General features: G+C 51.9%; 7 protein-coding genes and 2 long non-coding RNA genes across 11 annotated transcripts; 3 read left to right on the top strand and 6 right to left on the bottom strand.

The window, feature by feature from the left end:
- The first annotated feature begins 4,821 nt into the window (after positions 1 to 4,821).
- Positions 4,822 to 8,555, top strand: Rps19bp1 (ribosomal protein S19 binding protein 1). Its single transcript, XM_003470510.4, has 4 exons — positions 4,822 to 4,979; positions 5,142 to 5,270; positions 7,800 to 7,897; positions 8,098 to 8,555. Exons 1-4 carry the CDS (start codon positions 4,928 to 4,930, stop codon positions 8,230 to 8,232), a joined length of 414 nt encoding a protein of 137 aa, XP_003470558.1. The 5' UTR covers positions 4,822 to 4,927; the 3' UTR covers positions 8,233 to 8,555.
- Positions 8,556 to 11,421: 2,866 nt separating this feature from the next.
- Positions 11,422 to 13,526, bottom strand: Atf4 (activating transcription factor 4). Its single transcript, XM_003470508.5, has 3 exons — positions 13,322 to 13,526; positions 12,458 to 12,775; positions 11,422 to 12,368 (listed from the first exon to the last, which is right to left on the bottom strand). The coding sequence occupies exons 2-3, from the start codon at positions 12,681 to 12,683 to the stop codon at positions 11,530 to 11,532; spliced, it is 1,065 nt and encodes a 354-aa protein (XP_003470556.1). The 5' UTR covers positions 12,684 to 12,775; positions 13,322 to 13,526; the 3' UTR covers positions 11,422 to 11,529.
- Positions 13,527 to 15,684: 2,158 nt separating this feature from the next.
- Mief1 (mitochondrial elongation factor 1) lies at positions 15,685 to 22,381 on the bottom strand. 2 transcript variants are annotated; one of them, XM_005003858.4, is made up of 4 exons: positions 22,237 to 22,381; positions 20,906 to 21,083; positions 20,454 to 20,716; positions 15,685 to 19,812 (listed from the first exon to the last, which is right to left on the bottom strand). In XM_005003858.4, exons 1-4 carry the CDS (start codon positions 22,378 to 22,380, stop codon positions 19,006 to 19,008), a joined length of 1,392 nt encoding a protein of 463 aa, XP_005003915.1. In that variant the 5' UTR covers position 22,381; the 3' UTR covers positions 15,685 to 19,005. The 2 variants fall into 2 exon arrangements, with proteins under 2 accessions (XP_005003915.1, XP_023421110.1); XM_023565342.2 differs by lacking the exon at positions 22,237 to 22,381 and having other exon boundaries at positions 20,454 to 20,630; positions 20,906 to 21,087.
- Positions 22,382 to 28,826: 6,445 nt separating this feature from the next.
- LOC134474861 (mitochondrial ribosome and complex I assembly factor AltMIEF1) lies at positions 28,827 to 31,008 on the bottom strand. Its single transcript, XM_063243772.1, has 2 exons — positions 30,800 to 31,008; positions 28,827 to 29,171 (listed from the first exon to the last, which is right to left on the bottom strand). Exon 2 carries the CDS (start codon positions 29,141 to 29,143, stop codon positions 28,931 to 28,933), a length of 213 nt encoding a protein of 70 aa, XP_063099842.1. The 5' UTR covers positions 29,144 to 29,171; positions 30,800 to 31,008; the 3' UTR covers positions 28,827 to 28,930.
- A 2,751-nt stretch (positions 31,009 to 33,759) lies between these two features.
- LOC101787536 (piggyBac transposable element-derived protein 4-like) lies at positions 33,760 to 38,439 on the bottom strand. Of its 2 annotated transcripts, none has more exons than XM_063243770.1 (2): positions 38,317 to 38,439; positions 33,760 to 37,805 (listed from the first exon to the last, which is right to left on the bottom strand). In XM_063243770.1, the coding sequence occupies exon 2, from the start codon at positions 37,783 to 37,785 to the stop codon at positions 36,058 to 36,060; it is 1,728 nt and encodes a 575-aa protein (XP_063099840.1). In that variant the 5' UTR covers positions 37,786 to 37,805; positions 38,317 to 38,439; the 3' UTR covers positions 33,760 to 36,057. The 2 variants fall into 2 exon arrangements, with proteins under 2 accessions (XP_063099840.1, XP_005003914.2); XM_005003857.4 differs by lacking the exon at positions 38,317 to 38,439 and adding an exon at positions 37,898 to 38,310.
- An 8,093-nt stretch (positions 38,440 to 46,532) lies between these two features.
- Positions 46,533 to 47,373, top strand: LOC134474880 (uncharacterized). The gene is made up of 2 exons (XR_010045790.1): positions 46,533 to 46,863; positions 47,033 to 47,373. It is a non-coding gene; the product is annotated as an uncharacterized LOC134474880 (long non-coding RNA).
- A 2,213-nt stretch (positions 47,374 to 49,586) lies between these two features.
- Mgat3 (beta-1,4-mannosyl-glycoprotein 4-beta-N-acetylglucosaminyltransferase) lies at positions 49,587 to 59,821 on the bottom strand. The gene is given in 3 exon segments (XM_063243900.1): positions 49,587 to 52,318; positions 52,321 to 53,873; positions 59,368 to 59,821. Coding segments are annotated over 3 exon segments (1,623 nt in total). The 5' UTR covers positions 59,370 to 59,821; the 3' UTR covers positions 49,587 to 52,250.
- Positions 59,822 to 101,865: 42,044 nt separating this feature from the next.
- On the bottom strand, positions 101,866 to 126,402 carry Tab1 (TGF-beta activated kinase 1 (MAP3K7) binding protein 1). Its single transcript, XM_003470373.5, has 11 exons — positions 126,256 to 126,402; positions 111,833 to 111,969; positions 111,341 to 111,494; positions 110,634 to 110,720; positions 110,181 to 110,319; positions 109,047 to 109,160; positions 108,342 to 108,453; positions 107,775 to 107,919; positions 106,064 to 106,286; positions 104,750 to 104,912; positions 101,866 to 103,367 (listed from the first exon to the last, which is right to left on the bottom strand). Exons 1-11 carry the CDS (start codon positions 126,286 to 126,288, stop codon positions 103,160 to 103,162), a joined length of 1,515 nt encoding a protein of 504 aa, XP_003470421.2. The 5' UTR covers positions 126,289 to 126,402; the 3' UTR covers positions 101,866 to 103,159.
- A 49-nt stretch (positions 126,403 to 126,451) lies between these two features.
- LOC134474835 (uncharacterized) lies at positions 126,452 to 136,956 on the top strand. The gene is made up of 2 exons (XR_010045709.1): positions 126,452 to 128,310; positions 133,654 to 136,956. It is a non-coding gene; the product is annotated as an uncharacterized LOC134474835 (long non-coding RNA).
- The last annotated feature ends 572 nt before the right edge of the window (positions 136,957 to 137,528 follow it).

Here is a 137,528-nt window from a genome sequence, read left to right on the forward strand (position 1 = left end):
ATGTAAGGTCTCACAATGAGGTCAGTCCCCAAGTCCAGGCTCCATTCTGCTCCCCCACACTGGTAAGTTGGTCAGGGACCAGCTGGCTGGAGGGGACTGTTTGCTCCCCTCCAGCCCAGCCTCTCCCCCTGTTCCTCTCAGTAGCCCTAGGAGATGCACCCCAGTTCATCCCAACCCAAGAGGGGCGGGCACGGACCCAGGTCACACAGCAACAGAGCCGCGTCCAGCTGCTCAAGGTGGCCTGGGAGTGGTGGTGTTATGGCTTGATAACTAGTGGTCAACTTAACACCAGCTGGATTACATCAGCATGCATTGAGAGAAGATGCTCCACCTGAGAAGGGTTGCCAGGATAAATAGGTGGAGAAGAAGCGAGGTGCGGAGAGGGATGGAGGCGTTATGGAGGCACTGTTGGTTCTCCTACGAGTTGCTGTCTGAGCTGTTGGTTCTCCTGGAGAAGCTTTGGTCTTCACATCGAGCATTGCTTCCTGGCTCCGGAGGGGAAGACATGTGCTGCCTGGTCTCTAGGATGAACTCGTCACGCTGCTTCCTGGCATGTACCCGACTGTGCTTGTTGTCGGAGGAGCTCGGGGCCTCCGTGTCGCTGAGGCCAGCTGTGGTGCCTTTCAGGATAGCCTTGGTCTTTGTTGTGAGTGTGACTTCTCAGCTCCAGTGTAGAACCCTCATCCCACTAGCACAGCTCCTTCATCCTGCTGGCATGGACTTTCTGGTTTCCACCGCTGACCCTTGGGTCTTCCCAGCACGAATCTGTAAAAGAGACTGGCGTGAGTCCTTGTGGGCCCTGGACTTCCAGTTGGACTCATGGAGGCGTTGTCCTGAGCTCTGGGTTTTTATCTGGACTCATGTGGGACATTGCCATGTGGTTTAGACTCTTGACTAAATAATCTATGTCGTTGGTGTTGCGGATGGATTTCCTGCATTCTCCTGTACTAACTTCTGGTGACCATTATAAAAATATTATAAACTTCATGTCCTGACCTGAATTGTTCTCTGTGTACAACCCCTGACTACAACAGGTGGCAAATACCTGTGATCGCAGGACTCAGGAGGCCGAGGCAGGCAGGAGGAGCACACCAAATTCGAGGCCCACCTGAACTACAGAGAGACCCTGTCTCAAAAAAAAAAAAGGAAGACTAGCCAGCAGCCCAGCCGGAGAAACTTTGCCTCGCCTGTGTGAGACCCTGGATTCGGTTTTTTTCTTTTGTTTTCTGCTCACGTTTGTTTGCTTTACAGACTGGGCCTGGCCATGCAGTGCAGGCTGGCCCTGGTGCCGTCTTCCTGTCTCAGCCTCCCCCGTGCTGGGATTACCCACATGCATCACCACTCCTGGCCGGACACAGTTCTGAAACTGAAAAAAAAAAAAAAAAAAAAAAAAACACCCTACTTTTGACCCTCATCTAGGTCACTGTCTGAATTTCCAGCAGGGAATTTCCAGTAGCTTCTTCCTGCCTCTTATGTCCGTGTGTGTGTGTGTGTTACTGGAGATTGAACTCAGGGCCTTTGTGCTGAGTTTACTCTCTGGGCTTGTTTCCCCATTTGTGAGTTAACTGTAATATAGTAATTATCTCACCAGCTGGGTGTGAGGTGATCCCAGGACTCTGGGAGGCTGAGGCAGGATGATTACAAGCTGGAGTCCAGCCCGGGCAATGTAGTGAGGCTCTGTCTCAGAAATAAATATCAAAAGGGCTGGGGATTTAACTCAACACAAAGTGCCTCAGCCTCCTGGAATCCTGGATCACCTCACACCCAGCTGGTCAGATGTTTACTGTCTTACATTTAACTCACAAACGGGGAAGCTGCAGCGCAGAGAGGTAATGTGATTTGCCCAGCGCGCGCGGCAAGCGGGCTAAAACCGAATTTCGACTTGCCCAGCCGGAAGCCAGATGGCAGAAGCCAGGAGCTGGGAGCTTCGTCCTCTCCCCACCTGGGAGGACAGCTGTACAATACTGCCCAAAGCCCGGTTCCCAGCAGGGGCTGCAGGCACCAGAGGGAAAGCAGCTCCTGCGTCAGCCTTAGACCTTGGGACACAGCCTCCAGCACTGCCCACCTCGCGACGTGGCCTCCCCTACCACAGGGGGCTCTGGGCTTGGGAAACAGGAAGGGCGCTTGCCTGTGCCACACAGCTCAGAAGCACCGTGCACCCCCGCGCATGCGCGCTCAAGCCCTTACACCTGCACATGCATCCACGCGCTCACGTGCAAAGACACATGAAAAGCCACTCAGCCTTGCAGAAAACCCGGCCTCTGAGTCTCAAGAGCAGATTCCATAGAGACCAGGAAGGGGCTGGGGTGGGGACAGGGTGGCCACTCACTGGGACTTTTCTCCGTGTGGCCAAAGGCCTCGGGCTCAGCCCAGCAAGTTCCCAGGGGCATCGCGGCTGGAGCTGGAGGCCCACAGGGACCCAGTGGCCGGAGTCAAGGCTCCAAGCGAAGGAACAGCTGGCTCCGCGTCACGCAGCCCCGTGGCAACCAGCGTGGGAGCCTCGAGGCCCCAGGGGAGCCTGACAGGTAGCAGGGATCCACGCGGGGAGCTACTTCCCAGCCCTGTGGAGCAGAAGTGGACGCTGAGGGATGCCTGGGTCACACATCCCCCTGCAGCTGTCCCTGGTGTAGATGGGAGACCTCGCCTCTCCTCCAGGCCCCCAGCCTGGTGGCTCTGACTCAACTTTCCCCGCTCAGGCCAGAACCTGGCATCTGGCTCCAGGTGTGGCAGCAGCGGACAGGGGAAGCATACGGTGCTGGGTGGAAAGAGCCACGTGAGAATGAAGGGCATCCACACCCCACGCTGCTACCCAGCCACAGCCAGGGCCCACGACGCAGCAAGAAAGCTGTCCTGTGGCGCCATCTAGTGCTCCAGTGAGCGAATCAGTCCAGACAGTTTGGGACACATTCACCACATCTTAAAACATCTCCGGTGGCCCAAAGCATCTTATCATCTTTTCTCCATTCTATGCGTGACTTTATGAAGCGCTGACTCTATATCAAGCATTGTCCCGGGCCCTAGGGATCATTAACGAACAAAACAAAGCCTCTTGACCTCCTGCTGCTGCCAAGGAAAATGGACAACAAATATAAACAAGGGAAGAGCCGGGTGTGTTGGTGCACGCTTGTAATCCCAGCACTCAGGAGGCGCTGAGATACGAGGATCATTGCAAGTTTGAGTCCAGCCTAGGCTACAAAGTGAGCTCAAGGCCAGCCTGAACTGCATGGTGAGACCCTGTCTCAAAACGACCCCCCCCCAAAATTAAAAATAAACAGAAGAGCACCTGTCTGATCACAGGACTGGGTTTCAGGCCCAACCCAGCCCAAGTCCAGCCCTGGAGACCACTGTCCCCACACCACCCCTTCCTGTTCCACAGGCCACTCCCCAGATAGTGTCGCAGGGAACAGATCCTGATGACAACACCTGCCTGGACGCCTCTCTCTGCACTCGAAACAGCTCGTCTCCTCCTCCCAACCCCACAGCAGCTCAGCTCCCACACAGCCTGTTCCAGCTTCCCAGCGGCGGCACTACCTGTGCCACCTTATCGGGTTCCTTGGCCCCTTTGTGAGTGTCCCATCTGTGAAACGGGAAATCAATTCTGCCACCTAGGGCAAAGGTGTGTGTGTGCGCGCGCGCATGTGTGGAAAATGTGACTCTGGTCACAGCTGGTTATTATCAAAGCCTCACCATCCTCCAGTCTCCTGCCTGCCAGGTGCAGGATGAGATGGTGCAGAACAAATCAGGCTTTTTCCTGCTTCGAGACGGCTCATTCTAGGCCAAACGTTTTCAAACTTGTCTAAGAAATTCTTTATTATTATTGTTACTATTTTTTAACCCTGGAGATTGAACCCAAGGCCTTTTCACTGAGCTACATCCACAGCTCCTTTTTAATGTTTTGAGACAAGACCTCGCAAGTTGCTAGGGCAGGGGTCGAACCTGGGATTCTCCTGCCTCAGCCTCCCAGAGTGGTGGAGTTACAGATTGTGAGATATCACGCTTCTCTGATTACACTCTTCAAAATTCAGGGTCTACTAAAACTGAGAGTCTTTAATATTTATTAATCATTTAAAATAAAATAAGATTGCAGTGCCATACAGGTCATTGTGCACAAATTTAAGCCAACTTGGCTGTTTAAAAATTTTAATGGTGAAACAGTTATCACTGATGCTTTTGCATTATTTATTAATAAAATCATACATTGGCTACTTTCAAAAAAATAAAATAAAATAAGAAAAATAAAGTCATCGTTTAGTACACAAATAACATTTTATGAAAAAAAGTATTTTAGGGGCTGGGGATTTAGCTCAGCGGCATAAGCACCTGCCTTACAAGCAGGCGGTCGTGAGTTTGATCCCGGGTACCGATAAAAATGAAAAAAGACCAAAAAAAAAAAAACAAAAAACAAAAAAACAGAAAAGTATTTTTCAAAACAAAGTACATTATTTTGCATTCTCGTATGATTTCATAGAAAGAACTAGATTCACACGCTGTTCTCGACTTATGTGACGCGTTACTCTGGTTGAAGTACTTGAAGAAAAAAAACCGTAGCTACAGTTTTCTTTTTGGTGGAAAGTGAGGCTAACAACGGCCACGCCCACTGCCGACAAGGGACAACCCTGAGAGAGTTGACCAACCAGCCAGGCCTAGCTGCGGACCGCTTCCAAGAGAAGGCGTGGCCTTGACCGCCAAGGGGTTAGTTGAATTGGGATTGGACAATAAATATGTCCTTCTGGGCCTTGGATCCGCCTCTAATTCCCGCCTCCTCCTCTTCTTCCTCCTCCTACGCATGCGTCGTAAGGAAGGGGGCGCTCCCCTCCCGTCCCCGCTACTCCGGAACCTTGCGTTGCAGGTCAGGTTTCCGCCGAGACCCAAGAGCACTACCGAGGCGGAAGTAGCGTAAGGCGCGTGGGCGGTGCCGGGCGTAGTCATGTCGGCGGCCTTGCTTCGGCGGGGTCTGGAGCTTCTGGCGGCTTCGGAAGGTGAGGAGGGTTTGTCGGAGCACATCTGGCGGGGTCGGGAGGACAACGGGCGCTTCAGAAGGAAGCAGGAATGGGGAACGAACCCGGCCGGACTCAGCCCCCGCAGGATGGGAACCCTGCGCGCTCTGCGACCGGTGTCGGTTTCTCTGCCTTCCCTTGCAGCCCTCCAGTCCTCCCAAAGCCAGGTGCAACCGAGCGGGGCTCCGGTGAAGCGGGCCCAAAAGGCGAAGGCAGCCCAGGCCCAGAAACTGCGGAACTCGGCCAAAGGAAAGGTGCCCAAGTCGGCGCTGGGTGAGTACTAATAGGGGCTGGGTTTGGGCCGGCTGCCTGGATATTGGTGGATACCGGCCCTGTGCCTGCAGTGGGATGGGGCCTGGGCCACATGGGGGTGCCCGAAACACGGCTGGGGCTTTCAGGAATTACGTCCTTTGCAGAGATGAGCATCGAAAAGGCTCAATTGCTGCGTATAATTGCTATGTGTTCCTGTCTGTAGTATTAAAAAAAAGTACGGTGCTCAAAGAAGGATCAGAGTAAAAGGCAAAATCAAATCAGCCTCCTCTGAGGAAGCAACATTTAGCCTGGAAACTGAAGGAAGTGTAAGTGTTCTAGGAAGAAGAGCAGATGCAGAGGTAAGGACTCACAAAAAAGCTTATCGATTTTGGAAACGTGAAAGGGAGCAGGCTGGTAAAGGTGACAGGAAGTGAACAGGGTCAAGATGGAGCATTTAACAGTAACTTCGGAGGTCCTGGACGATGTTCTGAGCCCTCTAAATGTGAACCTTGTGAGGTTTGCATGCTGTCACCCCTGCTGTCCAGAAGGAGGCACTTGCTGAAGTGGTGCAGGTGCGAGGCGGTGACTCCGGAGTGCTGCTATTACCCGCTATGATCAAGTGGGAGGTTGTGTGGCCTGGACAGTGGTGATAGGTACAGAGATGAGAGAATTGTGCAAGTGCAAGATGAGCAGAGGTGGGAGCATCAGTGGGCTTTAGAGTGAATTGGCTGTGAAGAGGGAACCCAGTTTCCAGAAAAACTTTTTGTCTTGCTGTGTAGCCAAGACTGGCCTTGGACTCGTGACAGTCCTATCAGCCTTCCAAGTGCCAGACAACAGGTGTGCATCACCACCCCCAGCTCTAGTAGTTTCTTGGGGAATGTGGTACCATTAAGGAGACAAAAACTTGGACTGGGAGTGGCATGGTGGTGCATACGTGTCATCCCAGGCAGGAACACTGAAAGTTTGAGGTCAGGCTGGGCTATGTAACAAACTGAAGGCCAGGCTTGACTGTATCATCAGGCTGTGTGGACAGGGTGGTAAGCACTTAAGGGCCTTTGAGTCTTCAGAGCCTCCAGCATAGAAGCTACTCAGCTATTTGTTAAAAGGGTTATGAATTCCCAAGAGCAGCCACAGTGTGACCAAAGAGCCTCAGTGAGTCCTACTGCAAGCTGGAGCTGAGAGGGGCCCCTACCGTCTGTCTGCCCCTGCCCTTGTCTCGTGGTCCTGTCACAGGGGTTTGCTTCGCTGCCTCCCCTGTTGGCCTGAGAGGCTGTCAGGCACAGACCTCCCTTTGGTTTGTCTGTGGCCCTGGTGCCCAGCCCAGAGCTTAGCATATAATCTGTGGCTGAAAGGAATGGAGAGAGCCTCAGCAGCCAGTCTGCAGAATACCTCTCTGCCTGTTACCCGGGTCTGGCTGCTCATCTCCAGCCTGGAGGGGTTTTTTGTTGCTTTTTTTGTTTTGTTTTGTACTTTGGGTCAAACTCACGACCTCTTGTTTGTCCAGCAGGGCCACTGAGCTAAATCTCTGGCCCTAGCCTGGGGTTTCGCAAAAGCCTCTGGCCAGACTGCTGCCTTCTGCAGATGCTTCCCCATCACCTTGTTCTCACCAGCCACCCAAGTGACCTTGTATCATAAGATCATTTGCTTTGCATACATCCTCCTGTGGCTCCCACCGTCCTCAGTGCAAGCCGGAGTGTCCCAACTGGCAGGGAAGGGACAGAGGGCCCTTCCCTGTCGTGCTTGCTCTTCAGGACATCAGGCATGTTTCCATGCCATCTTTGCACAGCCGTCCCTCAGGACTGCTCAACTGTTATTTCAGTGAGACCTTGCTATTTAAAATTCTAGCCCTCTGCCACTGCCATTCTTGTTTGCTATTCTGGTTTTTTTCCATAAAATGGCTCATCTCTAAAATGATGTTTACCATCATATTGTTTCATTAGTGTGACAGGCTGAAGAAAAAAAAACATGTATATGTATATAAAAAATAGTTAAGATAGCTATACTAGTGATTTCTCTGAGGTCACTGAAGAGAAAGATTTGTGCTGGTATTGTTCAAACCGTCGAAGGCAGATGTCCTGTGCTCTGGGTGAATGATTTAGGGATGACAGCGTGCAGTATATGTACCATTGCTACCCCTGATAGATGTGCTTTATAATTTTGTTGTAGTTTTTCTTCTTCTTTTTTATCTATGAATAAAGTAGATTTTTAAAAAAAAATAAAAATGAAATAAAATGCTCCTTACCTTCTTTCTCCTCTTCACACTGGCACATAAGCTCCTCGAGGGCAGGAGTCTGCCTGCCAGGTTTCCTGTGTAGGCACAGTGCCTACAACACTTAGTTATATGGAAGGTGAGTTTGTTGAGTGAGTCGCATGACCCCTGGGAGCCATAGGCCTTTCCATAGGACCAATGTGAAGAGTGGGTTCGGCCAAAGGAGCCCAGCTTGTAACAATCTAGAGTGGGGCCCTGGGCCTCCTGCAGGGCCAGGGACTGGAGACCCGGAAGGCTTCCAGGGGATGAATCCGAAGTAACCACCCCCCTGTCGCCCACAGCGGAGTACCGGAAGCGAGAGTGTCGAGACCACCTCAGAGCAAACCTGAAGTTTATGACTGGCACCAAGAATATCCTGGCAGAGTCGGTGTCAAAGCAGGTCTGTCGGGTGTGGGCTCCAGGCAGGTCTGGGGGTGTCAGCCCTGAATATAGGTTGAAAATTGGGCCAATCCTTGAGGTTCACGTGGGGGCCTGGGGAATGCTGCCCCCCCCCCCCCGCTCCGCCCACACATCCGGGGACCTTTCTGTCCCAGTCTGTTCTTCTGTCCCTGGAAACGATGTGCCCTCACTTCTTCCCAGATTCTGAAGCAGAACCAGGGCCGAAAGGCCTGTGACCGGCCCGTGGCCAAGAGGAAGAAGAAGAAGAAGGCTGAGGGCACCGTGTTCACAGAGGAAGACTTCCAGAAGTTCCAGCAGGAATACTTCGGCAGCTAGGTTCCCTGGAGGGCCTGCCAGGGACTCTGCTGCCCTTGCGGCCCAGACAGCCCATGCGGAGTTCGGCCAGCAGGTGGCGACATGGGGCTGGCTCAAGAAGCACCTGGCGCTGGAGTTTGGGGAGTCTGGAGTGGAGGTGGGAGCCCAGGGCAGATTTACACCCGGCCTGGAGCTGGCATCTTCTGCAGGCTTAGGAGGCGCCATCTGCCCTGCCGGAAAGGAACATTTCTGACTGTTCTGTCCTGGTGTGGCCTCTGGCCTATTCACTGTGGTCCAAAGCCACGTCCTGGGTCCCAGGTCCTGATAAATGTGGGAGCAATGTGTGTTGCTGATCTGACTTGTGGGGCGTCCCCATCTCTGGCACCAAAGGGAGAAGTCCCCAGGCAGCCATCTGGGGAGCTGTAGTCTTGGGGTGCTGTTCCAGGGTGTGCCTACTACAGCCCAGAGGGTGGCACTTGAGGCAAAAACTGCTTGCAGCTGCTGGCATTTATTCTGAGAAGTGGACTTGGGGATTCAAGGAGCTGGAAGTGGGGCCCCCTCCCTGAGGAGACTGTGGGTACAGCAGAGAGCTTCACCAGGGATGCACGTTCCTCCCTCAGTGAGAAGCCAGCAGGCTCTCTCCGCATGTGGGCTGGCTCCAGTCAGGGTCTCAGGAACATCCTTGCAGTATTGGGGCTCACACCCAGGTCAGAGCATGAGCGCAGGTGGCCGCACTACCACAGGAGGGCAGAGCTGGAGGTGGATCCTGTCCTGTCTCCAGGAGGGTGCTGCCCCGTAATAAGTGACCTCACAGGAGTCATTCAGATGGCAGGGGAGGAGGTGTGCATCTGATCCTCGCTGCTTCCTGCTGCTGGCTCTGTGAGTGCTGTCGGGGACCCTGGCTGTCCTTGGACAGTCCTCATTGTAAGCAGCTTAGCTAGAAGCCAGCTCAGCACTCCTGGAATTTATGTCACAGGAGGAAAGGCTAACTAGGCTCCAGCACCCCTTTCTGACCAGGACATCTGCTGTCACACAGTCCCACCTGGGGAAGGATGGCAGTGGGGTGCAGCCCCTCGCCTGCCGAGAGCTCTGTCAGTCCATGCCACATTGTGCCAGTAGCCCTGCTGGGTGCACCCTTGGCCTCTGCTAGACAGTTTAGCATTCACCGGAGCCTACCCCAGAGCCTCGGCAGTCAATCTATACTGTGACAGTCACCCCAGACAGCGCTACTGCAAGTGGCTGGAGGCAGCAGGGAGCTCGGGCGGCCCGTACCAGCAGCTGGGTGAAGGGCACATCACGTGAGGAAGGGGCTGGTCAACATGGCCCAAGTGACACTACTGTCACATTCAAGGAGGGGAGGCCTTCCCCAACCAAGGCACCGTGGGTACACGTGAGGGCCAGAAGCGAATGTGCCTGGGGTAGTTTGTGGTAGCAGGCAGATTTGAGCCCAGGTGAGGTGAGTGGGACCCTACACAACAGAGGACACAGGCTGCCTGGACCTCTGGGCCTGCAGGTGTGGCTCTGGGCTGGAGGAACAGCACTGCCACAGGCATCTTACAGGACCCAGTTACAGGCTCCATACAGGATAGCAGCCCAGCCTACAGCATGTCTGGCCCAGAGACTCAGTTCAAGGCCCCCCAAAATTTGTCCAGGTCCCCATCAAGTGACTTCATCCAGCAGAGCCACGCCTCTGGGATGGGTGAGTGGGGCTGCGGTATTCCTTTGTTCCCTGCTCTGCTTTCTTGGGGAAAAGCAGGGACAAAGCCGTAAAGGGGCTGCAGCGGAGTATCCACCTGCTGACCAGCCAGGCCATAATCTCTACCCTGTGGTGAGAGTGACACTCAGGTCCTGTGGCTCCAGTTGAAAGTAAAGCCCCTCACCTACTATGCCCTTTCCACTGCCACCTCCTTTAGGACACTATACAATGGCGATGCCCAGCAGCCCACCTCACACGCAACCAGCACTCACTGCTGGGAAAACAGGCATTTCCCTGCTGTTCTGTGTCCCCCAAACAGGTGAGACATGCTCAAAACTAACAGCCCCAGGCTCAGCAAGCCAAGAGAGATGGGGTGGGACCAAGACACTTGGGGCGCCCCACGTACTCAGCAGGAGCCAGGAGCCGAGAAAACTCCCTCTGGCCCAGACAACACAGCAGTAGTCGGGCCTCAGACACCAGGCCTGCCTGTACTGTACACAGCTGTGGAAGGAACCAGGCACACAGCCTCCAGAGGCAGTGGGCTAACTCGGGATCTAGTCAGAACCTCAGCTACAGCCTAACACGGCGTGGGCATGAAGGTCTGGCAACACGGGCCTTGTCCTGCTGCCGCTCACACGCCACTCATTTCCAGGAGGGAGAGCACCTCCTCCCCAGCAGGACCACGGGGAGTTAGCCTGCCAGGGCTCAGCCTTACGTTAACCTTCAAGGCCAAAGCAAGTGTACCCACTCATAGTTTAGGTAAAAGCCACCCGTCCTTCAAGCTGGACTGCAGAGAAGCAAGATTTAAAATAGAGCAACCCCCCTCCGAGTGCCCCTGGCTCTTCCTGTTCTGATACAGGGAAGAGGAAACCGTCCTATCAGGAGTCATCTTGTTCTTGCAAGATTGTCTTTTTTTGTGGACAGCACTGCTGTTTTCTGTGCCCTGTTGCCTCACCCCATTCCTGAAGACCAACCAAAGGTATTAAAACTAGAACCTTTCCGGGGCTGGAGATTTAGCTCAGCGGCATAAGCGTCTGCCTTGTAAGTGGGCAGTCATGAGTTCGCTCCCCAGTACGGATAAAAAGGAAAAAGACCCAAAAAAAAAAAAAAAAAACTAGAACCTTTCCCTTGTTCCAGGGCTAGGTAATCACTCGGCCCAAGGATTTCTAGGTTTCTTTTCCTTTCTACCAATGGAAAACCACCCTTAGGCTCCAAAGGTAGTTTACTAAACAGGTATTCTGCCAAGTTCCTTCCCAACAGTAAAACCTAATCAGCTTGTGCTCAAGTACGTATGACCTTGTCCGAGAACTTAGCTGACACCTCCCCAATGAGGAAACGGGAAAGTGGAGTCCAGGTCACCCCTCCCACACTTGTCCTTCCCCACCTCAGTCCTGTCTGAGGCAGACATCAGGTGCACCTTACCTCAAGGGCACAATTTAAAGGACCCAGACTGTTTAGTCCAAATAACCTTCCCATTACACGTCGCAGGACACAACTTCAATTTGGGAACACACTTAACAAGTGTAGCAAGCCTGTGCTAGCACTTTCACTACAAAATAATTTATTACATACAACAAAGCCTCAGCGCAAGACACTTATGTACAAGCACAAAGCGTTTCTGACTACCCTAAGGGACCCTTCTTCTTCCCCCTTGCCTTGCGGACCTCTTCTATCAGATCTTTCAGATACTGAATCTCCTTAGCCAGAGAATCTGCCTTCTCTTTCAGAGCCTCATTTTTCTTTTCTAGCTCTTTACACTCGCCAGTGAGCGCCTCTTGCTCTGCCCGTTTCTTCTGGCGGTACCTGGTAGCTGCTGTCTTGTTTTGTTCCATTTTTTTCAGTTTCTTATCTAGCTTTTCACCCTTAACCTTGGCTGCTACCAACTTCTCTCCAGGGGGATCATAGGGTTTGGGCCAGGCAGAACCACAGGGGACACTTGGAGATGGCAGGCTCCTAAATGGAGAGCCCCTGGAGGTAGAGGGGCTGTGCTGGGGAGAACCAGAGTAGGACTCGGGACTCATACAGATGCCACTGTCATTATCTGAGGGGGCATCTTCCTCTTTTACACACTGAGGAACCAAGGTAATGTAAGCAATGGTGTCAGATTTCCTATCTCCTTCAGAAATATCCACCTCGCTGCCTACCTCTAAGCTAAAGGAATGATCTGGAGTAGAGCACAGAACCCCTGGGGAAAGGGGAAGAGGTTGCAAGAAGGTGAAAGGGGCAACCTGGTCAGTTTTTGTTAAACTTTCTGGAAGATGGCCAATTGGGTTCACTGCCTGGGGGGGCTCCGTATTAGTCTCCTGGACTAGGGGGGCAAACAGATCACATGTGTCATCCAACGTGGCCAAAAGCTCATCTGGCATGGTTTCCAGGTCATCTACGTTCAACAGCGCATCAAAATCAAACTCCTTCAGATCCATTTTCTCCAACATCCAGTCTGTCCCATAGAAGGCATCCTCTGCAAAAGACAAAAAGCAATGGGGCCACTGAGTCAGCCAGCCCTGAGTGTGGGGACCCACAGGAGCAAACGAAGGTGGGATCGCTCACCCTTGCCGGTGTCCGAGGCACTGACCAACTCATCCACAGCCAGATAATCGGAGGAGCCCGCCTTAGCCCTGTCGCTGGAGAACCCATGAGGTTTGAAGTGCTTGGCCACCTCCAGGTAGTCATCTAAGAGACCTAAGCTTTCTTCAGCCCCCAAAGCCGACTGGTCGAAGGGGGACATGAAGTCCCCCCCCAACACCTCGCTGCTCAGGAAGCTCATCTCGGCCATGTTGGGGGGCTTTGCTGGAATCGAGGAATGTGCTTAATTCGAAGATGTCTTTGTCGGTTACAGCAACGCTGCTGCTGGATGCCTTGAAAAGCCTAGAGACAAACAAAAGCAAATCCCACTGAAGAGGTGAACTGGTCACATAATCCTGTCTCTTCACCCCGGAGTGGAGATCCCGGGTCCCCGCGGCCATGGTGCCGCCCCTCCCTGCCCAGGCTCGGGTTGCACAAAATGGAGGTGCACGGAAACGCGGCCGTTCCTTAGCCGGCCACCCAGAGGACGGCGCTCGCCCTGCTACCAAATAGGGCCAAAGCCGCCGCGCCCCGCCCCAGCCCGACTCACGCCGACCGCCCCGCCGCCATTTTGGCTACTGCCACGTTTGCGGGGCACGCCCCGAACCCCCGAGTTCGAGGACATGGGTCCGGGAAAAAGCCCCCCGAAACAGGGCCACACATCCTACTCCTCCCCAAGCCTAGTGAGCGCCGACGCCTGAGAGACGCCCGCACAGGGGCCGCGCGTCCTGGGCGCTCGTAAAACAGCTTCCCCTCGCCACGCGCCCCGGCTACAGGCCGCACCCAGCCCTTCTGAAACCCTCGGCGACGCAGGCAGGGGTCACAGCCTAGAATCGCCCCGATACTCACGCCATGGCTTAAGCCGCTGGGGGTTGCCGCTGCAGAGCCTGATGCTACTGCCGCCGCTGCAAAGGCCAATGCTGCCGCAGGCACTACTGCCTCTAATACGCCATGGTGGCCGCGCACCCTGCGCGAGGGGAGGAGAGAGAGAGGACCGCGAATACACACTACATTTACGGCGGAGCAAAGCAGAAATGGCCGCTGTGCAACGCTCGCCGGCCTTTATAGACTCCGCCCAAAGACGCAGCACCACACGAATCCTTCCGCCACGGCCACGTGACCCTTGCCGCACGTTCGTATCCACCACCTCTGGCTCTCTGTCTTTATGTTCAGGGCGTAGCCTGAAAATGGAGGAGTTTATTTTCAATGTCTCACGAAAAGAAAAAGCCGCACTATTTTACAGGAGGCCTACCACTAAAGAATTACCTTCCTTCCTGTGCCGCAGCGAAGCGCGGAGGGATCTGAGAGACACATCTCGGTTCCGGCGTTCCGTGCGCGGGAAGAGAAAGTCAAGTTTTTTTATTGTGAAGGCCAAGGCCACATGCTTATCGCGCGAGATGCTGGAGGGGAATGCGCGTCGAGCTGATTGGCCCAAGTGTGATGAGTCATATATACTTGGAGTTCCTATTGGCTTACAGCCTGAAATGGGCGGGCTGCTGAGCGATCGCGCGTAGGAAGAGGCGGAGCCGCCAGTACAGTTAGCATCATAGGGTTGTAGCGTTTACGAGCTCTATGCTCCGAAAGCTTTGCAGTAGCAAGGTAGCCCGGGATCCTCCCTGGGGGACGTGATCGCTGCACGCCCCTGAAAGTGGCTTGATCCTGGCCCCTAGGGTCTCTTCCTGCCACGCTTAGACAAGCTGGAAACTAGCGACCTAAACTGAGTCCCTCTTTCCCTGCCAGGAAGTTCCGCGATCCTTGGTTTTCCAGAACGAGCCCACCGTGGGCGCTGGCTTAGTCCCCAGAGAGGCTCGGTGACTACAGCTGGAAGGGAGAGTGCTCGTGTTAGATCACCAGTTTCTTCGCACCTAGTATCAAAGCCCAGCTGTGCATCTTTCCTCGAAACTTCGTGGAATCTACAGTGTAAACTGGGGAAAAGACTCAGCATCTTAGAGCATAAGTACTTCCACAGTGCTGGTTCTGTAAAACACGAGTGTGCTACTAAACTATGCAGCCAATGTATAGGGTCGTTCTTTTGGTATATCTGTGTTGAGCTATTCAACTAGTGTTTCTCCAAACTATTTTGAATTAACTCACCAATTCTGTAACTCCCAGGCATAACCAATTTCTCAGTAAGTCATCCTAAGAGCCCTGTGAAGAAGAGTTAGAGAACCGTCTCCCACTTGCTGGATGTGGCATTTGTGGTTAAGACTCGGCACCCCACAGTGGAGCTGTTGCTAAGAATCCTCCTTCTCAGGCTCCATCCACTGACCCTTTAAAGTAGAAAACCTGAGTTCCACCTCTATCTAAATAGGTCATACAAATACCATTTCTATGAGGGCTGGCTCTGACATTTATTAAGTGAAACATTTAGCTAAGTGACTTGTCCTCAGCCTGTTTCCTCATCTGCAAAGTAAAGCTAATGATGAGTATTCTTGTCTTTGGAATGCAGTGAGGTCACAGAGGTAAAGCCCTTAACACAGTGCTTGGTAAATGGCTGTTGTTGCTACTGTAACTCAGGTCTTCTGACCTTGACCTTCCAATCCCCTTTGCTTTATCTCCATGACATCATCCTGTATCCTCAGAGGGTTCTAGTATTTACTGACATGAAACTAACAGCTATAAACGACCAGTATGCCCAAGTCGCAGTGGATGCTGGGATAAAAATATCTGTCTTCTCCCTGGAGGAAGAGATCACAAATGTTGAGATACACCTGTAATCCCAACACTGGGAAGTCCAAAACTGAAGGATCCTCAATTTGAGCCTGGATTACAGAGCAAGACCCTGTCTCAAAAAGAGGTTAGAGCCAGAGATACAGCTCAGTGGCACAGAGCCTGCCTGGCAAGCACAAGGTCCTGAATTTGATTCCTGGTACAAAAAACCCAAAAAGTTTAGGCTTTCAGTGCAAAAGTAGCAAAAACCCTAATTCATTATCCCAGTCTTTCAAAGGCGTAAGGAAGGACCCAGGGTGTCATGCCTCCTTTTGCTCTAGAGATACGCCAAAGGCTCCCAACAGCCAGCCATGCAGAGGGCTGGAATTAAAGTAACTGCCCCAGTTTTGACACTGCAGAGGTCATGAGATGAATCTGATGGTGACTGTTCTACTCATTGTATTACAAAGACACAGGTCAGACACTTTGAAGGTCTCTTAGCTGAAAATGAAGACCCAGCACCCCTTTAAGAAGTCGTTTCATACCACACACAAAGTCAGAGCTGTTGGAAAGGAGAATTTATTTTCTTCTTCCCATGCTGTGGAAAAGGACACTGTGTTCCCCAGTTTCCCCCTCAAGGAGAAAAAGGACAGCAGTTCTCTGGGTCTCCAGGCTAAGCCACTTCCAGTGGTCCTAGCCAAGACAACACAGAGACTGGTGACTGACGCCCACGGAAGGGCAGACAAGTGAGAGGAAGGCAAGTTGTGGACTTGGCCTCACTGACCAAGAGTTTAAACCACGAGGTGATCAAAATAAAAGTAAACACCACCCAGGGTATAGCTGACCTGAATCCCTGGATTCCAGCCACTTAGAGTAAGCCTAAAGAGCACAGCCTCCCAGCCCACGCAGGAGTAAGTCAGCTCTGGGCCACGCGTCTCTGACCATCCTCCTTGGCTCTGACCTTCAAGTAAAAGGGCAAAGCCCTCCAGAGCAGTTCTCAACCAGGTCCCAAGGCAGGTTGCCAAGGCTCTGGACATGTACAGGGATCCCTACTTACAGACCCCCCACACCCAGGATCTCCCCAGGGCCCTCTCCTGAAGCTGACCCCTCACGTGAACCACCTGAGCTCCTGAGTCGACTACAAGGAGGCAAAATAGCTCACAGGAAGCCCGAACAGGTGGGTGGCCAGAGACTAAGACCCAGGAGACAGTAAGTTTCCTCAACAGAGCTCTTCCAAACACAAGCTTCAAGGTCTATTTTTAATATCACTCAGTGTATAAAGAAAAATCCTGCTGTCCTGAACTCATTTGTCAAGAATGGGCAACAGGGAAGACCCAAAGTGAACCTGGAATTTATGAAGTGTCCAAGACAATGATGCGTGTGTTTTTAAACATCAGACTTGAGTGCATTTGCTAATCTAGAAGGTACCAAAAAAGATCTCCAGATGGAGAAGTAGGAACACTTGCTACTCCTTCAGGCAAAAGTGGGAGCTACTTGACAGAAAGGGTGGGGCGGCCTCTGCGTCTTTCTCCAGGTTTTTAAAAGGGAGAATGTGTTGTAGGTGACTCCGCCTTCCATCCCAGCCTCCCCGGGAGCTGCCTGCCTTCATGAAGAGGGCAGTTTCTTCATTTCATGAAGAAAATCGTAAACCAGTACCAGCGCGGAGTTCCACTGCTTTAGTGCTGAAGCTTTATGGGCAAGGGTCTTGCTTGTAAGCAAGTTGGGGGCTGGGGATTTAGCTCAGTGGCATGAATGCCTGCCTGGCAAGCCCACAGTCATGAGTTTGATCCCCAGTACCAAAAAAAAACAGTTATGGTTTTGGTTTTGTGAAGCATAGTTACAAGTCAGAACTGCCCCTACAGACAGAAATTCCCTAAGTTCAGTTATACTTGATTTTGTTAATTTGAGACTCTAAAATCTTGAGATTCTTTAAAGCTTTTCTTTTTTAAGGTCTTTCCAAAGTTTTATATACAAACAACAGGATAGGGAATTTTTGAGTTTTATAACACTCATGGCAGGGGAACCAAATCCTTTATCTTAACAACCTGCTTCTCACCTGTGACACCCCCTTAACAACCCCCAGGACACCAGAGGGGTCACTGGAGCCCTGGTTGGGCTTCACCCCTCATTTAACTCTAATGACAGCTGGGGTGCAGCACCTCTCAAGGTTCTTGGCTTTATCTTTTTAGCTGTCTCTTGACACCTTATCCAAATAAAGCAAGGGACCTTGCAGATACCAGAGCAGCAGAAAAACTCTAAATACAGTAGAAGTTATTCTCAACCTCCTAATCTATGACAAAAAGAGGCAGGCATCTATCTCTGCCCTCAACTGCAGGGTGCTGGGTATCAGTGCTATTTTAAGTAATTTCATGTCACTGTCACTGGGAAGGAATGAGACAGCTGCAGAGAACACAGAATCTCATTGATGGAGAGGTAGTAAGAACAGATAAAATATGACTCGATCAGAACAAAGTCCTGGATGGGCAGATCAGAAACAAAACTGTCAGCCTTTCTGCCACAAACAGAAAAAACACAAAGCAGACAGAAACATGGACATGGTGTATTAAACTCCTCTCACCCTCAGGATACATTTACATTGCCACAAATAGTGCAGTTTTTAGCAGCAGGAACCAAGAAGGACCACGGGGAGGACCCACCTCCCTATCCTGTGATTTATCTGTACTCTTCCTGGGTAGCACGATCTCCCCAGGTGCCAGGTGCCTGGCGAGAGACTGGACGGGGGAAGAGGGCTGCACACTTCCACCTGCCCTTGGGCCTCTGGGTACCAGGAGCACTTGGCCAACTCTTTTCTGATGCTTCAGCAGACATGGGGCGCGGGGTGCCCGCTAGCCGCTGGGCCTGTTCTTGCTCTAAGGCAACATCTTAGAAAGGCGAGGTCTTTCAGAACACAGAGCACGTTCACTGAGCCCCGGCCGTGCCTGGGTTTCCAGCTGACAGCCTGCTGCCCACCTCCTTCAGCCTCTACTGCTAAGCCTGGGCTCCTGCCAGGTCTTGTCCAACTGGCAACTGAGAAGGAAAAGAATGAAAGGAGCACCCACAGGAGGTGCGGCCTTTACAGCCAGCATCCGTTTGTTATCTAACGGGCAGCCACTGATGAGACCGGGCCCTCCACCAGGCCCCAGGAACCAGCTCCTGGTACCCTGTGCACTCATGGCCACTAATAAATAAAAACTCCAAATAACTACATCCTGTTGATCCTGTACCAGTCAGTAACAGTGACCCCAGGAGAAACCTTCTTGGCATTTACGAACAGTTGGTTGAAGAAGTCAAGGGACGGGTTTGCTACCAACCAGGGTCAAAGACCAGCTCTTCCGCCAGCCTCACCCCAGAAACCCTGAATACTGTCTCATTGCTCACTCTGCAGAGTTGAGCTTGCGACCCTGGAATCACAGCTCTTTTGATACTGAACTGAAAGGCAACATCTTGATTAGGCAAGTCATGCTCCAGGAACAAAACCAAAACAGAGGACAGGAAAAAGACAAGACACTGAATAGGAAGAAATAAAGGGCAGGGCAGGGCAGGGCAGACAAAGCAGGACATGTGGGACAAAATGCCAAACACCAGTGGTCTCAACAGCTCAGGCCACCAGCACTCTAGCTTCTCAATTCATTCCAGAAAAAAATCAGCTTAGACCAAGCAGGGAGCAGGGAGCACAGTGTTTGGTAACAAAAATAGATGGGGCTGGGTAAGGAAATAAGGGATGAAAGAGGCGGCATTCTAAACAGCATGAAGTGACTGAGACGATGACCAGAAAGAACCAGGAGGCACCTCGGGGCCCTGGGAGGCACCAACTACATAGCCGCGTGTTCCTAAGGAGAATCCGGGCCTGACCACCCGACAGCTACTCTGGCCTTCACCTGCCCTTAGGTCTGCAGCAGCACCTCTGGCTCAGACAAGGAACAATAGAGAGTGTATCCCAACTCGTCGATCTCCTCAGGGGTGAGCTCTGCAAATAAGTTCACCTTGGGGTTCAGGGCACTGGGCAGGACTCCAGCCTCTAAGTAGCGGATAAGTCCCCTCAGGGCCTGCAGGAAACGATCGGCCAGCATGTCTGAAGACCAGTCAGCCTCCTCCTCGGCCAAGTGGAGGATGACATTGGTTAGCTGGCTGGCAGTGAGGTGGCCCAAAGCTGGGGTGGACTTGCATATGGCCTTGAGAATCTTGAGGCACAGAGATCGGCAGCCTGAGTCAGCCTGGTCCAAAGCCCGCAGGCGTGCCGTCTCGGCTGGACGCAGGCTCAGCCGCCACAGGTTGTCATACTGGGCTAGCCGGTGTGGTCTGGCTACCAAGACAGTGTCACCAAGGGTCACCGAAGGCAGGAAGTCAATAAGGAGATGTTTGTCCCGCTCATACTGCACTTCTAGCGTCAGGGCCTCTGGGGGCGGTGCTGGTCGGATCACATAGTCCAAGAGGGACCCTATGGCTGGCCAGTTGATGGAACCTGCCACTACCTTCTCAAATGTATCTGCCACTGTCTTTGGGGAGAGGTAGCCCCCTACTACACAGCGGTCCCAGTAACTGCTGCCACGCGGAAAGTACTCCGGGTTCTCACGGCGAACCAAGAAGAAGCCAGGGATGTTCATGATAGTGTCCTCGCCAGGGATGCAAGACCACAGGTTCTGCTCCAGCACAAGGGGCACGATGAGCTGGATATGGTCAGCTGTCACTACCTGTCAGCAAAGAGTTGAAAAGGGCTCGAGGGGTTTACTCTGCTCAAGACACACACACACACACACACACACACACACACACACACACACACAGAACCTACCGTCTTGCACTCTCCCAACAAGAATAGAAGCTGAGAAATCTTTCATGTCACTGAGGCAACCCACACAGACAAAACCAGACAGGAGATGAGGACAAGAATACACAAAGGTGGGCCGGGGGTTTAGTTCAGCAGTGTAAGTGCCTGCTTGGCAAACACAAGGTCGTGAGTTCGATCCCCGGCGCCAGAAACAAAAACAAGAATACACAAAAGCCAGGCATGGTGACCATGCCTGTCACCCCAGCACTAGGGAGGCTGAGGTTCAAGTTCAAGGCAAAGCCGGGACTACGTAGTAAGACCCTGTCTCAAAAAAGTTTTAAAAAGGAATACAAGAAGCAGCGGGCTCCAACAGCTTCTTAAATGTTGCATGACTAAACAATGAGAAAGGGTTAAAGAAGACACCACGGCAGAACAACAAATGCTGTTGCCGGGTGCAGGGTTCACAAGCAGCAGGAGCCCGGTCCCTCTGGGAGCCTGAGATGCTGACTTCCTGCGCGGCGTTTGGTGGGTGCCTACCCCACTCTTCATGAAGGGTCTAGTTACCTGTAGGTCATCATAGAGGCTGCCACTCAAGTACATGTCCCGAAGTGGCATGTCAGGCAGCTTGGCCCGCAGGAAGCTCCGGAGCTCGGCACATATGTCCACGGCAGCTTGCTTGGCCCGAGCCTGCTCTCCAGCAGGGATGGCTGCCCGGCTCCGGTAGTAAGAAAGAAGTTTCTCCTGCAGGGACATGCGGAGTCGTGACTTCTTCAAGTCTACCTGGCCTTTCCTGGCCAGTGGCTTGGGCCGGGGCGGGCAGAATGTGTCTGCCAAGGCAAGAGAGAGAAGCACGTGAGCTCTTCCCACGCTTGCTCAGCCCACAGCTGCCTCAGCCCCAGGAAGGATAAGGGCTGGACACGATGCCTGCACAACCTGGCGAGCCATGGTTAGGAATGCTCATGCAACTCGAAGGCGCTACCAGAGACTAGGACCCAGGAGCTACCAGCCCTCCTCACCTGTGTCAAAGGCCGAGGAGTCTGTGGGGAGGGTCTGCAGGGACCGGCTCAGGCCTGTCCTCATGTCCCTATTCAGCAACCGAGGGGAGCCCATCCAGTTTGGTTCTTCCCAGCTCCTCTTCCCCGAATGGCTCAGGCGAGTGGGACTTGTAGGGGCACTGATCGCCCGATCGTACATCTGCAGTGGCAGAGAGGACACAGGACAGAGAGCGGCTTCGCTCCTCTGCTTCCTTCCAGTTCCCTCCTCCGCAGCTTTGCCTCAGAAAAGGCAACTACTGTTTCCTTTTGCAGAGGGAACCCAGAGCCTGCTATGTGCTCTCCAGCCTCAAGCTGTAATTAACAACAATTTTACTCTAGACTTTTTTTTCTGTGGTACCGGGTATGGAACTCATGATCTTGCGCTGTGCCATTGAGCTAAATCCCTGACCCCAAAAGTAAACCACATTCATTGCATAACTTCTGAGTCTTTTTTTTTTTTTTTTTTTTTTTTTTTTTGGTACCCAGGCTCAAACTCACCACCTAGCGCTTGCCAGGCAGGCACTTATGCCACTGAGCTAAATCCCCAGCCCCTGGCTGCATGTTTTTAAAAATACTTTCAATCTGTGGTTGTCTGAGCTGTCTGGAATCCACAAATACAGAAATTTTTATTTTTTTTTTTTTCTTTTTTTCAAATCCACTTTATTTCAAGGAAAAAAAGAAGAAAAAAGAAAATTAGGATAAGAGGTTAAAAGAAATATATTTTATTCAGAGGCTTCACATGCTAGGCATTATACTAGGTGCTAGGAATAAAGCAGCCAAATCCTCACCCTCAGGGAGTTTCTAGTCTACTGGGGGAACGCAAACAATACATAATAAACAAGTTAACATATACAGAAATAAATTTTTTTTAAAGAAAAGTTGGAAAAGGAGATATAAGTTTGTGTGCAATGAGGTGCTTTTATTTTATTTTATTTGGTGCTGCTATTTTAAATAAGGTAGTCGCTAGCTGCGGTGGCAGATGGCTGTAAGCCCTACTACTTGGGAGGCAAAGGCAGGAGAATGGCAAATTTGAGGACTTAGAACTAAAAGACCAGGAGATGCAGTTCTGTGATAGCTCATCCCTAGGTCTGATCTGCACTACTAAACAAAGCAGTCAAGGGAGGCTGTTTAGGTTACCTGGAATTTTTTGTTTGCTTGTAACCCCAGTGCCTAGAAGCAAGCTTACTTAGTTCTCTTAGCATCTCGTCCCACAGTACCAAGCCATCGAGTTGGTACCATCTTGCTCCAAAGGGTTCCAGTCTGTGGAGGCTGCCTCACCACCTCCCGGCCCTGGCCCTGGCACAGGTACTTACCCGCTTAACTGCCAGCGTGGCGATGCCCAACATGGCTGCTCCACCCACCCCCAGCACCAGCCGGGCGTTGGAGAGCACAAAATCAATGGCCGTGCCAATGCCGTTGTCATCTTTCTTGCCTTTGCGCTCACCAGCGCCTGCCATCGCTCCCCTAAGAATGAGGACACAGCACAGCCATCACCACCCGGTACTTCAAGGCCCATCCGCCTCCACGCTACAAGCTCTCATGCTGAGGGAGGCAGCATGTCCCATGATGCCTCTGGATATGAGGGGGGCACCTGATGGTGTGCACTGTGGGAAACCCTCTCCATGGGCAGACAAAGCTTTAAGGCCACCATCAGTCCTTTTTTGTACTACAATGAAACACCTACCCACAAGGTAGTGTCACCCTCTCTGTGCCCCATCACAATGGCATAATGGCTGGTAAGGTTTTGCTCCTTTGGTTCCTACTTTATGACATGTTAGAACTGAGAAGGGCCTTGAGGCTTATCTAGTCCAATCTCATCATTTCTCAATAAGGGGTGACTTGCCTGAAGTCCTAGAAAAAAGTGACATGTGTGTCTCCAGCACTCAGCACTCCCAACTCCTGTCACGCTGCTTTTTCTTCAGTATTATGCTTACCCCAACCCACATCAAATTGGTCCCGACTCTGTCTTCTGCAAACAAAACACAAAGGAGTGAGGAGCACACACCCTGCAGGTGGGGACATAACTCCAAGTCCACGGGGGAATGTAAGGGTCTTCTGTGGACATTCCACTGGACAAGTGCCTGCGCTTTGGGGTAGGTATGCAGGGAGACTACTAAGGCTCAGACAAGGCCCAGAAAAACACCGGGATGCCTCAGACTCGAGCTGTAGGCTGGAACATAAAAACACCCCCTGCTCAAATGCACTTGGCAGAACTGAAAATGTGTTTACCTAAAAGGGACACATGGGCACAGCCAGAAGAGGCTGCCCAGCACTCCAGGGAGGACATCACGCATGCATACATGCCCTGGCTACACGGCGTCGTCCTCGTCAGAGCAGCCCTAGGCCTGACCATGTGGAGGAGGCCATGAGGACCAGCTGACTGCTGAGCTCAGCGCTGCTGCTCTCTCCCACAGATCGAGTCCTCAGGAAAGACCAAGCAGTGTGCCGCTCAGGGTCCCCCAACACCCACAACAGGACAAGAGAATTTGTGGCCGGGGTGTGGCTCGGCTGAGGAGCCCAAGCTTAGCATGCACAAGGCCCTGTGCTCAATCCCTAGCAACAAAAATAAAAAAATGAGATGGGATCAGTGCAAGTATCTTCCACTATAAAATAACATTCTCCTATCCTGCGGGGACTGGGTATTACTGTTTAACACCTCATGCCCTCTGCCTGCACTTCCCACCTCAAGAAAAAAAGACTGAATAAACAAATACAGGAAAACGAAGTATCTGACTCTCCAGTGACTGCATTAACTAAGAGTTCCGGCCAAGACCGAAAGGTCTGTCTCTCCTCACACGCACAGCCTTGGTGGCTGGCTGGGCAGCACAAGCGTCTGCCTGGCAAGTGCTAGCCTTGAGTCCGATCCCCAGCACGAAGCAAAGAAGAAAGGAATGGATTCACAAGCTGGGTGGCACTTTTTCTTCACCTTTTACAGTCCATAGAAGCTTTGGGTTTAGAACAATAAGGAGACATTATCTGGCCAAACAAAATAGATTTCTGCTTCAAATGCACAGAGCAGCCAAGGGGAATATTTCAACTTGGTACTTCCAAGCAGGATTAGGCAAGACAGCCAGCCCACTCCCTGCAGGGACCACTGCGACAGCAATGGGACATCCAGATGGCAGAGACAGTAGTCTGACCAAGAGAAAGTAGAATATTATAGACTTCCCTACTGAGCCATGACTTTTTTTTTTAAGAAAAAAAAAAAAAAAAAAAACCGCACAAGGTCCTGGGTTTGATCTCCAGCACCGAATGAACAAGTTAATTTTGCTGATATATTTACCATAGGAAAATCCAGTGCATGCAGCGCCCTCTAAATGGTCCTTGAAAGAAGCATCGTGACCGGGAGAGCATCCGCTCCTCCACGCAAAAGCCAGAGGGGGCCTCCTGGCCTCTGTGGGACAGGTGTTAAGACAAGGTGGTAGCCGGGTGTGGTGATGCATGCTTGTAATATCAGCCCTGCGGAGGCTGAGGCAGGAGGGTTGCTGCATTACTGGCGGGTGGGGAGGGGAGGAAGAAAGCAGGAAGAAGAATGAGGAAGAAGGAAGGAGGAAAAAAAGAAGATGAAAAAAAGAGGAAGGAAGAACAACAACAACAAGGTGGCAGAGCAGCTTGGGGGGGCACACAGGCTTTAGAGGCCGAGTCCTGGGCCTGAGGAGCTGTCCTGAGCCTTGCTTTGCCAGGTGACCACAAACGGGTCACTAACCCTGCAGCTATGAAAACGGGATAGCTAGGCATGATGGCGTACACCTGTCATCCCAGCCCTGAGAGGCAGGCGGGTTGCTGTGAGTTCAAGTCCAGCCTGGGCTAAGTGAGCTCAAGGCCAGCCTGAACTGCACAGTGAAACCGTGTCTTGAAAACCAAAAGAAGAAAAAGACAAAAAGGGGTAATCACAGGGCTGCGGTGAGGGAAGGACATCTGTGACAAGGCTGGAAGCGAACTCTTCTATAAATTGTGTACACACGTACCACAGTGGGGGCTCTCAGATATGTCTCCGCTGGAATCCCAGACTGTCCTCTGACCTACACTGCACCTTCAGGGACACAGCTCAGCTGGCCTCCGAAACCCTGCAAAGCTCCCCTGGGCTTCAGACCAAAACTGTGTTAGGAGAGCAGGCTTGTTAAAGGCTCTCCCTACTCTAACGCTACGCTCCCACACCTCTGACCAGGTGACATCGCAGACCGGGTGACCTTGAGGGAGCACCCACACGCTCCAACAGGGTGACATCCCTCTCATTCTAAAACTAATTTGTTCAGTGGAAGCTGCCTCCCACCACGGACCTGTGCTCAGGCTCTGCTGTGTTAGCCTGCAGACAGTCAGGAGACAGCACCACAGCGTAAGGAGGAAGGAGCCTGGCTCCTCAGTACAAGAGGAACACTTGCTGGTCTCAGTGGCACACACCTGTCATCCCAGCACACAGTAGGCTGAGGCAGGAGGATCATGAGTTTCAGGCTAATCTGGCCTGCCTAGACTACAGACAAAAAAAAAAAAAAAGAAAAGAGAACCACATTGTTTAACCAAATTGTTTAAGGGGTAAAGTTGCAGATTTCCTAGATAAAAACACATTCTGGAAATCCGTCCCACCACCACCAAACTGTACACTTAAAAATGCTTAAGAAGGTAGCAGGGTGTGTGGGTGCCACCTGGAATCCCAGCACTCTGGGAGACCCCAACCCAAGTTTGACCCCAGCCAAGGCAACTTAGCAACTCAGACCCTGACTCTAAAAAGGCTTGGGAAGTAGCTCAGTGTGAAAGCCCTGGGTTCAACCCCTCTAGTACAGAAGGGGGAAGAAACCCTAAAGACGGTACCACAGTGGGAAAGAAACACAAATCACCCCAGTGTGGTAAGGAGGAGGCCTGGCAGCTTCCCAGTTTGACATCACCTAACTATGACAATTCCAACTTATTCTACTTGGAGAATTCAAATTCATACGCACGTCTGGCTTGAGCACATGAGAACACCTAACAGAGAATGTGGAAGCTCAGGAAACAGCATCCCAGAGGAAAGGCCTCGGAAGTGAGTTTCTCCCGGACGCCCTGCTCTCGTGCCTTCTACGCCTTCAGTCTCCTCCAAGAGGAAACCATAAAAACTATACTTAGCCAGGCTTGGTGATGGCATACGCCTGTAATTCCAGCACTCAGGAGGCTGAGGCAGGAAGCTCATTGGGAATTTGAAGACATCCTGGGCTACATAGTGAGTTCAAGGCCAGCCAGAACTACACAGTGAGACCTTGTCCCAAAAAAACAAAAACAAGAATTCATCTTCCCCAAGGCAAGTCATGGAAACTAGTACCCTCTTTCCCCAAAGCCAGGCAGAAAGTCTAAAAATATTATGCTAGCTTCTCCCCATCTTTCTGCATAATGTTCTCTGACCTTCCTGTGGCTGTAGGTCCTAGGACTCCCACAGAAAGCACCTTGCCCACATCTGCCAGGAAGAAGTACAATAACTGAGATGCCAAAAAGAACATAAACTGGCCCTCTGGGCTTCTCTGAGTCTATTACTGTTACATCACATTCTGTTCAATCATGTAGAAATCGTATTTCTACATGATTGTGAATTTTTTTTTCCTTTTTTGACATATGATCTCACCATGCGGTTCTGGCCCCCACTTTGTAGCCCAAGCTGGTGTCCAACTTGCAACGATCCTCCTATCTCATCCTCCCAAGTGCTGGGATTACAGGCATGCACCACCATGCCCAGCTCACTGTGCAATTTCTTGAATCAAAGATTAAAACAAGTAATCTACCCTGGGTTAGTGGGTCTTGATTGCTCAGGGCTTACAGGCACTTGCATTTTTGATTAAATAAATAAAACATCTGCCACACTTTTATCTGTTAACCTGTCTTGTTAGACAGGGTCGACCACGTCCCTTCATGATGGACAGGAAAAGGACACTCTGTGCTTGGAATCTGACATATTCTCTAACCTCCAGTATGACAATCCCATGAGGTCAGTAATACTGGGATCTCAGTTTAAAGATGAAGGTGAGGAAGACATTAAGTGTCTAGCCCACAGTAACTTACCAGTATCTGTAAACTGTGCACCTGGGATTTGAACCTAGGACTTACACTGCTGGGAAGACCTGATCTAGAGGAATCCCAAACCATCTCCCCTCCTCTGCTTTTCTCTCTTGTAACCACTGCACTACCAGCTTCTAGATTTTTTTCTACACTGAACACATTTGTTACATTCACTGTGACATCCCCAGGGATTAATGTCTGCTCCATAAACAAATTTTAACCCTATGGCACTTGATTTTTTTTTTTTTTTAGTGGCTGATAATGGCAAAATATAACAACTCACAGTTACACAGCTTAAGAATACAAAGGTTAGGAGCTGGGGATTTAGCTCAGCGACATAAGCACCTGCCTTGCAAGCAGGCAGTCGTGAGTTCGATCCCCAGTACCGATAAAAAAAGAAAAAGACAAAAAAAATAAAAAAGAATACAAAGGTTTCAGTTTCCCTGAGGTGGGCTCCCCTCTCAGGGCAGGCAGGCTCCAGCAGGCATCAGCCTGGCCCTGGCTTTGTACAGCAGAAGGCAGGCCTGCCAATCAATGAAACTGTCCGAGAAGAACCAAAGCCATTACAGAAGGCTCCTCTGTCTACGTCTCAGTTGAAAACAGGCAACCCCTGCAGCTACCCTTCACCTTCTCTCCTCCTGCCTCAGCCACGCGGCCACCAAGCCCCAGGCTCCTGCACAGGTCGGATTTCCACCCTCACCATTCCAGGGCCTCCACCCATCTGCCCAGATTCGCTGCCCCTCGTCTCTCACCAGTTTATTTCCCACACCACTGTGGTATGCTAAGAGGCACAAACATGGCCACGCCATTCCCTCCTTACAAAGCCGGGACGGTCTTTCCAGACCTGGTCCAGCCTCAGCACCAACTGCTTGCCACACAGATTTACCATTCTAGAAATGCCAGATTTCCAGACTACAAAATGCACTTTCTACCACCAGGCACTTTATTCCTATCCCCTTGCCCAGCAAAAGCTTCTGGTTCTCATTTAGGTGTCCTCTTTTCTATAGCCACCTCCATCATTCTCTCCCACCACAAAACCAGATCTTTGCCTTCCTTCCTGCCCCCACAGCTCTTTACCCAACCTTCTAGGACAGAGCCGCTTCCCTTCAATATCTGCCTAAGGCTGAGTTCCCTGGTGAGCCACATCATTCATCTCTATCTCCAGAGCCTATCAGAATACCAGGTCCCTCCCAGGCCCTCCAGGAAGGCTGCTGAATTAAATATAATCACTATGTTGCAGTGAGACTTGCTGACACCGCATCCAGAGTAGATAGAACTAGCCCAGTCCTTGCCAAGAACCATCCCCAGTGCTGTGTGTGCACTGTCTGGGATCTCACAATAACCCAAGAAGGCAATTGCTATCATCCATATCTCACAAATGGGAAAATGAAGGCCCGGAAAGTTTCATGACTTGCCCTCATTCCCACAGCTATTAGTAGCAGTGCCAGGATTTGAACCCAGCACTGGACTCTGAAGTCTGAACACTATGCTTGCTTTGCAGACTGTGTTAGAAAGGACACAGCTGTGTTTCAGGAAATATGATCTGACCCACACACAGTACACAGACCTGAATCTACTAAAGAATGAGTGGCTTGGAACTGAACTCTACCAGATGATTTTAACCAACTGATTTTCTAAACATTTTCATATATAATAAAATGTTTTATGAAATAAGATGCTGATACTGTTCTGTTGGGGCCTTAAATTCAGGGCCTACTTTTTTTCCCACAAAAGGACCCACTTCTTTTAATATGTCTGATTTCCTTCATTGAGGAACAAGAGGAAGAGTGTTGGTCACTAAAAAGAAACAATTTCCCTTTCCTGGATCCCTGCATCAGGGGGGAAAAAAAATGAAGCCTAAAGAAAGGATCACCCACTTACCTGAGGCTTCTTAATGCATCTGGGAGGTGGGGGGGGGGGGGACAGGAGTGTCCACACTTTGTCCTCTTTCCTTGCAGTCAGGGTGTAAGAGTAAAGGGGAGGATCCTAAACAAGTCCCCCTAGTTTGCTGCGAAGGAAGACAAGCCCTTTCTCCAGCTGCTTCTCCCGGGCCTCAGGATCCTCAAGCCTCTGGTTTTTCCGGAACTCTCGGCGGACAGAGGCAAAGTAGAAATCTCGATCAGTGTAGCGAAGCTCTCGGCCCTGGCGCAGTAGAGCCCGGTAGAGACTCAGCACCGCCTCTCGGCTCCACGGGGCCATGGGGGACAGGCGGGACTAGCGTCACGCTCTATACAGAAGAGAAAGTGTACAAGGCTAAAATAAGAATGAATGACATCAGGGTCTGCTGAGAATGTGCAGGTCTGACGTTTTCATTCAGAACTGACTTGACCTTGGCCTTTGAACACCCCCTCCTGGGAAAGTACAGGTTATGGCTCACTGCTGCTTGGAAGCTGGACTCCCGGGCTGCAATCCTGCAATACCACTTTACTTTGGGTCAAGTTCTTAACCTCTTGAGTATTAGCGTCCTCACATATAATGGTAGCATAGTAAGAGCAACTACTATTTTTTAAACTGCCTATCTATAAAGCACCTGTAACAGAATTTCATCACAAGGCATAGCCCAGAGTGGCTAAAGTCAAGAACTCAGCAAGATTTGCACGCCAGTACCACCACTCTAATGAGCAGCATTACCCTGGGCAAGTTTCTAACGTCCCTGTGCTTGGCTCAGTTCCTTCTCTGTGCCGTGAGAATAAATCGCATTCTGTCTAAATGATTGGTCTGAGCATTAAAAGAGATACATTTAGAACAGCACCTCACCTATCACGTACTGAGCAGGGAAAAGCCACTAGTGCTACCTAGCCGGGTCTGTAAATGCTCAATAAATATCACAGTTAAGTTACACACAAACTGCTACAGCCAGTCCTCAGTAACAATAAACACTTACATTGGCTGGAGTGTTATCATCTGTAAAGTGCTTTGTCATCGATTACCACATTTTAACTATGAACCTATGATGTGGTCCGAGTTCATAATAACAATGATCACTTCTGAAGCCTTATTCACCACCAGAAATGTTCCAAGCATGTCTCAATAACAACTTATTACTTGTGGACAGGTGCACAACTCTAAAACGAAGAGGCGGTGCTCCTGACTCCAACTCTGGGTGCACTGTATATAGGTGACCCTGTGCTGTGTGCGACTGTGTACTTCCCAAATATCCAACACTTCTGGGCATCCCAGGAACTTTCCCAGCACATGCTCGGCACGCAGCAGCTGCTCGAAACGCTGAGTGAAACATGGAAAACTCACAATGTACCTATGTGTAAGAAATAATCGCACCCACTTCGCAACTAAAGAAAAGCGCCTGAATGGGGCAGCTATTTGGAGGAAAAGCTGACCTTTGGACCCAAAGCCAACTCGCCACAGCCTCTGTCTGGCCTTGCTAACTTCCTGCACGAGCTCGGGCAAGCCACCGTCCCTGTCCCTTTTTCCTCAACTGCAGAAGATTTCCTCGACCCTCTGGTCGAGGCCTCCGGTGGGCAGAGGCACAAGACCAAGAGAGGTGCTTGATGAGGTAGAAAGCGACCGTCACGCGAGGGCTGTTGCTACAAGGTCGCTGGGCGATGGGCGGCAGGGGCCCGGCGCCCCGCGGTGCCGTCCCTGGGGGCGGGACCGGGCGGGGAGCGGGGACCCTGAAGTCAGGCCGAGCCTGCTTCCAAGCCCGGAAGCCTTTGGAGACTAGGGCTGGAGACACGGAGAGGCTTCCAAAAGAAAGCGCAGGGCCGGCCCGGGGGAGTCCGGGCACAGGCCGGTAGCGAGGGCCTGGGCCGGATGGGGGCGCCGGCAGCGGCCCTGAGAGCGATCTCAGCCCTCTCACTCCGGCCCGCCGCCGGCGACCTCACCTCTCTCACTCACCCGCGGGCCGCGCGCGTTACCACTCCTCCGGATTCGCCTCTCGCCTAGTGCCTCTCCCGGGGTCACCCATCAACATGGCCCCTTTACTTCCGGAACATGACCTTGCGCACGTAGCCGGGGGCGGGACTAAAGGAAGCACCGAGGCGAGAGGAAGCAAACGCTTCCGGTCTCCTCATCCACCTCCCTCCAGAGGCGGGGCCAAAAGCTTCGTCTGGCCCCGCCCCTCGCGCTGGGCTCCGCTCACCAACAATGCCACGCCTCCTTGCGAGACGTCACTACGACGGAGCTATGGAGGCCAAGAGCTCAATACCCGCAGATGGGTCTGGGGCTGAGCTCTCGGCGTGGGGATCAGGGGGTCCCAGGGAATTGAGGAGAGGGTGGGCGTTCTCGACTTACCTCCCAGTAGCCCCGCCACCAGCTGCCAGTCTCCGGCGTGTCGGGACAGAACGTGGACCCTTGCCCTGTCTGCGAAGTCCTGTGGGCCCCGGGGAGAATTCTGGTACTGAGGGTTCCTCTCTAGACTCCCACAGCAACTCCCCTTGGCGTCCAGCAGGCTCCTCTGTCCCCGCCAAAAGTCCAGTTTACCCACCTTCTCCAACACACTAAAGTTCTTTCCTCCTTAGGCCCCACGAAATGTCTGTACCTCCATGTCTCTTAAATTCACCAACAGCAAAACCTATTTATTGGACCTGTAATATGTCAGGCGCTGTTCATTATCTGTTTTCTTCTCTTATCTCATTAGATTTGAGGATTGGAAGCCGGGCTTGGTGGCGCATTCCTATAATCCCAGCACTTGGGAGGCTGAAGCAGGCAGATCCTTCCAAATTTGAGACCAACCTGGGCTACACAGCGAGTCCAAGGCCAGCCTGAACCGCATAGGGAGACCCTGTCTCAAAAAGACACACACACACACACACACACACAAAAGTTGAGGATTGGGCAATGTCTCTGGAAAACCTGAAACACAATCTCACCCCACACTTAAGGGCTGGTCAAACCGACGTTGCTTGGGGTTTTGGAGTCTGGATAGCTACCCTGTTCCATGTTTCCTGACCTTTCCCAGCCCAGGCAGCTGTGAGGAGGAAATGGTCTCAGGCAGAAGGCAGGCAGGGTCACCCCGAACTTGTCCATCCATGCCTTCCGTCAGGGGCCAATGTTGGGCTTCTAAAATGCAAAGCACTGCTGTAGACACCAAAGGAAACTGACCAAGGGCTCAGCAGTCAGGAGGAATAAGGAGAGGTCAGAGAGCAAGGAGCTGGTAGTGATCTTTTGTGTGAATCTGCAGTGAAGTGTCTGGTAAGGGGACAGCTTTCCAGGGAAGAGCATTCTGGGTCCGGAGTAGGATGGAAGGCAAGTCAGGTCCTTATGAGGCAAGTTCTGGAGCCAAGGAGCAATGCTAAAAACTGAATAGTTGGGGCTGAAGATTTAGCTCAGCGGCATAAGCACCTGCCTTGCAAGTGTGCAGTTGTGTTCGATCCCTGGTACTGATAAAAACGAAAAAGACCAAAAAAAAAAAAAAAAAAAAAAAAGCAAGCTGAATAGTTGAAATGATCTTTAAAACTAAAGTTTATAGGGCTGGGGATTTTGCTCAATGCAAGGTCTTGAGTTTGATCTCTGGTACCAAATTTTAAAAAAAGCAGAAAAAATAAAGTATACACACACACACACATAATAATTAATATGGTATACTACTGATTTCTCTGAGTTCACTGAAGAGAAAGATTTGTGCTGGCACTGTTTGGACAATTGAAGGCAGATGTGCTGTGCTCTGGGTGAAAGATTTGGGGATGACAATGTGCAATGTATGTAGTATTGTGGCCCCAAATGACGTGTTTTGAAATTTTACTTTTTCTCTTTGAAATCAAGTGAATTAAAAAAATAGAAATAAATATTTTTTTGTCTTTTTCCTTTTTATCAGTACCAGGGATCGAATTCGTGACTGCCTGCTTGCAAGGCAGGCACTGATGCCGCTGAGCTAAAGTCCCAGCCCCTAAAATAGAAATAAATATTAAAGAGCTCTTTATATCACACTTATAATCCCAGCACTTGGGAGGCTGAAGCAGGAGGATCACTGCAAGTTCAAACCCGGCCTGGACTACATAGTTCAAGGACAGCCTGAACTACATACTGGGACCTTGTCTCAAAAAAAATTTTTTTTAATTTTTTAAAAATTTAAAAAACATTTAAAAAGGCTGGAGATGTAGCTCAGTGCAAAGGCCCTATGTTCAGTACTGGAAAAAATTTAAGATTTTTTTAAACACACCAATTTCTTCATGCTGAAATCATACCACCACCCTCCTCCCAGCCCTCCGGGCCAAGCTTGGTTAAGTTTCCACATTAAAATTTAATGTTTGTTTTACCTTGTCTACAGACTACAGCACTACTGTGCCCTCCAAGAGGACAAGTACAGACTAGCTGCCCTCCCGATTTGACCCAATTGTAAATTAACTCTGTCCATGTTTTATGGGATGTGTTTTTGGGGTTGTTGTTGCTGTTTGCTTGAAACAGGGTGTTGCTCTGTAGTGCAGCCTGGCCTTGAACTCCAGCATACTCCTCCTGCCTCAGTCCCCTAAGTGCTGGTACTGCAGGCAAGGGCCACCTCCCTGACTCTCAGGGTCTGCTAAGCAGGTGAACAAACCCAGTGAGCCGGGGGCCAGACCCAGGCCTTGGCCACCTATGACAGTGGCACCTGACTTTCTTAATAACAGGATCTGGCTAGCTGGAGTAACCATGGAAACCAGGGCATAAGCAGGGAGGCCAGGGGAGAGGCTGTGCCACATCTCGGGCTGAGGAGGATAAAGCTAAGACCAAGGAGGTGACAACGGAGAGGAAAAGATCATGGTGATCATTGTTGGATGAGGACAAAGGGTTTTCTCAAAGAAGAGATGAGGTCTTCGATGTGGCCCACCTAGCAGATTCTTGACTCTTGTCACAAAAAAAAGAATTTCAGGACACATTAATAATAGGCATAGACAGATTTTATTAGGTAGAGATAAAGAAGCACACACTTGCTGGGCATGGTGGCCCACTCCTGTAATCCCAGCACTCAGGAGGCTGACACAGGAAGATGGCCAAAGGCCATCCTGGACTACATGGTAAATTTAAGGCCAGGCTCCCAACTACATACAAAAACATAAACAAAACAAACAAAAAAGAAGCCCTAAGTGGCAAGACCAGGAGCTGAGCTATGGTCTAGAGCTGTGACCCATCCCTAGGGCAGATGAAGTCAGAACCAGGGCACATAAAGTAGATAAGGAATCGTCATCCTGGGGACACTAAAATCTCAGGCCAAAGAAGCAAAGGACACTGGGAAGGAGCGCTCAGAAGAGAGAGTGGGGGGTAAAGGATGGTCATTCAGAAGAGGGCAAGGTCACAGGGCGTTTGACCCTGTCCTTCTCATTTAGTAGCTGGTCAGTGGCTGGTTGCTTCAGTGAGGGGTGGAGGCAGAGCCCAGGAGCTGGCGAATGAGTGGGAAGTCGACAGTGGGGACAGTGATGGTAATTTCTCTCATTGCTGTGACAAATTAGTAGACACCCAAAGTTAAAAGAGGAAAGGTTTATTTAGCTCACAGTTTGTAGAGGTTTCAGTCCATCCTTAGGCCTCCAAGCCAGGGTGGCATGGCAGAGGAATAACAGTTCATGGTGGTAGAAGACAGCAAAAGCAACAAGAGCAAAAAAGGGGAAAACAAGCTTCCTTCTTTAATCTTTATCTTCATCCAGACTGCAGAGATTAAGGAGGTACCAATCTAATCAGTGGACTGATCCAGCACTCACTCACCCTTAATCCCAGCAAGGCACTACGAATCAATCACAAACTCTAGATTCTCAAACTCTACTCTAGAGGGGACTCCAAAAAAGCCCCATATACAAGGGTACAAAGCTTGGGGTGGGGGACATCCAGACAAAAATCATAACAGTGACTTGTTGGAAATTGAAAGAACAAGACACTAGGACAGTCAGGAGACAAAAGCCCACTGTGTGTGCTGCCTCTGCTTGGTTTGGTTTGGGGGTGGGGGTGGGGGGGACTTGTTCTGTCCTGCTGGAGGAGGAGGGAAAGGCAGGACCAGGAGGGAAGCTGAGCAGGCTGGTGGGTGGAAGCCTCAGCGGAGCCATGTCACAGAGACAGGAGAGGACAGCCCAGGCCCCTCATCAGACAGAGACCTGAGTCTCACCAGCCCCTTCCTCTTAGACCAGCTGGACCTTTGAAACCTGGAGGCCCTTGGAAAATGCTTCTTACTCAGAAGGGGAGGGCACTGCTAGTGGAGCACAGGGCAGAGCTCAGTCCAGCCTGCTGCCAGTGCTGCAGTCACGGGGGAGTTGGCTGTACCCAGAGCAGGGATGCGCTGGGATGAGAGCCAGGCACGCAGCAGCCGGAAATCACTGCCTCGTTCTTTATTTGTGCATAAGTTAAATTTCCTGAAAAGGAGTATAAGGATGCTAACATTCATATATATTTTTAAGAAGTATTTCTATTAAATTCATGAGTTTTGCATTATTCAATGTGTACTTCACAGGAAAATAAAATACCAATAAAGTACTGAATTTTTAATATTTATTGAGTTTATATTAAACTGACATTTTCAATATCAACTTTTTTGTTACAAAATCTGAAAAAAAATTCCTATATGAACTAAAATGAAAATAAAAACTGTACACCAAAAATCTTTACTTCAATTATGACACATAAGGCAGTCTTCACATCTGAAACCAGAATGTTCCATACACGAGTGTCACTTACAGTGATAATAAGCACATGTATTTTATCTTTTTTGTAGGACATACTTGACACCTCACTGGTATTGCTTTTTTTTAAAGGATATTTTTATTATATATGTGTACTTAACAGGAAAATAAAATATCAATTAAGTATTACATTTTTAATACTATTGAAAGTTTTAAAGTATTTAAGATTTATAATAGTTGAGAGGCTGAGGCAGGAGGATGGCTGAGTTTGAGGCCAGCCTGGGCTACAAAGTGAGTTCAAGGCCAGCCTGAACTGCATAGTGAGACCCTGTCTCAAAAAGATAAAAAAAAAAATTCATAATAAACATCAACATTTTGAACATCAACTGCTGTTTATAAAATCTAAAAAAGAACAGAAATAAATTCCTATATGAACAGATGAAAATAAAACTCTATGGGCTGAGGATTTAGCTCAGTGGCATAAGCACCTGCCTGGCAAATGTGAGGTCGTGAGTTCAGTCCCCCAGTACCACCAAAAAAAGAAAAGAAAACTCTACAATAAAAATTATCTTCCTGTCAGTGATGACACCTAAGGCAGTCTTCACACATGCGAACAGCATGTTCCATACACAAGTATCTCTTACAGAGACAGCACTTGTGCTTCGTTTTCCGGTCTTTTTTTGTAGGACACACTTGACATCTCGCTAGTCTTGCTGTTTGATGAGGTTCTCCTGAAGTTTCACCTGTCTGTTCGCTGGTCTGCTCCAGAATTCTTTTGCATTCTTTGGGCAGATACATACTGTTCTTCCTCTGTTCTAACTGATCTTTTATCAACTCCAGTCCCAGTTCTCTAAGAAAATCCCTCTGTGATATTTTGCGATTGTTGTTTTCTTTGTAAACTATGATACTGTTTATGCCTGACATGTTTAGGATGGAGTAAAACACAACCATCGGCCAACGCTTTGTGTTTCGAGAGACGTCATACTCACTACATAACTTGTCCACAATATCAACTCCACGTTTTGTCTTGTTGTAAAATGTGACAATTTCTGGCTTCATTCGGGTTGAAGACTCACTATCAATCTTATCGTCATGGTGTAAGGTTGACAGTATCAACACAACTTTGTTTTTCTTTGCCATATAGGAGGCCAATGTTATGTCTTTCTGAAATCCGAAGATTGTACTATACAATTCTCTATTGTGAACTTGCAACATTTTTTCAGGAATCTCTGCTTGGTTCTTGTGAACAGTTCCTGTGCTGGTCAACTGATGTTCTTTTAGCAAATGCAACATCAGTGAGTAACTAGTGAACCAGCTGTCGAATGTGACATTTCGGTTACTTTTTGAAATAGGTGCGATAAGTCTGTTCACAACATCACATGGTTTATTACTGCAGGAATAAATACCTGGTGGCTGAGTTCCAGGATAAATTTCTAAATTCAAGGTGTAAAATGTCTTCGCATCTACCAGGGCATACATTTTTATACCATATTTGGAAGGTTTATTTGGCATATATTGTCGAAAGCTGCAACGACCACGAAATGATACAAGTTGTTCGTCAACTGTCATGCATTCAGACGGTTTATAAACTGCTTGACAATTGGAAACAAAGGTTTCAAAAAACGAGCGAATAGCAGCCAGATTGTCAGAGATTTTTCTTGCTTGACGGGTCTCTCTGTCGTCAAAACGTAGGCAATTTCGAAGAAACCCAAATCTCTGGAGTGTCATTGTTGTTCTAAAAATCTTAACGCCGCACCCATCACTTCTCCACAAATCCTTTAGATTCTCATGGTTATAAAGTCCTGCTATATACAACAGACCTATGAAGGCTTTTAGTTCAGATAGCGAGGTGTCATGGTAGATACACATTTGGGTACTACTATTGGTGCATGTGGACCGTTTTAGCTGGATCTCATTATTAGTGTATTTCACAACATCCTGCAGCATATCATCTGTTACAAATAATTTCCAACATTCAATCACAGTGTTGGCATTCTGTCCAATGGGTTTCACCCCTGGCAAGAACCTAACATTTTCTGAGCTAGCTCTAACGAGGGGTGGTTCAGGTATACATGACCATTTTGTTCCATTTCGACTAGTCAAATAGTCATTTACACTACTGTTGTCCTCCTCCTCTGAACCAAGGTCTTCGTCCTCTACTTCTCTATCTGTCATTTCTTGCTCGGTCTCGCTATCGAAACTTCTTAGGCTTACGTGATCCAACTCATCATCCGTAGCCGAATCACCTGATGACTCGCTTTCCACCTCCCCCCAAAGTTGCAAAAGCGGATTTTTATGCGACATTGTACCAAACGGGGCTACTTCTACGAAAAAAAAATCGAAAGAAAACATTCAATAAAACAAATTATAAATGCACAAAAATATAACACGCAGCACAAGGTGGGTAAACACTCACCAATTGATAACCTGACGCATGCGCATAACGCTGGCAGGTCCTCTACCCGGAGGGCAAACGCCAGGAGCGCTTCCGGGAGCCCCCTGGGGCAGCCTCTGTGACGCACTTCCGGCTTCCGGTAGGCTAAATACTGCCAGCAGGGCGCTGTGGTGGCGCGTATTTCACCGAACCTCATGCACCCACGGTTTACCAGCCACGTAGAGGAGGGCGCTCCTCCAGCGGCCCCTGGCCCCCGCGCGCCTCCAGTGCCGCTACGGCCACAGTCGCGGGGCGACTGCCTGGACCCCCTCGGGTTTGGGGCGCGGGGAGCCTGGCTACGCCTGCACAGCCCAGCCCGCGAGCACCAGCCCTAGGGGACGCCCGCGCAGGGTCCCCGCGTCCCAGCCTCCAGCACAACCCTGTGAGGCGCGGATACTCACGCCTCGGCCTGAGCGCTGGGGTCGCCGCTGCGGAGCCCGAAGCACCCCGCCTCTGCAGCACCCGGGCGGCCGCTCCCGCTGTGCGAGGCGGGGACAGAGCTGCCACACGCGCGGGCGGAACGGAAGTGGCGGTGCAGCGCGGCCCGCCAGCCCTTGTAGACTCCTCCCCGGCACGCCGCAGCACCGGCTAGTTTGATGAGGTTTTCTCATATTCTCAGGGGCTGGTCAGCAAGCGAACAAATCTAGGTCTTGTTCTGGCCACCTACAACAGTGGCACCTGGCTTTGCTGGTAACGGGATCTGGCTGCCTGGAGTAACCATGGAAACCAGGCCTAAGCCCGGAGGCCAGGAGAGGCTGAGCCACACCTCCAGCACATTAGGCAGAGATAAAGAACAACACACCTGGGTGTGGTGGCACACGCTTATAACCTCAGTACTCTAAGGCTGATGCAGGAGGATCCATCAGTGCAAGTTACAGGCCAGCCTGGGTTACACAGTGAGTTCAAGGACCAGTCTGAATTACATAGCAAGACATTGTCTCATTGCTATAAAAAATAGCAAAAGATGAGTACAAACTGGGTATGACCAAGTCTATGGTCCCAGCACTCTGGGAGGCCAAGACTGGACAATCGCAGGTTCAAGGATCACTGCACGAACACCGTATAGGTTGGACCTGAAAAGGATGTAGTCTCCTATAGGCTGGAGATTATATTGCTTACTGGACAACCTGAACTCCTTGGTATACCCCCTTAGAAACCTCTAGACAAAGAGCCCTACTCAGAAAACCCCTCCCCGCCAGCAGCAGATTTACTTTCTTGCCTGTGTATCTTTTACATACCTGCCTTTATAGCCTTTAAATAAACTTACTAGCACCTGACCTCCATCCGCCGTTTCATTCTTCATGACTATGGCACTCCACTCTACACCTCACAGTGGGTCAGTACTTTACGAATGTAGTGAAACAGTTAAAACCATACAAATCTCATAAACCTTAGCCCATTTACTCATGGAGTTGAAGGATGAAATTGCAAGCCGGAAGTAGGGAGCTATGGGAGTGCTTATCAGAACTATCAGAAGAGAAATAGCTCCCGGTGAGAGGGGTCGTCTGGTGTCCCCTCAATCCAGAGCTTCTTTTGGATAAGTGGGGCACAGGGATTATTCAGTTGTTCAGTGGCCACCTATCCCGGGTGACTGTGGGTTTAAAATGACCAATTGGAGCTTGACTCTACACCAGTTACTGAGCACATAGGGTTTAAGTTCTTATCAGTGTGGCTGATCACCCAACTCTGTCAGGCCCTTTCTATAGACAGCTGCCTATTCAAAAGCTAAGTAAACGGTTGTTCACAGCAGAACCTCTAATGCAGCATACCTGAGTGGCCGGCATCATTAGTGTAGTGGTACAGGTGATAAATCCAATATCTGGAGAGGTTAGGTCATCTCTGAGATACTGAATTAGGCAGCAGCCAGCCTTGCAGTGGAAATCAAATCTGTCTTCCTCCAAACTCTTCTTTCCATTCCTCCAGACTGCCCTCATTTGCTCTTTAAAGAGATAATTTTGTGACCCAAATACATCTACTTGGTGACATTTCCAGCTGAAAAACCAGGTGACCACTCTTGTCCCTCCTGCCCTTTTAGATCCATAAAATGTTATTTTTAGGAAGGAGGAATGGAGGGAGATCCTTCGGGGATGGATCTGCCCTTAAACCCCACCACCACTAGGTCATCTTGACCTTCATAGTCCTCTTCCAGTCTCCAAGGCCACTCCCGGCCATCCACGCTCCCACGGCAATGCAGGCTGGGCAGTAAAGGGACATGTACCTGGCTGTGTCCATGGTGCCTGGTAGACCAGAGACCCCACCCCCACCCCATCTTAGAGATTCTACTGGCTTTCATGGGACAAGGGACATTTTGGTGTGTCTTGGATGGTAATGCAACAGGGACTAGACTGGCAGGCTGAGCCCCAATCTGTCGCTAGGTCACGGCAGCATTCACTTGCAGGACTCAGCCATTGACAGCAAGAGTTGGTCCTAATTGAGATCTTCCTGTGTGCCAGGGTGACATGCATCAATCCCTAATCCCTGCTACACATTTGAAGGGCTAAACACTGCCACTGTCTCATCATTTCCATAAAGGAGCTTTTTTTTTTTTTTTTTCCTATTCCTTCATGCTGGCCTTGAACTTACTAGGTGGCTCATTTTTTTTTTTTTTTCCTATTCCTTCATGCTGGCCTTGAACTTACTAGGTGGCTCAGTGGCTCAGGCTGGCCTCAAACTCACAGCAATCCTCCTCTTTCTGCCTCCTGAGTGCTGGGATTACAGGCGTGTGCCTCTACCCTTGGCTTGTAATGTCCTTCCTGCCTACCTTCCTTCCTTCCTTCCTTCCTTCCTTCCTTCCTTCCTTCCTTCTTTCCTTCTTTCCTTTCTTTCTTTCTTTTTCTTTTTTCTCAGGCATTACTGGGCATTAAACCCAGGGCCTCAAGCATGCTAGGCAAATGCTGTACTACTGATCTACAGCCCCAGGAAATGGAATTTTAAGAAGTCATAAATTAGAGGGTCCAGGGATATAGCTCAGTGGCACAAGCACCTGCCTGGTGAGCTCAAGGTCATGAGTTCAATCCCCGGTACCAAAAAAAAAAAAAAAAAAAAAAAAAAAAAAAAAGTCATAAAGCTAGACATAGTGTTGTATACCCATAATCCCAGCAACCAAGAGGCTGAGGCAGGAGGATTGCTGGGAATTTGAAGACAGTCTTGACTATATAATGAGAGTATGTCTACAAAAAAAAAAAAAAAAAAAAAAAAAAAAAAACATCAAAACAAAAAGAAGCCTTAAGGCCAGGAGCTGAGCTCATGTTTAGAGCTCTGAATCTTGTGCAGAACAAATGAAGTCAGAACGAGGGCACATAAAGTGGATAAGGAGTCATCGTCCTGAAATTTAAGGCTCAAGAAGCAAGGGACACTGGGACGGAGCACTCAGGAGAGAAGGAGGGGAAAGGGACGGTTATTAAAAGGAGAAGGGCAAGGTCACCTCCATTCCCATTTAGTAGCTGGTCAGTGGCGGGCTGCTCTGCTGAGGGGTGGAGGCCGAGCCCAGGGGCTGGAGAATTGAGTGGGAAGTTAAAGCGGGTGATCTTAAAGTGATCTTAAGAACAAGACACAAGGACAGTCAGAGGAGACAAAAGCCCACTGTGTGTGCTGCCTCTGCTTGGTTTGGTTTGGGGGTCCTGGGGACTTGTTCTGTCCTGCTGGAGGAGGAGGGGAAGGCAGGGCCAGGAGGGAAGCTGAGAAGCCAGTGGGTGGGAGCCTCAGCAGAGCCATGTCACAGAGACAGGAGAGGACAGCCCAAGCCCCTCATCAGACAGAGACCTGAGTCTCACCAGCCCCTTCCTCTTAGACCAGCTGGACCTTTGAAACCTGGAGGCCCTTGGAAAATGCTTCTTACTCAGAAGGGGAGGGGCACTGCTAGTGGAGCACAGGGCAGAGCTCAGTCCAGCCTGCTGCCAGTGCTGCAGTCACGGGGGAGTTAGCTGTACCCAGAGCAGGGATGCGCTGGGATGAGAGCCAGGCAGGCAGCAGCCGGAAATCACTGCCCCGAGTGAGCTGCCTCTTTCTTAATGGGCTTTGCTATCATTAGATGTCATCAATCCTGCATTTGCCAGACTGAAACCTGATACGCTGGGCAGAAGAGAGGGTCCCCCATCTGCCGTGAGATCTCTGCTGCCCGTGCTGTCTGTGCCAGGTGGTGTGAAAGGTGCAAACAGGACGTTAGCCTGTTCTGCCACCGCTCACCTTGGTCAGGCAGCCAGGACTGGGCGCAGACCCGGTGAAGGCTCCGACTCTGAACCCAGAGCATGCCTGGGTGAATTGCACTTCAAAAATTTGTATTTTGGGGGCTGGGGATTTAGCTCAGCGGCATAAGCACCTGCCTTGCAAGCAGGCAGTCGTGAGTTCGATCCCTCGTACCGAAAAAGACAAAGACAAAAAAAAATTTTTTGTATTTTTGGTGCATTTGCCTGAAATTCACTCTGGGGTAAGAAGTGAGGTAGGGATTGGAAATGGTCTTTTTTTTTTTTTTTAACATAGCTGTCAGGTATTCATGCAACAGTCATTCCCCCAGTGCCATGAAGTCCTGCCCTGATCGTATGCTAATTTCCTGTGTTTTCAGGATGTGGTAACATTTTCTACTTTACTGCTTCCTGGATCAGAGTGGCCTCTCCCATATCACAGCTCTGCGGAGGCCACTTGGAGTTCATGGGTCGCAGTTCTCTGCAGTCTGCTCAGGTCAGGTTGTCCCAGGGATCCCCAGTACTGGACACTGGAGGCAGGTGTCTCTCACAGCTGCTCCTCCTCTTACCCCCTCACTGCTGCCCAACCTGCAGGCCGATGGGCTGCCGTTAAATCAGCCCCTACTGCTCCCCAGGGAATGGGATGAGCTGCTGATAAGGTGGCCGGAACTCCCTGAAGCTGTAGCAGGACTCCCTTGACGCTATGGTGATGCGGAATCGTAGACTGAGGTTGAGCGCGTGTACCATAGGAGCAGGTGGAGAATGTAGAGGCTGAGTAACCTTGTGGAGCTGTATGTTTCTAGAAAAATCAGTACCTCATGACAACTTTCCAAATTGATGGAAGTAAAATTATTTGAGGAAAGGAGCCCTTTCCCAGTTTATTTACACAAAGGCCTACATGGGCTGGTGGCAGCCCCACGGCAAGAAAAGACTGGCCAGGAAAGAAGTGAAGGGAAATCAGGGGATGATTTCTGCATTTTCAGGTCAGGATCTGGGCAGTTTTAATACCAGGGATTCAGGGAGAGACACGCAGGGGGCAGAAGGCCCTGCAATTCAGCGGTGATGGATTGTGATATTGTCACACAGTCTGGGTCCTTTCTTGATTCTTGTTTTAAAAATTTTATTTTGAAAAGAACAAAACCAAATGAGAAAGGACACAAAACAGAGTCGCTCAAAACAAAAGGATGAACATAGTACATTATTAAAACCACAATACAAGGTGATCTACAATGGTTACTATGATGTCTCATGTTATCTTCAATAGAATTGTCTGTATCATCAGGCATAGTAAAATTGAATATAGCAGTACAGAATAATATCAATAAAAACAAAGCAGGTAACAGTCTAACCAGAATGGGTATTCTAGTGAGTCTTGTCATCTTCACAGTAGTTGCCTATACTCTCAGACTTGATACTGTCAAACATAACAGATTCAGATAAAATCAGTCAAGACAAGACAGCGATCTAACAAACCAGATTCAAATAAGATCAGTCATAATAAGACAGTGTAAGTCATACAAGGCTTCAGGTTAAGTTAATAGGAAATTAAGGATGATTACCATAATATATCCTGCTATTTTTAGAAAAGCTGTCTGTGCCCTCAAGTCTAGTACAAGTAGACAGACTGGAACATAATATAACCAAACTAAACAAAATGATGAAAAAAATGTGGATTTTAAATCATGATACACTGTTAACAATGTCCTCTGCCTTCCTTTTTTAGACAATTCCTCCCTTTTCACTTTCACAGGGTGCTTTGTACATTTTGGATCCCACTAACTCCTTTAGTTTTTAGATTAGGGGGGAAACCTGCTATTTACCTAAGTGATTCTGAACCTTTTTACCCATGAGCTTGATCTTAAGTTGTTTTCCTTTACTTACAAAAGCCTCCAGGTTTTCCTTCGTTATAGCTGAGTAGTTCTCCACAAAAGTGTAGTGTCATGCCTTTCCAACCTATCTGCAGCTGCTTGACGAGCTGCCCCTATTTCTCTCTGGTTCCCTGTCACACAGAGCATCATTTTCTCATCTTTGGTTTTCGGTCCATGAACCCTGTTTCAGGTTGATTATATTTCCTATACAGAGCATCTCGATGGACCCTATCTCCTGGTCTAGTCTGCCTGTTTTCTTTTGTTAGTGTATCAAGGCCATCTATATTAGTGATTTTGGCCCATCTCTGTCATCTCTGTCATGCTATTTTTCTGCTATTTTTTGTCTACTTTTCCCCTTCATTCCACTATCTGCTCCGTTCAGCAGGCCCCCTCTACCGCTGCTCCTGAAACCATGGTCTTTTTTCTTTCTCTGTAGAAACCAATCAGAAGCTTCCATGAGCCAGGCCCTTCTTATCAGAGGAGGGAGGGCAGAGCCAGTGTTATCCCCAAGGATGTGGATGACAAGACCCTGCAGAGTCTCCCACTGCACAAGTGGCTGGGCCTCCTCAGTGGGTCAGAGGGCACAGGAGAACCCCAACTAACGAAGTGGCTGCCCTGGGGTCCTTAGGGCCTGACTGTTTAGGGACAAACCAGGGGAGCAGATGTCAGTAACTGCGGTCACCACGGATGTGGGTTCGAGGCCCGGGACATGGGCATCTGAGGGGCACAGCCCATGTGCACAAGTCAGAGTGGATTTGACCCTGGCAGAGTGCGGGGGCACCAGGGTGAGGAAGGCAGAGGCCTTCAGGTGTGCTGTCCATTAGCGTCTCCTCCAAGTGTGGCCAGCTCCTGAGCAAGTTCTGGAAGCTTCTTTTTCTCATCTGTAAAAAGGGAGAAGCGGGCGGGCGCCTTGTCCTCCTCGTGCTGCATTATTTCTTAGGCTTGATTATTTTTGCAGAGTCCTGTGATTGTGACGCTTCTGTACTTGCATCTCCACTTTTCTGTGTGTCTGTGCAAGCTGCCTCGGACCCTGGATGCATCAGATGAGAAGGAAGGGGAAGCCGAGGACACGGGCGAGCTCGCCACCAGGAGGCAGCACGGCACCGAGAGAGGGGCTGGACCAGGAAGAGGCAGAGACTTTGGGGGAAAAACCCACTCTTCATTTCCTTAAATTCAGGGTTTCCGCCTCCTGTGTCACAGGCTGGAAAAAGGAAGGGACTCTTCCAAGTGCCACTCAGCTCCACGACAAGACAGGTGACACTGCAGTGACCACTCCCGACAATCTCAGAGAAATAAGTGAAGTAATCTAGGCAATATGCAATCAAAAACACAATGAATTTAAAATGCTTTACTACAGTGAGTGATACATTGGCCTTTACCCCCTCCGAATATTATCCTGCGCTTCCAGCACACTTAGCTCATCATTTTTGCCACTTTCCGAAGCGGTTCTGGACCCCGCTTTCATGACAGTCTTTTTAGTTGTGCTGTTGTGGTTGCCTGAATGTCCCAAATCTAACTCAAAGTGTTTGCCTCCCGTGGTCATTTTGACTTTGGGAGAGCCAGAAGTTGCAAGATCCAGTGAACAAAGTAGATGAGGGCACACCCATGCTTTTAGGAGCCTGTGTTTCCACTGGATAAAACTTAGCGCTCACATTCACCGTATTTTTTTATCACAGCTCATAAACACACTGTGGAAAGAGGACTTCCAGGGGCTGGGGATTTAGCTCAGCGTCATGAGCGCCTGCCTTGCAAGCAGGCAGTCGTGAGTTCGATCGCCGGTACCGATAAAAACGAAAAAGACAAAAAAAAAAAAAAAAGAAAGAGGACTTCCAGATCCATGTCAGGGAGCGGCAAGAACAATGCGGGAAGTGTGTTCCAAGTGAAGCGGAGTATTTTGAGAGGCATAAAAGGCAATGTGTCATGTATTTTATTGTTTTATTTTGTTTTGACTGGGACTCAATACATATAGTCCAGGCTTACTTTGAACTAGTTGCAGTCCTCCTGCCTCAGCCTCCCTAGTGCCTGGATTACAGGCATGGTCCTCCATGCTTTTAGTGTGAATTTGTTTTCAAGACAGGTTTTCCCTATGTAATCCAGACCAGCCTTGAACTCATTGTGTAACCCCGGCTGGCCTGGAACTCACAGCAGCCCTCCAGCCTCACCCTCTTGGCTGCTGGGATTACAGGCCTGTATGATCACCTCCAGTTTGACGTGCATCCTTTAACATCCACAGCAGCCAGCACTTAGAGGCAGGAATCGTTATTCCCACTTACCCAGTGCTGTCTCAGGAGCCTGTCCAGGTCAGGTGACCAAAAGCTGGGGCTCTGGAACTCTGGCTCTGGGTGGGTCATCATAATCATCCCTGACACACAGAAGGCATCTAACAGGGGTGGCTGTCACTAGCACCCAAGGGTCCTTCCAGATTTCCAGCTGAGCCTTAAAAGAGGAGAGCCTTAAACCAGACCATGAGTTCTATTTTGGCTCTGCGGTGTTTGAGGTGACATTGGTCTCTGGGGGGCCAGCTCAGAAGGCTGCCGGGTACTCTGGAGAGAGGACTCCCTGGGGAGATGAAGGCAGCCCCACCTTGCTGAGCACTGAGAGATGTGGAGTAAGAAATAGCCTGGGACCATGTCCAGGGGAGCCCCCTTTTTGATGGAGTGCAGGAGAGAAAATGAGCCTAAGAAGGCAACCAGGAAGGAGTTCCAGGAGCACAAACACCACGGGACAGGTGAGTCACGGGTCTAAAGGAAGAAGACTGGAGGAGGGACCCACGACGTGAGTCACATATAGCACATCAAAGGAGACAGAGGGTGAGGAGACGCCATCAGGCTTGTGCCAGCCCTCAGCAGCCTCACAAGCACCCCTGAGGATCTGTGCCATGAAGATCTCCATCTTCCAGGTAAGGACCCAGGAGACAAAGCTGGCCGTGGGCCAGGGCCTGCTGAAAGGCCTGATGGGAACAGCTGAGGTACTGGTTTCACAGATCTCTTTAGGGATGTTTACATAGCTTCATCAAAGTCAGTGAGATCCAGACCCAGGCTTTTTATAAACAGATCTATTTCTTCCAGGCTGTGTATGAAGCGGAGATGATGTGGAACCTGGAGCTGCTGCAGCCATCTTGTAGGCATGAGGGGTTCTACAGGTTGGATAAGTGTCCCAAAGGCCCGTGTGTGAAAGGTTTGTGACTCTATTGGGAGGTGGCAGAACTTTGAGGGGGTGGGGCCTATAGGAAGGAAGTTTGGTCAGTGAGGACTGGCCCTGGAAGGGGTGTGAGGACGCTGGCCCCTCCTCTCTCTTTCTTCCTTTGCTTTCTGGTCACCATTTTATGGCAAGCCCAAAAGCAATGGGACCAAAAATCATGGACTGAAATCTCTGCGACCCTGAACCAAAATAAACCTTTCTTCCCTAACAGTGACTGTCTAGGTGTTTTGTTGCAGCAATGGAAAGCTGCATAATGCAAAGGGTAAACCTTTATGAGGATAGGGACACACAAGTCGGGAAGCGGAGCTGGCCTGAGTCACAGAAAGGCAGACAACAATGTGACAATAAGCCCGTCCTCAAGCTGCACCAGAAGCCACCATTAGCCTTGAACTTTACTGACAGCAAGACATTCCTTCTCTGCCTTACTAGTTTGGGTTGGCTCTTCTGTCACTTACTAAAAGCAGTGGGTATCAGTTATCTATGGCCACAATTCAGCTGTGTAACAAACAGCCTCATAGCTCAAGGTCTTCAATTAACTGAGTTCATGAGCCTAGATCAAAGTGCAGGCCAGACTAGACCTGGCAGTTCTGGTCTCAGATGGGCTACAGCACACACTGGTCACCTGGATGGGGCAAGCTGGCCGTACCTTAAAGTTACAAAGGTTTGGGTCACTGCTGGCATTTTGCCTCTAGAGTCTTTTTGCAGTTTAGAACCGGTGTTTGAAAAGTGGCTCATAATACTGCAACAGGGTTAGGCTTCCAGTGCTATGGAAGGACAGCTTTGCAAGAATTAGGGGTGCAGGAGACAAGCCAGTTTTGTGCAGGTCATCACTTGTTGGGTTTGTGTTTTTTGTGGGATTAGACACAGGCAATGCATTTTGGCAGCTGGTCTCAAATATGATGGGGAACCCTTCTCAAGCCTCACCTCAGGACTAGGTGAAGTTGGGGTTCCTGTCTGTAGTGGTGTCTCTCCATGTTTTGACTTGGACAAGAAATGTCCCCAAGAGCGCATGGGTTGAGGGTTTGGTCCCCATGGCAACAAGACTCAGAGTGGGACCTTTGGACAGTGATTGGATGAGGGCTCTGGGTTTTTTCAGGACTAATCCACTGAGGGACTGATAGCTCAGTGGTTATTGGGAGGCGGCGGAAGCCTAACTGGAGGAAGCAGGTCCTTGGGGTGTGCTCTTGAAGGCTCTATTGGCACAAAATAAGCACTTTTTATATAATGTCTGGGGCAGGGATTTAGCTCAGCTGCATAAGCACCTGCCTTGCAAGCGCACAGTCGTGAGTTCAATACCCAGTACCAAAAAAAAAAAAAAAAAAAAAAAAAAAAAAAAAAAAAAAAAAAAAAAAATTGAGGGCGATTATGATGCTTCGCTGTAGCACATGATTTAAGTTATAAACCTAGAAGGATAAACTTGAGTCTTTGTAGAATGCACCTTGAGACCATAATGTGAAGCGACATAAATCAGATAGGCAAGCTTGACTATCACCTGGTTCCTCTTCTATGAGAAACCCAAAGTATAAAGAGCAAAACAAAAGATAGGAAACAGGAAACAGGGCACCAAAAGACAGGTAACAGGAAGCAGGGCACCAGATCCTTCTCAGACAGGAGGTGGGGCAAGAGACGGATGCGGGGAGGGCCGCGGGAGGGAAGGGAGCGAAAACAAGTAATTCCGATCCCCGCGAGGAAGGTACACATTATGTGCTGCAAACATGGACTAAAATAAACAAAAAGAACCCATGGGAAGAGGACTAAGAGATGGGGGAGACTGAGATTAAAAAGAATGAGGATGTGTTACGTGTAACCACTGTGAGCTGTAAAGCTGTACTAGAGCACACAAGTTTTAGAGCTGTAAACTTGACCAAGTGTAAGTGGGTCACCATCGCCCTCTTCTGGTAGGCAGGGGTGTGTAACCTCCAATCCCTGAACCCGGTAGGATCCAACCCCTCCACCCCTGCCCACCCCCAGGCCCTGCAGCAGCTCCTTCCTGGGGGATCGCGGCCAGCAGCCCACAGTCCCTCCTGACCCTGCAGGTAATACACGAAAGTGCTTGGCCCTTGGCGACTGCTCCGAGGACACTAATGGTCTGCTCAAGCCAAGACTCAGGCCAAGACTGCAACATTCCAGAGGTTGACAGCCACCCACAGGGGTCCCAAGCAGGGCTCAGAGCACCTCTCCCTTCCATCTCTGAGATGCTCCTCATGATATACCTGGTGGCCCTCGGGACAAATGCCAGCACCTCTCTGGGCAAGAGGAGGCCTCCAGGAAGCCCTTAGATCCCAGGCTGCAGGCACAGTCACAGGACAAGTCCAAGGCCAGCTCCCTGGGAAGGAGATGGCTGCCCCCACCGACCAGGAAGCCACTTGCTCCTGCCCGTCCCCACCCCCAAACACCCACAAACCAGCCACACACACACCCTTCAGACTTCACAGCTGTTTTTATTATTAATATCTTCTCCTTTAAGCATCCCTTTAAGGGTGAAATGAAATCCAACCATTTACAGAGAAAATGATTTCAGAATGTACATATTGATTTTCCTTTACAAAAAAAATAATACTATTATTATTGGTGTCCTTAAATTACACATTTCCTAGGGCCCTGCCTTCTGCAGGGGCAAGTCCCGTGTCCCCACGCTGACTCTCAATTCTGTCCCCACCCCTGGAACTGATATGACTACGTGTGGACAAAGCCAGCTAGAAGCTTGGCTGCACAGGCCTCCTTAGGGCCAGAGGTCCCCGGTAAAGACATCTGGATATGGTGACAGGGCAGCAGTGTGCCAGTGTTCACATTGTTTGGTTTCCCTCCAGGTATGGGAGTGGCCCTGGCACCGCCCCCCCTTGCCAGTGTATGCTGTGGTTATATGTGAAACTCTTTCACCCCACACCCTGGCCCCGGCCCTCCCTCTGCCCCCTCCCCGCTTGGTCTGAACCCTGGCAGGCCTGAGCCTTCCGTCTTCCTTCCCTGCTCTAGGCCTGTCCACCACGGCTGCTCCGAGGCCAGCCTCCCACATCACGCCTGCGCCAGCCACGTCCTCCAGCTCTCCTGAGCCATCAGGCATCTTCCTAGTGAGCTGCTCAGAAAAAGCCCTGCTGGAGCTGGGGATCAGGAGGAGGACAAAGCGGGGACCAAGAGGGGCTGACAGGAGAGAGGACTCATTCCTCAGACTGGAAGACAGACAGACAGACAGACCCCACATCTCCTTCATCTTGCTTTCTGGGCTCCCCAAAGGCTTCCTGCCTCAGTCACCCTGGGAAGCCGCAGGAAACATGGCCACAGGACCTGGAAAAGAGGATGCCTGGGCCGGGACTCCCACTCCCACACTCAGGCACCTATGTACAGGGACACATCGATACAGACACGTACAAATACACACCAAGCATGCACCCATGCCCATAAATATACACGCACGCACGGCAACGGACCATTCCACAGGCAGCCTCCACACATCGGCCTCACAGGAAACACCTGGGGGATGCAGGGAGGGACATTCTCTCCTGGTCACACACCTGTCACTGCCACAGCACTCGGCCCTGGGCAACTGGGACAGGAGCAGGAGCAGGAGCAGGATCCTACAACGGAAGCAGTCACTTCTACCCCTCCCCCAGAAATCTGCTTGTCCCCCACCCCCATTCTCCCTCTTCTCCTTCCCTGATCTCCCAAACTGAGGTCTGGCACAAGGCAATTTCCCAGTTTCCCTTGCAGCTGTATTTATGTGACCTTGTGACTCAGTCCTGGCCAATGAGAAGCCATCAGAAGTAATAGAAATCATGCCATTTTTTTGGCTTGAGGCCATAACAGGAAAGGTATGCACTTATTTGCCGTTTTCTGCTCTGGGATGCACAAGTGATAGCGGGAGCTGGAGCAGCCACTCTGTATCCGGAATTGGAAGGTGTGAGTGAAGCAAAGTGGCGCTGCCTACTAGTTCTGGACCATCCATCTCTCTCTAGATAATTTCACAGAAACAAGCTTTTGTCTTGCACAAACCTCTGCATTTCACGGTCTCTTACAGCAGCTCAGAATCTCCAACACATGACATTCCCCATCCCCCCACAAGGCAAACTAAGAGGAACAGGTTAACATACAACTGACCTTAATGTCCCTTCTTGGGCCTGAGAGCCTTTGGCTCCTTCCTGGCCCCTAGCCAGCCTCCAGGGACAGCTTACGTGTGATTCCACTGGGGGTGGTGGTGCTTGGGGCAGTGGGCACCAGCTGGCGGGGGTGACAGGGAGGGAGACGCAGAATGACGAGAGTCTCATGTCCATCTTCACCTCCCCATGCCCCAGGCCACACCTGCCACCCTTGGCTTGTCTCTAGCGCCCACCCCACCCTGAGAACTAGATTCTGGGGTCCCTGCAAACAGTGGGGCAGGCAGCCCACACGACAATAATGCAGAGTATGAAGAAACTGCGAGGCCAGGTTTGAAATCAGAAAGAGGAAGCTCCAGGCCACATACAAGGGACAGAAACCTAACAGCTTGGGCACTGTCCTCCCAGCTTGGGGATGTCCTGTAGGGCAGGGAGTGAGGCCTCTTTCTCCTCCTCCAGGCCAGCATTTCTGAGGACACCATGCAGTGTTCATCAGCACCCCTTCCCTGCTAGGGGGTCCCCTTGCTCCCAAATGCATCTATTTACAGAGCTGGGCCTGGTGGCATGGCCCCTCCCCACTGCAGGCCCGAAGCCCCATGCCAAAGCATCAAGGCTTCCCTCTACCGGTTGCAGCCCCACAGGGCGGCCCTGAAGGTTCCCACAGGGCCCCTTCTCTCCCCCAGGCCCTTCTCAGTCCCTGGGCCCCGTCATGCGCTCTCCAGTGGCACCTCCTGGCCACGGCACTCCTGGTAGCAAAAGGGCTGCATAGATGTCTGGGCTTGCTCCCTTCTCCTGGCAGCAAAGGAGGTGTTTTGTTTTTTTGTTTTGTTTTGTTTTTGTGAAGAACCTAACCCTCGATGCACAAGGGCTTGAATAGGGAACTGCCCACCCGCTCAATCCTGGTCCCTCCAGTACCCCGAGTCGACAGGAAGAGGCCGAAGGCAGCCAGGGTTAGCCACCACCCCACCCGGCCAGAGGCCCGAGAGATCCCTCAGGCTCAGCCTTCACCCCCATCCAATTTGTCCCTGGCTGCGGGTGGCCTGCCTCGGGGCCCTTGCTCCTTCGCCCACCCACCGCAGTGCTCTTGGGCTCCTGGTAGGGATTGTCCAGCAGGTAGCGGAACTGGTTGTAGTTCTTGAGCAGGTACTTGGGGGCGTACATGTGCTCGCTGGGGTCCGCAGGTGGGTACTCCTGCTTCGTGCCATCGAACCAGCCGCCAGTGCGAATCAAGCTCCGGATGTAATTGAGGTCCCGCTTGTCCTCGTAGTCACCCCAGCGGGGAAAGTCACCGTTCTGGGCAGACACCAGCTTGAAGTAGATGCCCTCGGGCGTGAAGCACCAGGAGCAATGCCAGCCTGCAAAGTGCAGGGGGCTGCCCAGCGACCACTGCACCAGGATGTGGCCCGTGCGGTTCTCGTACTGGCGGAAGTTGGGCATGGTGTAGTACTGGCGGCGGCGCAGGCGGATGCCGTCCAGCCCGTACACGGCCTGCAGCATGTCCACCGTGCAGCCCGACACCACCTCCAGGGTGCCCGGCTGCTTCCAGAAGAAGCCGTAGAGCGACTTGCGCATGTGGAAGGCGAAGGGCTCGGTCCAGCCGTCGTAGAGCTTGAGGAAGAGCACGCCGTCGCGCGCGGGGATCTCGTCCGCGTCGTTGATGATGAAGACGTCGTCGGGCCGCAGGTTGCGCAGCCGGGAGACGCCGTCCTGGGTCAGGAAGGTCCGCAGGTAGTCGTCGGCAATCCAGCCGTCCTGCCGGCCGCCGCGCGGGAAGTGGTCCAGGAAGACGTAGAGCACCTTGTGGCGGATGTACTCGAAGGTGCCGTTGGTCAGCATCTCGCGGAACTTGAGCGGCCGCGGCTCCCCGTAGGCCGTGAAGTTGGACTCGCACACCACGAAGGCGTCCACCACGTCGCCCAGCTCGTGGAAGCGCACGGCCAGCAGGTCGAACTCGTGGTTGATGTTGATGGCGTTGATGACGCGCCGAGGCACCTCCCTGGGCACCAGGCGCTCCTTGGTGGGCAGGTTGGAGTACTGCACCACGGTGGGCACGCCGCAGCTGGGCCCGTGCCAGCCCGGCAGGCACACGCACTCCACCCACTTGCGCCGCGCGCCCCGGCTGCTGCCCGCGCGCTCCCGAGCGCTCAGCATGTGACGCGGGGGGCGCCGCGCCGAACCCCGGGCCCCCGAGGAGCCCTCGGAGCCCTCGGGCTTCTCCTCCGGCCGCCCCGAGGGCGGCTTCTCCAGCATCTTGGTGCCTGGTTTGAAGCAGACGCCCCCGGCTTTGGTGCGCACGAAATACTCGGAGGTGTCCTCGGGCAGCACGAAGTCCACCCGGTGGAGCTCCTCAGCAGCCTTGCTGGGGGGCAGCGGCTGGAGCAGGGGTGAGTGAGAGTAAAGAGGGGTTCGCAGCAGGTCGGGGCCACCCGGCTCGGGGCTGGCCTGCGGTGTGACGGGGGCATTGTTCCAGAAGAAGCTGGACACCAGGTTAGGGCTGAGGGAGGCCAGTTCCCGGGGGAAGGTGACATAGGAAAGGGTCTTAAAGAAGTGCAGGAAGGAGATGAGGCAGAGGCCGGCCATACAGAACATGAGAAAGAGCTTGTAGCGTCTCATCTTCATCCTGCGGGAGAAAGAGAGCAACGGTCAGGCAGCCTGAGGTGCTTCTCGAGGGGTACAGTGCCAGGCATGTTGGCACATGGGTGTAATCCCAGCACTCAGGAGGTTGGGGCAGGAAGACTGCCAGGAGTTCGAGGCCAGCCTGGCCTGGTGGGTTCAGGGGCAGCCGGCACCAGTCTAAATGAAGGAACAAACTGGAGGTTAGGGTTAGGAATACAGGGCCCCAGGGCCTATGCTGTCCCCCCTCATTTGAGAAGGCCCTGCATGAAGTCCTCCACTGCCTGCTCCCAAGTCTCCTGGAAGCCCAAGCCAGCAAGCCAACTGCTTCCTGTGCCCACAGCCCTTTTCCCAGAGACCCCTGCAGCCTGAGAACCCCCTGGCTGTCCCCACTAGCTGCATGGCTCAGAGTACAGTACTACCTGGAAAAGTTCAATCCTGGGCAGACCCTGCCCTGGGAAGCTCGCAGGCCCCAAGGGAGCAGACAGGGCACTACTCCTGCAGGTCCTGTCCCTGTGCTGCAGTTGAGTCAGGGTACTCTCTGTCTTTTTTTGTGGAGCCACTGATATTTTATTTTTGAGGGGGGCAGAGTCTTCCTCTGCCCTTCAGGTTGCCCTTGAACCTTGGTGATCCTCCTGCTCTGTCTCCCAAGTGCTGGGATTATAGACGTATGTCACCAAGCCCAGCAACAAAGATTCTCAATGTTTTCTTTTCTGGGATGGGCACATAGCTAAGTGGTATAAGTGCCTGCCTGGCAAGCACAAGGTCCAGAGTTCAATCCCTAGTACCAAACAAACAAACAAACAAACAAACAAAAACAAACAAAAAAACAACCCAAATTTTTTTTTTCTTTTTTTTTTTTTCTGTCTTTTGAGACAGGGTCTCGCTATGCAGTTCAGGCTGACCTTGAGCTCACTCTGTAGCCCAGGCTGATCCTCCTGCCTCAACCTCCCAAGTGCTGGGTTTACAGGCATGCACCACGACGACTGACCTCAGTATGTTTCCACCGGGGGGAAAAAAAACAGCTTTCAAGAGACCCATTTAATTCTAAGCTATTTTAAAAATGAGATTGAGCCAAAGTTCCCCCTCATTAGCCCCTGCCCTGCACCAGACTGAGCTCCAGGCATAAACAACCCCAGAGGTGCCGCAGGATTTCCTATTCAGTCGCGGCAAAGGTGAACTCCAGTGCTGCTGTTTTCCTCAATTGATGACAGATTGCAGATTTTCATAGCAGTGCAAATCAATCTACCATTTCCATTTAAATCCCACATAATGCCCACGGTTATTCTGAAGGAATCGCTATTCATAAATGTGTATGCTATAACCATTTCCTGTTCCTTCATAGTTTATCAGTTGATGGCTGTGCAGTGGAGATACTTTCTTCTGATTTAAATAAGCTTTTAACCACAATATTTATGAGTTATCAGAAAAGTCACAAGTACAAAGGGTCCCTAGCATTCCTGTCACAGCCTCCCTACCGTCATGGCATGTTGGTCACAAGGAGGAAACCAAACCAGGCAGTGACCATGAGCCAAACAGTGCTTCTGATGGGGCAGGTGGGCCAGGTTACACCCATCTTACTATGAAAGAGCTGGCGGGACTGAGAGATACCAGCAATGTCTCGGGTCCAGGGAGGTGCACTGTGTCACAGAAGAGGCCGGGATAGAAACTGCCGCTGGCGCCTGGCACCATCCTTCCTCCTAGAAATACTCTGTTTTCTTGTGGTTTGTGCTTCTCTGTGTCATCTGGGTGTCCTCCCGCTGTGCTAGCCCCTCTCATCCCAGCTGAGGGCACCAGGGGAGAGTGGACACACACTTGGTTCCAAACTATCGAGACCGGACATGTTCTCATCATGCAGAACTGGTTTCCACATCCATGACTCTGGGTACAGAGTTCCTGGATGCTCAGAAAGCTTTTGTTCCTTTCAGTGTTCAAAGCTGGAATTCCATGGCACGGCTTCTTCTAAGCTCCATGTCACAAGGGCAGAGCCATGAAATGTCTGACCTAGAAGTCAAGATGCTAAGGGCCATCTTGTCCAACAATTTGGAGATGACACAGGTCTAGGGTGCTTTGGGGACCCCTACCTGGAATTGCTAAGCTGGTGGGGAGGCTCTTGCTTCTGGAGCCCTCATGGGGTCACCCTGGTGAGTAGCTGATGTAGGAGTCCTGCTGCTAATCCCAAAGGACAGGGCTGTGCCCTGCCCCCTCCAGTTACATTCTGAAAACTGCCCAAAGGTGGCTCTCAAAGATGACAGTGGGTACCGAGGACACTAGGGTGGCCAGTGGACCTCTGCTAAATGCCAACAGTCCCAAGGCACGGGTAAGGCTGGTTCCCGCTGGATTTGGAGTGTCACAGCTACTCCCCAGTGACATCAGGAAGTGAGTACCCTGGGCTCCCTTCTCTATGATGATAAAGGCCTGTCAAAGCCAGATCAGTCAGCAGGATGAGCAGATCCCCCAGGGACTGGGACAGGCTGTACCCCAAGGTCTACACAGGAGGTGTCTCCAGAGGGACACCCACTGTGGAAAGGGCAGGAGCTACAGTTGCCATTGAGACAAAATCCCCAGGCAACAGCAAATTCAAGGTGAGCGAAGCCAGTGAATGCCCTACTGGTGCCCAGGCTTCCGTAATCCTGTAGCGGTCAGACTGACCTAGCCACCCCTGGTCTCCCTGGCTAAGCTGGCTTTGGGGATGTCTGGTTACATTTGGCTGGCTGTGCCCTTCCAAGCACAGGCTCATCAGTGCCTGGGGGCGACCCTCTGCCTCCCTGAGAATCACGGAACTAAACCCATACACCTCTCTGCTCAGGCTGCCAGGAGGCTCAAGAGCACACGAAGTCAGCCCAGGTTAAGTCACAGCACCGCAAAGACCACCACAAAGACCGGGCTCCTTCACTTACAGACTCGTATGTTTTCTTTCTTGTGTTTGGTTTTTAAAGACAGGGCCCCACTATGTAGTTCACGCTGGGCTTGTCTGTGTGGCTATCCTCCTGCCTCAGCCTCCTGGGATTACAAGTGATTAGCACCAGGATGGACTTCATCTGTTTTTTTTTGTTTGTTTGTTTTTTTGGTACCGGGGATTGAACTCATGACCTCAAACTTGCTGAGCAGGCGCTTATTCCACTGAGCTACATCCCTGGCCCCCATCTGTTCTTTTCAGCACTTATTCTCCTCAGCCAAATTCCTTTTACTTTGATAAATGCTTCACTACATTTCCTCCTGAGGCAGCATACAAATAAAAGAGGATACGTAACTTATCACAGGCACCCAGGACCCACTTATGCCTCCAGCCCCTCAGGGAGGCTGCTGTAACCCACTCTGCTTTTCCGGATGGGGACACTGAGACTGGAAAAATGACAAGACTTTTCCCAAAGGACACTGTAACAATGGCTGAGCTGGACCTGATACATGAGTCTGGTCCCCCAGCCACAGCCAATCGCGTTAGATCAGGTGGCCCAATTGCTGGTAAAGGTCACAGAATACACTGGACCCCAGCAGGTGACACACCTGACTCAGTGGTCATCAAGAAACCCTCAGGGGTGACAATAATGCTCACCGATGGCGCTTACCGATGGTTATAAGCCAGCTCATGTTGCATTAGGAGTGCATTAGGAGCATGAGCTCACCGGAAGCAGATATCATAGCTCCCATTTTACAGATGAGGAAACTGGGCTAGAAGGGTGCTGTAACTTGCACAATGTCAGGGACAGCTAGGTGGGATCCGATTTGCTTCCACAGGGGCACTGAGGAGGCTCCAGCCAGTGGCGATGCTCTCCTGAGCCCCTGCACCTGCCACATTCAGTGTATCTGGGATGGCAGGAGGCCTTGAGGAGCCCACCTGTGACAGAAGAGGCACAGTTGTGCTTAATTCACACAGCACCCCACAGGAGCCTCCCCAGCCTGCACTGGGCACCTGTTCGGTACATGCCTCCTGAGTGTCCACTGTGTGGTGGCACCTTGCCAGGTCCAGGGGATGCCAGGAACCAAACTGACCCAAGCTCTCGCCCTTGGGAGGGCTGCAACAAACTAAACTTGTGAGTCAAACAGAACTCTATTTTAGAAAGTCTCGAAACTGGGTGTGGTGGTGGATGCCTGGAATCCCAGCGCTTGGTTGGCTGAGGAGGCCAGCTTGAGCAACATCTATAGCAAGGCTCTGTCTAAATAAAAAATAAATGCATACAAAAATGTTTTTTAAAACCCTGCACTCACCGGGCATGGTGGCTCATGCCTGTAATCCCAGCACTCGGGAGGCTGAGGCAGGAGGATCGATGCGAGTTCGAGACCAGCCTGGGCTACACAGTGAGCTCAAGGCCAGCCTCAACTGCACTGTGAGACTGTCCCCAAAACAAACAAACAAACAAATAAACCAAAGCAGAGCTCTGGGGAAAAACAAACAGAGGCCAAGGTTCAGTGTAAACAGGATGGATGGTCAGGGCAGGCTAGAGAAGGTAACTGTGAGGCTTGGTTTGGGAACACTGAGCACAGTGGCCATGCGTTACTTCTAAGTGTGTCTGTGAGTTGTCACTGAAGAGAGGCATGTGTGTGGTGGACAAAGGGAGGGGATCTGCCCACAGGTCACCAAGGGACAGAGAGGGAGGATTCTTCCCCATGTCCTCCTGCCCTTGGACATCAGAACTCCAGGCTGTACGCCCCATAACCCTCAGAGCTGTGAGGCCAGTCAAGGGTGCTCACTGTCACTTTTATTTGAGGGATGCGCCCCGCTGCATCATCTAGGCTGGCCTTGACTCACAGCTCCTGTCTCAGCCTCCTGAGTGCTGGGATCACAGCTTTGTACCAACATTCGGGCCTCACCGTCGCTTCTACGGGCACAGACTGCCAGGCTCAAATGCCAGCCCTGCCAGTTCCTGTGTGGCCCTGGGTAAATTAATTCCTCCTCCCCGGCTCCACTTCCTCATCACAGAGAGAGACTCGGATAAAAACCCACAGTGCACAGCAGAGCTCAGCAAGCACCCCGGGCCTCACCCCTCTTGTTATTCCCCAGCCTGGAGAGGAGAGGACAGCTGAGGAGCACAAAGCAGCAGCAAAGGCTGGGAGGGTGCCCGGCAGGACCTCAGCCTGGGTGGGTGCCGTCCTGTCTCACAGCGCCAAGGAGCAGAGCTTGGGCAACACGGAGGCAGACGCAAGCTGGAGAACAGCGCCACCCTCCCCGGGGATCCAGGAACAGAGGGCTGGAGGCTCCCTGGGAGACCACCCCAAAAGACACTGTCCACACCCCAGTAAGTTGTACGCAAAGCTAGAGGCCTGTGTCTCCCCAGCGGGTGAAGGTAAAGGCGACAGGGCATTTTTTCCCTTGCATTCAGGTTCACCCTTGACACAGCAGGCAGAGGCTGAGCCAGAAGGCCACAGGGTGGGCCTGCAGCCACACCCTCAGCAGAGGCTGAGCTGAGAGAGTGTCTCCCCTCTCCCCACCTCTGCAAAGACACACAGACAGACACACAGACAGACAGACAGATGAGAAAAGGTGAGGGGAAGTGGCTCACATGATTGTGAAGGCAGAGAAGTCCCATGGCAGGCTGTCCACCAGCTGAAGACCCTGGGATGCCCACAGCGTAACTCAGTTCAAGACCAGGGAAGCCGGTGGCGTGATTTGCAGGCCCAGGCCAGAGGGCTGAGAACTTGGCCAGGGTGTCTGGTGTCAAGTCAGGAAGTCCGGAGGCCAGAGAGCCCGGAGTTCTGACGTCCAAAGGCAGGAATGTCCCGGCCTCAGGTCACAGGAGAAATACGCACTTTCTCCCCCTTCTTGTTCTCTTAGTCCCCAGGCGGTTGGACAGGTGCCCACCCTGAGGGTGGGTCTTTCCCGTTCCTTCCACCACTCATGCCATCTCCTCCAGTGACACTGTCCTAGACATACTCAGAAGGAGCATCTGGCCGCTGCTCCAGGTGTTTAACCCAGCCAAGGTAACACCTAAAATTGACCATCACAATGACCCAGCCATGACCTCAGAGTCAGGTCTCAGGCTGATGCAGCCAGGTGCGCTCTGGAGGCTGTGACAGAGGGGTCAGCTAAGCCGGCAGCAGCAACATTGGGGCACAGACTCACAGTGACAGCTGTCACCAAGGTGACCGGGAAGCTCCCCCTGGAGCTCTCCGTGGTCCTGAGCTCGCTTGCGCTGACCAGGGTCCTAGCCTTGGTGGGCCTTTGGCTGGCCCCACCCATGCCCGTCAGCCTTCTCTGTGGTGCAGATGGCTCATGGCCTAAGGGTCACTTCCCCTGTCTGCCATACAGTGGCCCTGTCCCCCTGTGCCCACCCCTGGACACTTGAACTCCTGAGTCCTCAGCTCTGTGATGTGGCCCCAGAACGGGCCAGCCACTACCTGTGGACAGAGGATACCCAGACGTCCAGCATCCAGAGATGTTCAAGGTATCCTTGGAGTGTCCATGTGGGCTCTCTCTAGAGCCCAGCCCACCCTCTGCCTCCACTCCTGGACAGGAACTGGCCCCCAGCACAAGAGCACCTTTGGGGATGAGCCCTCCCTGACCCTCAGAAGTCATTTTGTCTGATCTTAAGCATCCAATTCTGATTGTCACTTGCCCCATCCTCACTCTCTAGCCCTCACCAGGCCTGTGCCAGGCCATCCAAGAACAAATTGGGGGCAAGTTTGCAGCAAATCCTGCCGTGTCCAGGAACTCCTGACACACCAGGGAGGCTATGATGGCTACAATGGCCAGATCTAAACCCTGCCTGTGCCCTTGGTAGGTTACTCCACCACCCTGTGCCTCAGTTTCTCCTTTCATTAATGTACAATGGGCTGGGAAACCTGCCTAAGGCACACAATGGATGCTCAGTGATAGGACTATTTCCAAAAGATGAAAAATATTTCCAAAAGATGAGAAGTATAAAACAAAAAGCGGCCTTTATTATGAGAACACGGAGAGAAATGACTGGCACCTCCCACCGCTGGCATCTGGTGATCTCTCCAGCGGAACACGTGGAGTGAGGCACATAAGTAGCCTCGATTTGGGGTGGAACCTAAGGGGAACATTAGGGATGCACAGGTAGCCCATTGGTCCTAGGTTTGGCGCCATAGGTAAATTTCCAGGGGCGGGAAGATGGCATCACAGGTAAATTCCTAGGGGCGGGGGAGACAGGGGCTTCCTGCTTCCGCTTGAGGCTTTCCTGGCTACAGAGTCCTGTCTGAGTCCTGTCCTGCCTTTCACTCAGTAAGCACCTCATTGTGATCAGAAGGCTGGAGGGTTTGGTTTAAATCCCAATGCCAGGATCTAGCTGGGTGCCCTTTGGTGAGATACTTAGCATCTCTGAGCCTCAGTCTTCTCAGATGTAAAAGAAAGAGGTCATCTCCTTGCAGTCCTGTGGGAGACTTGGCTGACCCACAGTGTGGAAGCATCTGCAACGATCGTGTCAATGCTCTATAAAAAGCTGTTTTTTTTTTTTTTTTTTTTCTGGTCTTTTTCCTTTTTATCAGTACCGGGGATTGAACTCATGACTGCCTGCTTGCAAGGCAGGCGCTTATGCTGCTGAGCTAAATCCCCAGCCCTAAATGGCTATTTTTTTTTCTTTCTTTCTATGTGGGTTCCTTGCCAGTCAGATGCAGCCATGCCTCGCCCCACCTGGCTGTTAAAAGGACCAGGCCAGTCGGGAGCTGCTTACACTGACTGGCATCCATCACCCTATGGGATAGCTCTCAGGCGCTCAGATGGCTTGCAGGACCTGCAACCAGACCTGGGGCATGTGGAACCGCACAGGGCATCCAGACTCCTCCAGATCTGCAGGCCCTTGAGTAAGAACAGGATCTGAAGGCCCTCGAGCAGGCCGGCAGAAAGGGCCAGATGTCTGATGACCTTGGAGAGGACACATACCACACCTCTTGCTGTGGGCCAGGTCTCAAGACAGAAGGCAAGCAAATGCAACCGCACCCTAAGTATAATCCTTAAGGATTGTCCGGATCACCTTGAGAAGCCAGGAGTCGCCATCCCAACCCCCTACAGGAAGAGTCACTGATCTCTAAGAATGCCCACTTCCTACATGACTTACTTCCCCATTTGTCCCCAATTTAATCAATTTTACCTAAACCACTGATCTCATTGGCTAACTATAGTTCTGTCCCACCTTATGCCCATCTGCCTTGTGAGTTCCCAGTCTTCTCCCACCTTGAACCCATGGTTTTACTCTAAAAGTCCCTGGAAAAGACAGAGTCTTGGGCAACCTGCTTGGGACCCCTTCTGACTCTCTTCAGACAGAAGCTTTCTTTCTCTCAATAAATATATTCTACTCTTCAAAAATAAAAAATAAAAATAGAAAAAAGAATACAATCTGGGCATCACGCAGGCCCAGTGCCTCATCCAGCCTCTGCTGTCCAATCCCTTTCTTCCTGATCTACATCAGCCTCCCAGAGCCTCTGCCTCTGCTTCCTGTTCCTTCCTTGGGGTCCAGCAGGGCTCAGGGCTCAGAGGACAGTGCCAGCTCCTCTGGTCTCTGGGGTCGGACAGGGGTCATTTCCAGCTTGTGGTTTCATGACCTCATGTGGAGTGACAGGCAGAGGAGGCAGCTACAGAAGACGGCAGATTCTGGAATTCCAGAAGGATGCAAGAAACAGCTGACGCTGGGCTTCCTCCTCCGGCTCTCACCACTGTATGAATCCTCTGGTTCGTAGCCGGCAGTCAGGTTCCACTAGGGCCACCCCTCCACACAGTGGTCACTCTACGGCCATTGGGGAAGCCAGGCTACTGATGGACACTCCCAAGACCTTGCTGTACACAGGCTGGAGTCACCAAGGGGCTGGTTCACAGGCCAACCCTGTGGCAGATACATATCCTACTGAGTAACAGGGATGTGTGTGTCACGTGACACACTCAGGCACCTGCATTTATGGGACTGAAACACAGAACTGAGACTCCCTGAGCACCCTGCACCTGTGGCCAGGCAGACCTGAAGCCCAGATGAGCTGTAAATCTGGGGGTCTTCCCCCAGATAAACATGAGTGGGCTGTCCGGGAGAGAGTTTGAGGTAGCCTGATGCCAAGGGCCAGGATCCAGTGGGGGTAAGGTTTCGGGGACAGGACTGCATCTTCCCATGGTGCCCAGAGGACCTTCGCAAATCCTATTCACCAGGCAGTAGGTGCTCCTCTGCCCATCTACAAACGACAAAACCAAGGCCATAAAGGAGAACCATTGCCACCTGGGGGCTGTTTGTGCTCCAGCCACGGTGAAGACAAGGTGTCCAAGCCATCAGAACACCCAACTTCCCCAGGTGCGAGTCTGCGTCCCACTGGGTCCGCCAGCTCAGCTACAAGGATGGGAGCCCAGTTCTCAGCCCTCTTCATCCTCAGCCAGCTGCACCATAGCCCTCTCCTCCCTTACACCCATCCCCGCCTAGCCGGTTCCTGGCACCCACAGGCTGCCTCAGATCTTTCCCAGAATGGCTGACAGGTGCCTAGGAAAGTTAGTTCCCAGGCTGCAACCCAACCCCACTGGAACTCTGTCCCTTCCAAAACCACTCATTGGTCCATGCAGAATGTGAACTTCTGTCCTCAGAGACAGAAATGGGCAGTGTGGATATAGAATATTCCAGGGGACAGCACTGCAGTAGAAACACATTAACCATTCTCAGGCTCGGGCCAATAGGGCACTGGGCTCAGAAGCCTATGATAGACTGCACTGTCCAGCAATGAGGCTCATGTCCACTGAGACCCTGCCTTCCATCATCTGCCCCTGCCTTGCCTTATTCCTGTTGACAGTGACAGATACTGATTATCATTTGTTTGCTACATGCCAGGCACTGGCTGGGTGAGTCATCTACACTTTAATCCCACAAAGGACCTCGGAGGCAGGAATTATCACCCCCATTTGACAGATGAAGAAACTGAGTTTTGGCCCACTCCTCTGCCCACCTGTGCTAACCCACTGTTCTCAAGGGCCTGAGATCCGTACAGCCCCATCTGAGTGGGGTGAACCAGGGAGGGTGGAGAAGACACCGCACCCCCCATTAGCCCATGTCTGCCGATGACCAACCTTCCCAGCCATAGTAATGAGCAGGAATATGTCTGTGGTGGGGAACTGTGCCTGGCCTGCGTGGTCCACTCACTAACCACTAATCACAGGTGGCCAGTAAGTCCTCAGACTTGAGGACAGCAACTTATTCTTTCAAATAAAATAATTAATTTGTGTTTTGATTTTATTTATTTTTTAGGGGGGTACCGGGAATGGAACTCAGAACCTTGAGCTTGCCAGGCAGATGCTGTGCCGCTGAACTATATCCTCAGCTCTATGTTTTAACTTTAACTTAAAACAGTGACATATGCTGGCAGGGGCTGTAGTGGATCACGAAGGTTGAGACTGTTCTAAGCGGGAGGTGGAGAGCCGGCCTGGCCCATGGCACCAGTCCAAGCAGAGTGGCAAGGTCACAGGAGGGAACAATCAAGCAGGTCAGGAAGCAGGGGAGGGCCAGGTATGAGACAGTGGTGAGCTGAGGACAAGATCCCAGCACAAGGGTGCCCATGGGGGGCCAGGGGACTATGGCAGGGCGGGAAGCAACTCTGGGGACCCTGAGGCACGAGGCAGGAAGCTGGAGGTGGCGTTCCCAACCTTGGGAGAGCGGGTAGGGCTGCAGTGCGGCCTGGGCAAAGTCTTCAGAGGAGGAAGAGCCGGTGGGGCTGAGGAGAAGCACAGGTCCAAGAGGTCAGCAGTGCCCAAGGCATGATGAGGCTGGGAGAAAGCCAAGCGACCTGGGCAGGGCTGCTGCACATAACAGGGCCAGCTGAGACACAAGGGGACAGGTAAGGGGCGGGGCACAGAGGGAGCCCGCCTGGCGGGGGTTCTCCGGCTCCTGGGTCTCAGTCCCTCCCTGTGCAAGGGGACCCGGTAGTGTCCATGCCAGGGCTGTGCTGAAGACTGCAGGCACTGTCTACCCAGGAGAGGGGAGAGCAGGGCATCTAAGGCAGAGCCAGGACTTTGCGTACAAAGTCTGACAAGAGGCGGACGCACTGGGGCCTGCCTGCAATTGCAGGTTATCAGGCAGGAGGATTCCAAGTTTTAGGCTGCCTGAGCAGTTCAGCAAGCTCCTATCCCAAAATTAAAATAAACATTTTTAAAAGGGCTGGGTACGCTGCTCAGTAGTGGAGCGTTTGTCTAGCATGGATGAAGCCCTGGATTCCATCTCCAGTACCCACCCAAAAATAAAAAGCCTTATGAGCCCCACTATGACTCTACCCCTCACTGCAGGGACAAGAGGACCTACTCCAGGGAAGAGCAGTGACTTGGCCAAGGCCTCAGAGCATGAAGCACTGTATGAACATCAGAAGGCAGAGGACAGAGAACAGGTACCTGCTTAGCGCAGGGCTGAATGCCCACAGTTCAGAGGGGCCCTCAGAGATCTACCTGCCTCAGCCTCACAGCCTAGAATGGAGAGATGCAGACTTGACCCAAGGGAACAGCATTCAGGCAGAAGCAGCCAGGCTCCTTCTGGAAGAGGAAAGGGGCTCTTGCTGAGATCCCCTTAGCACCGCAGAGAGGGAGTGGTGAGGTGGCCCAGCCCAGAGCACAGAGCGCTGCCGGAGCAGGGCTCAGGCAGAGGGGCAGGTATCTCCCCAGGATGTGGCTCTCCCTCATGGGGAAAGTCCCCTCCAGCAGGGCCACAAGCATCACAGACTGGCCTGATGCCGAGCCGGGGCGCACTGAGAGCCATGGGGACTGCCAGGGTGCAGGGGAGCCCCAGGGCTGTGAGAGGACTGGGGGGACGCTGGTGCTTCTGCCCAGGGGTGGGGGAGACAGATGGGGATGACCTCTGGGCTGGGGACGGGAGCACAGCAAGGAGCAAGGAAGAAGGAGGAGGCCCTCGCAGAGCTGGCACAGGACAGGGGACAGAGGACAAAAGAGAAAATCAGCTCAAAGAGGGGACACCAGGTGTCAGGGAGGGTCCTGTGAGGACAGGACACTTAAGCAGAGGAGCCACTGTTAGAGGGACAGGACCCTGGACCAGGCAGCCACGGGCACCACAGTCAGCATCCTGGAGCCCAGAGGCCAGTGTGCAGAGGACAGCCGGAGACACGCAGACCCTCGGGGGTGTGGCGAGGACACTGTCCCCTGCTCCTGGCTGCCTGGGCATCCAGGTCACCACCCCACGCAGCTAAGCCTCACCGCAGGCAGGGTGGGCAGGCCTGTAACAGGCAGGAATGTTCCTCCAGGAGACCCCCATCCTCCTCCCCTTCCTCATGACAGCTGGCACTCAAAAGCGCCCTCTGCTGCCAGGTGCCATGTGCCCCCTGCCTCACTCTGTTCATCCTCACAGGCACGGAGCACAGGGGAACTGCCTGACTGGCAGCTGGTGGCTGGCAGAGGACTCACACTCCTGTGCCACTTGGGGATTCCTTGCTCAGGGTTTCGGGGAAAGGGCCCCTCTCCTCGGGGCATCGTCCAGCGGGCTGGCTGCAGGCATTTTCACACCACTTCTTGCAAAGGCCAAAGTTCCCCTAAAGGACTGAGGAAAGCCTCAGAACAGCTCTTCCCACCCCTACCCAGCACCGAAAGATCAGGCCACTCTCACCAGGGCCCTATATCAGGTCCTAGCAGCCTGGCACTGGGGTTAGGGTGATGCCTTAAAAGTTGGCATAAGCCCCCAGGTGGATCCTGGGCTCAGATGACTCTGGCTCTGCCCTGCAGTGCCCTTTACCCTTCCCCACTGCACCACAGCCCTGCCCATCCTTACCCACACCTTCCTCCTTCCTCACTTCTCCCCAGCCCTGGTCACCAGGAACTCCGGTGGTTTCTGTTCACCTGCCATCTGCCTGACCTTGGCCTCCAGCTGGCCAAGCCTGGCCACAGCCTGGGGATGCCTCCAACTTCCTGGGCGCAAGGCTGCCCCACCAGCCTGTGCCTGGTCCGGGGAGACAGGAGGGTACTTCTAGGGCCTACACCAGGGCCACCCTCTGGCAGGTGTGCCCGTTGGCCCCATGGCCTGAATGCCTTACCATTCCACCCTGCATCAGGCCACTTTCTGGGCACTGCCAGCATCACTGCCCGCCCTCCTGTCACCTGGTACCTGTCACAAGGTCCTCGGAGGCAGCACTTCTTTTGGGGCTGCAGGATACATCCAGTCCCAGCTGCTGCATACTCTAGATTCTACCTGGCTTGCATGGCAGCCAATTCGTCCCCAGAAGCTCTCCCTGGCCTCCTGGGTGACTGTAGGTAACTACCTACCTCTGCCCAGACCAATGCCAGCATGGCCTTGCACCTGGGCTAGTTCCTGGCTCCACCTCTTCCCAGCTGAGTACCTTCCCCTTGTCTGGACCTCAGTCTCTTCATTTGCGAAACAGGTAACCAAGCAGCGGGAGAGGCGGCCAGGTGCCGGGGAGGCTGGAAGCACCTGTTTCCTGGTCAGGCTGTCAAGGCCAAGTGTCTGGTAAGCCACAGCCCTGCCTCCTCTTTGAGCCTTACCCTGTCCCCTCTCTGAGCAGGGGGAGAGTCAGTGCAGATCTAAGCCCTGACTTCAGGGACACTGCTGGACCTTCTCAGTGGGATGTGAATGGGAATGGAGGGGCCCTTATGGACAACAGAGCTCAGAAACAAACTACCTCTATGCATAGAGACCCAGTGTTTCAAACAAGGCAAGGGAGCCGGATGTGGTGGGGCCTAATTATAATCCCAGGACTTTGGAAGACAGAGACAGAAAGACTGAGAGCTCCAGCTCAGCGTGAGTAACAGTGAGACACTGTCTCAAAATCAGACAAACCAACCATCAACAAAAAAAGGCTGAGATGTAGCTCAATGTGAAAGCCCTGGGTTCAGTCCCCAGTACCAGACAACAAAACAAAACAAAACAAAACAAAACAAACAAAACAGAAAAGAAGAAAAAAAAAAGCAGGAAGTGGAAACTCAAGAGGGACAAGGGACCTGCGTCCACCCTGCTTCCTCTGAGAGCAATTGGTGCCCAACCGCCCTTGAGAGAGGGTGCTAAGGCTCTCCCTGAGGCAGAGCAGAGGCTGAGCCTTGTGGCTGGTCATGGATGAGGAACGGGTGGTCTGGAAGAGCCCCCCAGATAGCAATTGTACTTCCTGGCTCCAAGCCTCAGGGTGCACCCTTGGCAAGGCATCCATTCCTGGGGCAAGAACATAAATCAGACGCTGACCCAGAAGGCAGCTGAGCCACAGCACCGAGCACTCATGCTTTGGGAAGCGAGCCTGCCCCGTACCCTGCGCCCTGAACCCTGCACCCTGAGCCCTGCGCCAGGGAACTGCACAGGATGCCTCCTAGGTGGGGCTTCTCCCTCCTTCACACCGAGCTTAGGGCCTTCCTCCTTTGGGGATCTTCACCCCTGCCGGCTCAGGAATCCCTGGACCTCCCTACTTGCATCATTCTAGAGAGACAGTTCCTTCCTCTGTCTGCCTTGAGCCTCCAAGTCCTGTTCCCAGGGGTTGACAGTGATCAGTAGAATCAAAGTCCAGGAAATGAAGGGGCAAACAGAGTACTTTGCCTCTCTGTGCCCCAGTGTCTCCATCTCTAAGAAGGATTAGCATCCAAGAGGCTGAGAGCCTCCCCAGGGGAGAGTTGAGAGGCAGCCGTTGAGAGGGGGGAGCATCCTAAGGTTAGGGAGGGATGAGGCTGACAGGAGGAACAAAGCGAAGCCAGGGGCACCAGGGTGGGGTGGAGGCAGCTGGGCCAGCTGCTGATACAGAGAGGTGATTAATGATTAACAGATTCTGATTAGGGGAAGGAGAACCCTGCTTCCACTCTACAGGGGCCCAACAATCCATGCAGCCAGACTTCAACCTCACCCTCCCATGAGCTGTGCCCATCCAGGTAATCACTGGGCTCCCAGGAATCCAGAGGTCATTGGGGAACCAATCCCATCAGACTTCACAGGCCTTGACCTGTCTGGAGAGAAAACAAAGCAATCCAGGGGGCCGGGCCCATGAGCAGCTCTGCCCTGCCTCAGTTTCCACATCAGTGAAATGGAGATCTGGTGCCCTCTACTCCACTAGCTCCCGGAGGTTGGTAGCTTATGAAAGAGGCGGCAGGGGACAAGCAGGGTCAGAGGGGTGGGGTTGAAGGTTCCTGGTCAGTGCTGTGGGAGACCAGGAGGTGGCTCTGCTCAGCCACTCCAGAGACGGTGTGGGTGGTGTGGTCAGCGGCAGCAGCCTTCTGGGGTGCAGACTCAATCCCCACCCCTATGCAGCTCACTGCACCTCCCGGGCCTCGGCACTACCATCTGCAAAGCAAGGCCATCGAACCCCCGACACAGAGCAGTCTCAGCGCCTAGGCTGGGCCTCGGTGCCTCCTCCAAGTGACCAGACTGTGTGCCTGGTGAGGCCCACATGCTGCTGCTCCCCCTCCAAAACCCTCCTGGAAACTGGTACCTTTTGCTGCTCTGCTGCCCCCAAGGTCTTGCTCCCTGGACTCCCTCCTGTCCCTAGGCCCTTCCGTGCCCCATCAACACTCAGAATGGAACTCAGACTCCTCTGGGTGCCCATGAGCCCTGCCAGCCGGGGCCCTGCATCTTCAACGACCTGGCCTTTCCCATCTGTGAGGCTCCCGCCACACTGTGGCCTTTCTGACCCTCGAGCCCTCAGGCTTGCCTCTTGCTGGCTGCAAGACCCTTCCCTCACATCTCTGTGGGCTGGCACCTCCCAATGTCACTGGTTCCCATTCTTCAGAGAGGCCTTCCTGCCCTCCCGCCCCCTGCACTTATCCCTGAGAGACTGCTGTCTCCTGTCCTTGTTTATGCCTCCCTCACCCCCACCCTGCATGCTCAGGGGAAATGTCAACCACAGGACAGAAGAAGGGTCACTGCCATTCCCACCCGCGTGACAGAGCCTGGCCCAGAGCAGGCACTTCGTAAACAGCTGTAGAATGAGAACCAAACAGTTCAGAAGCACAGGAACCCTGCTGAGGAAAGCAGATCACATACTCTGAGAGACAAGCACCCTCTAGCCGGAGGATGCCTGGGCCATGGGCCACTGAGTGCCCACTCCTGACAGTGGCCCTCCTGTGCCCTGGCAGCCCACAGAAAGACCCCAGCCTCAGGCCAGCTGAGATCAGCACAGTCCTGCTCAGCCAGCAGTGTCAGCCCCTCCTGCCCAGTCCTCCAGGGACAACGCACAAAGGGCCACTTCAGTGTGGAGCCTCAGCTCATCTCCAACCCAGAAGCTGGGGGGAGGGAAGGAGGGGGTGTCCTTCCCTTCTCCAGCTTGGGGGGCTGGCACAATCACACTATGGCCAGGCAAATCGTGTGCCGACACAGTGGCGGGCAAGGGTGGGCCAGCGTACAGGGGCAGGTAGAGGATGTAAGCCCTGAGAGAGGGGAGCTACAGGCTCGGTGGGAATGACCAGGGCTGGGCAGCAAGGAGCACAGTGGACAGGGCTGAGAGTCACATGGAGGCTGGCTCCCGTCCTACCTGGCAGTGGCACGGCCTCCGGGCACCTCCTCAGCAGGCCAGACAGGCTCTCAATTGGTCATCGACAGCCTGCCTGAGCTGATAACCTGTGACCCGTGCCGCTGACCGTGCTGGCATTCTCAGCATCCCTCCTGCTGGTTATGTGACCAGCCGGCCAGCCACCCAACCAGAGCCACCCTTAAAACCATCCTGCTCTCTGACTTCCTCAACCGTCACTGGTCACTCACCCGTCACCCCCCCCCCCCGTCTGTCCCACTGCCCTGAGCTGCAAACCACGCCCTCTCCCAGAGCCTGGGCTGGGGCTGGCTCAGCCCCCATGGGCACTCACCCAGACAGCAGCCGCAGCCCACCTGAGGACAGGTCCCAAGCAGCCCAGCAGGCCAAGCTGCTGCTGCAGTCCCCTTGGACCCAGCGCCCTGGGGACAAAGTCCCAAGATTAGAGGAGGCAGGGCTCCTGCAAGCTCCTCTTCCCGCCTGTTCCTTCAGCACTGATTCGGACCACAGCTGTTGTGCTCTCTGCTCCTGCAGCCCCTTCCCCTGTGCCAGGGCTGTGCTGTCCCACGTCCCTGTGTGCCCAGGATCAACACTAAGGAAGGGATCATTCTCAGTGCACTGAATGAATACATGACCCTCTCCAAGTCTGCAAGCTTGCAGTGTCAGTATGCTTCCCGGCTCTCAGGCCTCAGCTGGGGCTCATAAAAGTGGCCCCAGGCCCTCCGTTCTGTCTGTCATACATCCTGGGATCCTCACAATCCAAAGTAGTGGCTCATTTGTGTGAATTCTAAGGGTCCCTTCCCAATCCCTTGGGGATGCTGATGGTGCAGGGAAGACACACAGGAAATGACTCCAGCCCTCGGGACATTCAGGCAGCTGGGAGGGGCCATGGGAAGTGAGGAGCAGTGGCTGAGCCAGTTAGGATCCTAGTCACTGGCAGCCACACTGCAGCTCACCAGCACAAGCTCAATGCCCACAAGGGCCTGGAACACAGCAGGTGCAGGAGACTGAAAGACCAAGCTCAAAACCCTGGGGCCACCACGGGGAGGAGCCAGGGAGGGGTCAGGCCTGAGCATCTAACTCGGGTCTCGACAGCTCGCACACAGCTGGTTGCTCTGGGGCCTGGGCACCTGGTGACCGCCTGCCACCCACAGGAAGCGGGAACAATGTGGCCTTTCTCCGCTCTCCTCCCTGTGTAATCTACTGCATGGGGCAGCTCTGCTCTGAGCCTGGGGCTGCAGCTGAGAGCCAGGCTGGCTCTGGAAGAGTCACTGCTGCATAGACCCCCAAGCCACCTGTGGGATGTGCTGAGGTATGCTGTCTCCCCGGAGGTCACACTTCCTCTGCCCTGGTCAGCCTGCCTGCTCCCTCAGCCAACCCTGAGAATCAAACCACCTGCTCACCCGTTGGGAGCCTCTGAGGGTGACAGTGAAGGTCCCCAGGCAATAGGGTGGCCACCTTGCTATCTTGGGAAGGTAATGCTGCTGCTGCTGGTGGCTGGGGAAGACAGGTCTCCTCTGTGATGAGGACGCCAGGGCTCTCTCGGGTTACTACCTTCCCCTCTCGACAGGGGACACTCAGGAGGTCATGGCCGGGGGATGCCACAAAAGCTGCAGGGCCTCAGCCACTGTTCCTTAGCACCATGACACCACCAGTCAGTTCTTATCCTGGTGATCAACTCACTTCCCCCCCCAGGAAGATGGGGAAAGCGCTATAAACGGGTGCACACAGCGCGAACCTGCCACCGACTCTGGGGAAGAAGGAAAAGCAACATGGCCACTGCCATCAGGTGGGAAGGAAATCCCAGAAGCCTGGTCTGGTCCAGAAGCCAGGGACAAATCTTGGCAATGCCACTAACCTCCGGTGTGACTCTACCTCCCAACCAATGGGCACCATCTCATTTCATTCCCAGAGCCCATTTCACAGACAAGGAGGCTGAGGCCCATGAAAGGATGTGGCTTTCCCATGATCAGGCACCAGCAGGCAGTCGAGTCACAGCCGCTGTGTAGAGATCAAGTGGGTGCCAGCCGCTGCTCTCTGAGTCTGAGGCCCAAGTTCTGCCCCCTCCATACCCCTGTTTCTCCACTGACCACTAAGGGCCAACCTCAGTATTCTAGAAGACCCCACTCTTAAGTCTGCTGTTCTCTAGCTCTTCCACAGGAAGGCAGAGCATCCATACTCCCAGCACCAGGCCAGTGGGTGCCGTGTTCTAGGTGCTGGTCCCACAGAAAAACAGGGGACATTAAGGATTTTCATCTCACAAAAGTTCTGTATCCTGGGCTCAGCACTATCCTCGGGTCCTGTGTTCTGTGTGCCCTGGGCATCCTGTATCTTCTTGGGGCACACAGCAGTGGGACTGCTTGGCAGTCCTGCACACCCCAGCCCATGCCCCTCATGGATGCTTTAGCACTGCAGAAGACACTGAGGCCAGGCCGGAGCAGCCTCCCGCCTGTCCTACCTCCCAGCCTGCACTGCATGAGACAGGTGTGACAAAAATGTGCTGACTGACCCAGGCCGGCCGGAAGGACCCCTACGATGACACACAGGCACAGCCTAAGAGACTGTGTTCACGTGTGACAGAGGTGCTTACACATCACGGCCATGTGTGCACACAGGTGCAGAACATGCACATATAGCTGTGCACATAGCGCCCTGAATCTGGCAGATCTGGGCCTCTGGCACACAGCAGGTGCTCACTGACTGACTGGCTGGCTGAATGAATGAATGAATGCTCTCTACCACGCACAGAGTCAGAAGTCGGGGTTGGCACCCAGGATCGAGACTGAGACAGGATTACGAATGATGTGACCGCGGGTAGAGCCCGAAAACACTGTGCAGGAGGACAGGAGAAGGCACTTGGAGGCCAGAATCTGGAAAGACATCAGCCAACAGTGATGACCATACGCCCTTGGCACCAGGGACAGTGGTGAAACAGACAGCTAGCTGTGCCCCTGCCCCGGGGGACACCTCTGACTGGAAGAAGCAGCAATGGTTTCCCCAAGGGGAACGGTGTGGCAGCACCAGAATGAGACCAGAATTAGCAACAGCCAGGAGGCAGAAAGGCGAAGGCCACACAGAGAACAGATGGCAATGACCTCAGAGCGTGCAGGGCAGGGCAGGAAGTACAAATGCCAGGTGGGGCCGCGGGAAGGAGGCGATAGGTGTCTAAATGGAATTCTTGGGCACCGCCCCCCCAGTAGCCTCCAGCCTGGACACCCATGACCCGATTTCCCCAAATAAGGGAAACAGCCCGTCTGCCACAGGAGCACCTACCCTGGACCACATGCGTGGTGCCAAGCGACCCCTACTGCAGAAGCCCATGGCTGGTCACCCTAGAAGCTGCCCGTAAGTGGTAACCCCAGAATCAAATACAGTAGTGCTGGGGGGGAGGACTACGCAATGAGCACCTTTCTTTCCTCTTGCCTTTAAAATATAACTTCATTTTGGGGGTCCTGAAGAAAATCTGGAGAACGGATTGAAAGAAACAGGCAGCACCGTGCTCCCTCCTGCCTTCTCAACCTGCTCTGACCTGCGATCCCCAGTGGGTTCCCAGCCCCTGCACCCCAGTGTTGGGACAAACCATCTGCATGGATTTCCTGCCAGCTTTGAGGCAACATGCATTTTTGTCTATCAAGCTGTGTCCTTCCCCACACTGGAGGACAGGAGCTTGAGTCCTGGGGACTCTGCTGTCCCTACTCCTCGTCCACCCCCAGAACTGGTGAGATGGAGAAATGCTCCTGCTTGGGAAGAGGGTGGGGGGCAGAGTATCAGGAGAAGGACTCCCCATATGCCCTCGGGGGACTGCCAGCCTCTCTCTGAACCACTCTGGGAATGCAAGGTTCCTTCTGCAAATGGACATGTTCTGCTGGCCAAGCAGGTCCCAGAGCTGGGTCCCCTCTCGGGGCTCCACTGCAACTGCTGGGCACTCACAGGAGCTGCCCATGCTGCTCATTCTCATCCATCTCTTCTTCGCCACTGAGACACAGACGGTGACGTGAGCCCTGCCTCTGGCCTCCTGACCTCCACAGGGTCCTCTTTGTTCAGCAGTGTGTCCAGCCCATCCCCCCACTATTATAGGCCTCAGCAGATCCGCCCTGCCCGAGCACCCTCACCATCCCACAGGGGCCAGGCATGGCTTCAGAGAGCAAGGATGACCCTGAGTCAGAGCCATGCAGGAGAGAGGGAAGGGTGCTCCAAACACGGAGACTGCAGCTGGAAGGCCTGCAGGGATCCCAGCCCCTGAAATCCTCCTGGGGAGGGGGAAGCTGGTGCCATCACCCCAACAATGTGGGCACATCACCCTCCACGCCCCACCGCAAGTGCGTGGAGAACCCTCTCGGTGGATGCAGGGCACCAGTTGGTCTCATGTATGGCTCCAAATACTTCCACAGCGGTGACAGGCCAGGCCCTGTCTGCCTCAGGAGACCTGTTTCCCGACCCTCCTTCGCTGCCACCTGCTGAGGCTGCCGCCTGCTGAGGCCGCCCAGATTTTGATAGGGCTTGTCTCAACGGGGTCACTTTACGCGGCTACAACCCTCTGCCCAGCTCCCCTCCTCTTCCAGGCCATCTCAGTGAAAAGGCAGAGCTGTCGCCTGTTCCCTGCCTTGTCCCTACCGTGAGAATGAAATATGTGTGGAACGCATTGTAAACCACAGAGCACTGCACAAGCACAGCTCATGCGGTGGGCCACTGGCTCCCCCGCCTGGGACTCAGTTTCCACATAATGGGATGAGCAGCATTTCAGCAACACTGTCCACGGGTCCGGAGACAATAACAGGAAATCAAAACTCGCGTCTTAGTCTCATTCATGTCCTAAAGATGAGTTAAACCCCAGTCCTGGGCAGTAGTCAGCAAGGTGTCCTTCGGATCGGTCACTTTCAGGAACTAGCCCTCCCCTCCCCCACCCACAATTACCATCCTGCAAATATTTAAGAGGCCTTTATTGATGCTGCCTAGGAGCCAGGCGGAGAGCCAGCCCCCAGCGCGTGCCCAGCCCTTCCTGTCTTTGGCACACACCCCTCACAGATATGGTCTTTCTCTTGGGGTCACTAACACCATTCACCCTGACCAACTGCTGTAACCCCAAGTAGCAAGACAGCCACCAGCCTGTGCTCTGCCAGGGGTCAAGCACCAGGGTCACAGCCAACCCAGGACCGGCGCCCAGCGAAAGGCAGCACTGCGGTGCCCAATAAAAGCTACGAGAGTTGTGGGAACAGCATAATGTGTGAACATTTAGGTAGTCAGGAACAAAGGTGGAGAGCAGGTGGGCAGTGGGGCTTCATGAGACTGGGCACTGGTTCTGAGTCCCCAGGTTCCGGAATTTCCAGCACAGTGTTTTGTGTGTCTGTGCAGACAATGTGAGTGCAGTATTGGGGTCTTATTAAGTTGCTAAGTTGTCCAGGCTGGCCTCAAACTTGAAATCCTCCTGCCTCAGACTCCCAGAGAGTCAGGATCATAGATATGGGCCACCAAGATTGGTTCAGAGAAACATTTTTAAAACCATGGGTTCCCGGCCCTGCTGTGGTGGGATGCTTGTGCACAGGGACTGAGGGGGGCTGGGGGAGTGTGCACGTTCTCCATGCTGCCCTGGCAAGGCTCAGCAGGGCTTCCAGAGATGATGGGAAGGATGGCACTTGCATGAGGGCCAGGAAGCTGGGAGGTGGCTGTGTTTCGGGGGTGCTCACGGCTCCAAGAGCAGGCCCCCAGCAACCCATGGGGAGAGAAGGGGTGAGTATGGGTGGCCGAGGGGCCAGACAGGCAGCCCTGACAAGCTCAGGAATCTATGAATTCAACACCATACTTCCTGGCTGTGAGCCCCCCATTCTAGGCATCCCCAAACTGCCCAATGGAGATTAAAGTAGCACCTGCACTCAGGAATTACAAAATGCAGCTAGGGTAATGCCCTCGCCCAGCATATAGTAAGTGCTCCATGAACAGAAGCGTGGGATTACAACTCAGCTTGGAGGTGGAGGTAGGGAGCAGCACCCCAAAAGATGCCCCTCAGCATCTGCTATCACAGGCCCAGAGCCGTGGGGGACACTTCTTCTGCACTCAGAACAACAGGCTCCGGGCTATTCTTTTTGGGAAGCTCCTGGGCTTCTGGAACGTTCCCCATCATTGGGGAGCAGGCCCTGAGGAGGCCCACGCATGTGCACAGGTGGCCTCGTCCTCCCCTGCCCCTTACCCTCCCATCCCTGGGGATTGCCACTTCGGTGAGAACCAAAGATTTCAGCCAAATAAGCTCTAAAATCTTAAAACAATAAAGAAATTTGGTGTGAACCATTTCTATTTCTCCAATTTTATTTTTATATAAAAGATGATAGGGTGGGCGGGAGGGGGGAATTTCTACTGCGGTAGCACAGGAAAAGTATTTCAGAATTCTGTAAACTTCCCAAGTTATGAGTAAGACAGCAAGTCCCCTGCTCAGCCCTATCCTAGGCCACAGAGGACAAGGTGTATTTCGGGTCTGCTCCCAACCAAAGCCTCCGTCCTCTTCCTGGGGGTGAGGACAATGAACCCTACCAAGCAGAGTCTCTGTCTCCCTCAGTGGTGGAAGCTGCCCTCTGGAGGGTCACTGCCCTCTGCTGGGATGCGGGAGGGGTGTGATGTGCAGCATGGGCTGGCAAAGTGAGAATCCTTCATTCACTTATTTACCAAGACTACCTGGGTACCTCTGTCTGTCGGTCTGTCGGGAACACACAACAACAACCACGCTAAAGAAACAGGCATGTGCTGTCTGGGTCCACAGCTGGGAACCAGGACTCACAGGGTCCCCCTGAGCCACTGGTGCTCAGTGCGAGCTGCATGTCCTTTCTGCAGAGGGGGCCCCCATGGTCCTCTGGCATGGGCTTCTGCAGGGACACGTGTGTCCACTGAGGGATGCACAAGGCGACAGCAGAATGGGGAGAGTCTGTCTGATCTGGAGTAAAGAACTGGCATTATGGAGGGGGGACACAAGGAAGCTCCTGTCCCCAGAGTTTCAGGGAACAGAGGAAGGGGTGGAAAGGAACAGAAAAGGGAAGAGCATAAGCCACAGACTGGAAGGCAGTTTGGGAGCACATTTCAGAGCCTGGCTAGACTAAATCATGGGGGTGAGCCCGAGCCCCACTATGCAAACCCAAGGAACCTAAGGTTCAGGGGAGCCCATGGCAGGTACAGAGCAGGAGTGGGGTAGACTCGGACACCATGAGCCCCCGTCCCCTCTACCCTCGGTCCCACACTGGCCGTTAGGGTGGCCTCTAGCCTCCAGCACGTCCAGAACTTCTCTTGCCAACCTTCCACCCACAGTGCTGCCTGACACCACCCAGTCTACGTGACCAGTGGTCACTGTGGCCACTTCTGTTCCGTCAGCGTTAAGCACTGGCGTCAAGTTGGGTGCTAAAGCTGAGGATGTGCCACCTCCCACAGGATGCTCGTACTACACACGGTGGGAAGATTTACACCACAGGAATCTGCCACCACTACGCATGGGCATTTTATTTTCCCAGACAGCCAGATCCCACCATGCTTGTGGCCCTGCCACAGCAATGATACAGGAAGGCAGGCTCTGGCCACAGAGCCACGGTCAGGAGATAACAGGGCTGTGACAATGCATCTGCAGGTGGGCTCCTGAAAGGGGTTAGTAAATGCCCAGGGGAAACCACCAAGTATGTCCAATACTAACGGTGGGCACCATTGCCATTTAAGAGATGAGAACCCTGAGCCCAGAACTTCAGAGTCACTAGTCCACAGTCACATACTCAGAGGAAACAGGGCCAGGAATGGAACCAGGCCAGTGGATCTGGAATCTGCTTTTAATGACGCCTGCCCCGTTCCCTGGTCATTCTAAGGTCACTCTAAGGATGGTCACTCTAAGGATGCTCAGTAGCATCTAGTGCCCATAGGGCTCTAAGCTCCTGAGAGCAAAGCCTGCATCCCTCCCAGCACAGTTCCATTTATGTGAAGACATCATGTCTCTTGGCCAGAATATCTGAAGAAGCTTCTGGAAGGGAGCCCTGGTTCCCACGTGGAAGGTGGAGCTGACTTAGGGGAGAGAATACATTATGGACAACTTCTGCAACTGTAGGGCACTCACAGGTTTTGGTCTTGGGGAGCACAGCAGTATACCCCAACTATCATGGCTGGATGGGGGCAAAAGGTAGTGGGCACCCATGGGGTAAGGGGACAGTGATGGAGACCACTCTGCTGCCAGTGGCTCCTCACCCAGTATCTAAATTCGCCCAGCCCTGGCTACCTCAGTGCACGCCCCACCCTGCCACAACCCTCAGGGATGCCTTCCCGGCCTCCTGCTGGCATGGCACAGCCTCAATTCACAGGTAAATCTTGCAAAGGATCCCCCCCCCTGCCAAAAGTGGAAACTGAGGCTCAGAAGGCCAACTTCCTGCCGCTACGTGGAGAGAATAACCAGGTGCACAGAGCAGCCCTGCCCACATCAGGTGCCCTGGCACATGCTCTGCTCCCACGGTTGGCTGAGTCAGTATGCTTGCTCCCAGCCTTCTCTCCGCTCCCTGCTGTCCTCAAGAGCCTACAACAGCTCCCCAGTGTGGCCTGCCACCTCGCCTCCATCGGGCCCTCCTGCCAGTCAGGCTAGGCTCCCTTCTCCACCTCTCAGTGCCCGACAATCCCCAGCCTCCATCTCTCCACAAGCACCAGTCACACCCACTCCTAGCCCTCGAGCCTACCATTCCCTCAGCCCAGAATGCCCTTCTTGGCGCTATCTACCCAGCAAACTCTTCCAGTCTCCAGAGTATAATCGCTTCCGGTGAGTTCTGTCTCCCCCTTGGGCTGAGAGTCCCTCTTTCAAACTTTCCCAGGATCCCTGCCTATCTTAGCCCGGGGTAGCATCAATAACTTGGGTTGCCAGCTCAGGGGTAAGGGGTTTGTCTTACTCTCCCGGGCATCCTCATGCTTGGCCCAGAGCCTGGCCCTTTAATAACAGAGCCTCTCTGGTTGACACGACAGTGCCCTCCACCCCCCATCCCCCATGGAGGCTCATCTGGACTGGTGTGAAGGGGAATGAAGGGGACCATCCCGGAATCCCACTGGGGTAGCCTTCCTGCCCACACCCACTGTAGGTGTCACCCGACCTCCGGCCAACAGGGTTGGCTGAGCTGCACGCATCTCTTCTTGCTGCGCCCCAGCTCCAGCACCCCCCCATACACACATACACACACACAACCAGGCGCTCCCCTCCCCACCTCGGTTCCAGAACTCACTATTTGCAGATATTTATAGCGCCCTTCCCCAGCCAGGATTCCTCCTCCGCCCTGGGCAGTGCAGTGCAAAGAGCGGGAGCCCCCCCAGGAAAAGGTGGGGGCTCTCTCAGTACCCGCCTCTGCCTGGTCCCCACGGGTAGCTACGGCCCCAACCCCCGCAGCAGCCCAGAACCCCCGACCGCGCCTGGGCCTCGTCGTCGCCGCCGCAGCAGCCCGGGGTCGGGGGTGGGGAAGGCGGGCGCTCAGGCCTCCGGCCCCCAGCCCCGCGCCGCGCCGGAGCCCGGGATGGGGGGCGGCGCACAAAGCAAGGCTCGGGCCCCGCGCCTCGGGACGCCCTCCGCCCCGGCAGGGAGGGGGTCGGCGCGCCGCGGAGCTGCCCTGCGGGCCTGGGAGCAGCCGGTGGGGAGAGGGGGCCGCTCAGCGGCTCCCCGCATCCCGCCCCTGCCCCAAGGCCGCGCTCAAGGAGGGGCGCTCGGAGCGGCGGGGGCTCCGCGGGTCCAGGACTGCAGGGCTGCGGCGCGGCCCGCGGACGCCGGGGTCAACTCACCCATCGCCCGCTGGGTCTCAGCAGCGGCGGCAGCAGCGGCGGCGGCGGCTCCGCGGTCCCCGGGGCCCCCGGCGGGGAGATGCAAGCGTCCTCCGCAGCCTCTCGCCCCATCCCGGGCTCCGGCGGCGGCGGCGGCGGGCGCCCGGCATCGCAGGCGGTGCGGCCCCGGCCCGGCCCGGATCTCCGCCCCCCACCCCACCTCCACCCGTCCCGCGGGCCCCGCGCGGCCGCTCGGCTGCACCCCGGGGTGGCGGCGGCGGCGGGGGCGCGGCGAGCGGGCGGGCGCGGGGGGCGCGGCGGCGAGGCCAAGCGCTGCTCGCGGAGGCGCCCGCTCCCGCCGGCCGGGCGGCTCCGGCCCCCGCCCCGCCCCCGCGCAGACCCCTCCCCTCCCCCGCCAGCCGGGCTCCGCACGCCGCGCCGAGCCGGGCTGGGCCGGGGGCGCCTGGAACCGCAGGCTCGGGCCGCCGCGCGCCGCGCCTCCCGCGTGTGCTCCGATCCAATGTGTGAGTGCGCGCGCGCCCCGCCTGTGACCGAGCGTGCGCCGGCCCACGGCCCGGGCGTCCTGTGCGGAGTATGTGTGCGGGGGGCGGGCAGGGGGGCGGGGCCCGGCGGAGCGCGCGTCGTGGGGTGATCGCGGGGCTTGGGGTCCGGCTGTATGTGTCTTTGCGGTGTGCCTGGCGCCGTGTGAGTCGTGGCATGTACCCGGCTCGTCCCAGGTATGCGTGGACGTGGACGTGCACGTCGGTGCTGGGGTGTGCACCTGGGCCGAGTGTGCGTGCACACCCCGTGGCTGAGCGCGTGCTCAGGACTCTGGATCCTGGACTGAGTGCGCTAGTAATCTGGGCTGCTGTGATTTAGTAAACATGTCCCTGACCCTGTGCGGAGGCCTGGCCCTGATGGGTGAGAGTGGCACAGGACTGTCCGGATGGCCGCACACATCTGGGTGTCCAGTGGGATACAGCAACTCCAGTACAACAGCTGTGTCCAGCCATGGCCTTCGGCATCTACACACACACACACACACACACACACACACACACACACACGTCCCCAAAGCCACTTTCGCTGCCCTCTGAGTGGCTCGTGAGTCAACCAACTCACCACGCCTCGCGGACACTAGGCCTAGTGGGTCTCAATCACCTCCGAAACCTTGACTCCTCGAATTCGCACCCAGGTTCCTCATTACTTCTCTCTTGGCAGCCTCCGCATGCGTCCAGCGCGTTACACCCTTCACCATTTCCGGTTGCACAGGGGGCTGGGGACAGTCACTTCCGCCGCGTGTGCATGGCTCGCTGAGTGCGCGCCCAGCGCCATTGGTGGATGCTAGGGAGACCACACGGCGTGCCCAGGCTGATGTGCGCCCCCCAGCTCCGTGTGTTTTCCTTTTAGCTTCCTCTCAGGTTCTGGTCACCTGGCCCTGTCTCCTCCTGCATCACCACCCATAGCCTCCTCTCCCCCCAGACACTCTAAGCCATGGGTGGGCAAACTTTTCTGTAAAGGCCAAATTGTAAATATTTTAGTCTTTGCCGGCCACATGGTCTCTGGCGCGACTATTCGACCTGCCAGGTGTAATATAAAATCAGTCATAGCCCGTATGTAAAGAAATGAGTAGGAATGGTTTCCAATAAAACTTTATTTATGACCACTAAAATTTCAATTTCTTGTCATTTTCACACATCTAGTAATATTTCCTTTTGATTCCTCCAAAAAAAAAAAAAAAAAAACATTTTAAAAAAGGCATTCCTGGGGCTGGGGATTTAGCTCAGCGGCATAAGCGCCTGCCTTGCAAGCAGGCAGTCATGAGTTCGATCCCTGGTACCGATAAAAGTAAAAAAGATAAAAATGAAAAAGACCAAAAAAAAAAAAAAAAAAAAAAGTCATTCCTAGCTCACACTTTGAGCCCATCTCTAAGACCATTATAATGTCACCCCCAAATCTGATTTTTTTTTTTATCTGTACCAGGGATCGAACTCACGACCCCCTGCTTATAAGACAGGAGCTTATGCTGCTGAGCTAAATCCCCAGCCCCCTCCCCAAATCTGATTTGTCCTACCCCTCCCCGAATGTCAGCTCCTCTTCTCCTCAGGTGAATTGTCAGGGCCTCTCTACTCTCCGCCAACGCCCCCACGCCTGCTCTCAGGGGATCATGAGTACTCTCTGCTGGGACTCCTGCCCACTTTGCACCCTGCCTCCCACAGCTAGAAGTGCCATCTCAAGTCTGCTTCCCCCACTGGCCTTGCTCTAGGCATCATGAAAGCCGGAACTGACCCCGTGTAGACCCAGCTGGGCACAAGGTACCTCTCCCTCTCCACTGCTCGCAGCAAAGCTTGAAGCTGAAGGCACAGGGAGGCAGAAGACCGGGGAAGCCTGGCTCCGGGACTTCACTCTTAGTCTGTGGCAAGTCTGAGTTGGCTCTTCCTTTACCTCAACCTCTGTTCGCCTCAGGGCTGTGTGTCCCACTGGTCAGGGCAAAGTCCAAGTGGCGAATGTGCCTTTTTAGACTTTGATTGTTGTGGGTTTGGAGGCAGAGTGTAGCTAAATTGCTGAAGCCAGCCTCACACTTGCCATCCTCCTGCCTCAGGCTCCCAGCACACCGGGATTACAGGCATGCACCACCACGTAGCTCTTTAATGGATTAACGATTTTTATTTGGAGAGATTATAGCTACACATAGTGTAAATCTGAAAATGACCACAAGATGACCAGTGGAAAGGAATTTGATGCCACAGCCAGCCTATTTCCTTCTAAGTATCTAACTGCCATGATTTAGTGTTTCTCGTGGCAAAGCCATTTTCTTGTGATCCCAAAAGCAGTCCGATACACTTAGAGCTCAACTGCCTTTGGGTTTTTGTTTGTTTGTTTTGGTCTGGGGTTTGAACTCACAACCTCATGCTTGTCAGACAAGCACTTAAGCCACTGAGCTAAATCCCCAACCCTCTTTGGGTTATTTATTTATGTGCAATGCAGGGGATGAAACCCAGGACTTTGTATGTGCCAGGCAGTGCGTTCTACCAGGAAGCTAAATCCCCATCCTCCTCTTTTATTCCCCACTCCCTCCTCTTCTTCTTCTTCTTCTTCCTCTTCTTCCTCTTCTTCTTCTTCTTCTTCCTCTTCTTCCTCTTCTTCTTCTTCCTCTTCTTCTTCCTCTTCTTCTTCCTCTTCTTCTTCCTCTTCTTCTTCCTCTTCTTCTTCCTCTTCCTCTTCCTCTTCCTCTTCTTCTTCTTCTTCCTTTTTCTTTTTGAGACAGGGTCTCCCTATGCAGTCTAGGCTGGCCTTGAGCTCATTTTGTAGCCCAGGCTGGTCTGGAATTTGCAACCATTCTCCTGCCTCAGCCTCCCAAATGCTGGGATTACAGGTGTGTGTGAATCACCATGCCCAGCTTCCTTTTTTGTTTGTTTTGTTTTGTTTTTGGTCCTGGGGATTGAACTCAGGACCTTGCGCTTGCCAGGCAGGCGCTTATGCCACTGAGCTAAATCTCTGGCCTTTTTGTTTTTTAAGAACACATACAAAACATTCTTGTCTGTCCCTGGGTCCCGAGCCCTGCTCAAACAGTACAGTGGGAGACAGGGTGCTCCCTCTCCTGCCCCCACCATCGTGAGCGTGAGAGTGGGACTGTCCTTTGATCCTCAGGGCCGGTGCTTCTGGAGGCTTCTGAGAGGCTCTTCCTTGCTCTCCATCCTCTCCCCATTCGGGGCTTTGTTTTCCCGACCTTTCCAGAGTCCCAAGCTTCTTGGGAGGCCTTGGAGGGAGGGGGCACTGCCTGGCTTAGGGTCATACCGAAGTCCGCCTCCGCCTCCCTGTGCAGTTTCAGTCTGTGGGCTATGTGGTGAGAGGACATGACAAGTGACTTGTTTGGTCACACAGCCAGCCCCTGACAGAGTCCTCCCAGCCCTGCCCCTATGGTACCTGGAGGCCCCCTCTGACAGCTGGCCAGTCAGTGCCTTCCTTGGAAGGTGCTCAGCAATCTGCATCCAACAGGAACTGGGACCTCTGTTTTCCCATCTGCAGAGTGGAAAGGATCACTGTTTTCCATCCTGTGGGTATCTCTGACCCCTGGGTATCTGTGACCTCCCCCTGCCCCTCACTTTCTCTCCTCAGAGAGGCTGTGGGGGGCCAGGCTTGATAGGTGGTCAGTCCCCCACCCAGCCCCTCCAGAGCCTCTGGCTGACAAAGAGTCACTAAGCCCTTCCTGGGAGAAGCTCAGATACAAGATTAACCAGCCCCAGGTGGTGTCGCCTTACAGCCCTGCTGTCCCCTTTCACCTGGGGCTGATTTGGCTCTGGAAACAATTGCTAGATCTGTTATCCTTTCAATAGCTGCTGCCTGGCCTGGCACGGAAATGCATTCCTCTCCCTAGGACCTTGTACTCCAGCTCTGGAGCTTCCAGGTGGGGTCTCCTGACCATGCCACGAGGGCCATACATCAAACTACCAGGGCTCCTGGGGCAGGCAGGGAGGCGCTGATGTAGCAGAGTGAACTGGCTTCGGACCTCTTGGCTAGGCTAGACTCTGTACCCAAAGTCTCGACTGGAAGCAGCTTTAGGGGAGGCCAACAAAGTGGACAGCACCAGGCAAGAGGCAGACACATTCTGCCCTGGCTGTGTCCCTGCCACTATTCCAGTCTCCTCCTGGCCTCAGGGGCCCAGCTCAAATGCTACTTCTTCAGTCTCGTCTCCTGAGCAGCTGCTTCTAGGCCCGCCCCATGTGGTCCTGGGCTCACCTGGCCCTGCTGTGAGCCTTGGGGTACTGGGGTGAAAGCCCCCAATCCTGGCTCCTAGTTGAAACTTGGGGACAGAGTCCCTAAGGCAGGGTCCCTGGGCCTCCAGGTTGGTTATCTGGGCCAAGTCCTGCTGGTCAGGGCTTGCCTGAGTGACCTTAGACAAGTCCCTTCCTTCCTACAAACCTCAGTTCTTGGCCTTGTCAGGTAGGGGCAACGAATTGGACAAGGATCCATCGCTTGAGGGGTCAGGGTGTCCAGAATTTCTCCCAGAAAAATGCTGTGTATTTATAACCAGATATATGTGTAAACATGGATGTGGTTCCTATGATCAGGCACACACATGTACAAATGTAGCAGTGTGAGTGTGCTGCGTACACTGGTGTACGCGTGTACTCTCACTTGCATACAGGGACATGAACATATGCATCGAGCATACGCAGCGTACAAGGACGCGAGCATGCGCACTGTACAAGGACGCGAGCATGCGCACTGTACAAGGATGTGAACATGCGCAGTGTACAAGGATGTGAGCATGCGCAGTGCACGTTCTCCTTGGGCAGGGTACTACCCAGGGTCTCGGGGGGTCAGGACCCGTGTGAGGAGTGGCTGGCAGCTTCTCTGCCCGGTCTGGAAGGTGGAGCAGGCTTTGAAACAGCAAAAGAGGGAAACCGCATCAAGGCTAAGGAATAGGAGAACAAAGGCAGCAGGCAAGGGGGTGCTCTGTAGATTCAGGGGAAGATTGGTCGCACGCAGGGAGAGCCTTGAGGGGAGGACCCCTGCAGGCTCCGAGGGTGCGCAGGTGCTGAGAGTTGACCAGGTCCATAGGCAGAAGCTAAACTGTGACTGGCCCAGGAGGGTGGCCTGCTGGGGTGGTGCTGAGGGGACCTGACTGAGTCACATTGGTGGCGCCAGCTGGCTTCATACGCTTAGTGTTCACAAAGCAAACTCCTGCCTCTGGTGCACCCAAGGGTTTCCTTTCCCTGTGTCAATCACAAGACAACCCTCACAGCCCACAACCTTGCACACAGAGACACCCATGTGCACACACAGGGCACACCCTCACCCCGGGACCCGACCCACAAGCCTTGCTGGTCACTCCCCATAAACTCACACCGCCACATTCCACAGGGTCACCGAGGCCCATGCGGGGTGGTGCCTGCTCCCTGGACCTCCTTCCTCCTTCCCCATCCCCAGCACCCGCTCTGGTGATGGTGCCTGGCTGAGACGGGGAGTGGAGGGCCCACCAGTAACGCTGACTCCGCCCAGTCACCCAGCTACAGCTCCGCCTCCTTGGTCACTGAAGTTCAGGCTTTGTCCCCATGGGCACTAGGCCAAGCCCAAAGCTGGCAACCCGGTGGCCCCAGGGAGCGCTGAGCCTGAGGATGACCTTAGGACATCCAGGTTGTCTTCACTTGTCCAAGCCTAAAGCCCATGGGCCCAGAGGTGGCCTGCAGGGAGTAGCAGCTTCCCAGGTTTGTTTATGAGCAGGAGTTTTGGTAAACCCCTGGTGTTGCTGGAAGCCCTGGGCAGAGATCTGGAGCCAGGCCAGTGGGTGGAACCAAAAGAAGAACAAAATTCACCCACAAAATCTAGGGTGGACCAGAGAAAGCGAGGATGGGTTACTTCTCCCCCCAGGTCTCAGTCACTGACCCCTCAAACCCACACACAGTCCAGAACTGCTAGATGCAGCTCCCAGCATGCAGAAGTGTGGAGGAGGAGGATCGCAGGGTCATCTGGGGGCCCCCTGCACCATCTTAGTACCATAGCACTCTGTTTATGTGTGACATGGTGCTCTCTCTTTCACAAGCCAGTTCCCTTATCTTATCAGAGAGGAGTCTGGGTGTGCCTAGAAATCCTGGCCCCAGAGTTCTTCAGGAACTTGGCCTTGGCTAGGTCTTCCACCTCCTCCCCCAGGTTCCTTAGACCGTGCCATGCCGTAGTTTCCAGACCTTGCCGTCCCAGGTACTCACCTGTCCACATTTTCCCCACACTGGGCCTGAGACTGGCAGAGGGACTCATCCACCCATGCATGGCCTGTCCTCTGTGGCCTGCTTGAGTGTGGCCAGGTTTCCGGCTGCTCCTGTGCACGTCAGCTGCATGAGCTTAAGGACGCTATGGCACTTGCAAGGGCTCGGGGTGATCACCAAAATTCTGGTAGCTCCAGGAGGCAGCATTAATCCCAGCTACTCAGGAAGAAAATTCCAAGTTCCAGGCCAGCCTGGGAAATTTAGTGAGATTCTGTCTCTAAATAAAAAGCCAGGTGTGCTGGCACATGTCTGTAATCTCTGGGAGGGCTGCAGCTAGAGGATCACAAGTTTGAGCCCATTTTGGGCAACTTATCAATTTAGCAACATTCTGTTTGAAAGTTAAACAATTTTTTTTTTTTAAAGCTGGGTATAGGGGCCATGGATTTAGGTCAGTGACATAAGTGCCTGCTTGGCAAGCACGAGGTCGTGAGTTCGATCCCTGGTACAAAAACAAAAAAAGCTGGGTATATAGCTTAATGAGAAAACCCTGGGTTTATTCCTCAATATCTCCAAATAAATAAATAACATACACACAAAAAAATTTAAAAAGAGGTAGAGAATAAATAACTAAATACATAAAAAGAGCTGAGGCTGGAGTTCAGTGGTGGAGTGCTTACTTCACATGCATAAGGCCCTGGGTTCATCCCCAATAGGCAAAAATAATAAAAAATAAAATATGGCAGAGTTTAAATTCTGCTATCATTATGGCTTTGGGCCACTCATTTAAACTGCCTGTGCCTCAGTTTTCCCACCTGTAGGATGGGAATAAGAACCTTATCTCCTTCCAAGGGTAGTGTCAGCATTAGGTAAGTGTGTGCATACTGCACCTTGGAGTAGCATTGCTAACATTCCTCCCCATCCTCATCCTCGTCCCCTCCCTCCTCCTCAGAGGGGGTCGATACCTGCAAACCTTGCCTGCCCAGGGTCTCCTACTTCTGTGTTAAGGTTGCCATATTTGCTAGTTGGGAGGGTCTGTGGTGGCCACTGAGCTCCAGGCTGCCCCCATTAAACTGGTGAAATCATGGGGCTCAGAGAGATGCTGGGCCTCCCCAGGACGAGACAGGGCCCGGAAGTATGACCTTCACCGGGGCAGTGCACATGGCCCCAGGCTCAGGCCACTGGTTGGGTGCTACGCTGCCACCCCAAGGACACTGGACCTCAGTGCTGGAAGTCAGGACTGAGGTCTGTGGAAGCTGCGCCCTGCCCGTGGCACCTGGCTTTAGAGTGTGGGGTACCACCCTGAGCCTGAAGCAGGTGTGGACAGAGCCAGGGTGGGAGCAGAACTGGGGTTCTATAGCTGCCCTCACCCCTTGATTCACCCCACACACAGTGAGTGGGTTGGTGTTGGGAATTCTGAAAGGAGCTGGTGTCTTCCAGTGCAGGAGCCAGTTCTCAGGACTTGTCCCCGCTGTGGGCATGAGCCCTGGCGGGCTGGGGAGCAAGGTCAGGCAGCAAGGCAGGGTGGGACCCAGGGAGCAGGGAGCCCCCTGCCCTAGGGTCTGACTGTCCCATGGCCCAAACCTGACCCCAGATTGGCCTCTCTCATCCCCTCTGTTCCAGGGGCCACCTGGCAGACAGAAGAGGGCTGGGGTGGGGGAGATCAAAGGACTGTACCATTCTGCCAGATACCTGCCAGGGATGCCAAGAGAACATTCCTGACGAGGGAGTCAGACCAGGGTTCGAGAAGCCCTGGAACCAGGCACAGGAAGGTACAATGATACAGCTGCCCTGTGGAAAAAATAAATAAATTATGTGACCTGGCCATTCCATTTCCAGACAATGGAAAGCAGGGACAGGAACAGATGTTTGCACATCTGTGTTCACAACAGCATCACTCACAACACAAAGGATGGAAGTGGCCCGTGTGTTCAGCATCCAGCGTGGATAAACACAATGGGGTTTCTCCAGCAATGGAATATTATGTGGCCTTAAAAAGGAAGGAATTTCAAACACATCCTATAACATGATGGAGCCTTGAGGACATCGTGCCAAGTGTGATAAGCCAGCCAGGAAAGGACAAATACTGTAAGCTTCATTTCTATGAAGTCTCTAAGTACTCAAATTCAGAGACAGAAAGTAGCATGGGGGTTGTCAGGAGGTGGGGCTGGGGAGGAAGGATCATTACTTAATGGGTGTAAAGGTTTAGTTTGGAATGAGAAAGCTCTATAGGTGGGTGGTGGTGACAGCTGCATGAGACTGTGACTGTACCCAATGACACTAAACTGTCCTATGTCTAAGCCATTAACCCATGGTAAAAATGAATCTGGTCATGGTGGCATGTGCTTGCAGTCCCAGCTGTGTGAGAGGCTGAGGTAGGAGGATCACTTGAGGCCAGAAGTTCAAAGCCAGACTGAGCAACATAGTAAGACCTTATTTAGGGGCTGGGGATTTAGCTCAGCGGCATAAGCACCTGCCTTACAAGAGTGTGGTCGTGAGTTCAATCCCCGGTACCGATAAAAACGAAAAAGACCAAAAAAAAGACCCTATTTAAAAAAAAAAACGATAAATCAATCTTATATTGTGCATATTTTATCGTAATGGGGAGGGAGGGAGGGAGGGTTTAGAAAAGGTTAGAAGAGAGCCTGGAACAAGGTGATCATATCTGTCCTCTTCTTTTCTTCACTTTTTGGATGTGGAGACAGGCACGGAAAGGATCAGCTGACTCCAGAGCCTGCACTGGGTACCACTGTGCCACTCCTGAGGCTTCCAGGGGGAGCAAGGAGGGAAAGACCTGCCCCGCCTCCTCCCTGCTGACCCTGTGAATGCCATTATCTGGGGACATTTTCTCAGAACCTGGAAGGCCAGGGTGGGGCCAGGGCGGAGCGGACAGGGAGCCAGGGCTGAGCAGGGCAGGGCAGAATAAAGATGACAGCCATGACTGTGACATTGCCTGGTCAGGGTTCCCCACAAAGCCCAGGAACAATGTTGCCACCAACAAGAGAGCAGGCCCGACTTCATTCCCCAGTGGGGCCTGGCAGCCTCCCGTCAGTGGACTTGGAGCAGAGAGGACAGGAACGGCCTCCAGAGAAAGGCTGTGGGAGCCTGTAGTCTGCTTGGGCCCAGCCAGGCCAGCCTATCCTCCAAGGCCCATGCCAGCCAGGCCCTCTGTCTTCAGCATTTTGTGGAACACCATCAAACCTCCCACCTTGTCCCAGAGGAACCCATCAGCAGCACACAGTTGGTTCCAAGGACTGGAATCCACGGGTAGAAGATGCTCTGCCAAGATGGCCGCCAAAATGGCCTCCTTCCTCCTGGCCATGGGCTGCGGGGACCCGTGGCCTTTCACTGAGCAGAGGCCTGGAGAAGGATGTGTTCGCCTTGACCACACAACACGAGGGCCTAGCCTGGGAGCCCACCATCTTGTGCTGTTTATTATACCTGGTGGGGAAACTGATTCCCAGGGAGACTATTGGCTTACCTAGGCCACTCAGGACTTAGACCCGGGCCGAATGTCCTGTCACTGTCTGCTGTGTGGGGATCTGGCGTAGCTTCCTTCCTGGTTGGCCTGGGCAGGTGCTGCTCTTGGCTTGTCATCTCTGTCTGTCTTGTTGGGTATCTCTTTGGCAGACAGGACCAGGGCTGACCCTGTCATCCCCGCCCCCCCCCCGGGTGACAGCTCCAGAGTGGGTTTTAAAGTAGCCAAATCCTGGGGCTGACCCTGGGAAGCCACCCACCCAGAGGAGTCTCCAGCCTCAGCCACCCGGTAATACACCCTGAAGGGTGGCAGAGAACATCCCCAGAGGTGACACACTGAGGATTACTTCGGGCTAATGACACTTCAAAAAGACAGCAGGTGCATGAAGTAAACTTTCTGGGAGGCCGAGGCAGGAAGATCGAAAGTTCCAGCCCCTCACGCCCACTCCATGGAGTTTCTTCTCCACAGTGGCTCTCATCCACCTACTATAGGAGCATTTAGGTTTTGCCACTTCTTTTTGAGGGCTCCTGTATCCCATGAAACTTACATTAAATCCATTTTTTGCTTTTCTGCTGTTTATGTGCTTTTTGTCTGTTTCATTCTCAGGCCCAGCCAACATAGTTTATTTTGGTTTTTGGTGTCTCACCTATGTAGCTCAGACTGGCCCTGAATTCACAGCAATCCTCCTGCCTCAGCCTCCCATGTGCTATGTTTACTGCTGTGTGTGTGCCACCACGCCTAACAAGGCCCAGCTAACAAAAACTAAGAAGCCAAAAGATAAAATTTTACTTCTCCTACACCTCATTGGCATGCTCTAAATCTGGGGTCACTCCCAGCTATCTGTGGGCCTAGTGAGGCAGAGGCCCTGGGGTAGGCAGGATCTGCCTGGGCCAGGAAGCCTGAGGGGCTGAGCCTGAGATCCCATGGAGCCCAGGGCTCCTGACCAGTTGCTGTTTGCAGTAACTGCTGGAGCCAGTGGGGAGGCCAGGTCCTGTGAGAGTCCCCCGCCCCCACACATCCCAGCTGCCCAGGAGGATCTGAGGCTCTGAGTCCTACCGTGCTCCTGCACCAGCCTGAGCCCCTCATACAGCTGGCCAAGCTGAGCCTCAGTGTGGACTGGGGAGTGGGTGTGGGCCTGGAGCCCTGAGAACCGGGCCAGAGCTGAGGCTCCCGGTGCCACACTGCAGAGCGAAGCCAGGCTCCTCCCCACACCCTCCCACCCTACTCCCTGCCTTCCACACCCCACCCTGAGGATTTTCCTGATTCTCCTCCTCACTCCTCACATTCACTCATTCATTGATTCATTCATTCATTCATATCTGTCATCCACTCACTCAGCAAACAATTCTGAGAGCCACCTGGATGACAGCTCCCTGGGGACACAGATCACAGAGACAGACCCAGAAGCCAAAGGCAGCACCCCTCAAAGCTGAGCCATGAGCAAACCGTCCCAAAGAAACACTTCTCAGCCAGGCCTGGTGGTGCATGCCTGCAATCTCAGCCCTCGGGAGGCTGAAGCAGGAGGATCTAAAGTTCAAGCCCAGCCTAGCAACTCAGTGACCTAGTGATAGTGATATTCTGTTTTTAAAAAAAAAGTTATGGGCATAGTTCTGTTAAAAGGCCCTGGGTTCAATCCCCAGGGCTGCAAAAAATAAACAACAGACCCTCAAACTCGGTATCCGCTGAACCCCTTTCTCTGTCTCCCAAGAGCTGGCAGTGGCATTTAATCTCTATCTCTGTGAATTTGACTAGGAATCCTTCATGCATGTGGAGTCACACAATATTTGCCTTTTGTGACTGGCTTAGTTTACTTAGCACTCAGACCTCAAGGATCTTCCTTGTGTGACAAACTCACAATCCCCCGCCTGTGTTCAGGCCCAGTGTGGCTCGACCGACCGTGCTGGGAGCCCGCAGCCTGCTTCTCTGTTCCTCCTTATGGGATCCCTCCTTGGGCTGCTGAGAGCCCCGCTGCTGTGAGCGGGGAAGTGTCCCTTGGTACCTAAAAGTGGAATTGCTAGGTCAAGGGGAAATTGTTTATATCATTTAGGATTCCCCCTACTTTTTTTACTCAGGTACTGAGTTCTGCAGATGGAATCCAGCATCTTTACACTAAGCTACATTCCTGGGGATTTTTTATTTTTGTTTTGAGACAAATTCTCTCTGAGTCGCTAAGTTGCCCAGGCTGGGCTAGAATTTTTTAATCTTCCTGCCTCGGCCTCCCAGAGTACTGAGATCACAGGCATGCACAGCCAGTTAAGGATTCCTTTTCAGGTGGTTGTTTCAAAGAAGCTAAATAGGATTATAGCCAATTTGGTTTTACTTATAAACTTTAAAAAATCCACTAAGTTAAAAAATGCAAAAAACCCCAAACAACAACAACAAAAAGTGCTTCACTTCTTCAGGTCATCTCCAGAGACTCCAGTTTGAAATATTCTAGAGCTGTAGTATGCAAAGGGGGGAGCTGGGCCTTAAGGGCAGGGAGCCCCAGGGTGTAGCCAGCTGTATAGATGTTTGGTTCAGGTGACATGAAGCCAGATTCTGCAGACTTGGCTGGGAAGAGAATGAAGCAGTGCTCACCAGTGACTTCTACACTGGTTACACATTGAAATGTTAATACCTTGGCTATAGTAGGTTTAAGAAGCCATCATGGGGGAGCCAGGGATTCAGCTCAGTGGCCTAAGTGCCTTCCTGGCAAGTATGAGGTCCTGAGTTTGACTCCCAGTATCAGGAAAAAACCTATTGTGATTAACATCATGTGTTTTCCCGTCTTTCTTGTTTATTTATATTTTTTCATTTATTTGAGACACAGTTTTGCTATCTAGCCCAGGATGGCCTTGAATTCATGGTGGTCCTCGTGCCTCAGCCTCCTGAGTACTGGGATTGCAGGTCTTTTTTCTCAGGGTGTACCAGGAATTGAACTCAGGACCTCGCGCTTGCCGGGCTGCACCAGGCTGAACACCCCCGCCCCCGCCGCCCGCCACTCATTTTTCTTTTTCAAATGTGGCTGCAGCACATCTGGAATGGCCTCTGGGGCTCCTGCAGTCTCTCTGCTGGGCTGTGACCTTGAGAGACCTCATCCAGGAACAGAGCCTCATCCACAGCTCCTCAAAGTGGGGGGCAGAGACCTCGGGCTTTTCCTTCATAACTGGCAGAACTCACACACTATAACAATAACCATCGGGAAGCCGCAACTCAGAGCCTTTCGTGGATTCGTGGATTCGCAGTGCTGCCCAACCATCACCTCTTTCTGGTTTCAACTCTTTTCACTGCCCTGGAAAAACACCCTGTACCAAGAACAGCCACAGCCACGCCACCCACTCCGGGGCCCCTGGCAATCACGTCTCTGCCTCTGTGGACTTGCCATTGCTTCTCAGCCTTTTGGCTAAGATCAAGTGTAGTTTCCATGAATTTGTCTGTTCTGGACACTGGAATCATGTAATACACAGGCTTTGTCCCGGGTTCCTTCACCGAGCATGATGTTTTTAGTCCCTCCATGCTGAAAGTTTGTAAAGGTTTGCTCCTTTTCATGGCTGAATGATATGTCATTCCTCGGCTATGCCACAATCTGCTGATGGGTGTGTAGGTTGTACTGTGATAAATGCTGCCATGAACTTTGTTGTAAAACTTTTGTCTGGTTATATGTTTTTATTTTTAAGAGTAAAATCACTATATGGTGGTTGTTGATTCCTTCTTTTTTTTTTTTTTTTTTGTACCAGGGATCAAACTTAGGACCTTGCACTTGCTAAGCAGCTGCTTGTGTCCCTGAGCTATATTGCTAGCCCTGTTTCTGTTTTGTTTTGTTGTTTTGAGACAGGGTCTCACTATGTAACCCAGACTGACCTCAAACCCTTGAGGATCCTCCTCCCAGCTGGGATTACAGGTGTGCACCACAACCCCTGTCCTTGCCTCTTAAACATTCACCTTGCTTCTCAGGGTTCTAGATATACAAGGCCCACTGGCGCCTGGTGTGGGGAGGACAGCTGGCCTCACTGGATGCGCCTGTCAGGGCTCCTCATGTCTATGGGCCAGGACTTTCTTCCTGGGAGGATACTTTAGTGTCCTGTTTGGGGGGTGTAGGCCTCACTGCATGCTGGGGGTATGGTTTTCCTGTGTCCTTAAGTCACTTTTTTTTTTTTTGTAGTGCTGGGACTCGAACCCAGGGCCTGGAATATGCTAGGCAAGCACTCTATCACTGAGCTAAGTCTCCAACACTCCTTGTGGATTTAGACTAGGAAGAAGGGGAGGAAGAGAAGAAGGGACAGAGAAAGAGGATAAGTTTCTTTCTGCAGGTTTAGTGGGGTCTTCAGAAAGACAGAAGCCTACACACAAGCACAGTCAGCCATCTGTACAGTAAAGTTGTCTGGACGAGACCAGCCTGACAGCCCAGGATCCTCTGTCCTTCAGGGATGCTTCTGGCCTGGTCCAGAGCCCGCCTACTCTGGGGAGCTTCCCAGACCGGTCAGCCAGAAGGAGCTCCCCTCAGCCTGGCCCCATGGTCATCACCCATCACAGCTGAGCCTCAGGGAGCTGGCTGCCTTGGGGGCACTGGGCTCCCTCCTCAGCTGAGTCATTTCTGGCCCTCGCCCTGGTACAGCAGTCTGCAGATTGGCCTCCACAGAGTCAGCACTGAGCACACTTCGAGTGAGATAGAGAAGGACACCTTGGGGAAGAAGATTCAGCCTGGGTGGGGGTCTGAGAAACAAGGCTTGGTGGTACACACCCACAATGCCAGCACTCGGGGAGGCTGAGGCAGGAGGATCACAATTCAAGGCCAGCCTAGGGAACATAGGGACTTAGTGAGACCTTTTAAAAAACTGGGGCTGGGGATTGAGCTCAGTGGTGCAGAGCTTCCCTGGCAAGTATGAGATCCTGCGTTTGATTCCCAGTACCCCTCCCAAAAAATCTTAAAAAATTAAGGTTGTAGATGTAGCTTAGTGTGAAGGCCTTGGGTTCACTGCCAAGCACCATGCAAACATAAATAAATAAGCAGCTCAGCATGAGGAAATGTCCCTCTGTTTCCACCTCTGGGTTTTTTTTGACTTGTTCTTGAATCTACACTTAGGGGCCTACAGAAATGTTCACTTTTGAGCCAGGCGTGGTAGCTGATGTCTGTAATCCCAGCACTCTGGAGGCTGAGGCAGGAGGGTCATTGTGAGTTCGAGACCAGCCTGGGCTACAAAGTGAGCTCAAGGCCAGCCTGAACTGCATAGTGAGACCCTGTTTCAAAAAGCCAAAAAAAAAAAAAAAAAAAAAAAAAAAAAAAAAAAAGGTTCTCTTTTTTTTAAATCAGAAAAAAAACTTTTATTATTTGTTTATTTTTGCTTTTTTGAGACAGGGTTGCACTTTGTAGTCCAGGCTGACCTTGAATTTTTTCCCCCCCATTCCCCACCTTGAACTTGAGGTGATCCTCCTGCCTCCCCACCCCCACCCTTAACTCCGTACTGGGATTACAGGGGTGTACCATCATGCCTTAAAGACTGGGAGAATGGCCATTTGTTTGTTTGTTTTGGTACTTGGAATTGAACTCAGGACTTCATGCCTGCTAGGCAGGCCCTATGCCCCTGAGCTCTATCTCCAGCAGTAAAAGAACTTTTAAAGAATTTTAGTACATTAATCCATTAATTTTTACTCCAACACTTTAAGCAGTCTCTTGTGTGTGTGTGTGTGTGTGTGTGTAAGAAAGGCCCTCAGAAGTCACAGTGCAGTGTGCCCCAGGCCAGACCACCCATATCACAGACCTTCCCTCTGGGGTCAGCTCCTCTGGGGGCCACAAATCCTGCCCTCAAAGGGCACCAGGACATGGAGACAACCAGACTGTTGTATTTGTCATACTCAACTGCTTTGAAACTCCTTGAATTCGGCATTTGATTTGGACACAAAAATTGTCCCTGGAACTTGTTTGGTACTTGATGCACAAGCCGGAGCCTGTCTGTGCTGATTGCCTTTGTTTGTCCTGGTCGTGTGTGAATTTCAGCAGAGGCCTCAGTCCCCTGCAGACTGCATGGTAGAAACAGGGAGGCCCGGGTGCTCTGGCACAGGGTCCTTGGGGAGGGAGGTGGCACTGAGCGGGGTCCCATAGGGTGGGGAGGTGTCAGCCAGGGAAGCCTCTGAGAAGACCCAGGTGCACAGAAAGTACCACCCAGGCTCAAGTCCAGAGCGGGGTTGCTGGCTGGCTCAAGTGGGGCTCAGGGACCCAGGAGGGCCCTGCTCTGCTGGAAAATGAGCCTTCCCGGCACCTGTAGATGTCAGGCCTTGCCCACGGTCATGGAAGCTGCTGTGCACATGTCACTTTCTGGACATAGTCTGAGGCACTGGGACCTCCCAACAAGGGCAACAGCACCTCTGCCCCACCTGCCCAGCCCCTCATTCCCCATAAAACTGCACTGCTTCTCCCAGGTCTCACCAGTCCCATTCCCTCACCCCACAGGGTCACACCTCTCACCTGGGTCTGGGCCTTTGCCACCTTGTTGGTTTCTATGAAGTGACAGGTCCTGAAAATGAGGTGCAGTGATGAAAAGAAAGCAAGAGAGAGACTGTGGGGGGCCCAGTCTCCAGGAGGAGGAACTTCTTTCGCTGGTTGTTTATTAGTCTTTTCTTCACAGAAAGCAAGAAGGGTAAAGTACAGGGAGATAAAAACTTAACTGTTTAACCATCCCAGGGACCTCTCTGGCTGTCTGCTGGCAGAACTATTTTTGACTGTTGATAACCAGTCTTGGGGTCTGACCTTTAAACAATGATCTCCTTGGCCCTTACAAATAGATTGTCCCTTTGTCTCCATGGGTTTTTATTTGTTTTTTTCCTCTCCTAGCATTAATGGTCCCTGTATGTCACAGGGTTCGGGAAGCCATCTAGATTCATTAACATATATTGGTGTATGGATCAGCCTGATCTATAATTTTATTTAGTGGAGGCTTTAGAACATAAGCCCGATGACCCAGTGCTAAATTTTCTGAAAGGTTTGCACCTCCCGCAGGGGCTGGAGCCACATTACGGGCTGAGACCGCCTGTCCAGTGGAATCTAACGCTTACTCAGCATCTTGGGTCAGTCTCTTCAGTGTCCCCAGGTTGGACGTTGTGCTCTTCGAGTGTTCCTGGTTTGTATCTGGAGCAGCATCCCTCTCATTTCTCATTTCACTGGAGGATCCAGATCGAACGTGACCCTCTTGTGACTCGTTTGAGATTTAATTCTTCTGGTAGGTAGCCACACCTTTTCTCCAGATCCTGAATGACACAAGCAACCCCGAAACCCCATTTGACACTACCTTTTCCCCATTGTCCTGTACGGATGTCTTTCCAAAACCCAGGGTGCCCTATTGGCTCCTGTGGCCTTTTTATAATAGTGGCCCAAAACTTCTCTGCTGCCATAATAGATGAGTCTTTACTAATATGCAAAAAACTTAAAGTGAGTAGGGCTTTAGGTAGCAATTGAGGCCGTGAGCTCATACTGCTCTCTGCCCCTTTCTGTTTAGCTAACATAGTCTTCAGGCTTGTGTGTATCCTTTCAACCAAATGTGAGTCACAGAGTAAACTAGGTAAACCTGAGGTTAACCTAGGGGCTCTGTGTTTTACTAAGCGCACTTGTTTGTGCTGGAGGAAGTCTCACAGATGCACTGTGTTTAAGGAAATGAAGGCAGGACCTTAGTTCCAGTGGAAGGCTGCTGGGAGAGCACGAGCTGCTGTGCTACGTTGTGCCCACAAGAATGGTAAACTTGAAGGCCAGGTATAGCCAGCAAGGGTCCCTGGGAGGGTTAAACAATTAAGTTCTCATTTATCTGTACTTTTTCCTTTCTCATTTCCCACTTCTGGTTTCTGTAAAGAAAAGACTCTAAGAGATAACCAGAGAAAACTATGATCGAGGCTTCAGTCCCAGAGTCTGCGCCCCCCATCGCATAACTTTGTTGTTTTCATCTCCTGCACCTTGTTTTTGGGACCTGCCACTTCACCCAAACCAACTCCGCCTCCTGCCTTTACTTGGCTAACTCCTGTTTTTCCTCCAGGCAATTTCTGGGAGTCCCTTCCCTTGTCTTGGCTGGGGCACCAGTCTACAGCTCTTCTGGGACAGGAGTCCTGCTGTGTCGGGAATGGCCTGGTCCCTAGTGGCCCGATTCCAGTGGTGAGTCAGGTTAGGTGACAAAGCCCCAGGACAGCTTGAGCCAGCAGAGGGACTTGTGACAGCTTCCTTCTTGTGCTGGGGAGAGCAGGGATGCCCTAACAGGTTCCACTGGCACTTTGGGACTGAGTTGAACCCACCTCTTGGGCCTGGAAGGTGCTGGAGAGTCAGGAGGAAACTATTTTTGCGGCCGGATCTCGGTATGTAGCCCAGGCTGCCCCCCAGCTCGAGATGGTCTTTTTGCCTCGGCTTCCTGAGTGCTGCATTACAGGTGGCTTTGTTTTTAACATAAGGCAGAGCTGTAAACCTTTTGGAGTTTGTATGGACCTCATCTAAGGTCACCCAGAGTTAGACCTTGTGGTGGCAACAAGTCAGGAAAGACTGTGTGGCAGAGCAGCAGGAGGCAGAGCCACACTCGAGCTCGCTGGAGTGGACTCCTGCCTGTCCCTGGAGGTTGGATCCAGTGTTTTTAACAGCTGCCCTCTCTCTGTTGCTAAAGGACAAGGCTGTGAGGCTGGCACTGTGATCCCCCAGCTGATGTCAGCTGCTCATGCTCAGGTGACCTGCCACTGACAGCCCCTTCCCTAGTCCCTGTGTTAGGAGGCAGCCCTTCTTGACAGGAGGTGGCCTGTCCCCAGGTCACTTCCCCAGCTGGCTGCTTGATCTCAGTCAGGCCCTGCAGGCTCCCAGGGGACATTTGGCATCAACAATGAGTCTGATTAGGTTCACTCCCTCAGCCTGTGCCCTCTGGGGTTCCCATGCCTGTGGAATCTACAGACCTTTAAGATTAATGTGGCACATTAGTTTACTTGATAACAAGTAATGATAATAGATATTTTTGAAAAAGTTAATGCTATTTTTGTACTAAAATAAAACACAGGAAACTGGTCTGAAGAGAACACACAATATATATGCCATTGTTACCCCCAGTTACTGTTTTGAAATTTTTCTTTTTAAAATAAAATGAACACAGGAAACTTGGTGCAGTTGTGCACACCTGTAACCCAGCCACTCAGGAGGCTGAGGCAGGAGTATTCAAAGTTGGAGGCCAGTCTGAACCGTCTCCAAAAAATAAAAAAAGGTCTGGGGCTACAGCTCAGTCCAGTACCCAGTACCAGATGAAGCATTTCATTTATTTATTTATCGGCCCCGGGGATCGAATTCATGATCTCACACTTACCAGGTAAGCACTTAAGCTAATGAGTTAAGTGCTCTCCAGCCCCAGCATTTCATTTCTTAACCCCAAAACTGTGTTGCTGGAGTAGGGTAGATTCTGCTCTGGATAATTCTTGCGTTTGTCCACGCTATTCACTTGACATTTCTCAAAATGCTGCTCTGGTCTGGCACTGTACTGCGAGTGGGTACAGTGGGCCAAGCCAGGGAGCTGGTGAATGTTTTGCACACAGCACGTGCTGGGAGGAGGTAGAGCCACAGAAGGCTCTTAAGCTCACCACCATCTGGACCAGACGGTGACCGCTAAAGTGACAGTTTAGGGGTTTCATCACAGTATGCCCTGAGGCCCTTCTGTGAAGGGGCAACAGTGTAAAGGGGCTGGACTGTACCAATGATCTGCGGCCTGGGATCCCTGGGGAGTCTCTGCAGGCAGGGCTGCAGCCCTTGAACCGATGGCAATATGGTTCTGTGCTGACTGCCAGGCAGGCTGTCTTCCACCAGGCTACCCGGGCTCGTGGAAATGTCAAGTGCCTATCTCCTCTGAGCTGGCATCACCTTTGTGTGGGATGAGCCCACTAGATTAGCAGTGATCTGTGTTCTTGGTTTCAAAATAGGGGGTACAGACGGACGAGGCATGAGAGATGTGCTTGATGGAGGAAGTGTTTGGGAGCCTGGCCAGAGGTCTCCATCTGGACTTCGGCTGAGAAGAGGCAAGAACCACACCCACTGCGTCGCCTGGGTTCTAGATAAAGCCACAAGTGGCACTGCTGCATGCTGGAGGTCGGGCTGCACCTCTGTCGAATGACTCCTGTGTGTGTGCTTGCATGGACAGTAGTGGATCTCGACCCCAGCTCCTGAAACTTGTCCCCATCCCAAGCTCCAATGGCAGGACAGGGGAGATGTGACCTCTCACACCTCTGATGACAGGACTGCTCAGTCGTTAAGAAGTGGGTCGCATCCTTTTGTAGATGCCCAAGTCCACACGAGAGTTCCTTGCTGCATTCATTTACCATGTGAGGGACCCTTGCAAGCCCAGCACTGACTCTGGGGCTGGACACTGTGGAATAAGGGACAAAGACCCTGCAGGTCAGCAGGCCCCCAGGAGTGACATCTGTGCTGAGACCTGAGCAATAAAAAACCAGCACTCAAGAGCATAGTCAGTGCTTTGACGTCAGGTTACCAGGGCCCTACAGAAGGATCCGCCACCACTGCCGCCATGGCAAGCTGTGTCCCATCAACGAGGGCCTGCTCCACAGCCTGTTAGACAAGCATGCCAGGGAGTCAGAGCCGACTGGTCCTAGAGACCAAGTAAATGAAGCCTGTGATGGTCCAAGGGCGCCGTGGAGTCCCGACTGCCACTGGCGTTCCCAGCACACACTGCGACTCTGAGGCCTGGCACCATCCAGTCTGACCGGAGCCAGGCGCTCACCCAAGCTGGGACTGGGTTCTGGGAGGGCATGGGGTATCTTCAGGGGACCAGATGACAGGGGCTAGGTGGGCTTCTCTGGTTGTCTGACCCAGTCCCAGGGAACAGAGGACATCAGCCACTTAGGCGGAGGCCGAAGGATGGAGAGCAAAGGTGGCCAATGTCAGCTGTCTGCCCAGTGTGTCACCAGGGCTTTGGGGGGAGTGACTGGCCATGGCAGTCTGCCTGTCTTGGGTCACTTCCCATGTCTTGACTCATGGTCCCTGTCTCTCCTCCACCAAAAGGAACTCAGAAACTAAAATGGTGACCTTCCATCTGCTCCCAGGACAGATACACAGTGTTAAGTGATACCGAGGCCAAGGACTGGGGACATGAAGCCAACAGGCCAGGTGCCCTGACAGCTAGGGCAGAGCAGCACTGGGAAAAGCTGAGGGTTGAGTGGTGGCCACCTGTGACCAGGACCATGCCTGAACCTGTCTGCACCTTTGACCAATCACAGAATGGTGTGTCCCCTTGTGGGATGGCTGGGTGTCACCATAGCTCCAGGAGTGTTTAGGGGCTGTGGTAGGCACCAGGACAGTTAAAAGCATGGTTGGGGAACTGAGGAGGGGACGGATCCTCAAAGGCAGTTGTCAGGGACCCTCTGATCACACCAGACAGTGCCTGGCTCTGTTCCCAGCCGACATGGTGCTCCGCTGTGATGCAGAGGTCTCGGCAGGGTAAGCATCAGGAAGGGCAGTGCCAAGGCCTACTATTTATAGCACACCCTTCCCTCGCACCCAGCCAAATAAAGCAGGCCAGCTATGAAGAGGGCAAGGCCTCTACCCAGGGGACCTGAGCCCCGGGTGGTCACAGTACCACCCACTTGCTCAGGAAGCAGGGGGCTGGCATGACACTGCTGCTATTGCCTACGGGCAGAGGACCTGGTGCCCTCTGTGACTGTGTGGGCCAGGCAGGATGCACGGTACTATTGACGTTACAGTGCGTAACACCACCATGTATGACTACTGTATTAAAAACACGGTTCTATTTTAGAGACCAGGCAGCATCAGAGGCATTCCTGGGAGAGAATCCCATCCCCAGCCTTCACGGAAGGGCACGGTGGCTTCACAGTGGCGGGCAGCCGGCCCTGCTGGCAGGATCTGTTTTCTCCTTGCTCACACTGTGACTTCACACACCAGGCTCGGCCCACAGCAGGGCAGTAGATTCTGAGACTGAGGGGTAAGCGGAGGCCTTTTGGCACCGCAGACAGTCCCTGGTGCGAGGTGGCTGGGGCGGGCGTGGCAGAATCCAGGGGGCCCCACTACCGAAGAGGGGGCCACAGGTTTGAGCTCTGGCTTGAGCATCTTGCTAACATGGCGAGACTTGGGCAAGGACCAAGTGTCCCGGGCCTGCTTCCTCCTCTGAGAATGGGAGCAGCAAAGCATCAGTGGTCCTCCTCATGACCACTCGTCACTGAAGGTTGAGGACATGAGAAATGGTCTACTCCAGGCCCAGGTGGCCCAACCCTCGCCTCTGAGCTTGCAAACATGATGCATGTCCTGAAAGCCCTCGGCCTTCCAGGGCAGCTGCACCCCAGGAGCTCCTTCCCTTGTGCAGCTGAGCACCCCACTTGTCAGAGCTGCCCGGACCGGCCCACAGGTACAAAGGTCGTGCACTGTGCCACTCCCACCACAGCCTTCCCAGCACCAGCAGGGGACGCAGGGTGAGCCCTGGCTCCTGGGCCTGCGCCTCCTACTCCCTGGCTGAGCCCAGCAGCAGCAGCCCTGTGGCAGACTGGTCACACGTGCTTCTCAGGCCAGTTCTGCCTTGTCCTTTTCACCTGACCTGTTCCCCTGTGGGCATCCCACTCTCTGGCCTCCATGACATCGTGACTGAAACAGGGACAGGTCTCACCTGGGTTCCACTGTGAAGCCAGATTTCTGGGCGGACAGGTGGGAAGGGAAACTGCCCACCGGAGGTGAGGGCGCTAGCAGCAGCCACAGGCATTTCAGGGGAGGGGGTGGTAGGCAGGAGTGGCCTTGGGAGAGCAGTGTCCGTGAGGCCTGTGCCCCTTGGGTCCCAGGATGGCCTCTTCCACTCTGCTGCACATGACTGAAGGAACTCTTGGTGGACAGCAGGCTGACCTGGCTTCCATGCATGGGTCCTTGTTTTGAGGAATGACGGGAGTCCTGCCTGAGGCCACCACGGGTAGCCTCCCACCCCATGGCGTGGCTAGGTGTGAAGTGGGCCCATTGGCTCCACAGCAGCGAGCCTAGTCCGCACAAGGCCCTGCACGGGCTGCACTCCCTCCCTGCGGCTATGGCGCCGTCATTGCGCCCTGCTCGCCGTGGTCCACGCTCCATAGGCGGTAGAACTCCGCGAAGTCCACGTAGGGCTCCACACGGCCGTCCTCACCAGGCGGGAGTGAGTGGGCCGGCCGGGCACGGAAGAGGCCCCCGTCGGAGCTGGAGCTGCTGCTCTGGGTGTGCGTGTTGGTGGACTGCAGGGTCAGCGTGGGGCTCTGGCTGTGGGCAGAGGGCAGGGGTCAGGGCAGTGGGTCAAGAGGCCTCAGCTTCTAGCCTGGGGACACAGCAGCCCTAGCTCCACCAGGCCCTTGAATTGCAGGCCTCTCTAGTAAGGTGACTTAATGCCAGCCAGGCCAGATGTCTTCAGGAGTGAAGAAAACGTCGAGTGCTTGAGCGCCAGCTACATGTGGCAGTTTAAAGTGCCCAGCATTAAGCAGAACGCTTGGTTCTAGTGCTGCACAGCCACCCATGGTGTGACCACAGCACAGAACAAGGCACCCAGGACACCCACCCTGGCAGAAAGCCCTGGGGGGCAGCACGCAGCTACAGGGCACCTGCAGGGCCCCTACACCAGCTGCTGGTCACAGGCAGGCAAGGGCACTTCCTCCAGTAAACCTCCCTTTGCCCTTCTCCCTCATCCCATCTCACTGGCCAGCGCGGGGACACAGGTTCTGTGTTCTCAGAGACCCTGGACACCTCCTTGTGTCACAGCCCCTCAGCCCCTGCCCTGCCTAATCCCAGCGCCAGCACAAAAAAACAGCCTGAGGCGGGGGAGGGGGCTCAGATGCAGACTGACTCAGGCAAGGATGCTGGCCATCCTGCCTCACCCTGGACTATGCAGGTCACATTCTGCTTTGTGGACACAGCTGGTAGCCCCCTGGGGCAGCCAGCAGGGTGAGGAAAGGCTACCCTGCCTGTGTGCAAGGCCTGTGTTCACGGTACCTTGGCCCCCTCTGCTTACTGTGCTGGCTGTAGCAGCCTTGCAGGGGCCAGCGGGGAAGGAAGGCCCCTGGCTGCTCCCTCCCTCCTAGCCCTTCTAATTGGCCACATCCTGCTCACTCTGCCCTCAGATGGGCTGGGTGTGGCATCTCTATTATTCTGCACAGGGCTGGAATGTGGAAACCAGATCCTGGGCTTTGGGGGTGGTGAGGGAGCCTGTGCATTCCACAGGAGTATGCGGGTGGGTGGTCACCAACCTGTCACGCAGGTCTGCACCAGAGGGGCCGTCTCACCCACCCACTCATATGTGACCAATTCTCTGCCTGCCCTCAATTAGAAAGACCATTCTGGAGCTGGCAATGGACACTGCAGCTGGAGAGCAGGGCATCTGATGAGCTGGTGCAGGCTGGGCGATGTTCCCAAGCACGTATGCCACCCTTCGTCACACTGAAGGTGACACAGGGAATAAAGAGAAGGAACGAGAAGACCTTCCCACTGGATGAAAACTAGGATGCCCTGACCCCAAAACACTATGCCCTGAAACTCCCACCCCATCCCAGGCAGGAGCTGCTGGGACCAACTCCTTCCCTCAGTCGGGGGTGTGTTGGGAAGTGGGAGAGGCCTGAGACCCCCAGGGCTGTCCCTAGCACAGAAGGACTTACTTGGTGAGGGTGGGGGTGGCTTCGTCCAGGGTGGAGGCACTATGGGCGCCATTGACCATCTGGCCCTGGGAGGGCATGACGAGGGAGAGGGTCACACTGGTCTTGCTGGTGCTCTGGGCGCTTGAATAAGGCACGGACACGGGGTACACTCGGCCCCCAGCAGCTGTGGGGGCAAGCGGGCAGCAGGCATGGGGTGGGGAGAGAGGTAAAGAGGTCATGGGGGCGGAGCTGCTCCAGGGCCTGACAGGGTGCCTGAGAGGCTCCCCAAGATGTGTGGCCCTGGCCGGGGAGCAGCCCAGCACTGTCCCCAGGCAGACTGTCCCAGACCGAGGGACCACTCTGCAGCAGGGAAGCCCAATGGTGATCAAGGCAACAACAGCATCAAGGGCTGGCACCGCTGCGATAAAAGGGTTTCGGCTTGGCTTCCACAGCCACCTTCGTCCAGAGGTCAGCCTTCCCCTCGCTGAGGCGGACCCAATAAAAACACGCCAGCAACAACAATGAGCAGAGAAACCTTGGTGTCCGGGAGAACACTCCCCCTGACGCTCAGCCCTGAGGTCCGCTTGTTTAAAGAGGAGGAACTGCTGCTCTCTGAACTGAGGGTTTAGCATTAAGCCACGTGGGGAGGGAGCACTGAGAAGAATGCCCACTGGTCAGCACTGCTCCCGGCAGCTTGATTTAACAAGGAAAAAGAACGCCCGGTGGGGCGGTGCATCCCTGTACACTCTGGAAGGCCGAGGCAGGAGGACTCCAAGTTCAAGCCCAGTCTGGGCAGTTTAATGACTTAGGGAGCTCCTGTACCAAAATAAAAAAGTACTGTGAATGTAGCACAGTATAAAGGCTCTTGGTTCAATCCTCAATGGGGTAGGGAGGGGATGTGTGAGGGGTGGAGGGAAAGAAAAGAAAAGAAAAAGAAAGTAAAACACATCTTCCTTGGCTATAATGGGCAGGTCCTGGGGCCTGGCCACCTGTCCATGCTGCAAACCTCACCAGACCCCTTTACGCTGAAAGTTTTCCCTTCCAGTCTTTAGGGTTGCTTAATTAGGACTCACAGACTCATCTCAGGCCATGCCAGGCAGCAGGCAACCAGCCAGGGAACCCCAGTTTGTTTGTGGATCAGGGAGTGGTCCAGGGCAAGTGGAACTTTCCTTGTATTTCAGCAAAAGGAATGAAACATGCAGCACAGGGAGGCCGGAAGTCGAGCCAGGGTGAAAGCAACTCGAAGCCAGGCCTCCTCCAGGAAGCCAGGCCTCCTCCAGGCAGGGGAGCAGGGGCCCCACACCCATTCTCTGGCACGCTGCAGGGCATTCGTACCTGGGGCTGGGCTTGGCGAGGGCTGGCTCATTTCACCCAGTGGGTAGCCGAAGTTCCGCACCAGCAGGGTCATGTCCTCATGCCGCAGGCAGAACTTGGCACGCTCCCCGCCACTGGCAAACGTGTCGCTGTGGATGCGCTTCACCCGGTCCACCACAGCCTGGGCCACCAAGTCCATGGAGGTCTGCTTGGCAAACTCTGTGTCAATCATTGCAGCGATCTCCTGGGGGAGGGAGTGAGAACCTGGTGAGGAATGAGGGGTGCTCAGGGACTGGGCCTGAACTCCAGAGGCCTGCTGGGGACTTACAGCTCACTGGCTGGCAGATGAAGGAAGTTCCTGCTAGTCAAGCTTGAAATCTGAACTTTTCAAGGTATTTAGGATAATCCTTCTGAAACTTTTTCAGTAGAAAAGGTGTGTGATCTTGTGCCCTACCTAATTAGTGGCCTGCACGCCTCTGAACAGACAGTACCCAGATAATCAGATTAGTACAAGAATTGTGTAACGTATGGGCAGACTAAGAACCAGGTATAAACGGTTGTTAGGAAGCACTTTTTCCTGAAACAACTGTAACTTACTGTAGGCTGAAACTTACTGTAGGCTCCCATATGCCAGGAATATACAGAATGAAAGCAGCAGCAATCTCGCCCTTTAAAAGGTCACCTGGCTGGTATATTTTAGAACCTACTAGAAGCCACTGGATAATTCTTACCAGAGTTTCTTTCTTTTTTTGTTTTTTTTTTGTACCTGGGATTGAACTCTCGATCTTGCACTTGCCAGACAGGCGCTTACACCACTAAGCTAAATTCTCGGATAATTCTATTGTGAAAGACCAAAGAGGACACAAGGACTATCACACTGATTAAAACATCAACAGCACAGCCAGGGTTCCCCATGGGAGGGCAGACCACAGGCTCCTGAGACACAGAGGCAGGGCAGGTGGGGGAAAGGACCTGTTCCTGGCCCTGCGGGTTCAGCCCCATCACTAACCAGCTATGTCACCTCAGTAAAGGCTCTGAACTCTGGTGCCCACATCCTTACTCCATGTGGAAGTAAGCACTGTCCTCCAAGCTGCAAGGCTGAACCCTGGGGGCCCACACCCTGCTCCATGGGCAGCCTGCCCCTCCACACTGCCAGGCTGCTACAGTGAATAATAGGGTACAGGTGGCGACGACCTGAGCGTGTGTGAGACATATCTTAGCCACCCAGCAGCTCAAGGGCACGTGGAAGCAGCTTTCTTCCCAATCCTAAGTGACTGCCTCAGAGTCACATTGGTGACATCTGCTATGTGGGAGAAGCAGGCTGCTCTAGATGAGCACCTGGATGTGGCACCCTTAATGCCATACCTCAGGGGAGATGTCCCCATCTTTGCTACAGGGGGAGGGTCGGAGCAGGGATGCGAGTGCCCTGGTGGGAAGCAGGCCCCGTGAAGCAGCCGCTGTCCTTCCCGCTGCTGCCTCGGCCGTCCCCTGCTCAGACACAGAGCAGCACTGTGCTCTCTTCCACGGTGCCCTCTTCCCCCCACGCCTTCCCCAGGCCTTGGTGCCACAACACTGCACTGCTTTTGGGACGGGTGATTTGAGCTCTGGTTTTTCACTGCCCCAGCTGAGAACCCAGAGAAGATGTCTGGTGACAGTATGTGAGAAACAGAGTTCCAGGTGACCAGGAGCCCAGCCTGCTCCACAGCTGCCCGCCCTGCCCAGCCTGGCTCACCTGGTTGGCCTGCCCTGGCCCATGGGCAGCCTCCAGGGCCTTGTACAGCCCCTCGGACATCAGCACCAGGAACCCGGTCACCCCATCCAGGGGCTGTGCACCGTGGATTTCTGGCTCTGCGATAATTGGTTTGGACTTGGCGGCACTGGAAAGAGTGGAAGGAGGGCTTGGCAAGGAAAGGCCCCCAGGTGGACACTAAGTCTCCTGAGGGTAAGGATCTACACCCAGAATGGAGAGTAAAACACATGACGTGGCAAGGAGAAAAGAAAGGAAATAAAATCACACAGCCCTTTCTTTCGAGGGCAGCTGCAAAAATGAAGCTTGGGGGGGTGGCAGAGGCTGTAGTCAGAATGGCAATGGTCAAGTGCCCTGTGCATACTGGGCACCTCATGTGTCGGCTAGCTCCAAGGTCCCCACTCTTGCCTGCTGGCCCCAGCCCCATCTCACCCACCTCTAGAGAGGACCGTCTAACGAAGGTCACTGAACTACTTCACCTGCACTGCATCCCCAGTGTCTGAAATCTGCTCTTGCTCCAGGACCCCTGCAGCAGTAGCGCTGGCCACCTACCTGAGCAGGTCAATGTCGGTGTAGCCGTACTTGACCTTGTAGTCTCCGATGCGCCGCGTGCTCTCCTGCCCACAGATCACCCCCACCTGCTTGATTTTTCCTGCATCCAAACCTGCCAAGGGGAAAAGAGTACAAGAGCTCATCCCTTGACGAATACAGAGCCAAGAGCAGGGTGCCGGCAAGCGGGTGACCCCGCATCTCCCAGGGTCCACAGTTTCTATCCTCATTAGGAACCTCCTTGGGCCCCTCACACCCGCACTCCAGTACCCCTCTGCACAGCCTGCCAGCCCAGCGTACAGCAGCATGCTCACTGCCTCTGCCCCTGCCTGTGTGCCTGCCCCACACCAGCCTCCACATCCTGAAGGCTGGGAGCAGCCATGGTAAGCTGCAATCTCTGGCCTCTCTTAGTCCCCATCAGTAACGTGAGTATCTACTAGGTGCTCCAGGAAACGCTGGACAGTTAGTAACTCTTTTAACCCTCACAGCACCCTGAGTAGGAGTTACCATTATCCTCATTACAGACATAGAAACTGAGGCACAGAGTAAGATCCAATGTCACTACTAGTAAATGGCTGGTCCCAGACAAGCTCACGGCCCCTCCACTACATGCCTTCTGTCCTGGCCACCAAAGGTGGGCACAGGGTAAGCTCAGGGGGGCAAGATCCCCACTCCCACTGACCCCTTGGCAGGGCTCCCTCTGCTCACCCAGCTGCGACAGGCGGAAGAGCTCATCCTCATTTTCAGTCGTGTGGTCCATGTTCAGCTGGGTCACCTGCAGCCCGTCTACTGTAGACTTGCACAGAAGTGCTCGGTTTGTACCTGTGGCAAAATTTCGGCAGCTGAGCAAAGACCCAGGGGAGAGGGGAAGGGGACCCGCTGAAGAGACCAGGAGGGAGGGAGGTATCTCACACGTGCACTGCATGAAGCCACAAAGCCGGCTGAGCCCACTGGGCTAAGGCTGGAGACAGTTGAAGACACTAATGAATCAGGCTACACATTCACAGTGCAATCACAGGACTATGAGTTCAGTGAATTTTCCTCTAGAGACATGTATAGAAATTTTTACAGATATCTTACCACAAAGTCTGAGGTTTGTTTTAAAATAATCTGGGGCCAAAGAGCCATATATAAAACAGGACTGGCCACAGTGGGTAATGATTAGCACTGGATGGGATGTGGTGTTTCACTAAACACCACTCATCTGTCCCCTAATGAAAGCTTAAGGCCAGGAGGAAGACAGGGAGGGACTCCATCAGTGGGGTCACGACAGAAAACCCACACCCTATTCAGTCCTCTCTGGGTCCACATGCCTCTTCTTTTGCCTGCAAATCCAAATGTCCCTGTCCCTGGCTTGCCATCGCTCCTGGGGATAGAGTGGATCTTCCATGCTAGGTACCTCTTCCAAAAGCAGTAGTCACTGAGGCCACTTGGAGATCAGCTGTGACTTGCCCAAGGCCACAGTAATTAGGGCCAGAGTGGGACTAAAAACTGATATCTGCCTCTGTCCCATCTGTTCCTCCAGCTGGAGTGATACAAGCCACCGAGCAAGGAGGAAAAATGGCAAATGGCCTCAGGATGCTCTGAGTCTAAGGTAGCCAGCCTGGGGCACACTCCTGTTATCCCAGCACTTAAAGAGGCTGAGGCAGGAGGACCAGCATGAGTGTGAGGCTAGCCTGGGCTACACAGTAAGTTCAAAGCCAGCTTGTACTACATAGCCAAAAACAAACAAACAAACAAGAAAATAAAATAAAATGTGATGTTTCTCGAAAGCAGACTGCCAGCAAGCACACTGACACCAGGCTGACCTCCCTTCCTTCCAGGCCATGTTGGGCAGCTCACCGACATTGGCAACGTAGAGCTTGCTGTTGAGAAGGACTGCCACCACAGCCATGGCCCCTCCTGAGATCTCCCTCTCCAGCACCTTGAGTCTCTCTAGGATCTTCTGATACTGTGGGGGCAGCTGGTGCTGAGGGACACCCTGCAACCCACCATCAGAGAAGTCAGGGCAGGGCTGCCTTGGGGACCACGGTACCAACCCATCCCCTCCCTGAGGAGTAAGGCTGAGAGGACTGTGAGGGCAGGATGGCAGCCTGGTGGGGGACGGAGCAGGTAGGTGATGAGGCCGTGAGACTCAGGGCACAGGTCCTGGTCAGGTCTCTTCTCTCACCTGTCCTGCCTGGCCAAAGCCAAGCCTCGGGGTAAAGCAGCCCACAGGGACCATTGAGGTCCATCGAGGACAAACGCTTCACCATGTACCCCTAGCTCTTCCCGGGGGGCAGGCAGAGTGAATACCTCGGGCAGCTGGGACTGAAGGCTCGCCTTCTCAGCCAAGGCATCATCTATGGACTCCAGGAAGCTCCTCTCCACCACGTCGAAAGCCTGGTATGACAAAAGGCTGGGCACGGGATGGCACAAACACCACTGCCACTGGATGCTGAAACATCCAGCACCTCTTTCAGTGTCAGGTCTGCCTGATTCTGGACTCCTGGAGGTGGGGAGCTCTGGACTCCTGCTTGTGGGTGAACAAGCCTGCAGTTTTCAGACCAACTGTTATGGTTTGTGTCTAGATGTCCCCCCCAAAGCCTCATTCAGTCATGGAGGCAGGCTTCTAGGGTTTGTGACTGATGCATGGTCCAGTGCTGAGACTATGGGTACGAGAGCTACACCCAGCCTAGGTTTGGTAGCTTACATACAATATAAGGGACAGAAAAAGTCCTCCTTCCTTGTGCATTCCTCCCTTTCTGTTCTTGTTGCTTTTGCTGTTTTCTGCTGCCATTAAGTATTGCAGGGTACCATAAGCAACCCTGCCTTGGACCCAACAAATTATGAACTAAAACCTCCACAAACTGTGAGCTAAATAAACCTTTCTTTCCTTAATTTTGGGCACTGGGTATGAGAGAAAAGTAACCAACAAGAAGAAAATACCCAACACACCAACCTTGGTCACTTTCACAGTTGTGAGTTTTGGGAGTCGAGAAGAGCCAGTCTAAGCACCTTACCTGCAGCAGCACTCGCCGCACATCAGCCTCTGTGTGCTCGGCATTGAGCTGGCCCAGCAGGAGCTCCGCGGACAGCCGCTGGGTCACAAAGTTGGTCACTCTGTTGCCATCATAGCCATTGAAGACCCCATAGAGGAAACAATTGTTCTCACTCCTAGCAGAGGTGACAGAAGAAGGCCTGAGGCCAGGGCTTTCAGAAATGGGGGAGACAAGGGAAGGGGCTGAGGGAAATGAAATACAGCAACGGAGGCTAAGGTGCCCACCTGGATCCTCTCACTTTGGCCAGTTTCCCTATGGCTGTGACCTTCTAGGATGCCCTCCCCTAAGCTGCAGCCAGCCCTGAACTGAATTAGATGTGGCCACACCACAGGCCACCACCTATCATGGGCCACATTTCCCTGGCCAGCCCTATACAACAGTGGCAAGCTTAATACCCTTCCTTGCTTGCAAACTGACTTCCTCTTCCCAGGACAGCAGTGCTGGCATGCACACCTGAATTTGAGCCAGCTGTCCTCTGGAGGGTGGCTCTCGGTGTCCTTGCCATCAGCAGAGTAGCTACGGTTGGAGGCTGAGCCAACCCCAGAGAGGTGGCAGAGTGGCAGGTCGTCCGTCCAGCTTGGCTGCTGCTCCTGGGAAAGGACACCAGGAAACTGTGAACCCCACCTTCTTTCCCAGGACAAACCTCACCTCGATTTCTCCTCCAGCAAAACCTAGCAGGCCCACAGCCTCACAGAGAAGGTTTCCGCTTTTTTCTGGAAACAATGCCATTCATTTATGTGAACAGACACCTGCAGAAAGGCTTGCTGTTTTTATGATACCCCAGGAAACCCAAAAGAGGGCAGCATTCCTAAGTGCAGGGTTTTCAGGAGGGAGCTGTGTTATGACATGAGTCAAACACACACAACTGAAGCAAGTCCTGGCAGAAATTCCACACGGGCCCACTGCTCCCTGCAGAGGCCAGCTGCGCAATGTGAAGGGATCTCTCAGGCACTGCTGACAACTGCAGGCTGCAGGTTCTACCCCAAGAACATCTGATAAGGCGCAGCCTGGGATGTCTGCTTGGTAACTGGCTCCCAGCCCGTGCTTCTCAGAGAAGTGCCTAGGACCGTGCCTTGGGACTGTCTAGCTCTCCAGCTCCCTTTGCCACACCCTTCTGGGCTAAGACATCACCTTGAGGCTCTGGGTACACTCTGCTGTTTCCCTCCATAGACACCTGCTTCTTCTTGTCTAGCAATTCTGTGTTCTCTGGAACTCTCTGGGTAAAGTCACCACCTTGTATACTCACCAGCCCTGAGAACCTGTGCCTGTCTGTATAACTGTTCCCACTATAACCCTGAGATCTGCAACCAGGCTGCTCTGCAGATCACTGAACTCTACACACAGGTCAGGCCCTGGCCCAGGCCCAGGCCTCTCAAGCCCCAAATCTCCTGGGGGCGCATCTGAGCCACTGTACTTCTCCAAACCGAAAGGTGCACCTGAGGCAAAGCTAGGCATGATCTCTGCCCCTCCCTGAAAGCCTCCCCACATACCTGGCCCCACATGAGCACCAAACCTCCTTCACAAGGCCATGCACTGTGTAGAGGACCAAAGTTCAATTTCAAGAAGATGATTAAATCTTAGTTGAAAACCATTATTGAAACATTAAAGATAACAAGAGCTGGGGATTTAGCTCAGTGACATTAGGATTTGCCTGACAAGGCAAGGTCGTGAGTTTGATCCCCAGTACCAAAAAAAATTAATTAATTAATTAATTAAAAAATAAAAACAGACAAGGGCCAGTGATACAACTCAGTGGCACAAGTGCCTGCCTGGCAAGCGAAAGGTCCTGAGTTTGCTTCCTGGTACCAAATAAATAAAAGCACAAATGACCAGTGGGTGCAATTTCTTATATATTACTATATTCTTATATATAACGACCTTCAAAAACTATGTGAGAATCACTCTAGCAAGCTTTTGTAATCAGATATGTAAATAGCCGGTGACTAGCTTTTGTGGCAAACTTCATCTTCTGTTTATCTACATACTGACAGGGAGCCACTGTATTGACTTTTCATTTTAATTGCTTGTATGCTGCATTATCTATTTTAGCACTTTAGTTCTGTTGTTAGCACCATGGAGCAACTTCTGCAGGATGTGAGAGTCTGTGTTATTTTTAAATTAACAAGTAGTAAATTTAAAACTTCCCTACACTTTTCTTTTTTCTTGTACCAGGGATCGAACTCATGACCACATGCTTGCCAAGCAGGCACTTATGCCACCAAGCTAAATTCCCGGCCCCTTCCACACTTTTCTTGATGTCCAAATCCTGACTGTTAACACACGTAGAGGTCTCTATAATACTTCTACACTAAGGACTCAGAGGCTTCCCATAACCCCAGATCACTCCATCGTGATACCTCTTTGGAGTCACCTCTTTCCCGACTCCTGGCAACCACTGCCCTGGTCCCCATTCCTGCTGTTCTTTTTAAGGAGGGCATACAAATGAAACTGGGCAGGACCGACCTTTAGAGGCTGGGTTGGATTCTCTGACTCAGCATCTGCCCTTGAGTTGCTTGCAAACATCAATAGCTTGTTCCTCTTTATTGCAGGGCAGTTCCCCTTTTGCCGTGTGTGGATGTCGAGGTCTGCCTACTCATTCATCCACACAAGGACACTGGACTGTTTCGGGTTTCTAGTAATTATTAAGAGAGATGCTATAATATTCAGGTGGCTGAATGGCACTTTTCATTTCTCTAGGGTAAATATTTAGAAGTGACATTGCTGAGTCACATGGTAAACGTATGTTTATTAAGAAACTGCCAAACTTTTCCAGAATGGCAGGACCACCTTCAATGCCCAAGAGCTACAGCAGCTCTCATCCTTGCCACCACGTAGTGTTGGTTTTTAATTCAGACATTCTAAGGGGACACAGTAACTCAATGGCTGTAATTTGCACTTCACTAACGTTTAACAATGGTGACCGCCTTTCCATGTTCTTATTCGACATCTGCAGACTGCTTCAGCATACGTGTAAATCTTATGCCCCTTTTTAATTGGGTTGTCTTTTTAACTTTTGGGTTCTGAGAGCTCTTTACATATTTGGGATAAGAGTTCTTTTTAATTTCTTTTTAAATCAGTACTAGGGATCGCACTCATGACAGCACACTTGCAAGGCAAGCCCTTATGCCGCTGAGCTAAATCCCCAGCCTTGGGTAAGAGTTTTTATTGGGTGATTTGTAAATAGATTCCCAAGACTGTAGCTTATCATTTCACTCACTTTGCCAGCCGTGGGGGCACACATGTGTAATCCCGGCGCTCAGGAGGGGGGAGGGGTCCCAAGTCTGAGGCCAGCCTGGGCCACAGCAAGACCATCTCAAAACACCAAGGGTGGCTGCGGCTGAGTTCACTCACTCCACAGCATCTTTCACACAGCAGACTTTTTAGTTTTTGATGAGATCTATTTTGCCCACTTTTTTCCTTACACCTTTCATGATTTTGGAGTTATGTCTAAGAGCTCTGCCCAGACCCAGGTCACAACGACCTGTGTTCTTGTGTGAGTTGTATATATAGCTTTACATTTTACATTTAAACCTGTGATCAATTCTAAATTAATCTCTGCAGAAGACAGAAGATTTAGGTCAATTTTTTCTTACATATGAATTGTTCAAATTGTTCCAACATCATCTGTTGAAAAGATGAGCTTTCTTCCACCGAACGATCATTATACCTTTGTCAAAAATTAACTGGGCAAATTGTGGAGTTCCACTTCCAGATTCTATCCTGTTCTACTCCTCTATGTGTCTATTTCCCCACCACAACCACACTTTATTACGTTAGCATTCTTACTGTAGCTTTACAGTAAGTCTTAAAATTAGCTTAGAGGGATTCTCATAACTGTAATTTTCTAACTCTAACAACTTTTCAAAATTGTTTTGGCTATTTCCGTTCATCTTTTTTGCATAAATTTTAGAACCAGTTTGTCTATAGCTACAAAACAAATCTGTTGCAATTCTGATCAGGACTGTGCTTACTTTTACTTGTACATACTAGTTATACAGAATAATGGGCTTAATGTAACAGTTTCATTTATGCATATAACATTTTTATCATTTTCTCCTCTCCCTTACCCTTCCTTCTCCTAAATCCCTTCCTTTTCTTTAACAGTTTCTCTTCTATTTTCGTATCATCTCTTTTTTTCCTCTAGATTCCACATATGGGAAAAAGCACCCAATACTCGTCTTCCTGAGTCTGGCTTCTTTCACTTAACGTGACTATCTCCAGTTCTATCCATTTTCTTGCAAACAGCATGATTTCATTCTTCTTTACACAGCTGAATAATACTCTACTGTGTATATACACCACATTTTCTTTATCCAGGTGGGCTGATTTCATAACTTGGCTACTGTGAATAGCACCTCAGTAAACATGGGTATGCAGGTATCTGCATCTATTATATTTTGTATTCTTGGTAACAGCCCTGGTATGAGATGGAATCTCAATGTAGTAGTTTTTTTTGTTTTGTTTTGAGATAGGGTCTGGCTATGCAGTTCAGGCTGGCCTTCAGCTCAACTCTAGCCCAGGTTTGGTCTCGAACTTGTGACAATCCTCCTGCCTCAGTCTCCCGAGGGCTGAGATCACGGGAATGCACCACCATGCCTGGCTTCTGCAGTAGGTTTGAAACTGAGTATTGTGATGCCTGCAGCATTGCTCTTTTTGTTCAGGATTTGATCTATTTTAAACCTACAGATCAACACAGGGATAAGATTGTGTTTTTCCAATGCAATAACATGGTATGTCTCTACATTTATTTTTATTTATTTATTTTAATCCGTACCACGGATTGAACTCACCACCGCCTGCTTGCAAGGCAGGTGCTTATGTCGCTGAGCTAAATCCCCAGCCCTGTCTCTACATTTATTTATGTCTTCTTTATAGAACTTTTACTTTTTTTTTTTCCTCACAGAATTTCACCACAGTGTTGAAAAGACAATAATGTCTTCAAGAACAGAAAATATGACTAAAATCTACCAATGGAAATGAAATGACAATAAGAGCTTTAATTCATCCGTTCCAATGATACTAGACATTTAACACTTCTGGGTCAAGTGATAGTTAATGGAAAATTACTTCCTAGTAACACACAATAGTTTCTAGCTCTAATCCTTTTTTGGTTTTTTGTCTTTTTTAAGACAGGGTCTCAGTATGCAGTTTAGGCTGGTTTGGGCTCACTTTGTAGCCCAGGCTAGTCTCAAACTTGCAATGATCCTTCTGCCTCAGCCTCCTGATTTATAGGAGTGTGCTACCACACCCAGGTTTTTGTTTTTTCCCTTTTTTGGTACTAGGGATCAAACTCAAAACCTTGCGCTTGCCAGGCAGGCACTTATGCCATTGAGCCTAAATCCCAGCCCCTCTTTTTTTATTTTTGATCTTATTTATTTATTTATTTATTTATTTATTTTCTTTTTGAGACAGGGTCTCTCTACGCAGTTCAAGCTGGCCTTCAGCTCACTTTGTAGCCCAGGCTGGTCTTGAACTCACAATGATACTCCTGCCTCAGCCTCCCGAGTGCTGGGATTACAGATGTGAGCCACCATGCTCGGCTTTTTTGATCTATCTTAAAGCAAAATCAGTGTCGCTTTTAATACAGTAAATGGGAACACAATGTCTTCAGAAACACATATGGTACATGATTATAGTACTCAATACACACATTCATTTGACAAACATTTGCTGAGCATTCACAAATCTAGGTCCTAGGGATAACAACTGCAGTGCAAAGGAAAACAACAGAGAAGTTTCTTGTCTGAGACCTGCCTTCCATGGGGAGAGGCTCCAAGTGAGCAAGACAATAAATGAACAAGGTAGTTTCACCATGGATGGCAAACACACAACAGGAGGATACAGAGCGACAGGTGGCCACTTGGTGTAGTCAGAGGAGCAGACTTCTCCTGGGTAGTGACCTCCAAGCCAGACCTAAATGGCAGAGAGAAGGGAAGGAGCTACCAGGCAGAGGGGACAGCATGTATGAAGACTTGAGGAGAAAAGAATTTGCTGGCCCGAAGGAAATAAGACAGACAACCTGGCACATAAACTTCCTAAGGAAACCCTCTTCCCAGGATCTGCTTCCCCCTTCTGGGCCAAGCAGTTACTGCCTAGCACTGTGAGTGCTGTAGGTGCTTTAAAGTATGGAGGGGAAGACATAACCATTTCCCGGTCTTGTCCATTGCAGATGAGACTGAGATGGGAGAGACTGAGATGGGCTGGACTCTTCTCACACAAGATAAACAACACAAAGTTCACCTGTAGTGCAAACCCTGCCTTGATACTACAATCGCCGCGCTTCCTCTTCCTTTATCTACTCCCATGGCAGGCAGGCAGGGCCTTTTAGGCACTGCAATTTTTCTAACAAATCCATACTTTCCAAAAAATAGACATTACTCAAGCAATATATGGGCCAACTCCATTTTAGAGACATACTTCTAAAAGGCTAGAAAAGAGGTTTGCAAGTAAAGAAGGAAACACATTCAATCAGGTGACTGAGGAACTTGCCCTGTGGGTGTATCATGATTCAGAGAGAATTAATTTGAAAGCACCACGGCGGGAGTCCTGTGCGCTGCTATCAGGGGTGGGCAGATGCTGTGTGTACACTGCAGCCACATTTGATAACCAGACAAATTAGAAAACCTGTGAACACAACAGCAGTCCATCTGCTTAGGAAGTGCCTTGTTCTTAAGAAACTGTGGCTAGTGTCTGGGTACTTGTACATGAAGTGCTTTTTAGAAAAGCTCCGCCTGTAACCCCAGCACTCAGGTAGCTGAGGCAGCAGGATCTCTGTGAGTTCTAGACCAGCCCAGGCTACGGAAGTGAGTTTGAGGCCAGCCTGGGCTACACTGTGAGACCGTGTCTCAAATAAATAAATAAGTAAGATCCGATTTTCATAATGCTGACCTAGTAATGCTTTGAAAATTTATTATTTTATTAACTGACCAACAGTATTTGGGTCAATGAGCATAGACTCCAGTACCACTGTTTAAGAATAGTTTGTTCACCTTCATAAAACATTGAAGAAAAAAGAAACTGATCAATAGTTTCTTTTTTTCTCCTGGTACTGGGACTAAACTAAGAGTCTCATGCATGCTAGGGAAGTACTCTACCAAAAAGCTATATCCTCAGATTCTATAAAAACTTTTTGAGACAGTCTCAAAGGCCTTAGGTTGGGCCTCAATCTTCAATCCTCCTGATTTAGCCTTCCAAGTAGCTTGAATTAAAGGTGTATGCCACCATGCCCGGCTCAAATCTTAATATGATATAGGTGTTTATGTGCTATGGAAACACACAATGCCAGCATCTTGCATAGTAAGAAAGACGAGAAGAGACATTCTCATCATCAACAGGAACAAAGCATTATTTAACAATTGACCCAGGTATGCTGGCTCATGCCAGTAATCCCAGCACTCTGCGAGGCTGAGGCAGGAGGATTGCAAGGTCGAACCTAATGTGGACAATTCAGTAAAACTTTGTCTCAAAAAAATAAAAAGGGCTGGAGATGTACCTCAGTGAGAAGGCCCTGGGTTCAATCCCTAGTACCTAGTTTTATTTCATTAAAAATAAAACAAAAGAATAACAAACAACAATAACAACAACAACAAAAAACAAACAAACAAAAAAAAGCCCTCACAACTCAAGACAAAAGAGAAGAATGAGTGTAAGAATAGGAAAAGAGGGCTGGGGATTTAGCTGGGTGGCTCCAGAGCGTGCCTGGTAAGCATGAGGTCGAGTTTGATCCCTGGTACCAAAAAAAAAAAAAAAAAGGAAAGGAAAAAGGCAACCTCTATTTGCAGTTGATATGACAATATACCTCGAAACCCTAAATAATAAACTAAAATCAAACAAAAAAAGATTTAAAAAAAACCCCATACACGAAAACCAACAGCCTTCACATATTTAAATAAAAGATGGGCATCGAGCTCGCCTTCCCCTGGGAAGTCCCACTTGCTGCCAACTAAAATAGCAAGGGCTCCTTCCTGCCATGCCTGGGGGCCGGCGCCCCCCACACCCTGAGGCAGGGTCTCTAACCCTGAAGGCCGGCTTCTCCCTCCGTGCTTTCTCCCAGCCTCCCAGATTGCTGACACAGATTTGACGCTCACCCCGCGCAGATGAACAACCTCCCGCTGCTGCTGTTGGCTCACAGATAAAGCCTTCTGCACAGCATTCCCGCTGACTTCTAAAAATGGTGACCAGAACAAAAGGCGTGGGAAGCTAACCCACTTTTGGCAGGAGGAGTCCACACCAAAAGCGGGAGGGAAGTGACATCTCCACTGAACATGTGCCCTCCTTGAAAAGCCAGATGCACTAGGGGGGCCTCAAATGAAGAGGCTTCTGACCCCCAAGGAACGGTCACAAAGACAGGCCACACTTAGACCAGCCAACTATTTATGTGTACGTAGCCTGCTGAGCAAAGTCCTACTTATTGTACATTGGCCCTCTTCAAGCATTAAGCTCTCGGCCAGTTTGTCTCAGCTTGCTCTTAAGAAGAGAAAAGAAATTACCAAAGCGTATAAAGATCTCCCTTTTTTGGTCTTCTGCGTCCAGTCTACCCCCAAAGTCCCTGCTCAAACCTAGCTGATGTCTCGGCCTGCGTTCTCCCGACCTCAATTATCCGCACCCCATGTTCAGGGAATTACTTATTTTATCTTTAAATTGCCACTTTTTTTCTCACATGATTTCATTTTGGAAGTAAACTTTTTCAGTATTGTAATTAGGAAGCCAGTTTTTATTTGGATAGTTGGAAGATTAAAAAAAAAAAAAAAAAAAAGCAAAACTAGATCGCTCAATTCTAGCCAAACCGACTGCCTGCTACGGGCTCAGGGCTGGAGCCTGGTCTGGATTGGAAAAGAGGGAGACCAGCAAGTGTCAGAACAGCATCGAGAACACAGCAGAACCAGGGCAAGTCTGGACAGCACCACAAAGTGTGCCGGAGGCACCGAAAGGGAACAACCTTCCAGACTGGCAAAGACGGGCTCTATTCACTGGGCATCATGTGTGACGAGTTACGCAGCAGCGCCACATTTTCAGCAGTACTCGAAAGACTGCTACGTCCTTAGTAATAACGGGGTCTTGGATCCAGAGACAGGCGGGCACTTTCTGGTCCGCTCGGGGTGCTCCTCCAGTGGCAGGCGCTACCTGGAATACGGTCCCCACTGCACCTCACACACTGATTCGCCCCAGGCGGCGAGGGGCAGCGGGAGTGCAACTGGCACACTGCTGTGGCTGGTCAAGCTTCTAGCTGGTGTGCTCGCCACCCCTCTCCCTCTGTCGGGGACTGCCCACACCAAGCACCCAGGCTGGGATCCACAAACAAGCCTGGCGACTCTCAGCCTTCCCCCACATGGTGAACAATTTTTGGAAAGGTCAGGTATTTGCGAGTCACACAAGCCGCCCGCGCACGCGCTGATGCATACTTCCTCCCACGCCCCCAAATGCCAGCCCCGTGAGCGCAGGGGGCACTGGTCTCTAGGCAGCTGAGAAGGGGGCGATTCACACTCGGCTGACGCAGCCAGGGTGGCTCACACACAACAGCCGGCACCAGGGCTGCACTCCTCCGCGGCGCCCGGGGCTGCTCACGACAAGCGTCGGAAGCACGCTAAGGCGGCTGCTGGGAGACAGGGCTCCTCTGCTTGCTCTGGGGAAGCAGTGTCCACCAGCTCCTCTCTGGTAGGAAGGCCTCGGTGGGAACCAAGCCGTGTGCGAGCCCAGAGGGGCGCACGGTCACCCGGCACGTTTGGTCCAGGGTGAGCTGCTCTGCACCTTTGTGCCTGGGTCACATCAAGAGAGTCCGCAAACATCCACACACAGACTCGGCTCAGAGGCCTGGGCAGCTCAAGTGGACAAAGCAAGTTCTCAGTTTAGGCCACAGCCTGAATATCAAATTATGCCATGAAAAGGCCGAGTGTTTGGGTGGGTGAAAGCAACTAACACCCACAGGCCAAAAGGAAGCTCAGAGAGGGAGGATAATGTCCCCGGGAGGTTGGCTGGGGCAGGACCGAAGAGCCTCCTGCCATCCCCCCCCCCCCTTCTCTGGGCCAAGTCACTCCTGGCGGTTTCCATCAAAGGCTCCACGCTGTCATCAGAGTCCCTAAGGCTTGCTTGAAGGGTCACTAAGGACTGTAGGGCAGCCCAGCAACCGACCTATGACAAAGGCCTATGGGATGGCCTAATGGAGATTTTAAATGGGTGTTTTCATTTTAGTGGGTACATATTTCATGTATGCATACCTAGCATCTGTCACTTCACAGGAAGTCTAAGGAAATGCTTATGTTTAAAAAGATTGGTATTGGAGCTGGGGATTTAGCTCAGCGGCTCAAGCTTGGTGAATTCAATCCCTGGTACAATAAATAAATAAATAGGTTTGGGCCAGGCATGGTGGTGCACATAATCCTAGCACTCAGGAGGCTGAGGCAAGAGGACTGCTGTAAGTTTGAAGCCAGCCTAGGCTACACAGTGAGTTCAAGGCCAGCCTGAAGTGCATAGTGAAACTCTGTCTCAGATTAAGACCAAAAAAAAAGGAAAAGAAAAGAAAAGAAAAAAACTGGTTTTGTGGCCTTTTTTCTTTTTCTTTTGTCTTTTTCGTTTTTATCGGTACCAGGGATCGAACTCACGACCGCACACTTGCAAGGAAAGAACTTATGCCGCTGAGCTAAATCCCCAGCCCCCTTTTTTTCTTTTTTTGTGGGTCTTGTTATGTTGCCCAGGCAGGCCTCAAGCTCCCATGCTTAAGTGATCCTCCTGCCTCAGCCTCTGGAGTGGTATGAACTACAGGTATGCAACATTGGGCCTGGGTGACATCTTTTTTCTGGGATCCTGGGGATCAAATCCAGGAGTGCTCTACCACTGAGCTACATTGCCAGCCCTTTTTTATTCCAAGACAGGGAATAAACTCTTCCTAAATCGCTCAAGCTGGCTTCAAACTTTCCATTCTCTTGCCTCAGCCTCGAGAGTAGCAGGTATTACAGATGTGCAGTCTCTTCACATTCACCACCCACAGTGCTCCTCTTCCAGGGCTCCCAAGCCATCAATGGCACACGCATCGTTACCCACAGCCTCGGCCTCCGTCTTGGCTCTTCTCCCTCATCATACCAGCTCCCCCTCCAAAACACAGCCAGACCCCAGCACTTCCCATCACTCCCTGCCAGCTCCCGCCAAGCCACTGACCTCTTGCACCTGGGCGATTCTAGTGGCCCCTTGGCAGGTCCAAGGCTCTTCAATTCTTGCCACTCAGAAGCATGAGGGCCACTTAGCCTCTTTGATGACAACATACTGGGTTCGATCCCCATCACTCCCAAACAAAACAAATGAAAACCAAGGGATTGGGCTGGGGATGTAACTCAGCAGCATAAGCACCTGTGAGGTCATGAGTTTGACACCTGGTACCAAAACAAACAAACAAAAAAGCCAAGGGATCTTTCTCCAGTCATAAACCAGGTAACATCAGGGCCCTACTCAAAGCTACCTGGACGCTTCCTATCACATTTGGTATAGAATCCAAAGGTCACACCAGCAAGGCCAGCCTGGGTAACCTAGTGAATGCTCCTGTCCTGCTCTGGGTGGCAATTTTCAACTTGTTCTTTAAAGCCTTTGCAAGCTGGGTATGATGGTACATGCTTATAATCTGAGAACAGGAGGCGGCTGAGACAGGAGGGCTGCAAAAGAGTGCCTGATCAGGACATCTTAGTGACCCTGTTTCAAAATAAAAGTAAAAAAGGGCAAGGACTATAGCTCAGTCGGAAGGCCCTGGTTCAAGTCCCAGTACCAGAAGAAACAAAAAGAACAATAAGCCCTTGGGCACCCAATGCAGGGCCACACTGACCTTTGAGAGCCTTACGCGTTGTACTGGTGCTGTGCTCCGGTCCACATCAACTGCAATGCTGTGAGGGTGGGTGCCATGCTTCATTACTTTCCCATCCTTGGCCCAGAGCACAGACAGCAGCCTTCAGGGCCACCTGCTCAACCATGGGTACCTGCTCTCAGCACGCCTAGTCAGGCCAGGTCATCCTGCCTGGAGTGGACACTCAGACACCCTGTGAGAAGGATGCCCTGCTCAACCTGAGGGCAGAAGGGGCCATATGTAGACACCTCTGCAACCTCCTTACCTTGCAATAAGATGCTGTGTATTGCTGGGTATGCTGGTGCTATGTGTTTAAAGTATTCTTTCTCTAATAGAGTCTAGCACTGCCAGGCATGTAGCACACACTTGTAATCCCAGTCACTTGGGAAGCAGAGGCAGGAGAATGGCAAATTCAAGGCCAGCATGGGCAACTTGGTAAGTTCCTAGCTCAAAATTTGAAAAAGGGATGGAGTATAGCTCAGTGTAAAGGCCCTGCGTTCAATCTCCACAACCAAACTGTTATGGTTTGTGTTTGGCTGTCTCCCCAAAGATTCATGTGGTCATGGGGGTGGGCCTTTTGAAGGAGGCTGAGTCTAGCACTTGTGACTGGCTCACTGTCTAGTGCTGGGACTAAGTGTGAGTGCTGTACCTGCCCAAGTACAAATAGCTGATATACCATGTAAGGGAGGGAAAGAGGCTTGCTCCTCCCTTTTGCCCTTTGCTCTGGTCTCTTCTGGTTTCTGCCACAGCCAGCATGAATAGTTGACCCTCAGCCATGCAACCCTCCCTTGAAGCCAGCTGAATATGAACTGAAACCTCCAAAAACCTTAAGCTAAATAAGGCTTTCCTTGTTACATTTTGGGTGCCAGCTGTTTTGTCCCAGCAACAAGAGAAAAGTAAACAAGACACAAACCAAACAATAAACCAACAAGTCTATCACCATCCAGTGAACATATCTGGAAGCCAGTAAAGCTCATCTAGTCCAAACCCCTTGGGCTCTGTCATACCTAGGAGCTACGAAGCTAACAGCCGCCTTGCTCTGTATGACCCAGGTGGTCACTCTCTCAGTCAGCCAACTCAGCCTACACCACCTACCATTTCTCCCAAGCTCCTCTTTCTCTCAATACCATAATCAAGCTTGTGTTTTGTGGGTACTTCCTACAATGGAGACATTGATAAAAGGGCCCTGCCCTCCAGGCACTTACAAAGCAGAGGGGCAGACCTCTCAGCTTTAAGTCTATGCAAAGCCCGTAGCAGCATACAGTAAAGGGCATCCCTCACCCTCCAGTTCCAGTCCTCCAAGACCCTCAAAAGCAGAAGAGCCCATGTCTGACTGTAAGGCAAGGCCTACACTGCACCTGGCTGCCAACACCTTACTCCGTACCTCACGAATACTGACTGAGTGTCCAGCAAGGTAGTGGGAGGTGTTGACACAACAGTAAAGCAGAAGATCACAAGCCCCTGCCGTTGAGGAGTCTACTTTCTAGTTTAGGAGGCTGAGACATCCACAAGCAATTCCAAGTGCTATTATTATAAACAGCTAAGCCAGGTAAAAATATTATAGGCAGCCAGACAGAAGTAGGCCCTTGGGGGAATCAATACAGAGGATGAAAATGTATTACAACTGGGGCCAGGGCCCATCTGTTGGAGGTCACGCCGCTAAATGAAGACAAAATAACCAGGCCTATGGCCAGAGATTTAGCTCAGTGGCACAAGTGCCTGCTTGGCAAACACGAAGTCATGAATTCGATCCCCAGTGCAAAAAAAAAAAAAAAACAAACCCAGGCCTACATGCTTCTGTGAGAGATAAACAATAAATTAACATCAGCCACCTCAGTGGGTGACCAAGACCCAATTCGTCTTTTCCTAAAAAGGTCCTTGTTCTATGTACACTTGCTATGTGACCTTCTTCCCCATTCAATCAATACTACCGAAGCAGCTAAATTTGTAATCTTATTGGTTGATCATAGTCTTGTCCTACATTGTACCCACTTCATGATTTTGGTCTATAAAACTTCCTCTGTAAAGTAGGATCTGTGGCAACCTATTTTTTAGATCCCCATCTGTCTCTCAAGTGCGCTCGTGCATGCTCTCTCTCTCTCTCTCTTTCTCAGTCTGAATATTTTCTACTCTTAGCCTCCATCGATCCTTAGAACTCATTCTTTGGTTTTCGGAACAGTCTGGGAGCATCTGACATCTAGCTGGTTGATAGTTACATTTATTTCCCCTATATCACTATGACAAGGGAGGAGCTAGAGGATCGACACCCTAACCCTAGCAGACCAACAAAAGCCAAGGAGTCAACATGGGTATGCGTCTCTGTACACATGTATCTCGTGAGGATGTAGTTGGGTCAAGACTGGACTGTACCTATGAAGGTCCAGACAGTGCATCTAGAGCCAGTCTGCCCACTCCCGACTCCAAATTCAGGGAAAGGAAACTGAGGCCAAAGGACACACAGTGAGTTAGAGCCAGGACCAAAACCCAGGCCATCAGCACTTGTCATTTCTTCAGTAAAGCCCAGAGCTTAAAGAGGTTTCTGGAATGAGACTACCTGGTTTTAATCCTGTCTCTGCCACTTACCAGCTGTGTGGCCTGGGGCAAATGACCGCCTCTCTGTGCCTCAGTTTCCTCATCTGTAAAATAGGAATAACTATAGTATCTATATCCAGGGTCTGTTACCAAAATTAAAAGACACAAATGTAAGGCAACACAATGTCTGGGTCACAGCATGCCTTACACAAGGTGATGCTGTTCTGTCACAACATTCACTCGCGCCCAGGCTGGCGCCATCTCCCTTCCGGCTCGAGGACGCTCCCACCGCGCAGGACCCCGGCGCCCTGGACCCCTGGCCGTCCGGCCAGCGGCGCGCACGCGCGGGCCTTGAGGGGCCGAACCCGCCCTGGCTTCAGGCGCGCTGCACGCGCCCCCTGCCTTGGGAATGAAAGGAGGGCGGCGGTCTCACTCCGCCTCGAAGAGGGAGCCGCTGCAGCACCCGACAGTACCCACTGAGCTCCCAGCCCCCAGCCCAGAGAGCGGGTCGCTTCCTCACACTCTGCAGCAGATTCCTCCTCTGCGCCGCCATCTTGGAGGGACCCCCGCGGCGCGCCCGCGTCCCAGCGGAGCAGCGAGAAGGGCGGCTAGAGTGGCCAAAGGAGCCGGGTTGACTGTGCTGTGGGGAGCATGCGCACAGCGCCACCCTGGGGCCAAGGAGGCGTCAGGCCTCCCGCAGGGTGTGCGCATGCGCGATTTTTGCCTGTTCAGCGTCGAGGAGGACTTGGAGTGTTTGACTCCTTCACAATTCTCACCTCGTTACTCCTTGCCTTGTATCCTCTTTGCCTTTTTGGTACTGAAGATTGACCCTAGGGCCTTTCTGCTGAGCCGCAAGTCCAGCCTTTTTATTTTATTTTAATTTTTGAGAATGTTTTGCTAAATCTCTTAAATTGTTCAGGCTACACTTGAACTTGTGATCCTCATGCCTTATCCTCTCAGAATGCTGGTAACAAGTATGTGTCGCCACATCCGGCTTCCTGGCCTGTCTTCAGGTGTGCACCTTCCCTAGGACGTCTTTCAGATGGGGTTCCTAAGCCCTCAGATAAGTGTTCTTCATGAATACGATGGGAGCAGAGGAAAGCAAATGATTCATTCACTCAACAGATTTCATTGGATGTCTGCACCTGAGCCTGGAGCGATGGGACAGTGCGCAAAAGAGGCCTGCAAAAGCTAACGTTTGAAGTGGGAACTACAGCGTTTATGTTTCAGGTCTTTCTAAATGTAGGAGGAGAAGTTTATGGATGGTCACAGGGAAGAGTTCTGGCTAGCAGCACAAAGATCAGGCCAGGTTAGGCTGGTGCAGAGGAACCAAGAAAAGAACAGATGGTTCGAAAAGCAGATGGGTCCCAGAAGGTCATATGGCTGGGGCTGAGAAAGAGTGAAGAGGTGTTGGCCCCACATAAGAGTCTGGCCTTCTGGCTGGGGATTTAGCTCAGCGGCATAAGTACCTGCCTTGCAAGCAGGCAGTCGTGAGTTCGATCCCTGGTACCGAAAAAGACAAAAAAAAAAAAAAAAAAAAAAAAGAGTCTGGCCTTCCAACTGGAGGGCAAAGGGAAGTTGTTGGCCTGTGAGCAAACTGTGGACACAGCCTTCTTGGTAGATTCCTTGATAACTGGTGTGGACAAAACAGGTTTTTAGGGTGATTGGAATGGGAACAAAAGATCAATTTACGTGACTGTTCTTGGTGAGAGGTGGCAGCAGTCCAGTTGACTGGTAGCAGTGGCTGGATTGTATTTACTTAGGAGGTGAGATTGTCAAGCCTACTTTTGCACTGGTTGTGGTGTGGATGTTTGCTAACATTTGTTGGGAAATTTGACCCCAAAAGTTTGTTACACCCCAAATTCATATGCTGATGCTAATTGGAGGTGGGATGCCTGGGAGGCCATTTGGTAGATGAGAACATGAAGGTGGGGCTCCCCATGATGGCTTACTGACTTTTTGAGAAGGAGAGACCTGAAGTTGTGCACTTGGTTTATCTTGCCATTTGATATCCTCTGCCCTGTCATGATGGAGCAGGAGAGTCCTCATCAGACACCAGCATCAGGCTCTTCCCAGCCTCTAGTACCTGAGCCAAACAGACTTCTATTCCTTATGATGTCCCAGTGTCTGTTGTTACTACAATAGAAAATGGACTTCTGGAGACAATCTGCAGAAATGGCACCTTGCAAGGGGAAGGAAGAGAAAGAAAAGCAGATCATCAGCCTCAGGCTTCAGGTTGCTGAAGGAGATAATGTATTTGGTGTCTTGTAATACTTTGGCCCATGTCACTGATCTTTCTGGCAAGGAAACTGTTTGTCATGTGACTGGCGGGATGAAGATGAAGGCTTACCACACATTGCCATGTTGGCTTCCCAGGATATATGTGACCCAGAAGTGCAAGGAGTTGGGCATCAGTGCCCTGCATATGAAACTCTGGGCCACACGAGGAAACAGAACTAAGACCCCTGGACCTAGTATGCGGTCAGCCTTTGGAGTGCTCGCTTGCTTGCTTGGGAATGAAGATTGGGAGGGTTGAAGATGTCACCCCATCCCCTTCAACAGCACCTGCAAAAAGGTAAGTTTGGGGGAAAGGAAAAAGGTACGACCATGAGTTCAGTTTAAAATGTTGAGTTTGAAGTGTTTTTGAGAAAGTCACAAGTAGTTACAAGGGACCAGGGTTCAGAACAGAAGCTGAGCAGTCATGGTGGGGTGCACCTATAATCCCAGCACCAGGGAGTCTGACGCAGAAGGATCACTGCAAGTTTGAGATTAGCTTGGACTACATACTGAATGCAAGATCAGCCTGAACTGCCAGATCTTGTCTAGGAAAAAAAGAAGAAGGAGAAGTAGAGAAACTAAATGTGTAAGACAGCAGAAAACATGCAGCTGAGGGGTGATCGAGGCCCTCAGAGCCCAAAAGAAGGGACAGTGAGATGCTTTGGAGAGATCTACTTGTCAGGTAGCAGAGGGAAACCCTCTAGATTTAGATGTCTAGAGGGCCCTCAGCCCATGCCATTCAGTGGAATAGGAGGACTGAGCCTCATGGAGGTGGCTGAGGAGTACCTGGGGGTGGAGACATAGAGACCTCGAGAAAAGGCAGCTTCTCACAGTTCATATTTTTGAAGAGAAGACAGAGACAGAAACTTGGGAAAGAGGGAGGATTTTTCTGTTTAAGTTGGGAGGAACCTGAGCCTGAGCAAATACTGAAAGAAGGGCTAGTAGAGAAGAGCTAGGGGCCAGGGGTTTAGCTCTGCAGTGTAGGCGCATGCTTGGCAAACGCGAGGTCATGACTTCAATCCCCGGGACCAAAAAAAAGAGGAGAGCTAGTGGTTCAGAAGAGGGATGGCAGGGCAGTCTCGAGCTCACCATCTTGCTGTCTTACCAACATAGCTTTAGGCCAGGGAGATAGCTCAGCAGCCCCGCGCCTGCCTGGCAAGTGTGAGGGTCTGAGTTCGATGCCTGTTACAAAATAATAATAATAATAATAATAATAATAATAATAAATTACCAGCATAGCTTCACATGGCCCAAGATGACTGCTTAGACTCTAGCCATTTTGTCAAAGTCCAGTCAGCAGGGAAGAAGAAGGTAGAAAGATGGCACCTCTCTTTCTTCCTGCTTTTTAAATTAAATAAACATTTATTTGCAAGCACTGTCTCTTTCCTTTTAAGGAGACCTTCACAGATGTCACATGATGCTTCTATTGACATTTCATTGGCTATAACTGAGCTCCTTAACCATGTCTGAGGGAGGCTGGAAATGCAGGCTTTGGACTGAGCACCAGAGTGCTGCACTATAAGCAGGCTTTGCTGTTAATAAAGTGAATCAGGAAGCTCTGAGCAGTCTGTGCCGTGAAGAGGGGGAAGGGACCAGGTAATTTGTTGGGTGAGATTCTGGAATTGAGACTGGCGGCCCACTCCACTTGCTAGGATTAAATGAGATGCCATGTAAAGCCTGACTCAGGGTGGGAGCGGATGTTTGTTACATTCACATCACAATTGATTTTTTTGTCCGGCGCTGAAGATTGAACCCAGGGCCTTGTGCATGCTAGGCAAAGACTACTGCTGAGCCACACCTCTAGATCAACAGTTTAGGTTTTTAGAAAGGTTATAAATATATACAGAACACCTACTGTGTACAGGGTACTGCTGGATGCTTTTTCATCCATGGGCTTATGTATTTCACTCTCCAGCCCAGTAAGATGTAGAGACCCCAATTCAACAAGTCACCCTGCAAACAGATGTCAGGATGTGAACCTAGGTCTAATTGCAGCCTTTCCCGGCAACCTGATGAGGTGAGCAAACCCTCTGTGACTTTTCCCAGCAGAGGCTTCTGGTCAGTACCTGCAGTTTCCAAACAGCCTTTTCCTTTCTTGCCTCAGACACATTGTTCCCTTGGCCTGGAATGCTTTTCCTGCATTCCTAGTGACTCCCCAGTGAACTTTGGACTCACTATTCCAGTCTGTTATTTAATAAAATCCCTTCTCAGAAATGTTTCTTGATTCATATCCCAGGAATGACACCTTTGGTTGCTTTTGGTCACTTAAAACAGTAGTTATTGTTTGCAGGGAACTTCCCAGAGTCCGATCTCCAGCAGTTCTGCCCCATGTGTCCTCATGGGCTCTGGGAAGCTGCTCACAAATATTTTCAGGATCCAATCAGTTAAAGAGCCAGGGGCAGAGATTAATGGACACACTGATTAATGAGGAAATTGACAGACAGCAGTCCAAGGGTCCCCAAGCGATTCAGTGGGAGCTGGGACTGTAGCTTGGGCTTCTGGTCTCCCCTCATCCTCTTTCCACACGGAACCCCCTAAACAGCTCACAGTGGCAGGCTCTTCCTCTAAATATCCTGGAGTCTGGCTTTCCTGGGCATTAAGAAGATAACTGTGCTCAGCATAGCAAGGGAAGAACAAGCGTTAAGTCAGCACCTTCTTTTTTTTTTTTAAGTCAGCACCTTCTGTTTGCAGCGTGCTGAGCTCCCAGGTCTACAAGGCAGAGACAAGGAAGTCTAGTGAGGATAGGCCCCTTCCGCTCTGGGGACAATGTGCCCAGAAGGCAGCTATAAAGTGGGTCCTGCTTTCCCTAGGACAACAGCATGTGTCACAGTGAGTGGTCTTCAGTCACTTTAAAATGTACATCTACCAGAGAAACAAACACCACCATCACCAGCCTTGATAACTGTTTAACAGCCTTTGTGCGATCTGGCCCTGTCGTGGACACCAGATCATCCAGTCACCCAGTGTGGCCAAGGGTCCCCAGGGAACTGTGGAAGCCGTACATGGCCAACATCAGATAACCACACCATGGCTTTCTAGACCCCAAATACTGCAGCTGTGCAGTGTGTCCTCAGGCCACCTTCTGGGGGCCGAGAAGGCCCTTGGGGAGGGGGTGTCAGACACCCCCTCTTGCCATAGTGTCCACAGCTCCTCCGAGGCATCAGATTCCACTCACTCCCTTGGTGTGATCATTAGCTGTGGCAGCTACACTGGCTTGCAGATACGATTTGCAGGGTGACTGGAGGACATGAAAGAGTCATGAAGGGATAATAGGAAATTGGCTTCCAGCTGCAATTTTCAATCACCAGTGTCTAAAAGAACCTGTCCCCTACCCCTCGCCTGCACAAGGTCCTCAAATTCTCCCTGCCTGCTCTTTAACGTCCAGTAGAAACAACCTGAGCCAGGACAACAGGCATCACGAGGTTGCCTTCTGGGGTGAGGTCCCCTGGTCCCAGAGCAGTGCTTCCTGCTCACTGCCTTGGCTTGTTGTGGGTTGACTGAGGTGCCATGTGTTGTCCTCTTGGTCACCGCCCTCCTCTCCTGAGATGGGGCATCAGTGATATCTCTAGACCTCAGCCCCCAGACTCAAGCAGGTTTGGAGCAATCTGCAGATTTGAACTGGAGGAGCTGCCACCCAAGCTAGGGGTCTGGGACCCTCCACTGGGACAGCAGCGGGCACCTCCCTTTTTAGCCCTCACTGCTTTTGGTGCAGGGACTGGCTGATCTCCAGCAGCAGGAGTATCCTTGACTTTGACTCACCTGCCCAGCATACAGACTCTGTGCCCTTCTTCCCCACTATTAAGAGAAATCGGCCCTCGGGCCCAAAGCCTGCTTCAGCTGCACAGCTCTGCAGCCAGGCCAGACCGTCAGAGCAAATGACTACATCTTCCAAGGTCAGGTGGCCTCCATCACCTGTAGCCCCGCAGCCCAAACCGGTGGGTCCCTGCTGAAATCAGCTCCCTGCAGAGATTCTGGACTGGTCAGCTTTGTCTCCACCAATCGTCCTCCTGAATGCAGATGGCTGGACACACGCACTTTTCTCATGTACTATTAAACTTGTTTAAATTCTGGGCTGGGGATTTAGCTCAGTGCCACAAGCACCTGCCTGGCAATCATGGGGTCCTGAGTTCAATCCCCAGAAAAACCATAAAAGTAAAACAAAAACAGAATAAAACCAGGAACGTTCATAAAAAAATGTTTAAATTCAGTTTATGTAACTAGATACCTAACACCTTAGTCCAAACTGCTGGCTTTAGGTTTTCCCAAGAGCCGCAAAGTTTTTGTTTCACAGGTGCCTCACCATGAAGATCCATCAAGGTGGTTTTTTGAGAACAAAAGGAACAGGAGGCAAATTCCCTCTCCTGACCTTTAATGTCAAAACTGCCATCACCTTCGCAATGGGAGTTTCTAGCTTAGCAATGTTAACCTCCTGTGGCTCCCCATGCTAGGGTCATTTTGTTTACACTAATAGAGGATAATTTGTAGATTGAAAATGACATTTCAGTTGGACATGGTGGTGCATATCTGTAATCTCAGCTACTCGGGAGGCTGAAACAGGAAAATTGCAAGTTTGAGGCCAGCCTGGGAATTTAGCAAGACTATCTCAAAATAAAAAATAAGTGTGGAGATTTGGCTCATGCCTAGCATGTGCAAAGCTCTGGGTTCAAGCCCCAGTACTGAAAAAAATTGTTTAAAATTTTATTTATTTAGGTTTTTTTTTTTTTTTTTTTGGTGGGGTATCAGGGATCAAACTGATGACCTCATGCTTGCCAGGTAGGTGCTTATGCCACTGAACTAAATCCTGGCCTTTTTATTTTGTTTTGTTTTTCAGACAGATCTCACTGTGCAGTTCAGGCTGGCCTTGAACTCACCATGTAACCCAGGCTGGCCTGGAACTTGCGGCAGTCCTCTTGCCTCAGCCTCCCAAGCATGTGCCACTATACCTGGAAAATTGTCTTAATTTGAATTTCTCAGATTACTAGAAAAATTGAATTTTTAGGGATCTGTATATTGGTTCATTTATATTTTTTCATATGCAAATTTTCTGTTTCAGTGCTGAAACTATATTTCTATCTGATAATATGTTAGAACTATTTCCCCCAGTTTTCATTTTCTTTATTTTTGCACATATTAAACTTTTATATTTTTATATGGCCAAATCAATATTTTCCTTTATGATCCCTGCCTTCTGTGCTATGCTGGCAAAAGCTTTTCCTGTCTCAAATTTGTATAAATGTGTAAGTGCTAATCTCCATTTAGAATTCTTTTTGCGCTGTCAGGGACCCAACTTTATTATTTCCAAATACAGAGACAAGGTCTTATTAAATTCATTTATTGGGCTGGGGATTTAGCTCAGCAACATAAGCGCCTGCCTTGTAAGCAGGCAGTCGTGAGTTCGATTCCTGGTACCGATAGAAAAAGACAAAAAAAAAAGTGTAACATTTATTGAATAATCTCTTCTTCCCGCTGCGTCTGCTTGGAGACACTACCTCTGTGTGTTTTGCTCTTTTTTTTTTTGTACCAGGAATGGAAGTCAGGACTTCACACTTGGCAGGCAGGTACTTGTGTGAGCTATATCCCCAGCCTGTGTCTTGCTAATCTTATGTACTGGTGTCTTTCTTTCTAAATCCCTGCCTTCCAGGATGGTTCTGAGGATTAAACGGAGTGACCCAGCCAGAGCCTTAGCATGGGTCTGCATATCAAGAGCCTTAGCATGGGGATACAAGACCTGCTCCAAAGTATTGGCTCCATCCCCACCTCCCATGCCGCACGCTTCTGCCACTGGACCTGGAATGCTGGCAGCAGCTCCAGATACACAGAAGGTGTGTCAGAGGCCTTACCAGCAGGCCCCAAACTTCTTTCCAGCCTGCCACCCCCTGGCCAAGGTGACCTTGCTCATCAGGGCTGAGAGGAGCAGGGCGGGCAGCAGCAGTGAATTCTCCTAGGGGAGACAGGGCAGGGAGACTGAGGGAGCTGACCTTTGAGCTGGGCCTAGGAGAGGAGAGGAACAGGGTGGGCAGGCACAGGAGAAATAAAAAACAACAAAGCCTCAAGCGATGGACGATCACTGCTGGGGTGAGGAGTGGGCAGTGGCAGAAGTCAGGTGTGCTGGGAGCTAGGGGGGACCTGGAGGAGGCTGGTGAACTTAGCTGCCCATGAAGTGGGGCTCGTGTGGTCAGATCTGTGATTTAGGAAGAGCAGGCTGGACCAGACAGGAGGCAGGGAGACTGGGAGGCCACTGAGTCAACCCGGATGAGAGAGGGTGGTGGCTGGGACTAAGGCGGCAGCCACAAAGATGAAAGAAAATGGGGGGCTGGGGATTTAGCTCAGCAGCATAAGCGCCTGCGTTGCAAGCAGGCAGTCGTGAGTTCGATCCCTGGTACCGATAAAAAGGAAAAAGACAAAAAAAAAAAAAAAAAAAGAAAGAAAATGGGAAGTTCTTAAAAATACTGCAGTCAGTTGAACAGAAAGACTGGGGGAGCAGACTGGGAGTTGGGAGTGGGCAGCCGGGTGGACGGTGGACGTGGGCAGGGATGAGCACTCGATGGGAGCAGTCCAGGTCCTGGAAGGGCTGGGGAACAGCGAAAAGGACACCAAGAGGGAGGAGAGGACGCTGAATCTAAAACGTGTGGAGTCTCAGGGTGTGCACCCCAGGCCTGCGCTGTGGAAGGCAGAACCCAGGCAGGGGCATCAGGGAGCACAGGAAGTTGAGCCAGATAGTGCGTGCATGTGTGTATGTGTGTGTGTGTGTGTGTGTGCGCGCGCGCGTGTGTGTGCACACACACGTGCACATGGACATGTGACTGGGATTGAATCCAGACTTCACACTGAGCTGCATTCTAGCCCCTAGTTAAATTTGTGGGGTGGTTACTGGGGATCAAAAGCACAATCTCATGTTTGCCAGGCAGGTACTTGAGCCACTGAGCTAAAACCCCAGCCCGTCTATGTTAAAAATGTAACGTTAGGGTCTTAATAAGTCACTAGATTGACCAGGCTTGGCTCAAACTTATGATCGTCCTGCCTCAGCCTCTCAGAGGCTGGGATTGCAGGAATGGGCCAGCACATCATGGTTTGGGAGCTGCTTAATTTTTTTTTTTTTTTTTGGTTCTGGGGATCAGACTTACAACCTCAGGCTTGCCAGGCAGGTGCTTATACTGCTGAGCTAAATCCCTGGCCCTGGATGCTTGAATTTTTGAAGAAAGGAACAATCTTGGATCATATTGCCAGGGAAGTGAGTTGGATAGGTGGGTGGGGACTGCCTTTTATTTTTGTGAAAAAAATAAAACAAAATTTTATAACAAAAAATAAGAGAATAACAACAGCTAACATACCATGTATCATTATCTTCGAAATAGTTACTCAAAAAACAAGAGATTTCTCCCACAAAGAAACAGATAATTGCACAAAACTTTCTTTTCAATGAAGAGGGGATACTTTTTAGCAAGGGGCGTGAATCCAGGGGAAAGAGGAACTTTGGTGGAAAGTTCATTCATCCACCAACACAACCTCAGTGAAGCACTGTGATATTCTGGGGAGAGCAGTGATAAAGCCCCTGTCCTTGTGAGATGTACCTTTATTATACACAGTTTGATTAGATAGAAATTAATATATAGGGCTGGGGATTTAGCTCAGCAGCATAAGCGCCTGCCTTGCAAGCACGTGGTCATGAGTTCAATCCCCAGTATAAAAAAAAAAAAAAAAAAAAAAAAAAAGGAAAGAAAGAAACTAATATGTAGTCAGAGAGGAACTGGGCTCTCAAGGAAGTCAACATCTGAAGACCAGACCCCAAGGGAAAGATGCCCCGGCTGGTGCAGTTAGACCGTGAGAAGTCTGTGCCAAGTACAGCAGACCTGTGAATGCATCAGTTCGGCTAGTGAGCTGTCATAGTAAATACATTTTTGAATATGACTATTGGTGTATACAGAAAGTTTTACTCGCATTTCAGCCTCAGTGTGTTTCACAGCATCTCACAGCACTTCGCCTGTTACAGCTCCCAGCAGTGAACAGCAGTGCTGGCTTCTGTCCAGTGTGCTTCAGCCCTGCCGAGGCCCTCACTGCATTTTCGGACCTAGGCCTAGCATCGGATCTTTCCATTTGGTTGTGGCCATTCACAGCATTTCAACCAGTCAAATACATATTTATGTTGCTGTTTTCTTTGTCATCTGATTCAAGGAGGCCTGCATTCCCTGTGTCTGTGTCAGTCAATTCTGACTCCACTTCACTGTCACAGGAACTTTGGTTCACATGGTGCACATCAAATTCGTCATCATCATCATCATTACCATCATCCAGCCGTAACACTCTTGGGTTATGAAAGCACGCGTTTTACCATAATGGATCATCTTTACCACCCATGCATGAGTAATCTGATGATTCACTTTTTACCTCCCCCAAAACTCGCATATCTGGCTTTTCATGTGCCATTGTACTCAATTGGGCTACTTGTCCCAGAACAATCAAAAGAAAAAATTTTTGAAAAACAAATCCTAGAGTGGTGTGGGTCTATTGGACCCTCTATGATGCTTGGGTAAATATATGGGAGAACCAGTTAGAGCACAAAAGTGGGTCCAAATCTATTTTGCCCCTTTTGCATATAGGCCCACTCCTTATCGATCACCATACCAAGTGGGTAAACACATAGATTGCTTCTTGTGCCCCTCAGGGACGGGTACTGAGGTACACAGCGAGCTACTCTAAGGCTACGGTACAAATTTACAGTAGAAAAGTAAGGGAGGGGTTCACTGGATCGAGGCTTATGCCTCAAGTTAAATGCTCGATGGTTAAGTCTTTCTTGGTCTTTGGATTCCAGTTCCACCCCTCCAGCTGGGTGACTTGGACTAGTTATTTTCCTGTGCTTGGCTCTTGTTACCTATAAAACGGGGATGATAATAATATTCACTTTGTGTGGTTATTTGAAGACTAAATAAAGTTAATATAAACTGGAGTTAATGTTGTATATTGTAATCCTAACACTTGGGATCCTGAGACACAATTTCCAGCCCGGCTGGGGATACGTGGTGAAAGTTAGACCTTAGAGCAGTATCTGGCAATACCAGTTGTAAGTGTGAGCAGTTACTGTGATCACCATCATCGTCATGGCTGCTGGTGCTTCGAGCCAAGAGGAAGGGACCAGCGTGTCACTTGGTGGCTTGGCCTGGGGTGGTCACAGCAGGAGAGAACTGGTCAGAGTTAGCAAGAGCAGAGAGGACTTGCCGATACATCAGGTGTAAAGAAGGACGGGATCTGAGGATGGCTTCAGGGTGCTGCCTCTGGTCTGTGCAAGATGGAGCTGCCATCTGCTGAGCTGGGAGGAGCAAATTCAGAGAGGGACATAAGGAGTCTGACTTTGAGCACCTTAGCTGGGAGATGGGGACCAGACAGATGCCTCGGCATAAAGTACCTGGAGAAATAGGGCTGGGGATGAGCACGGGAGTGAGGTTAGTGTACAGCAGACATTTAAAGCTGTGAGAGTAAATTGGGTGCGGTCATTCAGGCCTGTGATCCCAGCTACTCAGG

The sequence above is a fragment of the Cavia porcellus genome, unplaced genomic scaffold (genome assembly GCF_034190915.1).
Source record: "Cavia porcellus strain 051 isolate PalLab524CR breed Dunkin Hartley unplaced genomic scaffold, mCavPor4.1 scaffold_40, whole genome shotgun sequence".
NCBI classification, from domain to species: domain Eukaryota; kingdom Metazoa; phylum Chordata; class Mammalia; order Rodentia; family Caviidae; genus Cavia; species Cavia porcellus.

Excerpts from the sequence above, each read along its gene's own strand:
- Rps19bp1 (XM_003470510.4), top strand. The coding sequence starts at position 4,928 with ATGTCGGCGGCCTTGCTTCGGCGGGGTCTGGAGCTTCTGGCGGCTTCG. Across the intron at positions 4,980-5,141 it reads GCTTCTGGCGGCTTCGGAAG|CCCTCCAGTCCTCCCAAAGC; the intron begins GTGAGGAGGGTT and ends CTTCCCTTGCAG. Across the intron at positions 7,898-8,097 it reads CAGAGTCGGTGTCAAAGCAG|ATTCTGAAGCAGAACCAGGG; the intron begins GTCTGTCGGGTG and ends ACTTCTTCCCAG.
- Atf4 (XM_003470508.5), bottom strand. The coding sequence starts at position 12,683 with ATGGCCGAGATGAGCTTCCTGAGCAGCGAGGTGTTGGGGGGGGACTTC. Across the intron at positions 12,369-12,457 it reads TGCCTCGGACACCGGCAAGG|AGGATGCCTTCTATGGGACA; the intron begins GTGAGCGATCCC and ends TGTCTTTTGCAG.
- Mief1 (XM_005003858.4), bottom strand. The coding sequence starts at position 22,380 with ATGGCAGGCGCTGGTGAGCGCAAAGGCAAGAAAGATGACAACGGCATT. Across the intron at positions 21,084-22,236 it reads CCACGCTGGCAGTTAAGCGG|ATGTACGATCGGGCGATCAG; the intron begins GTAAGTACCTGT and ends CTGCCACTGCAG. Across the intron at positions 19,813-20,453 it reads GCCTCTATGATGACCTACAG|GTAGTGACAGCTGACCATAT; the intron begins GTAACTAGACCC and ends CTTTGCTGACAG.
- LOC134474861 (XM_063243772.1), bottom strand. The coding sequence starts at position 29,143 with ATGGCCCCGTGGAGCCGAGAGGCGGTGCTGAGTCTCTACCGGGCTCTA.
- LOC101787536 (XM_005003857.4), bottom strand. The coding sequence starts at position 38,072 with ATGAGGTTCGGTGAAATACGCGCCACCACAGCGCCCTGCTGGCAGTAT. Across the intron at positions 37,806-37,897 it reads ATGCGTCAGGTTATCAATTG|AAGTAGCCCCGTTTGGTACA; the intron begins GTGAGTGTTTAC and ends TTTTTTTCGTAG.
- Tab1 (XM_003470373.5), bottom strand. The coding sequence starts at position 126,288 with ATGGCGGCGCAGAGGAGGAATCTGCTGCAGAGT. Across the intron at positions 111,970-126,255 it reads GGAGGAATCTGCTGCAGAGT|GAGCAGCAGCCAAGCTGGAC; the intron begins GTGAGGAAGCGA and ends GTCCTTTCCCAG. Across the intron at positions 106,287-107,774 it reads GGCCAGGGCAGGCCAACCAG|GAGATCGCTGCAATGATTGA; the intron begins GTGAGCCAGGCT and ends TCCCTCCCCCAG.